Source organism: Coregonus lavaretus (genome assembly GCF_964263955.1).
Source record: "Coregonus lavaretus genome assembly, chromosome: 11".
Lineage (NCBI taxonomy): Eukaryota > Metazoa > Chordata > Actinopteri > Salmoniformes > Salmonidae > Coregonus > Coregonus lavaretus.
Window position 1 is genome coordinate 47,931,255 of NC_139998.1, and position 121,896 is coordinate 48,053,150.

The 121,896-nt window shown below is 44.2% G+C and overlaps 5 protein-coding genes across 6 annotated transcripts; 2 read left to right on the forward strand and 3 right to left on the reverse strand.

Annotated features, from left to right (window-relative positions):
• Window positions 1-24,889: 24,889 nt before the first annotated feature.
• On the reverse strand, window positions 24,890-40,912 carry LOC311137569 (B-cadherin-like; the record flags this gene model as incomplete). Its single annotated transcript, XM_084172083.1, has 14 exons — window positions 24,890-25,538; window positions 25,771-25,995; window positions 26,115-26,257; window positions 26,467-26,708; window positions 26,893-27,078; window positions 27,243-27,371; window positions 27,453-27,625; window positions 27,762-27,906; window positions 28,140-28,295; window positions 28,383-28,523; window positions 28,654-28,691; window positions 35,328-35,736; window positions 39,548-39,632; window positions 40,641-40,912. 14 exons carry the CDS (start codon window positions 40,910-40,912, stop codon window positions 25,375-25,377), a joined length of 2,508 nt encoding a protein of 835 aa, XP_084028209.1. The 3' UTR covers window positions 24,890-25,374.
• Window positions 40,913-60,075: 19,163 nt separating this feature from the next.
• On the forward strand, window positions 60,076-79,958 carry LOC311137442 (hippocampus abundant transcript 1 protein-like). Its single transcript, XM_084171940.1, has 12 exons — window positions 60,076-60,330; window positions 62,668-62,763; window positions 63,548-63,610; window positions 63,710-63,837; window positions 64,085-64,199; window positions 64,454-64,672; window positions 69,529-69,642; window positions 71,175-71,246; window positions 72,901-73,013; window positions 74,713-74,810; window positions 75,332-75,498; window positions 78,478-79,958. The coding sequence occupies exons 1-12, from the start codon at window positions 60,250-60,252 to the stop codon at window positions 78,682-78,684; spliced, it is 1,473 nt and encodes a 490-aa protein (XP_084028066.1). The 5' UTR covers window positions 60,076-60,249; the 3' UTR covers window positions 78,685-79,958.
• A 2,607-nt stretch (window positions 79,959-82,565) lies between these two features.
• Window positions 82,566-107,193, reverse strand: LOC311137466 (spindle assembly abnormal protein 6 homolog). Its single transcript, XM_084171998.1, has 17 exons — window positions 106,977-107,193; window positions 106,537-106,597; window positions 105,877-105,956; window positions 105,699-105,803; window positions 105,445-105,616; window positions 105,047-105,124; window positions 104,807-104,926; window positions 103,423-103,614; window positions 102,843-103,037; window positions 102,634-102,723; window positions 102,212-102,391; window positions 101,918-101,999; window positions 101,626-101,759; window positions 98,170-98,304; window positions 97,729-97,832; window positions 97,401-97,495; window positions 82,566-83,300 (listed from the first exon to the last, which is right to left on the reverse strand). The coding sequence occupies exons 1-17, from the start codon at window positions 107,039-107,041 to the stop codon at window positions 83,233-83,235; spliced, it is 1,956 nt and encodes a 651-aa protein (XP_084028124.1). The 5' UTR covers window positions 107,042-107,193; the 3' UTR covers window positions 82,566-83,232.
• A 251-nt stretch (window positions 107,194-107,444) lies between these two features.
• On the forward strand, window positions 107,445-120,962 carry trmt13 (tRNA methyltransferase 13 homolog). 2 transcript variants are annotated; one of them, XR_014613954.1, is made up of 12 exons: window positions 107,445-107,609; window positions 109,961-110,010; window positions 110,112-110,178; window positions 113,664-113,726; window positions 113,962-114,031; window positions 114,132-114,238; window positions 114,328-114,495; window positions 114,620-114,692; window positions 115,063-115,137; window positions 115,319-115,742; window positions 115,888-116,494; window positions 120,790-120,962. XR_014613954.1 is itself a non-coding variant. In XM_084171999.1 (11 exons), the coding sequence occupies exons 1-11, from the start codon at window positions 107,475-107,477 to the stop codon at window positions 116,060-116,062; spliced, it is 1,407 nt and encodes a 468-aa protein (XP_084028125.1). In that variant the 5' UTR covers window positions 107,445-107,474; the 3' UTR covers window positions 116,063-116,919. The 2 variants fall into 2 exon arrangements, 1 of the variants encoding a protein (XP_084028125.1); XM_084171999.1 differs by lacking the exon at window positions 120,790-120,962 and having other exon boundaries at window positions 115,888-116,919.
• On the reverse strand, window positions 116,500-120,802 carry lrrc39 (leucine rich repeat containing 39; the record flags this gene model as incomplete). Its single annotated transcript, XM_084172000.1, has 8 exons — window positions 119,809-120,802; window positions 119,570-119,675; window positions 119,274-119,430; window positions 118,917-119,053; window positions 118,182-118,327; window positions 117,410-117,562; window positions 116,988-117,163; window positions 116,500-116,573 (listed from the first exon to the last, which is right to left on the reverse strand). Exons 1-8 carry the CDS (start codon window positions 119,928-119,930, stop codon window positions 116,500-116,502), a joined length of 1,071 nt encoding a protein of 356 aa, XP_084028126.1. The 5' UTR covers window positions 119,931-120,802.
• Window positions 120,963-121,896: the final 934 nt, after the last annotated feature.

A 121,896-nucleotide genomic window follows, 5' to 3' on the forward strand; every position in this document is an offset into this window, starting at 1 on the left:
GGACCTCTGACAGTCTCTATGGGGGTGCCATAGGGTTCAATTCTCGGGCAGACTCTATTCTCTGTGTATATCAATGATGACGCTCTTGCTGCTGGTGACTCTCAGATCCACCTCTACGCAGACAACACCATTTTATATACATCTGGCCCTTCATTGGACACTGTGTTAACAAACCTCCAAATGAGCTTCAATGCCATACAACACTCCTTCCGTGGCCTCCAACTGTAAAACTAAATGCAAGCTCTTCAATCAAACGCTGCATGCACCCGCCTGCCCGACTAGAATCACTACTCTCGGCGGGTCTGACTTAGAATATGTGGACAACTACAAATACCTAGGTGTCTGGTTAGACTGTAAACTCTCCTTCCAGACTCACATTAAGCATCTCCAATCCAAAGTTAAATCTAGAATTGGCTTCCTATTTCGCAACAAAGCCTCCTTCACTCATGCTGCTAAACATGCCTTCGTAAAACGGACTATCCTACCGATCCTTGACTTCGGCGATGTCATTTACAAAATAGCTTCCAACACTCTACTCAGCAAATTGGATGTAGTCTATCACAGTGCCATCCGTTTTGTCACCAAAGCCCCATATACTACCCACCATTGTGACCTGTATGTTCTCGTTGGCTGGCTCTGTCGTGGAAATATTTGACTCAAAAGTAGTCAACTCAAAAATATCTCTCAAGAAACTGGAGCTTGTGAATCCAAAAATTTGACTTTATTATTGCGTAACAAAGCCGAGCTGCTCCATGGAACAACTGGCTCTCCTTGACTTAAATATCTCCTTTTATACACATAAAAATGCATAGTCATGCTTACATAGCATATACAGTTACTCCCCTTAAGATAATTGATTAACGTCTTTCACTGCCACGCCACCATTATCTTTCAAAGTCCAATGACACATATTGTTTACTCTTACAAGGGCTATGTGCGCTTTCCAATTGAGGCCTCTTTCTCTTATCTCATTATATTGGTGGCGTGATTCAGACACTTTCTTAAAAAATAATATACATACATTAATTAAACCATGGTTACACACTGTATTGGCTATATTCCTTATTTAGACATGCATCTGAATTATAAAATATCAATCATGTTTACTATATTTTACCTTTGACATTTCCCAACATTTGCCTTAATGATACATCAAATATTTCCATATATTCCCCCCTTTGGGACTTCCAACAAAGTCCCAATAATTCAAAGATTAATTTTAAATGAATGTAAGCCTGTGCATTTACTTATTCTTAGCCTTGCCATATGTGTTACATTTTATATGCAAATATTTAAACCAATATATCTTCCTCATTGTTTGACCCATCCTGATGAGGACCCAGAGCCCAGTCAGGTATTGGATACAAGTCTGAAAGGTTTTCCTCTACATTAACGTCCATGTTTTTCTGTTGGGCTTTGTAACCATGGCAGGCTCCCCCTCCCCCAGGAACAACACCATACAGACATTCAGGATTCCCAAATGGACAGTCCATTGGTCCTCCTTTAACATTACAAGGTTTCCCATATTCATTAACATACTGTCCTGGAGCTCCCTGAACTGGGTGTATTTCTTTGGCTGAACTAGTAACAATGGTCTGTACAGTCATTTGTTTTACTGTGGTTTGAATCAAAAGTGATTTTAACAGAGGTAGTATACAACAAAACACTATTCCCATCACTACTATTGATATACCTATCATTATTGCCATTTTTGTAAGCATTGCACCCCACTTTCCCAAAGTTAAGTCCATCCAGTCCCAAACATGAGCATCATGCCCAGCATTGTCCTTAACTTATTTTCGTAGTCCTTTGAGCTTAGTCATTGCTTCAGTGAATGAACCATCCGGGGCAGTGTTATTATAAAAGTACAACATTCATCTCCAAACATAACACAAACTCCACCTTTTTCCGCTAATAGCCAGTTTAGAGCCTGCCTATTCTGCCATGCCATTCTACTGGTAGCCTGTACTTGCTCTCCTAAAGCTGATAATGCAGAATCTGTGTAATTAATAAACCTTTGTTGATTATGATAAATATAATTGATCCATTCTAGGTTTTTGTTTGGGTGAAATCCAGAGAAATATTGATTTGAATCCTGCTTTAATTTCATCTCTTGCCTTATATTCATTTGGAATTCCTCTGGGTTGATCTATTGCATCTAAATATACATTGGGGTCATGTTCATATGCTCTTTTTACCCTTTTATTACTATTCTGTGCGTCCCTATTTGTTGTTTTGTCTACCTCCCACTCTGATATAACCACCTCCTGAAGCATTTGTACTCTAGCACATATTCCCTTCCATCCCCTAGGCAAGGTAGCTCTATGTCACACCCTGGCCTTAGTTATCTTTGTCTCCATTAATATTTTAGTTAGGTCAGGGTGTGACATGGTGTAGTTGTGTTTTGGTTTGTCTAGGGGTTTGTATGTTTATGGGGTAATGTCTTGTCTAGGTGTTTGTATGTTGATGGCTGCCTAGATTGGTTCTCAATTGGAGACAGCTGTGGGTTATTGTCTCTAATTGGGAGCCATATTTAAGGCAGCCATGGGCATCATGTGTTTGTGGGTAATTGTCTATGTTGAACGTTTGTTGCTTGTCTGTGCACTTACGTTATTTAGCTTCACGGTCGTTTGTTGTTTTTGTAAGTTTTGGATAGTGTTCGGTTTCGTGTTTTCTCTCTTCCACAATAAAGCATCATGTTCGTGCAACACGCTGCGCTTTGGTCTACTCCTTTCCAAGACGATCGTGACAGAATTACCCACCATCAAAGGACCAAGCAGCGTGTCCAGGAATCGGCAGCCTGGACGTGGGAGCAGCGTCGGAGGGACGAGAGGCACCCCCAAGAATTTTTTAGGGGGGGGGCACAGGGCATGGACGACGGGGCTGACGGAGGCAGAGAAGGGGCGTATTCAAAAGGCCACCAGGTTACGGGGGCTACTGGTCAAAGTAGGGAAAGGAGGTTTAGAGGCACGGCGAGAGGTACTGGGGTGTGTTACCAGTCCGGTCCGGCCCGTTCCAGTTCCCGGAGTAGAGCCAGCGGCCTGTTACGGCCCCTCGCACCAAATGGACGGTGCGCGTCTCCAGCCCGGTCCGGCCTGTTCCTGCCTCTCGCACAAAGCCTACGGTGTGCGTCGCCAGCCCGACCCGGCCTGTTCCTGCCACTCGCACCAAACCTACGGTGCGCGTCGCCAGCCCGGTCCGGCCTGTTCCTGCTCCACGTACCAAGTATACGGTGCACGTCGCCAGCCCGACCCGGCCTGTTCCTGCCACTCGCACCAAACCTACGGTGTGCGTCGCCAGCCCAGCCCGGCCTGTCCCTGCCACTCGCACCAAACCTACGGTGCGCGTCGCCAGCCCGGCCCGGCCTGTTGCTGCTCCCCGCACTAGCCCTGAGATGCGTGTCCTCAACCCGGGACCACCAGTTCCGGCACCACGCACTAGGCCTTATGTGCGTCCCCAGGGTCCAGCATGCCCTGTTGCTGCTCCCCGCACTAGCCCTGAGATGCGTGTCCTCAGCCCGGGACCACCAGTTCCGGCACCACGCACTAGGCCTTATGTGCGTCCCCAGGGTCCAGCATGCCCTGTTGCTGCTCCCCGCACTAGCCCTGAGATGCGTGTCCTCAGCCCGGGACCACCAGTTCCGGCACCACGCACTAGGCCTTATGTGCGTCCCCAGGGTCCAGCATGCCCTGTTGCTGCTCCCCGCACTAGCCCTGAGATGCGTGTCCTCAGCCCGGGACCACCAGTTCCGGCACCACGCACTAGGCCTTATGTGCGTCCCCAGGGTCCAGCATGCCCTGTTCCTTCTCCCCGCACTAGACCTGAGATGCGTGTCCTCAGCCCGGTACCTCCAGTTCCGGCACCACGCACCAGGCCTATAGGGCGTCTCGGCCGGCCAGAGTCTGCCGTCTGCCTAACGGCGCCTGAACTGCCCGTCTGCCCAACGCCGTCTGAACTGTCCGTCTGCCAAGCGCTGCATGAACTGCCCGTCTGTACTGAGCCTGCTAAGCCGTCCGTCTGCCATGAGCCTTCAGAGCCGTCCGCCAGACCGGAGCCGCTAAAGCCTTCCGCCAGACAGGAGCCGCTAGAGCCTTCCGCCAGACAGGATCAGCCAGAGCCTTCCGCCAGACAGGATCAGCCAGAGCCTTCCGCCAGACAGGATCAGCCAGAGCCTTCCGCCAGCCATGAGCAGCCAGATCCGTCAGCCAGCCATGAGCAGCCAGATCCGTCAGCCAGCCATGAGCAGCCAGATCCTTCAGCCAGCCATGAGCAGCCAGATCCGTCAGCCAGCCATGAGCAGCCAGATCCGTCAGCCAGCCATGAGCAGCCAGATCCGTCAGCCAGCCATGAGCAGCCAGATCCGTCAGCCAGCCATGAGCCGTCCAGCCAGGATCCGCCAGAGCCGTCCAGCCAGGATCCGCCAGAGCCGTCCAGCCAGGATCCGCCAGAGCTGTCCAGCCAGGATCCGCCAGAGCCGTCCAGCCGGGATCCGCCAGAGCCGTCCAGCCAGGATCCGCCAGCCAGCCAGGATCCGCCAGAGCCAGCCAGCCAGGATCCGCCATTCAGTCCGGTGCTGTCCCTTAGTCCGGTGCTGCCCCTTAGTCCGGTGCTGCCCCTTAGTCCGGTGCTGCCCCTTATCCTGGTGCTGCTCCTTATCCCGGTGCTGTCCCTTAGTCCGGTGCTGCCCCTTAGTCCGGTGCTGCCCCTTAGTCCGGTGCTGCCTCTTAGTCCGGTGCTGCCCCTTAATCCAGTGGGGTTAAGTTGGAGGGTGGTCATTTGGAGGAGGCTACGAAAGCGGGTAGTGACTATGGTGGGGTGGGGACCACGACCAGTGCCAGAGCCGCCACCGTGGACAGACGCCCACCCAGACCCTCCCCTAGACTTTATGCTGGTGCGCCCGGAGTTCGCACCTTAAGGGGGGGGTTATGTCACACCCTGGCCTTAGTTATCTTTGTCTCCATTAATATTTTAGTTAGGTCAGGGTGTGACATGGTGTAGTTGTGTTTTGGTTTGTCTAGGGGTTTGTATGTTTATGGGGTAATGTCTTGTCTAGGTGTTTGTATGTTGATGGCTGCCTAGATTGGTTCTCAATTGGAGACAGCTGTGGGTTATTGTCTCTAATTGGGAGCCATATTTAAGGCAGCCATGGGCATCATGTGTTTGTGGGTAATTGTCTATGTTGAACGTTTGTTGCTTGTCTGTGCACTTACGTTATTTAGCTTCACGGTCGTTTGTTGTTTTTGTAAGTTTTGGATAGTGTTCGGTTTCGTGTTTTCTCTCTTCCACAATAAAGCATCATGTTCGTGCAACACGCTGCGCTTTGGTCTACTCCTTTCCAAGACGATCGTGACACTCTAATCTTTTGTTCTCCACATACCCTAAATAAATCTGCCACTGCCACCGGTTGATCCTCATAAGGAGAAATCAATGGCATTGCCAGTGTTTGCTTCTCACATTCCCCAGGGTCACCAGGCCCTCCATTAGTAGCTATTACTCCAGTACTTGATCCTGCTGCCTGATAAACTGCTCTGCGAGGGGTATCTGCATTCCAGGACATGATATCACTACTTAAGTGCCATGTGGTCTCACACTTTCCCCTAAATTTTCCCAAGTCGTGCTCCCCATCCGTTTTGTTGTAGCATTCATAATCTTGATTATAATCTATACGATATTTTTCCGGTGCTTCCATTTTTCTGGGTTCTATTCTGATTTCTAATTTTTTACACCCCTTCCCCCATCCTGGTTGATTATAAAATCTGTAATGATGGGGATTTCCCAAAAATGATAAACACTCTGCAGGACAGTAGGGATTTCTATTCTTTTAAGATGACAATAGCTTCATTTAAAGTTAGCACAGTCCTTGTAACTGTGTGGATTTGGTATTACTATCAATTATTTTAATGGAGAAGGAGCACATACTAAACAATTCGTTTTTCTATTAATTGTTTTAGCTGAATATTGTGCCAATTTGTACCAATCATTTTGCATGGCTCCCTCCCATAGCCTTCCTAATTTTGTTGGTGCTTTCATTATTTTCGGTATTACTGTTGGGGCTGAGGTAGATTGTTTATTTTCCTGATTTCCCCAATTAGTCAAAGAATCCCATACATTTTGAAAAAACCCAGTTGTTCCTATTTTTTCTAATCCTGTCTTTGTTGGTTCAACTGCTATAGTAATTAGTGGTCCTTGGGTAGTGGTCATAGTTACATTAACTATTTCAGGTTATTCTTCCTGTCTAGCTTGGTGTTTGGAAATAGGAGCAATAGCCATCGTTGTTATATTATTCCCTTCTGAACCTTTAGTGCTAACTATTTCCAATATGTACCTTGCATCATTTTCTTGAGTCAATTCCTCTAAGGTAATTTCCCAACTAGTGTCTCCTTTGTTAATTTCTATTTGGCAGCCATATTCATCCCAGATTGCTTCTCCTCTTGTTTGATGATTAGCCCACCCACAAAGTGATATTTCTGGCAGAGGTTTTATCCTTCGTATTGAAAAGGATTTTTGAGTTTCTGTAGCTGTCAGTACTTGGGCTAGAATAGAAATACTGGTTTGAGCTATTTCCAAAGGTACATGCTTTTTTATTCTATTTCTTATTTTAGCTTCAGGAACCAATTTCTTAAGTACTGATGAAATCATGAGATGTTTGGCTTGTTTTATATCCATTATTTTTCCATGTCTATTCCCTTTTGGCTCAACTTCTACACAATGATTTTTTAGGCATTTTATTTTAAACATTGCATATCCTTCAATCTGACATTTCCCCAATCTAGGCCATCCTGTGTACGATACTTGTTATTTATTCACAACAACAATTCTTCCAGGTTCAGTAAGGCTATCTCTAGAATATTGTATAGTTGTAGGCAGACTCACCAACATCTCTCCTAGATTAACTGCTATTACCGTCAGAGCAATTCCACAGTTCTTAAGTTGTCGGGGAGTCATGAGAGGGCAGAGAAGTCAATTGTAGTCTCTTTCCTCAATGACAGGGGAGTCTCTTTCTTCAATGGTGGGGAAGTCACCTCTCTCAATGGTAGAAAAGTCACTTACCTCTCCATCATCTGTTGTTGGAACCCCATTACCTGGGCCTTTGCTTGTGCTTGGGGTATCTGCCAGGGCAGGTATCCTATCAGCAGTATTCCCCAAATCATCAGGCCCCACCTCCCGACTCTCCGGATTCTCAGGAGGAGGTGCCTGCTGTCCTTCGACGTTGGCACTTGGACTCGTGCTTGCTTCTTCTTCTTGGACTCCATCTGGTGCCTCGACATCCTCCGCTTCCTCATGGCTCGCCGACGGCAGGCCGGTTCTCTTCGGGACCCTGGTGCAGTGGTTCAGATGGTACCACGTTGTGCTTCCTTCCACCTGTACCGCCGTGGGCGTCGCTCGGATCACCTTGTATGGTCCTTCTCTCCTGGGCTCGTTCCACTTTCTGCGAAACACTCAGATGTAGACTCGGTCTCCTGGAATCACCGGCCCTGGCTCCTCTGGTCCGGGTTCCGGTTCTCGCCTTTTTTCCTGGAGATAGATCACTTTATGTATAGCAGTTAGTTGTCTTACATATGCTTTAAGCTCCATCTCTAATTGTTCCAACGAGGGTCCTTTGTAGGGCCCTCTTAGAACTGGCACTGGCATGGGTCGACCCGTAAGCATTTCATGTGGGGTTAGATGCGTATTTCTGTTAGTTTGCATGCGATAACTCATCAAAGCTAGTGGTAGTGCATCCACACAATTTAGCTTTGCACTGGCACATATTTGATTCAGTTTAGCCTTGAGGGTCCCATTAATCCTCTCAACAATGCCCTGAGATTGCAGATGATACACACACCCTAGTCTTTGCTTAATCCTTAGCTGCTGTAGTACTTGCTTCACTGTTCTGAACAAATGCTGATCCATTGTCTGAACTGAATTTCTGTTGGTATTCCAAATCTGGGTATTACTTCTCTGGTTAGAAATTTGATTACTGTTCCTGATCCTAGATCTGCTGATGGTACCGCTTCTACCCATCGACTGAATATATCTATGATCACTAGCATGTACCTTTTGCCATTCACCTTTTTTATCATATCTACATAGTCAATGACTAAGTGTCAAAATGGTCCTTCAGGAACTGGTATGTGCCCTATAGGCGTTGTTATTCCTTTCCTTACATTGTTTTGTGCACACACCTTACATCTTGCTAATGCCTCATCTATTGTTGCCTGTAGGTATGGAGACCAGTATCCTTGTTTTTAAATTTTCCTTATTATCTCCCCCCTTGTGCAATGGTCAAAACCATGCGCATCAGTTATCAGTAGGTTGAGCAACACACTGGGTGCTACTATGGTTCCTTCATGAGATCTCCATAATCCCTTCACATCTTTGGTGGCCCCTCTTTGGTGCCACATAGTCTGTTCATAAGGTCCTGCTCTTTCCTGCATCCTTATTATATCGTCTGGTTGTGGTATGGATTCAATAATGACCATTGGTGCTGTTAACACTGGGATGGTGCATCTAGATGCCTTCTTTGCAGCTTCACCAGCTGCATTGTTTCCTTTGGTTATAAATCCTTTTCCTTTCCTATGCGCCTGACATTTCACTATCGCCAATTTAGTGGGATACATTAACGCCGTCATTAATTCCACAATCTGTTCGTAGTGTTGTATGGGTGTACCATCACTTTTCCTGAACCATCGCTGTTTCCAGACTGCCCTAAATAAATGACACACCCCATGTGCATATGCTGAATCAGTATAGATATTAACTGTTTTTCGTTTTCCCAGGATGCAAGCTGCAGTGAGTGCTTTTAGTTCAGCTAACTGGGCTGAACATGGCTGTGGGCAATATTCTGCTATTACCTCTTTAAAATTCTCTCCTTGCTTTTGTACTACTGCATAGCCTGCATGATTTCCCACATGATCCTTATAACAGGATCCATCAACAAAATACTCTTCTATGCACTCTTCCCCCACACTGGACAACGGGGTTGACTCCAAGTCTGGTCTTAATCGGGTAAATGTCAATGAGTCTGCTACACAGTCATGTGCTTGTCCCTCAAACTCCAAAGGAATTATTTCAGCTGGATTTACTGTAGTGCATCGTTTAATGGAAACATCTGGATAGGTCAATAGAGTCATGTATTCTAAAGTTCTAGCATTGGTAAGAACAAACTTCCCTTTTTCTATCAGTTCCACAATTTTATGGTGTGTATGTATTGTTACCGGGAATCCCATAGTAATTGTGGACGCTTTGTCATATGCATATTGTAATGCAGCTAAACCTTGTTAGCAGGGTGGATATCCCTGAGCAACGGAATCTAGTTTAGAACTATAATATGCAATGGGTTATTTTCGTCTTCCACTGCATGTCTCTTACATAAGTACCGCCGTCGCATACCTATCACATCTGTTTGCCACATACAACAAGAATGGTTTTGTGTAATCTGGGGCTGCTAGAGCCGGAGCTGACTGCATTTCCTTCTTCATTGTTTCAAATGCAGTCAGTGCATCACTGTTCCATTCCAGGCTTGCTCTAAGGTCTAGTTGTCCTGCTTCTTTCATGATTTCTCGCAGAGGAGCAGTTTTAACCGCATACTCCTCTATCCAGTCTGAGCTGAATCCAGTCATCACTAGGAACGTCATCATCTGGGCAACCGTTTGAGGGAGCGGTGCCTTGCCGATTCCTTCCAGTTGTCCTGGTGCTATTGCCTTTGTCCCATACACAATTGTTCTTCCTAGATATTCAACTTGAGATTGGCAGTACTGAAGTTTCGTTTTTGACACCTTGTGTCCTCCTTCTGCCAGTCGCTTTAAAACCTTCATAGAATCAGCATGGCATTGTTCTAAGGAGGGACCGCTGATCAATAGATCATCCACATACTGGATCAATGTTCCTTCAAGTATTAGATCTTCTAGGTCTGTTCTTAACACCTGATTAAACACATGCGGAGAATGCTTAAATCCCTGTGGCATCCGCGTATATGTGTACTGTTTACCTTTTTGGTAAATGCAAACAAGTGTCTGCACTCTTCTGCCAGGGGCACACAAAAAAAATTTCCACATAGGTCAATCACTGTGAAGTACTTGGCTTCTGGGGGAACATTGGTGAGTAGCATATGAGGGTTTGGAACATCAGCAGGCCAATCTTGTACTATGTCATTTATGGCCCTTAAGTCATGTACCAGCCTCCACTTTTTCCCATCTGCTTTAAGGACCGGCAACAAAGGTGTGTTACAACAACTTTGTGTTTCTATCAGTACTCCTGCTTTTATCAGTCCTTCGATTGTGGCGTTGATACCCTCTTCTGCTTCAGGTTTCATATGGTATTGAGCCCTCCAAGGGGGCTTGACGTCTGGCTTTGTTTTGGCGAACACAGGACTTGCTGATTTTACCAATCCAACATCTGTATCATGTTGTGACCATACCTCGTGAGGTATGTTTTTCTCAATTTCCTGTCTGTGCTGGTTTTCTAATTATGTTGCTTCCCCTAGCTGTGCTAGCTGTTGGGATGTAACTTCCACTTCCCTTGGGTCCCCAGTCATTACTGCGGTATGGTGTATCTTGATGAAAGCTTTATCTTTTGAGTGATAAATCAATGGGTTATCTATCTTGTTCCATTGAATTGTTTTTGCTCGCTTCATCATGGGGCCCAAATCCTTTGCCTCCATTCCCTTGTTCACCAGCAAGGTAATGTGTGGGGCAGCTTCAGAAACATTGTACCATTTTGCCACAAAGTCTGAGCCATCCATGTCCGTCACCTCCATTGCTGCTCCTTGTTTTCCTATAATTATGTACTGAGACATTATTGGTACCGATTCCCCATTTGTATTTAACAACCACAGTTGTTCTAAGAGATCATCACGATGGGGATCATATTGCATGGTGCAATGATATTCTGACTTTCCTCTTTCTGCCTCTGGTATCTGAGCCTGAATAAACCTTCCCTATTTCCTGACTACCCCATCTACTTCTGTCTCAATATTCCCTAACTAATAAACATTTGCTCTATCCTGTTTCATTACCATTTGTAAGTTTAACCCTGCCTTGTCTATAATTACCCCTTCGGAGGAACATCGAATTTGTATACCCATTTTGCATAGGGCATCTCTTCCCAATAGATTGACAGGGGTGTGTTCTGATACAAGTATAGGGAGGGTTGCGGATTTCTCATCCGCTATCAGGTGAACTGGAGCTGTCATTGGAATTAACTGCGTTTGTCCCGAGAATCCTACAGTTTTGGCATATTTGCCAGACATGGGGAGGTGAGAGGCATAATTTGGATTTACACAGGTGTAAGTGGCTCCAGTGTCGACCATCATGGGTGTGCCTCTGTTCTCTATTTGAACCTGCAGCATAGGTTCTTGATCAGCTCGTGTTTTTAGTACTGGAAACTGACCCTCCCCTGTAGGATTCTCTGGGCACCCCTAGTACCCCTGATTGGGGGCGGCAGGTAGCTTAGTGGTTAAGAGCGTTGTGCCAGTAACTGAAAGGTCGCTGGTTCTAATCCCAGAGTCGACTAGGTGAAAAATCTGTTGATGTGCCCCTGAGCAAGGCACTTAACCCTAATTGCTCCTGTAAGTCGCTCTGGATAAGAGCGTCTGCTAAATGATAAAAATAATGAGGCCCTGCCCATGGATTCACAGGACCTTGGATTTGTTGCTGATTTTGTTGCCAGCCGTCAGTTTGCTTCCAATTATTTTCGTTACTGTTCCCCTGCTGTTGCCAGGGGTTTGTGGGGCAGTTTCGTCTGGTATGCCCTGGCTGTTGGCATCCCCAGCAAATTCCAGGTGGCCCTTGTGGGCCCCGATTTCCTCCTTTTTGATTGTTTTGCTGAGATTTTTGCTGTTTATTGTTATTATTCCATCGTCAGTGTTGTTGTGCATACACATTCACTACTGGTGATGTGGGTTGTACTTGGCCTTGTGGCACGCGGGAGGCGGATATGGCCCTCCTGGAGTGACTGCAGCCACCATTCCTGTGAGTCTCTGTTCATCCTTTCTGTTTTTTTCTACTGCATGTATCACATGGTCACATAATTATTTGTGTGTCTTTGAGGTTAGTCCCACCACATCCTCCAGCCTGCTTCTCACTGGTTGGGGCATGGCCTCTATTATTGAGTTTCGGAATAGAGTTGTCATCAGTGGCTCCCCTTCTGGATCTCGTTCTGTCTCCAGTCTCCATCGTTTCATCTGTTCATGTAGATAGGCAGCCGGATATTCCAGTCTCAGTGCTCGCCAGACTTCAGGGCGGTGTGAATCAAAGTCCATCCCATCTCCTTGTGGGTCGCTCACTTCTCTCCTCAGGTCACTGTTCCCCAGTATATCCTCCATTTTTGCCTTTCCAAACACCCTTGCCAACAGTGCCTTCAGATCACCCACAGCCAGCAGTTCCCCATGGTTTGTTCCTCAAAAATCCTTATCCATTTTCCTGCCCCATCATGCAAATCTGGCAGACGGGCTACCAATCCTTCCAGGTCCTGTGATCCCCACGGAACATAGTGAGCCTGGGTACCTTTTATTAGAATTGGATATTGTCCCTTGTATTTTTCAGGTTTTCTCAATGTTTTCCTATTCCGCAATCTTTCTTCCCTTACGCCTTGATTGCAATCTCCCCATATTTCAGCTGCTGCTCCTTCTTCCTCCTCTAGCTCTCTGCCTGTCCGCTGTCTTACCTCACTCTGCTCCCTCTCTTTTTCTTCATTTTCTCTCAATATTCTCCTCATCCTGTCCATTTCCTTTTCTATTAGTTTGTTTGTTGCTTCAATATCTGCAATTTCTTCATCTGAGAGTTCTCCATCATCTCTCTTCGTCATTTTCATTATTCCCAATGCTTCCCACAGCTCTCCATAGCAGTCCAATCTGTTTGGCTTGATTTCTGCCCTTCGCTTGATTCCTTCTGTTTTCTTTGAGTCTTTTTCCATCCTTTGGGAGGATGTAAACAAAGGTCTTTCTTCTTCCATTTCTATTTCTCCTTTTATTGATACTACTCCGGACACCGGAGATATTGTCCACCCACATATGGTGGGGGTCCCACAGACCAATCTGCTTTCTTTTTGTTTGTTTTCTCATCATCTTTTCTCAACATGTTTCTGGCTTCTCGCATGTTCTTTAGCAATCCTTCTCCTTCCATTTTGAACATGTTGAGTACTTATTTTTCTCTTTCTCTTTTGGCGCTTCTCTTCTTTCCTGTGTCTTTTGCTTTATGGTTCTTTATCAGTGTTTCCATTTCCTCACACACCAAGACATCAAATGTTCCTCCTTCTGGCCATTTGGTGCCCATTTTCCTTGTGCGTTTCTCCAATTTTTCAGATGTTTTCGCTATTTCTCCCTTACCTAAGGGATACCTAGCACTCAGTATTTCTACCGCCGTTTTATTCATATTTATGACCTATATTTTTTAACTTCCTTTTTTATCTATTTTAGTATTCGTCCTATTTATTTATTTATCCTTCTTAATTCTTTTTATATTAGTATTCACTTTTATTGTTAAACTATTCTTGCTTCTTTGATTATTGTTTGGTCAGAATTTATTTATTATTAAGGGGCATTTGACAGTCTATTTATGTAATAATTAATATAATATTTCCTGATGTCCACTTTTCTTTTGTGTGGAACACCTCATGAATCTTTCCCTTGCTAGTGTTTTTATTAGCTTTAAACCACTCAGCTATATGTGTATTTCTACCCCTATGAGCATTCACACACCATTCACTCTTCCTCTCCTGGTGCGAGACCGGGAGTGTCCTTCCTACCAGGAAAGGTGCGCCAACCTTTCTCCACCAAAGACAGAAACTTCAAACGACCTCAAATACAGTTTCTCTCCTCAACACAGGAAAAAACTATTATCCTCTCCTGGTGCGAGACCGGGTGCGTCCTTCCTACCAGGTTACACTTAAGTAATGGTGCAGGAAAGGTGCGCCAACCTTTCTCCACCAAAGACAGAAACTTCAAACGACCTCAAATACAGTTTCTCCCCTCAACACAGAAAAAACTATTATCTGCAGGATTTCTTATTATTCTCACTCATACAGATGAGTAGCCACCCGTGCCCAAATGAATCAGACAGTTAAATGACTCACAGTAGCCCAAGCAAACCACTCACCCACATGAGATGATCAGACCTACTCTATTTAACACTTTCTCTATATTTGAAGCCCTTGTGGCTATTTAACCCGTTCACCTACTCAGGATGACTGGTATTAACTCCAGTTTATGGTGTCACCTACTCTGGATTACCTATCATTTTACCTGATTGACCCTTTCTGATTCACTTCCCCGACACAAGAAAGACAATTTTATACAGGATTTCTATCTACCTACAGTGGGGGAAAAAAGTATTTAGTCAGCCACCAATTGTGCAAGTTCTCCCACTTAAAAAGATGAGAGAGGCCTGTAATTGTCATCATAGGTACACGTCAACTATGACAGACAAAATGAGAAAAAATTATCCAGAAAATCACATTGTAGGATTTTTAATGAATTTATTTGCAAATTATGGTGGAAAATAAGTATTTGGTCAATAACAAAAGTTTCTCAATACTTTGTTATATACCCTTAGTTGGCAATGACACAGGTCAAACGTTTTCTGTAAATCTTCACAAGGTTTTCACACACAGTTGCTGGTATTTTGGCCCATTCCTCCATGCAGATCTCCTCTAGAGCAGTGATGTTTTGGGGCTGTCGCTGGGCAACACAGACTTTCAACTCCCTCCAAAGATTTTCTATGGGGTTGAGATCTGGAGACTGGCTAGGCCACTCCAGGACCTTCAAATGCTTCTTACGAAGCCACTCCTTCGTTGCCCGGGCGGTGTATTTGGGATCATTGTCATGCTGAAAGACCCAGACACGTTTCATCTTCAATGCCCTTGCTGATAGAAGGAGGTTTTCACTAAAAATCTCACGATACATGGCCCCATTCATTCTTTCCTTTACACGGATCAGTCGTCCTGGTCCCTTTGCAGAAAAACAGCCCCAAAGCATGATGTTTCCACCCCCATGCTTCACAGTAGGTATGGTGTTCTTTGGATGCAACTCAGTATTCTTTGTCCTCCAAACACGACGAGTTGAGTTTTTACCAAAAAGTTCTATTTTGGTTTCATCTGACCATATGACATTCTCCCAATCCTCTTCTGGATCATCCAAATGCACTCTAGCAAACTTCAGACAGGCCTGGACATGTACTGGCTTAAGCAGGGGGACACGTCTGGCATTGCAGGATTTGAGTCCCTGGCGGCGTAGTGTGTTACTGATGGTAGGCTTTGTTACTTTGGTCCCAGCTCTCTGCAGGTCATTCACTAGGTCCCCCCATGTGGTTCTGGGATTTTTGCTCACCGTTCTTGTGATCATTTTGACCCCACGGGGTGAGATCTTGCGTGGAGCCCCAGAACGATGGAGATTATCAGTGGTCTTGTATGTCTTCCATTTCCTAATAATTGCTCCCACAGTTGATTTCTTCAAACCAAGCTGCTTACCTATTGCATATTCAGTCTTCCCAGCCTGGTGCAGGTCTACAATTTTGTTTCTGGTGTCCTTTGACAGCTCTTTGGTCTTGGCCATAGTGGAGTTTGGAGTGTGACTGTTTGAGGTTGTGGACAGGTGTCTTTTATACTGATAACAAGTTCAAGTGCCATTAATACAGGTGCCATTAATACAGGTAACGAGTGGAGGACAAAGGAGCCTCTTAAAGAATAAGTTACAGGTCTGTGAGAGCCAGAAATCTTGCTTGTTTGTAGGTGACCAAATACTTGTTTTCCACCATAATTAGCAAATAAATTCATAAAAAATCCTACAATGTGATTTTCTGGATTTCTTTTCTTCAATTTGTCTGTCATAGTTGACGTGTACCTATGATGAAAATTACAGGCCTCTTTCATCTTTTTAAGTGGGAGAACTTGCACAATTGGTGGCTGACTAAATACATTTTTTCCCCACTGTATATAGCCCTCTAGGTGATTCACTTCCTTGACACACCCTTACTGGACTTCTATCTTACGCTTTCCTAAGCGACCTGTAAATTCAGCCCTTTTTTCTGATACACTTCCTCGACACAGAAAAAAGCAATATTGCACAGGATTTTTGCCTACCTAAGCAGCCCTCTAAATGATTCACTTCCTCGACATGTTTAGAGCGGTATCTGTAGGGCTTTTACCAAGTTATTCTCTGATCGTTCAAACAGATGGACAGCCGCCCGTGCCAAAATGACCCAGACAAAATGATCAGCAAGATGAATCAAATGAATCGACTGATTCGAACAGACGCATCAGAGCGACCCCGATGACTGAATGCAATCAAATCAAACAGATCAATCAGACCGTCCAGATGAGCACCCTGAATGAGACAGATGAATCATCCAACCCAACCACAACCAATTTAATCACAATGGCTTTAACAGAATGACCAGCAGGACGAACAAATGAATCAGATGACCTGAACAGACGGTCCAGACAAACAACTGAGTGACATTTGACGGGTACAAGACGCATCAGACAAACAGATGCAATCACACTGACCAAATGATCAACCCAAACAAGACTGATAACCCACCCCACTTAACCACAATGAATGAACATTTTAGTCATTTAGCAGACGCTCTTATCCAGAGCGACTTACAGTTAGTGCATGCATTATTTAATTTTTTTTTCATACCCCATGTGGGAATCGAACCCACAACCCTGGCATTGCAAACGCCATGCTCTATCAACTGAGCTACATCCCTGCCGGCCATTCCCTCCCCTACCCTGTACGACGCTGGGCCAATTGCGTGCCGCCCCATGGGTCTCCCGGCTACGACAGAGCCTGGATTCAAACCAGGATCTCTAGTGGCACAGCTAACACTGAGATGCAGTGCCTTAGACCACTGCGCCACTCGGGAGACATGAACCACACCGACCCAAGCAGACCATCCACCCACCCGGACCGAGCAGATCTTAACCTATTTTCTACTTATTGCAACCCTCAAGGCTTTTTATAATTTAACATGCATTTTAAATCCAAAAGCTCCCAGTCTCTAATTTTCTGGTTCTTAAATTTGGAGAGACCTACTTGGTATTCTGCAGCTGAGGCCGGGCCCCGGATCGAACCACACAAACTTTATACTATATAAGTAAGAACTTGGCTTACCTTTTTAAAAGCGGCCGCTTTGTTTGTATGGTCCGTCCAAGCCGTTTCACAGTCGCAGATGTCCACCGTCTCTGGTCCCTGTTTTCAACTCCTGGCAATGCTCGCCATTTATGTCGTAGAAATATTTGACTCAAAAGTAGTCAACTCAAAAATATCTCTCAAGAAACTGGAGCTTGTGAATCCAAAAATTAGACTTTATTATTGCGTAACAAAGCCGAGCTGCTCCATGGAACAACTGGCTCTCCTTGACTTAAAGATCTCCTTTTATACACATAAAAATGCATAGTCATGCTTACATAGCATATACAGTTACTCCCCTTAAGATAATTGATTAACATCTTTCACTGCCACGCCACCATTATCTTTCAAAGTCCAATGACACATGTTGTTTACTCTTACAAGGGCTACGTGCGCTTTCCAATTGAGGCCTCTTTCTCTTATCTCATTATATTGGTGGCGTGACTCAGACACTTTCTTAAAAAATAATATACATACATTAATTAAAGCATGGTTACACACTGTATTGGCTATATTTCTTATTTAGACATACATCTGGATTATAAAATATCAATCATGTTTACTATATTTTACCTTTGACATTTCCCAACATTTGCCTTAATGATACATAAAATATTTCCATAGCCCTCACTACATATTCGTCGCCAAACCCACTGGCTCCAGGTCATCTATAAATCACTTCTAGGCAAATCCCCGCTTTGTCTTAAATCATTGGTCACCATAGCAACACCCACCCGTAGTATGCGTTCCAGCAGGTACAGTGGGGAGAACAAGTATTTGATACACTGCCGATTTTGCAGATTTTCCTACTTACAAAGCATGTAGAGGTCTGTAATTTTTATCATAGGTACACTTCAACTGTGAGAGACGGAATCTAAAACAAAAATACAGAAAATCACATTGTATGATTTTTAAGTAATTAATTTGCATTGTATTGCATGACATAAGTACTTGATCACCTACCAACCAGTAAGAATTCCGGCTCTCACAGACCTGTTAGTTTTTCTTTAAGAAGCCCTCCTGTTCTCCACTCATTACCTGTATTAACTGCACCTGTTTGAACTCGTTACCTGTATAAAAGACACCTGTCCACACACTCAATCAAACAGACTCCAACCTTTCCACAATGGCCAAGACCAGAGAGCTGTGTAAGGACATCAGGGATACAATTGTAGACCTGCACAAGGCTGGGATGGGCTACATGACAATAGGCAAGCAGCTTGGTGAGAAGGCAACAACTGTTGGCGCAATTATTAGAAAATGGAAGAAGTTCAAGATGACGGTCAATCAACCTCGGTCTGGGGCTCCATGCAAGATCTCACCTCGTAGGGCATCAATGATCATGAGGAAGGTGAGGGATCAGCCCAGAACTACACGGCAGGACCTTGTCAATGACCTGAAGAGAGCTGGGACCACAGTCTCAAAGAAAACCATTAGTAACACACTATGCCATCATGGATTAAAATCCTGCAGCGCACGCAAGGTCCCCCTGCTCAAGCCAGCACATGTCCAGGCCCGTCTGAAGTTTGCCAATGACCATCTGGATGATCCAAAGGAGGAATGGGAAAAGGTCATGTGGTCTGATGAGACAAAAATAGAGCTTTTTGGTCTAAACTCCACTCGCCGTGTTTGGAGGAAGAAGAAGGATGAGTACAACCCCAAGAACACCATCCCAACCGTGAAGCATGGAGGTGGAAACATCATTCTTTGGGGATGCTTTTCTGCAAAGGGGACAGGACGACTGCACCGTATTGAGGGGAGGATGGATGGGGCCATGTATCGCAAGATCTTGGCCAACAACCTCCTTCCCTCAGTAAGAGCATTGAAGATGGGTCGTGGCTGGGTCTTCCAGCATGACAACGACCCGAAACACACAGCCAGGGCAACTAAGGAGTGGCTCCATAAGAAGCATCTCAAGGTCCTGGAGTGGCCTAGCCAGTCTCCAGACCTGAACCCAATAGAACATCTTTGGAGGGAGCTGAAAGTCCGTATTGCCCAGCGACAGCCCTGAAACCTGAAGGATCTGGAGAAGGTCTGTATGGAGGAGTGGGCCAAAATCCCTGCTGCAGTGTGTGCAAACCTGGTCAAGACCTACAGGAAACGTATGATCTCTGTAATTGCAAACAAAGGTTTCTGTACCAAATATTAAGTTCTGCTTTTCTGATGTATCAAATACTTATGTCATGCAATAAAATGCAAATTAATGACTTAAAAATCATACAATGTGATTTTCTGGATCTTTGTTTTAGATTCCGTCTCTCACAGTTGAAGTGTACCTATGATAAAGATTACAGACCTCTACATGCTTTGTAAGTAGGAAAACCTGCAAAATCGGCAGTGTATCGAATACTTGTTCTCCCCACTGTATATCTCACTGGTCATTCCCAAAGCCAACACCTCCTTTGGCCGCCATTCCTTCCAGTTCTCTGTTGCAAATGACTGGAACGAACTGCAAAAATCTCTGAAGCTGGAGACACTTATCTCCCTCTCTAACTTTAAACATCAGTTGTCAGAGCAGCTTACTGATCACTGCACCTGTACACAGCCCATCTGTAATTAGCCCACCCAACTACCTCATCCCAATATTGTTATTTACATTGTTATTTATTTTGCTCATTTGCACCCCAGTATCTCTATTTGCACATCATCTTCTGCACATCTATCACTCCAGTGTTAATACTAAATTGTAATTATATTGCACTATGGCCTATTTATTGCCTTACCTCCATAACTTACTACATTTGCACACACTATATATAGATTTTCTATTGTGTTATTGACTGTACGTTTTGTTTTTGTTTATTCCATATGTAACTCTGTGTTTTGTTGTTTTTATCGCACTGCTTTGCTTTATCTTGGCCAGGCCGCAGTTGTAAATGAGAACTTGTTCTCAACTGGCCTACCTGGTTAAATAAAGGTTAAATAAATAAATAAATAAATAAAGATAAAGAGCTTCAGACCTCTTGGTGTAATGGTTAAGGCATTGGCTTGACAGTTGATGAAACAGGGTTCGAGTCCTGGTTGGGACTACCCCCTGAATTTGCTACAATATCGTCAAATTTTAAATCAACCAGAGCTTGAAACCCTAAGCCTATTGTATTTTCTAGTTTTAGTTGAATTCTGGATTGAATTTAAACAATAGCTGTTGATGACTAAATAGCATTATTTGCGGTACAGTATATGATTAATAAAGTATGGTTACATTTCATTTGCTCTGTTAAACTTACCCTTGGGAATGACTTCGATAGCAACAGTGAATCTATTTAGTTTTTAAATGGTATCTCTCAACAATCATTCTCACTATAGAACTTTGGTAATAGTCAGTGACAAATATCATAGCTAAACAGGGCTTGTTTAAAACCCTGGATGGGAGACCAAAGGGTAGCCAAAGACAGTATGAAGATAGGCAGAAACTGCTTCTCCAATAGAAACTCCCGATCACACTTGTAGGCGATGTCATGGAGGATATAAGGGAGACTTCAGAACCATGACCTGCCGCCACAGTCATTACAAGAGACAAAAACACGGTAAAAAGTCTGATTGGCCTCTCATTTTTCTATCTGTTAAACTCTGATGAAGTCTACAGGCCGAAACACATTGGTTTTAATATTACAGAAGCATTATCAACTTCCACTGTCCTCAAAGACTTGCTGTATTTCAATTTCCTCTTAACTATTCAAACTGCACTCTTAGAAACAAAGGTTCTGGATAGAACCAAAAAGGGTTATATGCTTGCTTCATATATGGCACCATTCAGGTTCTGAACCGAAATTGGTTCCACATAGAACCCTATATGGAACAAATGTTGGTTCAGTAAAGAAAAATCCCTGGGGTTCTCAAAGAACCCTACAAAAGGGCTCTATATAGAAACTTTAGGGGTGCCATATATGAAACAAGCAATAGAACCCTTTTGGCGGTTTTTTAAGTGTGGGAAATAGTTTGTCAAAGGCAATTTTCCTGAACTACGCAGATGTCACATACTTTTGATTTATTCTTTAACCAGGCCAGTTGACATGGACAACATAAGAGTTCAAATACCATTAAAGTATATGGTGAGGACATGGGAACAATGCATGCATCTCAATCAGACATAGGCCTACACTTCTCCAGGGTGGGGAAGAGGTGCCCATGGTCCCATCAGCTAACTATCTGGGATGGCACTTGGGATCTACTCTCTCACACTCATATCAGGTCCAATGGAGATTAAATACTGTAGAATTTATATAGAATCTGTAGGAGATGGCATCAATGTGTCGATGCGGATGACACACCATTCAGTGGATGACCAGTTGGTTCACTACCCTTATCAGATCTGTGGAGTATGGTCATGTTCTGCTTGTGTGCTGTATATTCCACACAGTAAAGCAACTCTGATTTTACTGTAATCAGAATTTTTCCTGTGTTTTTTGTCTCTTGTAATGACTGTGGCGGCAGGTTATGGTTCTGAAGTCTCCCTTATATCCTCCAACCATTGCCTCTGTTGACTGACTTTGTGTGGCAGCTACTCCCTCTAGTGGCATTGACTTGCTGACCAGCAGGATCCTCACTTATCTTGAACCTATGATATTGGTGTTCATACTTCCGATGACTAATAGCAGAGCAATGGAGCTCCTTGTAAAATGCTGATGAAATCTGAATATGAGGGGAATACCGGAAATAAATACTGAATGTTTTTACATGCACTTGTAGAAAGCTTAGAAGGATACATGAGCCAGCTAACTGTCCAGAATAACTTCATGTTTTGGAGAAATATAGATTACCAACAACCCATATTAAAGCTTTGCGTTCTAAATGAAAGTGAAAAACAAACTTCACTCTCCATGGTTCTGAAAGACTAGGCTATAGTAAAAGGCAAGAAGCAAATCAAGATTGTGTGTTGTATGGGAGAGCACTTAACCAATAGGAACGAGACGCAGGTTTCATTGTACAATGACAGAGCGAGACAAAAGGTGAGAATTAACAAAAAAGGCTTCATTCAATTTAGAATAGGAACATGCATAAAGCTCTCTGCAAGCATGCAAATGATCATCTACTCCATGGAAATAAAAAACAAGCAACCTTCACAACCATAAGTTTGCAATATATAGATAAAGGTTTCTCTGATCGAAGCAACATTTTTTCAGCCCCTTTTTAAAGCAACAAAATAAAATAAATCTAACTTTGCAAGATTGAGTCTATGATTTTGTTGTAGAAAGAGCCAGAGCGCAACGGAGTACAATTATATTGCTGGGTAGCCCACAAGCGTCTTTCAATCACCCTGAAGTGAATTTGCTTCTCAGAACAGAGCGCAGAGCCATGGGTGTGCACATTTGTTGATATTCTTTGCTAGTTAGCGAGTTATAGGTACAGTGCATTCGGAAAGTATTCAGGCCCCTTCACCTTTTGTTATGTTACAGCCTTATTCTAAAATGGATTATTGTTTCATTTTCCCATCAATCTACACACAATACCCCATAATGACAAAGCAAAAAAATGGTTTTATAAAGCACATTTATAAAAAATAAATGGAAATATTACATTTACATAAGTATTCAGACCCTTTACTCAGTACTTTGTTGAAGCATCTTTGGCAGCAATTACAGCCTTGAGTATGACGCTACAAGCTTGGAAAACCTGTATTTGGGGAGTTCCTCCCATTCTGCTCTGCAGATCCTCTCAAGTTCTTTGAGGTTGGATGGGGAGCGTCGCTGCACAGCTATTTTCAGGTCTCTGCAAAGATGTTCGATCGTGTTCAAGTCCAGGCTATGGCTGGGCCACTCAAGGACATTCAGAGACTTATCCCGAAGCCACTCCTGCGTTGTCTTGGCTGTGTGCTTAGGGTCTTTGTCCTACTGGAAGGTGAACCGTCGCCGCAGTCTGAGGTCCTGAGCACTCTGGAGCAGGTTTTAATCAAGGATCGCTGTTCTTTGCCCAGTTCATCTTTCCCCTCGATACGGACTAGTCTCCCAGTCCCTGCCGCTGAAAAACATCACCACAGCATGATGTGGCACCCCCATGCTTTACCGTAGGGATGGAATTGGCCAGGAGATGAGCGGTGCCTGGTTTCCTCCAGATGTGACACTTGGCATTCAGGCCAAAGAGTTCCATATTTTTTTCATCAGACCAGAGAATCTTGTTTATCGTGGTCTGAGATTCCTTTAGGTGTCTTTTGGCAAACTCCAAGTGGGCTGTCATGTGCCTTTTCCTGAGGAGTGGCTTCCTCTGGTCACTCTACCATAAAGGCCTGATTGCTGGAGTGCTGCAGGGATGGTTGTCCTTTTGGAAGGTTCTCCCATCTCCACAGAGGAACTCTGGAGCGCTGTCAAAGTGACCATCGGGTTCTTGGTCACCTCCCTGAACAAAGCCTTTCTCCCCTGAATGCTCATTTTGGCCTGGCGGTTCCAAACTTCTTCCATTTAAGATTGATGGAGGCCACTGTGTTCTTGGGGACCTTCAATGCTGCAGACATTTTTTGGTACCATTCCCCAGATCTGTGCCTCGACGCAATCTTGTCTCGGAGCTCTACGGACAATTCCTTCAACCTCATGGCTTGGTTTTTACTCTGACATACACTGTCAACTGTGGGACCTTATATAGACAGGTGTGTGCCTTTTAAAATCATGTCCAATCAATTGAATTTACCACAGGTGGACTCCAATCAAGTTGTAGAAACATCTCAAGGATCATCAATGGAAACAGGATGCACCCTGAGCTTAATTTCGAGTCTCATAGAAAAGAGTCCGAATACTTAAGTAAATAAGGTATTTCAGTTTTTTTATTTTTAATAAATTTGCAAAAATGTCTAAAAACCTGTTTTCGCTTTGTCATTATGGGTAATTGTGTGTAGATTGATGAGGAAAATAATTAATTTAATCTATTTTAGAATAAGGCTGTAACATATTGATTTCAAACATACAAAGAGGAAAATGTATGGTGTGACTGTGTGAAAGGCTGGTGGACTCGCCTTTTATGCACAAGGTTCGAATCCAGCCAGGCCTCTCGGAAATTCTTGTTTGCTTTTAAAGTGGCAAGCAGCAGTTGTTAAATACATTTTTGGACATAATGATACCTACCCATTGATTCTTGAAGAATATAACCTTTCAATGCCTCATGAACTTATTTCAACTGTCGTACCCCATCAGAACCCAGAATATAAGCTTGTTTTACTCCAATGTTTTTCAACAAAGTAAATGTAAACAAACACTGTATAGCCTCAACATGGTTGAAACTATCATTTTGATACTGATTTTGTGTGCAGTTACTCCCTCTAGTGGCTTTGACTTGCTGACCAGCAGGGTCCTCGTTTATCTTGAACCTATGATATTGGTGTTAATATTACTAAATGCAGAGCAATGGAGCTCCTTGTAAAATGCTGCTGAAATCTCTGAATATTTGAGGGGAATACCAGAAATAAATACATGGCTATGTTCTGAGTGTTTGTAGATTAATTTGTGGAAAGCTTGTAGAAAAGGGGGCTCACTGAAAATTTGCTCAGTATAATTTACCCATACTCAAATGTAGCTTTCTAAATGAAACAGAAAATCAAGAAGTATATCTAAATGTTCAGCTGGCTAACTTAATGATCCTGCTTTATGGAACAGCCAGGACATTGGGAACTGATGTCCTACACAGTACACACAAAACAATAGGACATAAAACACTTCACTCCATGGTTCTGAAAGACTAAGCTATAGTAAAAGGCAAGAAGCAAATCAAGATTGTGTGTTGTATGGGAGGGCACTTTACCAATAGCAAGGAGACGCAGGTTTTATTGTACAAAGACAGAGCGAGACAAAAGGTGAGAATGAACCAAAAAGGCTTTATTCAATTTAGACCAGAAACAACATGCATAAAGCTCTCTGCAATCATGCAAATGATCATGTTCTCCATGGAAATAAAAAACAAGCAACCGTCATAACAATGGTAAAATAATTTCCCTAGGAAATGTATTCAAACCCACATTTGCCTTTAAATGTAAAAATGCATTAAATTATGCTTTTTATCATTGTTGTACACATCTAGCTCCAACATTTTGAAGTGACATTTTATTTTTAGAAAATTGTAATTAATTAAACTAAAAAACATGTCTTGACATAAGTAACTGCGACCCTTTGTCAGTACTTTGATGGGGAAATTATTGGCGAATTCAGCTGTGAATGTTTTGACTTATTTCTGACTTTGTGACTTACCCCTGATGTCAAATAAAGTGACAACCTTTGCAAAACAAGCAATCCAGCTCTGCTAGCTATAAAAACGCTAAGAAAATGTCAAAATGTTCATCTATGTCAGGGTCTAACACAGAAATCCCCCCAGGTCATGCACCTGTCCTCATTCATGGTGACGTGAATGACATGGTCTTGGTTCAGCCCGCCAGCATCAGTGACCGTCAGATCAATGTAGAAGTTTCTCTGCTCCCTCATGGCCTTGAATGTCAATTCAACCACAGTTCCTGGGACAGGAGAAAAAGGGGACATATTTCAACCTTGAATGTGAAGAATATGTTGATGTTGTCAAAAGAACATGCAGACAAAATGACATACTTGGTCTGTTGATATTATGAATAAAATTCAACAGACTAATGCAGAGTGAATATGTGAAAAGCAATGAACTGTGCACCTGCAGTGCAGTTTTGACACTAAAGGTTGCAAAACCATTAAAAGACGTGTCCCCCTATTTCTCACCTGTTTTGTCCATTTGGGCAGTGCAATATATCATGGACCCTTTCAGAAGTTCTACACTGAAGGGTTCAGCAAAGTTTGGGCCATCTCTGTCTGTCACCGCCAAATGCACTAGACGGGGGTCTTGGTTGCAGAGCTTCAACGGGGTGTCATCAATAGTCGGAGCATTGTCGTTTACATCTTCCAGTTCTATCAGAATGGTTCCAGTTGCAGTTGCAGGGATTTCATCTGATAACCCAAAGCAAGATACTTTTATCAAAAGGAGTAATGAAGAAGTCACAACTAAATCAACCTTGTTCCCAGGCTGAAGCCTGCTGGTGAACGATATTACAACGAAATCAAAATACCACTTTCGATTGCGAGAATGAGAACTCTGTATTTGCCATCTTTGACAAAGGGAGATTCTCTGTCCAGAGGGTGTTTGGTTTTGATCATTCCAGTCTCGCTGTTGATGTCCAGCCATTTAGCAGGATCTCTGTACATGCGATACCTAGAACATACAGTATATTGAGTTAAAACATCGCCATTCACAAGTCTTCTTGAAATCTTAATGCATATGCATCTGATTGTACTTCATCATAAAGTGCTTGTTATATAATTGAATTGACTTATCTGCATAATGTATCTCTCTCCATTTATATACCAGGGCCTCAACTCAATTTAATCAATTGCAGATAAAAGAAAGATTCATAAACTCACATGAGTTTATGTGCCATGATGTCTGGATCAATAGCTGTATACAGAACCAAGTCACTGTCCACTGGCAGGTGTTCAGATATGGAAACAACCTTTTCCACTGGGTCAAAGACAGGGGCTTCATTCAGATCCTCCACATTCACCTGGACTGTGGCAGTGGAGGTGGGCAGGCGGATGGCAAATGGGACCTCATTCTCCACAGTCACCAACAGGGTATAGCGATTGTTCTTCTCAAAGTCAAGGGGCTAAACGGGAACGAGATACAGCTAGGTTCATGACACAATGACAAAAACGTCAACAATTTTGTCAAATATTTGTATGGTTTGGCTTCTACGATGAAATTCAGACCTCGGTCAAATACATATTTGCTGTAACTCAGTTCCATTCACATACTCATCTGGAAAAAGAAACAAAAAACCAAGCAGGTACCTTGGCTGTAGTAATGATTCCTTCCAGTCTGCTAGGCCCGGTGTTAACAGTGAACAATCCACCTGGGTCTCCATCTACAATCCTGTACTCTGTGGCCCAGTTGGAAGAGTGTGGCTCATCTCCATCAATCACTGGCATTTTGACCACCAGAGCATTCACTTTATTCTCTGGGACAGACACCGTGTTCTGAAAAGAAAATACATTTTGAGAACATGTGAGAAGATGTGTTGTATGCCATTCATCAAGTTCATCATATTTTCCTCAAGTCAGACTCTTCAATCAAAATATTTCCCTCTTTATGTCACCTTTACTGTTTAATGATCAGTACTGTTTGCTGATTGTGCACTTACCGAAGACATCACAAATTGAGGAGCTATGTCATTGACGTCCGTTACCGTAATTATGGATTTTCCGAAAGATGTCAGACCATTTCCCTCCATATCAGCAGCTTGGATTTCCAAGGTATATTTTGGAATTTTCTGGAAAATGACACCAGATGGAGCATATTGAGAAATGTAGCGGTTAAGTTAAAATTGCATGCTAGTAGTATAGCCACTAACCTCTCTGACCAGTCCAGCAGCATTGACCAGAATCAAGCCTGTGACAGGGTTGATGACAAACATGTTGGGACTCGGCAGTTCAGGTTCTTGACTTATAATAGTGTATCTGACATCAGAATTGGCTGAGCCACGCTCATCTGCATCGGTGGCTGTTACCTTCATGACCTCAAAGCCTGAGAATAAAATATTTCAACATAATACATTATTTTCATGGATGACATCAAGAAAAAAATATATTGAATATTGATACATTACTTTTATCCTAAACCTCAGCTTATGATATCTGACTAAATGTTGACTGAGACACACCTGGTAGCGATGCATCAGGGACACTCCCTGTAAAAGCATCTTGGGTGAATACCGGCATGTGGTCATTCATATCAATTACTTTAACAATAATCTCCATGGGCATTTCTGCTTTACCCGAACCAACTGCAAAAGCATGAGCCACAAGCTAAAGGGGAAAAAATATAATCTTAATCAAAATAACACATGCATTCAAAGATCTAGAATTCAAAAGACAAAACACAAACAGACATTACCATATATTTGTCTTGTTTACAAACATTACCATATATTTGTCTTGTTTACAAACATTACCATATATTTGTCTTGTTTACAAACATTACCATATATTTGCCTTGTTTACAAACATTACCATATATTTGTCTTATTTACAAACTTTACTATATATTGGTCTTGTCTCTCTCTGTCCAAAGGCTTGGTCACATAGAGAACCCCAGAGTTTTTGTCCACAGTGAACAGTCCCACAGGGGGTTGATCTGCTCCAGGACCAGTGATGCTGTACTGGATCTTCACATCTTTATCATTGCTGGACCTGATCTGAATGTAAATATTAACAATGTTAAAACCAGAGCAAAATCCTGAACCAACCAGATTTCCTGCCAACATAAACCTACAATCACTCACCTGCACCATATACTTGGGGAAGGGGCCTCTGTCGTTCTCTGGGAAGTTAATGGGAGGAATGACCCAATCCCTTTTCCTTCTCACCAGACCTACCAAAGACTTTGAAAACTCCAGAACTGGAAGACTTGTAGGATATTTAGGCTGTCCGAAAAATATATTTACAAATTAGAAAGATAAGACCAGCCCAATGGCACTTATGCAGATGGATGACAACAATGATTAGTTATTGAGGAATGAAACGGACACTAAGTTGTAAGATCCACATTCTCACCTGAGAGACAATGCCAGCATCCTCATGCCCGAAACCCTCTGTGAGGAGATCAAATTAATATTAACACTTTTAAAGCAAACAATGCCACTACAGTATGTTGCTACTACTCTGCATAATGCATATTCAAATGATCTTGATTTGACAAATCTAATTTTTTTGCCAATATTCTAAACAGTAAAATAAGTCACCCTCAGTTTCTTCCCCTCCTGTCAGTGGATAGTCAAAGCCATTGCCTGACTTTAAAGTCTCAGACATTCTTCCCAGGGCCCAACCCTGAGGTTTGAAGGAAAACAAATATTGTAAAACATGATCTACACTTCCCTCCATATGTTATTGTACAGTGAAGTTAAACGTTTTTATTTGGCTCTACACTCCAGCCTTTTACATTTGAGAGATAATGTTTAATATTAAGCGACAGTACAGAATGCCAGCTTTTATTTGAGGATATTTTCATACACATCTGTTCCACCGTTTAAAAATGAAAGCACTTTATGTATCTAGTCCCTCCATTTGAAGAAGTCATAAGTATTTGGACAAATTCCTTTACAGTGAATTAGAGCAGTCAAAGTGACACTACAAACTTGATGGATGAATTTGAGGTGTCTTTTGGATAATGTTTTGCCCAATAGGAACTGAAAAATATGGCTAGGTTGTAGAATCGAAAGATCATTTAAATACGTGGGTGCTGGTTTTAGGCCGGTAGCAACCACCACAGGGTGTCCATCCAGAACACGAGGAACCAACATTTCAGTTTCAGGGGGTTTAATAAATGATCCACACACACACACACACACACACACACACACACACACACACACACACACACACACACACACACACACACACACACACACACACACACACACACACACACACACACACACACACACACACACACACACACACACACACACACACACACACACACACACACACACACACACACAACCAACACCACTCTGAAACTAATTGTGTCTGACAAGGATTGTGGTTCTGAAAACAAAGAGGTAAAACTTAGACTATAGCACTGATATGCATGACATGACTAACAAGCTAGAACAGGCTTGTGTATTAAAGAATAGGCTATACACTGTAGCAGGAAATGTGTGTTCACAGAGGCTATGGAACTTGTAGACATGGTAAACTTAGTAAATATACTAATGTAAACAGTGCAGTATTGTAAGTACATCTACAAAACACCAGCACACCCCTTTCCTGCAGTCAAATGGCCAAATCGCCCTCTAGTGGCCTCATGGGTGTAATGTTAATATTTTCATTATTTCATAATGAATACACAATGTTTCTGTATCAAATCAAATCACATTTTACTGGCCACATGCGCCGAATACAACAGGTGCAGACATTACAGTGAAATGCTTACTTACAGCCCTTAACCAACAGTGCATTTATTTTTAACAAAAAAGTAAAAATAAAACAACAACAAAAAAAGTGTTGAGAAAAAAAGAGCAGAAGTAAAATAAAATAACAGTAGGGAGGCTATATATACAGGGGGGTACCGGTGCAGAGTTAATGTGCGGGGGCACCGGCTAGTTGAGGTAGTTGAAGTAATATGTACATGTGGGTAGAGCTAAAGAGACTATGCATAAATAATTAACAGAGTACCAGCAGCGTAAAAGGATGGGGTGGGGGGGCAGTGCAAATAGTCCGGGTAGCCATGATTAGCTGTTCAGGAGTCTTATGGCTTGGGGGTAGAAGCTGTTGAGAAGTCTTTTGGACCTAGACTTGGCACTCCGGTACCGCTTGCCGTGCGGTAGCAGAGAGAACAGTCTATGACTAGGGTGGCTGGAGTCTTTGACAATTTTGAGGGCCTTCCTCTGACACCGCCTGGTATAGAGGTCCTGGATGGCAGGAAGCTTGGCCCCAGTGATGTACTGGGCCGTACGCACTACCCTCTGTAGTGCCTTGCGGTCGGAGGCCAAGCAGTTGCCATACCAGGCGGTGATGCAACCAGTCAGGATGCTCTCGATGGTGCAGCTGTAGAATTTTTAGAGGATCTGAGGACCCATGCCAAATCCTTTCAGTCTCCTGAGGGGGAATAGGCTTTGTCCTGCCCTCTTCACGACTGTCTTGGTGTGTTTGGACCATGATAGTTCGTTGGTGATGTGCACACCAAGGAACTTGAAGCTCTCAACCTGTTCCACTACAGCCCCGTCGATGAGAATGGGGGCGTGCTCAGTCCTCTTTTTTTTCCTGTAGTCCACAATCATCTCCTTTGTCTTGGTCACGTTGAGGGAGAGGTTGTTATCCTGGCACCACACGGCCAGGTCTCTGACCTCTTCCCTATAGGCTGCCTCATCGTTGTCGGTGATCAGGCCTACCACTGTTGTGTCGTCGGCAAACTTAATGATGGTGTTGGAGTCGTGCCTGGCCATGCAGTCATGGGTGAACAGGGAGTACAGGAGGGGACTGAGCACGCACCCCTGAGGGGCCCCCGTGTTGAGGATCAGTGTGGCAGATGTGTTGTTACCTACCCTTACCACCTGGGGGCGGCCTGTCAGGAAGTCCAGGATCTAGTTGCAGAGGGAGGTGTTTAGTCCCAGGATCCTTAGCTTAGTGATGAGCTTTGAGGGCACTATGGTGTTGAATGCTGAGCTGTAGTCAATGAATAGCATTCTCACGTAGGTGTTCCTCTTGTCCAGGTGGGAAAGGGCAGTGTGGAGTGCAATAGAGATTGCATCATCTGTGGATCTGTTGGGGCAGTATGAAAATTGGAGTGGGTCTAGGGTTTCTGGGATAATGCTGTTGATGTGAGCCATGACCAGCCTTTCAAAGCACTTCATGGCTACAGACGTCAGTGCTACGGGTCGGTAGTCATTTAAGCAGGTTATCTTAGAGTCCTTGGGCACGGGGACTATGGTGGTCTGCTTGAAACATGTTGGTATTACAGACTCAGTCAGGGACATGTTGAAAATGTCAGTGAAGACACTTGCCAGTTGGTCAGCACATGCTCGGAGTACACGTCCTGGTAATCCGTCTGGCCCTGCGGCCTTGTGAATGTTGACCTGCTTAAAAGTCTTACTCACATTGGCTACGGAGAGCGTGATCACATAGTCATCCGGAACAGCTGGTGCTCTCATGCATGCTTCAGTGTTGCTTGCCTCGAAGCGAGCATAGAAGTGGTTTAGCTCGTCTGGAAGTCTTGTGTCACTGGGCAACTCGCGGCTGTGCTTCCCTTTGTGGTCTGTAATCGTTTTCAAGCCCTGCCACATCCGACGAGTGTCAGAGCCAGTGTAGTACGATTCAATCTTAGTCCTGTATTGACTCTTTGCCTGTTTGATGGTTCGTCGGAGGGCATAGCGGGATTTCTTATAAGCGTCCGGGTTAGAGTCCCGCTCCTTGAAAGCGGCAGCTCTACCCTTTAGCTCAGTGCGGATGTTTCCTGTAATCCATGGCTTCTGGTTGGGGTATGTACGTACGGTCACTGTGAGGACGACATCATCGATGCACTTATTGATGAAGCCAGTGACTGATGTGGTGTACTCCTCAATGCTATCTGAAGAATCCCGGAGCATGTTCCAGTCTGTGCTAGCAAAACAGTCTTGTAGCTTAGCATCTGCGTCATCTGACCACTTTTTTATTAACCGAGTCACTGGTGCTTCCTGCTTTAGTTTTTGCTTATAAGCAGGAATCAGGAGGATAGAGTTATGGTCAGATTTGCCAAATGGAGGGCGAGGGAGAGCTTTGTATGCGTCTCTGTGTGTGGAGTAAAGATGGTCTAGAGTTTTTTTCCCTCTGGTTGCACATTTAACATGCTGGTAGAAATTAGGTAGAACGGATTTAAGTTTCCCTGCATTAAAGTCCCCGGCCACTACATTTACATTTTAGTCATTTAGCAGACGCTCTTATCCAGAGCGACGTACAGTTAGTGATTACATATTTTTTTTATACTGGCCCCCCGTGGGAATCGAAACCACAACCCTGGCGTTGCAAACGCCATGCTCTATCAACTGAGCTACATCCCTGCCGGCCATTCCCTCCCCTACCCTAGATGACGCTGGGCCAATTGTGCGCCGCCCATGAGTCTCCCGGTCGCGGCCGGCTGCGACAGAGCCTGGATTCGAAACAGGATCTCTAGTGGCACAGTTAGCACTGCGATGCAGTGCCTTAGAACACTGCGCCACTAGGAGCGCTGCATCTGGATGAGCATTTTCCTGTTGATTTATGGCCTTATACAGCTCATTCAGTGCAATCTTAATGCCAGCATTGGTTTGTGGTGGTAAATAGACAGCTATGAAAAATATAGATGAAAACTCTCTTGGTAAATAGTGTAGTCTACAGCTTATCATAAGATACTCTACCTCAGGCGAGCAAAACCTCGAGACTTCCTTAGTATTTGATTTTGTGCACCAGCTGTTGTTTACAAATATACACAGACCGCCACCCCTTGTCTTACCGGAGTCAGCCGTTCTATCCTGCCGATGTAGCGTATAGCCCGCTAGCTGTATGTTATCCATGTCGTCGTTCAGCCACGACTCGGTGAAACATAAGATATTACAGTTTTTTATGTCCCGTTGGTAGGATAACCGTAATCTTAGGTCATCCAATTTGTTCTCCAATGATTGAAGATTGGCTAATAGGATTGAGGGAGCGGCAGTTTACTCGCTCGCCGTCGGATCCTTACAAGGCACCCCGACCTACAGTGGGGAAAAAAAGTATTTAATTGCAAGTTCTCCCACTTAAAAATATGAGAGAGGCCTGTAATTTTCATCATAGGTACACGTCAACTATGACAGACAAAATGAGGAAAAAAAATCCAGAAAATCACATTGTAGGATTTTTAATGAATTTATTTGCAAATTATGGTGGAAAATAAGTATTTGGTCAATAACAAAAGTTTCTCAATACTTTGTTGTATACTCTTTGTTGGCAATGACACAGGTCAAACGTTTTCTGTAAGTCTTCATAAGGTTTTCACACACTGTTGCTGGTATTTTGGCCCATTCCTCCATGCAGATCTCCTCTAGAGCAGTGATGTTTTGGGGCTGTCGCTGGGCAACACGGACTTTCAACTCCCTCCAAAGATTTTCTATGGGGTTGAGATCTGGAGACTGGCTAGGCCACTCCAGGACCTTGAAATGCTTCTTACAAAGCCACTCCTTCTTTGCCCGGGCGGTGTGTTTGGGATCATTGTCATGCTGAAAGACCCAGCCACGTTTCATCTTCAATGCCCTTGCTGATGGAAGGAGGTTTTCACTCAAAATCTCACGATACATGGCCCCATACATTCTTTCCTATACACGGATCAGTCGTCCTGGTCCCTTTGCAGAAAAACAGCATGATGTTTCCACCCCCATGCTTCACAGTAGGTATGGTGTTCTTTGGATGCAACTCAGCATTCTTTGTCCTCCAAACACGACGAGTTGAGTTTTTACCAAAAAGTTATATTTTGGTTTCATCTGACCATATGACATTCTCCCAATCCTCTTCTGGATCATCCAAATGCACTCTAGCAAACTTCAGACGGGCCTGGACATGTACTGGCTTAAGCAGGGGGACACGTCTGGCACTTCAGGATTTGAGTCCCTGGCGGCGTAGTGTGTTACTGATGGTAGGCTTTGTTACTTTGGTCCCAGCTCTCTGCAGGTCATTCACTAGGTCCCCCCGTGTGGTTCTGGGATTTTTGCTCACCGTTCTTGTGATCATTTTGACCCCACGGGGTGAGATCTTGCGTGGAGCCCCAGATCGTGGGAGATTATCAGTGGTCTTGTATGTCTTCCATTTCCTAATAATTGCTCCCACAGTTGATTTCTTCAAACCAAGCTGCTTACCTATTGCAGATTCAGACCTGGTGCAGGTCTACAACTTTGTTTCTGGTGTCCTTTGACAGCTCTTTGGTCTTGGTCATAGTGGAGTTTGGAGTGTGACTGTTTGAGGTTGTGGACAGGTGTCTTTTATACTGATAACAAGTTCAAACAGGTGCCATTAATACAGGTAACGAGTGGAGGACAGAGGAGCCTCTTAAAGAAGAAGTTACAGGTCTGTGAGAGCCAGAAATCTTGCTTGTTTGTAGGTGACCAAATACTTATTTTCCACCATAATTTGCAAATAAATTCATTAAAAATCCTACAATGTGATTTTCTGGATTTTTTTTCTCAATTTGTCTGTCATAGTTGACGTGTACCTATGATGAAAATTACAGGCCTCTCTCATCTTTTTAAGTGAGAGAACTTGCACAATTGGTGGCTGACTAAATACTTTTTTTCCCCACTGTACGTCCACGATATCTCCGTCTCTTCCTCATGCGAATGACAGGGATTTGGACCTTGTCAGGTGTCTCTAGGATATCCTTCGCGGCCGCCTCGTTGAAGAAAAAATCTTCGTCCAATACGAGGTGAGTAATCGCTGTCCTGATATCCAGAAGCTATTTTTGGTTATAAGAGACGATGGCAGAAACATTATGTACAAAATAAATTACAAATAACGCGGAAAAACACACATAATAGTACAATTGGTTAGAGGGCTGTAAAACGGCAGCCATCTTCTCCGGCGCCGTTCAGATTTTATCAAACGGTTTTGTTATGTTTCAGTCTTCTGTGATGTATATAAAGTGTAATATTGGTGAACAGGGAACTGAGGGCTAAGATGCTCTGGACCTACTGGGACTATAGGGGCTATAGACTGAGGACCTAGTAGGACAGAGGGTGAGGTGTCACCTACGACAGGATACTGAACACCTCGGTGAGGAGGGTCCTCCACGGGGACGTCAGGCTGGTCTTCCACGGGGATGTCAGGCGGGTCCTCCACGGGGACGTCAGGCGGGTCCTCCACGGGGATGTCAGGCGGGTCCTCCACGGGGACGTCAGGCGGGTCCTCCACGGGGACGTCAGGCGGGTCCTCCACGGGGACGTCAGGCGGGTCCTCCACGGGGACGTCAGGCGGGTCTTCCACGGGGACGTCAGTAGGGTCTCCTAAGGCTGGAACTAGCAGGACACAGTTCAGAGGGGCTAGCATAAACCCCAAGACTTGGACAGGCAGGTCACACCAGGCAGAGATTGACAGGGCCTGGACAGCAGACATGGACCGAGCCACTGCAGCAGAGATTGGAGGGGGCTCCCAGGGCGTCTTTGGACAGCAGCAGGCTGGATGTCAAAGGTTGGACTAGGTGGTTCCCACCAGACAGGGACCAGAGAGGTCTGAGTGGCAGGGCTGGACTTGTTGCCTTCTGCAGCTGCAAGCAGGACTCCCACATTATGGACCAGCTGACATTCAGAGGCATCGGTTGAAGCACAGTGGTAGGGTGCTCTCCCAGGGTGAGCTCAGGTAGCTCCTCTGTTCATAGATAAGGCTGTAGGTCTTCCTGCTCCCGATCGGGCAGGGAGGTTTGGATTGATCTTGGGCACAGAAAAGGGGTCGTCAGAATCTCTGTCGCTGGAGACAGCGACGTCACCACTGTGGGAACCATTTGAGACTGCGGCAGTAGCTTGTTGTACCACGGTGGGGTGCTCCCCCAGGGTGAGCTCAGGTATCTCCTCTGTTCCTGGAGGAGACTGTGGAACCACTCTGGAGACTCCGTGGAAGGAGCTGGATGAAGCACAGAGGTGGGAGTGGCAAGCTGAGGCTCCATGGCAGGAGCGAGTGTAGTAGGCCCCACTACTATCTTGAACTCCATGGTCAAAGCAGGCTAGATCTTCACGGCTGGGGTCGGCTGGCGCACAGTGGTGGGGTGCTCCGCCAGGGTGAGCTCTGGTAGCTCTTCAGGCCTGGAGAAAGCTGTAGCACTACTGTGAGGGAGTCCATAGTAAGGGTTGGATCCGAGACCAGGGCTGATGGTGAAGCTCATGTGGAAGGGTCAAGTGACAACTGGCAGTGTCCTTCAGGTAAGTACTGGCAATGGTAGTCGGGTGGACTGTAGGAACCTTCCATCTTCCTGACTGCTTCAATGAGCTCATCTATCTCGTCACGCTGGCTGTGAGAACACAGTGCGGAACCCGGTGAATTTGCAACCGATGAAAAGGCTGAGGCTCTGTCCTCTATTCTGCTGGTCAGCCTGGGTGGGGACTTGGACCGGTGATGAGTCGTTGAAGGGGAAGATGGCCATTTTGAATGCAGAATGTCTCGAGTGCTCAAGAGAACCCTCTAGCTGCTCTCCCTCGTAGGAGTGGTATGTGGATGTGTGTGGTAGTCTGTTCCTTGACTCGTATCCAAGCCATAATTATCAAGAGATTGTGGCAGGTGAGCTGGTCGGCGAGGATGGATGACATCTTATGGAGGATCTTCTCTGTTAACTGGCATCCTTGGGCTGTAGCAGTTACTGGATCGGGCTCAAAAGGACCATGACAAATTGGTGGGAAACGTAGGTGCTGGTTTTAGGCCGGTAGCAACCACCACAGGGTGTCCATCCAGAACACGAGGAAACAGTATTTCAGTTTCAAGAGGTTTAATTAATTATCCACACTCACAAATCCAACACCACTCTGTCAGTAATTGTGTCTTAAGAATGATTGTGGTTCTGAAAACAAAGAGGTAAAACTTAGACTAAAGCACTGATATGCATGACATGACTAACAATAATAATAATAATAAATAATAATAATAATAAGCCATTTAGCAGACGCTTTTATCCAAAGCGACTTACAGTCATGTGTGCATAAATGTTTTACGTATGGGTGGTCCCGGGGATCGAACCCACTACCCTGGCGTTACAAGCACCATGCTCTACCAATTGAGCTACAGAGGAACACTAGCACAGGCTTGTATATAACAGCACAGGCTATACCACTGTAGCAGGAAATGTGTGTTCACATGGCAATAACCTACACAGGCTATGGAACTTGTAGAAATATTAAATATACTAATGTAAACAATGCAGTATTGTAAAGACGTCTACACAACATTAACACATTAACCATGAAAGATATACACAGAAAATTGCCTAGCAGCACACATGAGAAATGCGGTTAATCGCTAACAGGAATGCTAAATACTAATGCATTCTGAATGGAAAATCTAATGCTAACGCTAGCGGGAGCATGAGCTAGCTAACAAGCTCCACATAAATGGTGATTACAACAATAGGCAATCTTGAGCTCCGAAAACAACAAAACATAAACATCTTAAGGCACTTACTTTTAGATGCACGCACAGTAAAATATCAGACAACAAATGTGTTGTGACCACAGGAGGCAGAGTAGTAGGAGTCCTCGTCAGGGTAGGGAAAGCATGTTTCTGACATCTGGCCTGCCCCTGCTGGGGTCCTCCACTGAATGTCCCGGCAATTCTACTGTTGATAGGCTGACATAATACTGATTGGTGTGACCTTGACCAATAAGACCTAAAAGAAGTTGGGTCTTGTGAATTAGGAGACTAGGAGCTGGCCGTTTTTACAGGAACTGAATGGTGAATAATGTTTTGTGCCATTTTGGAGTCCATTTTATTGTAAGTAAGAATATAATAGTTTCTGAATACTTCTACATTCATGTGGATGCTACCAGGATTATGGATAATTATGAATGAATCGTAAATTAGAAAAAGGTTACAGAGGCACAAGGATCATACCCCCCCCCAAAATGCTTATCTACCCTGTTATTGGTAATGATGAGAGGTTAGCATGTTTTGTTGTAGCCTCTGAAAGGCATCTTACTCATCATTATTCATGATTTATTCATGATTTTTCTTAATCATGGCATTATCAGGACTTATTTTGAAATGTTCAGAAACATCTTAGAAGGAAATTATTCCAGTCACCATTTACAGTTAAGTTCCTATTGTGCAAAACATAACCCAAAACACAACAAAAACAAACTGCAAACGCATCCAACAAGTTTGTAGAGTCTCAAGCTTGATGTAGTCATTGTGTTCATGGAATATGGGACCAAATACTAAACTTTTGACTATTTTGATACACTATAAGGGAATTTGTCCAAATACTTATGACTTACTCACATGGCGGGGACTAGACAAATAAAGTGCTTTCTGTTCTAAACTGTAAAACAGATGTGTATAAAAGAAAAACTCAAATAAAAGGTGACATTCTGTACTGTCGCCTCATATGACACATTTGATCTCAAATCCAAAATGCTGTAGTCTAGAGCCTAATTTGAATTTTATATTCAATGTCCAAAAACATATGTAGGGGAGTGTACTTCACATGTCACACCAAAGAGGTACAGTATATGATATCATATACATGCATCTTCATATTTATAAATGTTGTTGTAAAGTATACACGCACAAGATATTGGATCATGCACTTGTTTGCCCCACATTCAGAAAAGAGTAAGAACTTCTCATCAACCAGTTTTGCATTCAGTGTCAGTTTGTCACGCCACAACTTCCTGATCAAAACTAGAAGTGACACTCTTCAAAAGACCACATGGTTATGAAGAATGATTGCATTGAGACTGAAAGATAAATTGCAAAACTATCACTACCACAGCATTGGAAACTACTTAGATTTGATCACTATGCTTTCAACCATTTTTAAAAGCATAACCAAATTCCAATGGAAATGTCTGATTTTTGGTTCAGTTGTCACCCAAATGTCTATCACTGCGCTTTCAACCATTTTAAAAGTACAGAAAAGTTCAAATGGGAATACAATGTCAGATATAATGTATATTTATACAACAGATTAATGTGTTATTACTGTGCTTCATCTAATAGCAGAACCAAATGATCTGGATTGGACAACCCTCTGTAGCGCCATGCGATCGAGGCCGGTGCTACTGTCATACCAAGCAGTGATGCAGCCAGTCAATATGCTCTCAATGGTACAGCTGTAGAACCTTTTCAGGATTTGAGGGCCCATGCCAAACTTTTTCAACCTCCTGAGGGGGACGAGGCACTGTCGCGCCTTCTTCACGACTGTGTGTTTGTTTTTAGACCATTTTAAGTCTTTAGTGATTTGGACACCGAGGAACTTGAAGCTGTCTACCTGCTCAGCTGCCGCCCCGTCGATGTGGATGGGGGTGTGCTTGCCCCCCAATTTCCTGTAGTCCACGATCAGCTCCTTGGTCTTGCTGACGTTAAGGGAGAGGTAGTTGTTTCGGCACCACACTGCCAGGTCACTGACCTCCTCCCTGTAGGCTGACTCATCGTCGCCGGTGATCAGGCCTACCACCATCGTGCCGTCAGCAAACTTGATAATGGTGTTGGAGTCGTGCGTGGCCACACAGTTGTGGGTGAACAGGGAGTACAGGAGGGGATTAAGCACACACCCCTGTGGGGCCCCTGTGTTAAGGCTCAGCGTGGGGAGGTGATGTTGCCTACCCTCACCACCTGGGGTCGGCCTGTCAGGAAGTCCAGGATCCAGTTGCAGAGGGAGGTGTTTAGACCCAGAGTCCTAAGCTTGGTGACAAGCTTGGAGGGGATAATGGTGTTGAACGCTGAACTGTAGTCAATGAACAGGATTCTCACAGCATTCTCACAACAGCATTCTCACAGCATTCTCATCTTACCTAGGTGGGTGAGAGTAGTGTGCAGAGCAATTGAGATTGCATCATCTATGGATCTGTTGGGGCGGTATGCACATTGGAATGGGTCTGGGGTGGCTGGGATGGTGGAGTTAATGTGTGCCATAACCAGTCTTTCAAAGCACTTCATGATTACAGAAGTGAGTGCTACAGGGCGGTAGTCATTGTGTCATGAAGCCTTAGAGTTCTTAGGAACAGGGATGATTGTGGTCATCTTAAAACGTGAGGATTACAGACTGGGACAAGGAGAGGTTGAAAATTACCGTGAATATGCCTATCAGCTGTTCTGCGCATGCTAATTAAAAGACCCTTCTCACGTCAGCCTCGGAGAGCGAGATCACCCAGTTCTCTGGGTCAGTGACGGCCCTCACACCCGGCTCGATGTTGTTGTTGTCAAAGCGTGCATGAAATGTATTGAGTTTGTCTGTTGGAGAGGCATCACGGGGCAGATCACGGTTGGGTCTTCCTTTGTAATCCGTAACAGACTGTAGCCCCTGCCACATGCGGCGGGTGTCGGAGCCTGTGTAATATGATTCCACCTTAATCCTATATTGCCCTTTTACTCGTTTGATGACTCTGCAGCGGTCATAGCGGGCCTTCTTGTACTTATTCCTGTCTTTGGCCATAGCATCAGAGTTGTCTACGATAGCTCTGTGTGTGGTAGCCCTTGTCTTTAGTTTAGCGCCAACCTCTGTGTTAATCCAGGGCTTTTGATTGGGGGAGCAGCGAACCCTCACTGTGGGTACAATGTCACCGATGCATTTTCTAATGAAGCCGGTGACTGAGGTGGTTAGCTCGTCAATGTTATCGACGTAGTCTCGAAACATATTCCAATCAGCGCTAGCAAAGCATTCCTGAAGCATACCCTCTAGTTTGGGTGACCATTTCTCAACGGAGCGAATAGGCTCTATGCACGCATCACTTCCGCATTGGCGTAAGGATGCTTGGGCATTTCCGGTTACTGGAAAAAAACATTAGACAGTGACAGTAGACCGTTATGATGGCAGAGATGACGTTTACAAGGTGTTTGCTGGAGTTGCCTAAAGTATCTGTTAATGATATACGGAGGGTCGTCCGGACATCCAGTACGACACCACGTAGCAAACTGGATAAAGGCTTCAAATTTTACGTTTCTTCTTTTCTTTGCAACTTTGAAGGTAATATGCTAACGCTAGCTAGCCTGAGCTAGAAGCCTTGCTTTGGTGTTTTAAGTCATGACTCCATCCTGCTTCAGGTTAATCATGCTTTAAATAAAGTTGAATCATGTGTATATACCTCTCACTACATGTGTTTGTACTTTTATGAAAGTATAAGGTAAAAACAGGGCTAGAAATGAGATCTCTGTGAGAGCCCGCTGCTACCGCCCAATGAAGAAACTAAAGCCACCACACCAGCTGAGAGTAGGACTAGATTAAGTGACACGTTCAAAGTTCTGTTGAACTTGTTCAAGGTTCCGTTCAACACATGTTTTACTCGTTTAATGTTACCACAGCTTTGATTGCCATTGCTAAGAGAACACTTTAGAACTTTAGTGGTTTTCACGATAGCTGAACAGTGGTAGCCTAATACAGACCAGGGTAGCTGAGTGGGAATTGCCATGCTTTGTTGTTGGGTCTGTTGTAAACAAATTGGAGTTGGGTTTGAAATGTAAACAATAATGAGATTACTAATTTTTCCTGACTTGATGACAGTAACATATTCCACTCAGCTATTCTTCAAACTGCTGATGTTCTACTCAAAACTGTCCTGTCATCTTTACTTCTTTCTTTATAAACATATGGCCCAACTTCCTTGCTTTTGTACTTGATGTTTCTACTTTTCAAGAGGAATTAGGAGCAAAACCTTCACTCTACTGTGTTATTGGTACTAGGCTACAATGTTACACCTCTCACCTACTGCTCTGCCAATACTGTTTGAAGGTAGGTAAATGGCACAAGACAATAGGTAAGTGGTGGGAGACAGTATAGCCAATTGGTGCAAGACAGTAGGAAAGTGATGCAGAAAGCACAAAAGTGACACGAGACAGTAGATAAGTTGCGTACACCAGTAAAAAGTAGAAAGAACCACTTTTTCTCCTACTCCTGCTGCTGTAGACCCTCGTCTTTCAAAACCCATTAAATTATGCTTCTGTGTATTTCAGATGACATTGCGTGATTCACAGCCAGTTGTGCTTGTTAAAAGCTACTGTTCCTGTGTGGCTGGGTGTGGGATATGCAATCATTTGGTTGCATTACTATATCAGACTGCCCATTACTCTGAATGTGGCATGTCTGTCGTCCCTCCTGTACTTTCGTGCACTGAAACAGAGCAGAAGTGGCATAAACCACGAACAATGGTTTGATTGCCCCCCATTTGCCCCCCATTTATCCTCAGAGTTCGTACTGCTTGGTGACCTAAATTGGGATATGCTTAACACCCCGGCCATCCTACAATCCAAACTAGATGCCCTCAATCTCACACAAATTATCAACGAACCTACCAGGTACAACCCTAAATCCGTAAACATGGGTACCCTCATAGATATCATCCTGACTAACTTACCCTCTAAATACACCTCCGCTGTCTTCAACCAGGATCTCAGCGATCACTGCCTTATTGCCGGCGTCCGTAACGGGTCCGCGGTCAAACGACCACCCCTCATCACTGTCAAACGCTCCCTAAAACACTTTAGCGAGCAGGCCTTCCTAATTGACCTGGCCCAGGTATCCTGGATGGACATAGATCTCATTCCGTCAGTAGAGGATGCCTGGTTGTTCTTTAAAAGTAATTTCCTCTCAATCTTAAATAAACATGCCCCATTCAAAAAATACAGAACTAAGAACAGATATAGCCCCTGGTTCTCCTCAGACTTGACTGCCCTTGACCAGCACAAAAACATCCTGTGGCGTACTGCATTAGCATCAAATAGCCCCCCCGATATGCAACTTTTCAGGGAAGTTAGGAACCAATATACACAAGCAGTCAGGAAAGCAAAGGCTAACTTTTTCAAACAGAAATTTGCATCCTGTAGCACTAACTCCAAAAAGTTTTGGGACACTGTAAAGTCCATGGAGAATAAGAGCACTTCCTCCCAGCTGCCCACTGCACTGAGGCTAGGAAACACTATCACCACCGATAAATCTACAATAATCGAGAATTTCAACAAGCATTTTGCTACGGCTGGCCATGCTTTCGACCTGGCTACCACTACCCCGGCCACCAACTCTGCACCCTCCGCTGCAACTTGCCCATGCCCGCCCCCCGCTTCTCCTTCACAAAAATTCAGACAGCTGATGTTCTGAAAGAGCTGCAAAATCTGGACCCCTACAAATCAGCTGGGCTAGACAATCTGGACCCTTTCTTTCTAAAACTAGCCGCCGAAATTGTCGCAACCCCTATTACTAGCCTGTTCAACCTCTCTTTCATAACGTCTGAGATCCCCAGAGATTGGAAAGCTGCCGCGGTCATCCCCCTCTTCAAAGGGGGTGACACTCTAGATCCAAACTGTTACAGACCTATATCCATCCTGCCCTGCCTTTCGAAAGTATTTGAAAGCCAAGTTAACAAACAGATCACCGACCATTTCGAATCCCACCGTACCTTCTCCGCTATGCAATCCGGTTTCCGAGCTGGTCATGTGTCACGGCTTCGGCCGAGGCTGCCTCTCTTCCTTGCTCGGGCAGGCTTCGGCGTTCGTTTTCTCCGGAATACTAGCTGCCACCGTTGCATGTTTCTATGTTCGTTTGCTTTTGTCTGTTTGTTGTGACACCTGTTATCGTTTAGTGTAATTAGTGTCCTATAAGTTTCTCGTTGTGTTTGTCTAGTGTTGTGTGTGATTGATTTATTTCTGTCGTGTGTTTGCTTGTAGGAATTACTTATTCGCTCGGTTGAGCTTTACTCCACTGTGTTGGAGCGTTTTACGCACCTGTGTAGTGCGCCTTTTGTTTTGTCGCCTACGTGCGTAGTTTCGCCTTCGGGCAAGTTTGTTCTATTTTTCCTTGTTGGAAATTTCACTAAAATCTTTTGGACTATACTTCGGTGTCCTGCGCTTGATTCCACCACTACACCCACCTACAGCATTACTGACAAAATCACACACCATCAAGAATGGAATCAGCAGGAGCCGCAGCAGCCCAGGCGACGCTGGAGGACAGGGTCCGTGAACAGAGTGACCAGATCCTGCAGATGGGGTCCGCACTGCAGGAGGTGATCACCACCATCCGAGGCTGGGGGACTCCTCCACCGCCATCCTCTCTGCCAGCACCATCAGCAAGTCAGCCCATTCCCGCTCCGGAACCCAGAGGAGTTCGACTCTCGCTCCCGAGGGCCTACGATGGGACCGCGGCCGGGTGTCAGGGATTCCTTCTCCAGGTGGAGCTTTACCTGGCCACCGTGCACCCGGCGCCCTCGGGACATGAGAGCGTGTCCGCCCTGATCTCCTGCCTTTCCGGGAAGGCGTTGGAATGGGCGAACGCAGAGTGGAGGAGGATCGACGCGAACACCATCACCTACGACGAGTTCTCCCGCCGCTTCAGGGCGGTGTTTGACCATCCCCCGGAGGGGAAAGCGGCGGGGGAGCGTCTGGTCTTCCTCCGGCAGGGGAAGAGGAGTGCCCAGGAGTTCGCCTTAGAATTCCGTACTCTAGCGGCGGATGCAGGGTGGAATGAGCGGGCTCTCATCGATCACTACAGATGTAGTCTACGCGAGGACGTCCGTAGGGAGCTGGCCTGTAGGGACACCAGCCTCTCTTTCGACCAGTTGGTCGACATGTCCATCAGGCTGGATAACCTGCTAGCTACCCGCGGACGTTCCGAGGGGGGTCCGTCCATTTCACCCTCCAGCGCCTCCGAGCCGTGCCCCATGGAGCTCGGGGGCGCTGGCGCTAGAGAGAGGAGGGGTCGGCTTACGAGGGGGTCCATCTCCTGCACCAACTGTGGTCGGGGAGGACACACCGCGGCTAGGTGCTGGGGATGGCCTCCTAGGGGAGAGGACGACAGGTCCCGCACTGGGGAGTCCTTCCAGGTGAGTAGGCGCCCCACTCACCCAGAGCTCTCTGTTGCACATTTCTGTATACCTGTGCGTTTTCCACAGGTAGCACCTCATTCCCAGCATAAGGCGCTGGTAGATTCAGGCGCGGCTGGGAATTTTGTTGATAAGAAGTTTTGTTTAGCCTTAGGGATTCCCCTTCTCCCTGTTGATGTCCCTTTCCCCGTTCATGCCCTAGATAGCCGTCCGTTGGGTGCGGGCTTGATCAGGGAGGTCACTGCGCCACTTAGGATGTGTGCGCAGGGGGGTCATCAGGAGATGATTCAGCTATTTCTGATCGACTCGCCTGCGTATCCGGTGGTGCTGGGCATGCCCTGGTTGAGTACCCATAACCCATCTATTTCGTGGCAGGAGAGGGCTCTGATGGAGTGGTCTGCCCAGTGTGTGGGTCGATGTTTAGGCGTTTCCGTAGGGGCTACCTCGGTGGAGAGTCCAAACCAGGTGCCCGCATTGCACGTTCCCCCTGAGTATGGGGATTTGGCTATTGCGTTTAGTAAGTCGAGGGCGACGCGGTTGCCGCCCCATAGGCAGGGGGATTGTGCGATAGACCTCCAGGCAGGAGCTGCGCTCCCACGGAGCCATGTGTATCCTCTGTCTCAGGAGGAGAAGAAAGCTATGGAGACTTACATAGACGAATCTCTGAGACAAGGATACATACGGCCTTCCACTTCCCCTGCGTCCTCGAGTTTCTTTTTTGTGAAGAAAAAGGATGGTGGGTTACGCCCGTGCATCGATTACCGTGGTCTCAATCAGATCACGGTGAAGTACAGTTATCCACTCCCGCTGATTGCGACCATGACTGAGTCATTGCATGGGGCGCGTTTCTTCACTAAATTAGATCTCAGGAGCGCGTACAACTTGGTGCGCATCAGGGAGGGCGATGAATGGAAGACAGCCTTTAGTACCACCTCGGGCCATTACGAGTATCTTGTCATGCCATACGGGTTGATGAACGCTCCGTCAGTTTTCCAATCATTCGTGAATGAGATCTTCAGGGACATGCAGGGGCAGGGGGTGGTTGTGTACATAGATGACATTCTCGTGTACTCGCCTACCCGAGTCGAGCATGTGGCCCTGGTGCGCAGAGTGTTGCGGAGGCTGGTGGAGCACGACCTGTATGTTAAGGCAGAGAAGTGTCTGTTTTTCCAGGAGTCGGTCTCCTTTTTGGGGTATCAGTTGTCTGCGTCAGGGGTTAAGATGGAGGTAGACCGGGTGTCAGCCGTGCGTAATTGGCAAACACCAACCACTGTGAAGGAGGTGCAGCAGTTTTTGGGGTTTGCGAATTACTACCGGAGGTTTATCCGGGGTTTTGGACAGGTGGCAGCTCCCATCACGTCTCTTTTGAAGGGGGGTCCGGTGCGTCTGCAGTGGTCGGCCGAGGCGGACAGGGCGTTTGGGAGGCTGAAGGACCTGTTTACCTCGGCCCCAGTGCTGGCGCATCCGGATCCCTCTTTGCCATTTCAGGTAGAGGTGGACGCGTCAGAGGCCGGTATAGGAGCCGTGCTTTCACAACGGTCAGGCGCGCCACCTAAACTCCGCCCCTGTGCTTTTTATTCCAAGAAGCTCAGTCCGGCGGAGCGAAACTATGACGTAGGGGACAGGGAGCTGTTAGCCGTGGTACAGGCCCTAAAGGTGTGGAGGCACTGGCTTGAGGGGGCTCAATACCCTTTCCTCATTTTGACGGACCACCGTAACCTGGAGTACATCCGGGCAGCGAGGAGGCTGAACCCTCGCCAGGCAAGATGGAATATGTTTTTGACCCGGTTTACATTTAAGATCACGTACATCCCTGGGTCACAGAACGGTAAGGCAGATGCACTGTCTCGGCGGTATGACACGGAGGAGAGGTCCGTGGAGCCCACGCCCATACTGCCGGAGTCGTGTCTGGTGGCACCGGTAGTGTGGGAGGTCGATGCTGAACTCGAGCGGGCGTTACGCACCGACCCTAGTCCACCGCAATGCCCGGAGGGTCGGAAGTACGTTCCGCTCGAGGTTCGGGATCGATTGATCTATTGGGCTCACACGTCACCCTCCTCTGGACACCCTGGTATCGGCCGGACAGTGCACTGTCTTAGTGCCAAGTACTGGTGGCCCACGTTGGCGAGGGATGTGAGGGTTTATGTTTCCTCCTGCTCGGTGTGCGCCCAGTGTAAGGTGCCTAGACATCTGCCTAGGGGTAAGTTACTACCCCTGCCCGTTCCACAACGACCATGGTCTCACCTCTCGGTGGATTTCCTTACTGACCTTCCTCCTTCACAGGGGAATACCACTATACTGGTCGTTGTGGACCGGTTTTCTAAGGCCTGTCGTTTGCTCCCCATGCCGGGCCTTCCTACTGCCCTGCAAACTGCCGAAGCACTATTCACCCATGTGTTCCGGCACTACGGGGTACCCGAGGATATTGTGTCTGATCGAGGTCCCCAATTTACCTCCAGGGTCTGGAGAACCTTTATGGAGAGGTTGGGGGTCTCGGTGAGCCTCACCTCGGGTTACCACCCGGAGAGTAATGGGCAGGTGGAACGCGTGAACCAGGATGTGGGTAGGTTTCTTAGAACATACTGCCAGGACCGGCCGGAGGAGTGGGCAAGGTACGTTCCCTGGGCCGAGATGGCCCAGAATTCCCTACGCCATTCCTCCACTAACCTAACCCCTTTTCAATGTGTGTTAGGTTACCAGCCGGTTCTGGCACCTTGGCAGCAGAGCCAGATCGAGGCTCCTGCGGTGGATGAGTGGGCGCGGCGCTCGGAGGAGACATGGAACGCTGCACACGTCCACCTGCAGCGGGCCCTCCGTCGTCATAAGGCGAGCGCCGATCTCCACCGCAGTGAGGGACCGGTGTACGCACCTGGTGATCGAGTCTGGCTCTCTACCAGAAACCTGCCCCTCCGCCTGCCCTGTCGGAAACTGGGTCGGCGGTTTGTAGGGCCATTTAAAGTCCTGAGAAGGTTGAACGAGGTGTGTTACAAATTACAACTACCTGTTGAATATAAAAGTATTAACCCCTCGTTCCATGTGTCTCTTCTCAGGCCGGTGGTAGCTGGCCCACTCCAAGAAAGTGAGATCAGGGAGACTCCTCCGCCCCCATTGGACATCGAGGGGGCACCGGCGTACTCCGTGAGGTCCATCTTGGATTCGAGACGTCGGATGGGGGGTCTCCAATATCTAGTGGAGTGGGAGGGGTACGGTCCGGAGGAACGGTGCTGGGTGCCGAGGAGAGACATTTTGGACCCGTCTCTCCTGACGGAATTCCATCGTGGGCACCCGACGCACCCTGCTACGCGTCCTCCTGGTCGTCCCCGAGGCCGGAGTCGGCGCACGTCTGGAGCCGCGCGTCAAGGGAGGGGTACTGTCACGGTTTCGGCCGAGGCTGCCTCTCTTCCTTGCTCGGGCAGGCTTCGGCGTTCGTTGTCTCCGGAATACTAGCTGCCACCGTTGCATGTTTCTATGTTCGTTTGCTTTTGTCTGTTTGTTGTGACACCTGTTATCGTTTAGTGTAATTAGTGTCCTATAAGTTTCTCGTTGTGTTTGTCTAGTGTTGTGTGTGATTGATTTATTTCTGTCGTGTGTTTGCTTGTAGGAATTACTTATTCGCTCGGTTGAGCTTTACTCCACTGTGTTGGAGCATTTTACGCACCTGTGTAGTGCGCCTTTTGTTTTGTCGCCTACGTGCGTAGTTTCGCCTTCGGGCAAGTTTGTTCTATTTTTCCTTGTTGGAAATTTCACTAAAGTCTTTTGGACTATACTTCGGTATCCTGCGCTTGATTCCACCACTACACCCACCTACAGCATTACTGACATCATGGTTGCACTTCAGCCACGCTCAAGGTCCTAAACAATATTATAACCGCGATCGATAATAGACAGTACTGTGCAGCCGTCTTCATCGACCTGGCCAAGGCTTTCGACTCTGCCAACCACCGCATTCTTATTGGCAGACTAAATAGCCTTGGTTTCTCAAATGACTGCCTCGCCTGGTTCACCAACTACTTCTCAGATAGAGTTCAATGTGTCAAATCGGAGGGCCTGTTGTCTGGACCTATGGCAGTCTCTATGGGGGTCCTACAGGGTTCAATTCTTGGGCCTACTCTTTTCTCTGTGTATATCAATGATGTCGCTCTTGCTGCTGGTGACTCTCAGATCCACCTCTACGCAGACGACACCATTTTGTATACATCTGGCCCTTCATTGGACACTGTGTTAACAAACCTCCAAACGAGCTTCAATGCCATACAACACTCCTTCAGTAGCCTCCAACTGCTCTTAAACACTAGTAAAACTAAATGCATGCTCTTCAATCGAACGCTGCTGGCACCAGCCCACCCGAATAGAATCACTACTCTCGACGGGTCTGACCTAGAGTATGTGGACAACTACAAATACCTATGTGTCTGGTTAGACTGTAAACTCTCCTTCCAGACTCACATTAAGAATCTCTAATCCAAAGTTAAATCTAGAATCGGCTTCCTATTTCGCAACAAAGCCTCCTTCACTCATGCTGCCAAACATGCCCTCGTAAAACTGACTATCCTACCGATCCTTGACTTTGGCGATGTCATTTACAAAATAGCCTCCAACACTCTACTCAGCAAATTGGATGTAGTCTATCACAGTGCCATCCGTTTTGTCTCCAAAGCCCCATACACTACCCACCACTGTGACCTGTACGCTCTTGTTGGCTGGTCCTCACTACATGTTCGTCGTCAAACCCACTGGCTCCAGGCCATCTATAAATCACTGCTAGGCAAATCCCCGCCTTATCTTAGCTCATTGGTCACCATAGCAGCACCCACCCGTAGTCTGCGCTCCAGCAGAAATATCTCACTGGTCATCCCCAAAGCCAACACCTCCTTTGGCCGCCATTCCTTCCAGTTCTCTGCTGCCAATGACTGGAACGAATTGCAAAAATCTCTGAAGCTGGAGACTCTTATCTCCCTCACTAACTTTAAGCATCAGTTGTCAGAGCACCTTACCGATCACTGCTCCTGTACACAGCCCATCTGAAATTAGCCCACCCAACTACCTCATCCCTATATTGTTATTTATTTTGCTCTTTTGCACCCCAGTATCTCTATTTGCACATTATCTCTTGCACATCTAGCATTCCAGTGTTAATACTATTTGTAATTATTTTGCACTATAGCCTATTTATTGCCTTACCTCCATAACTTGCTACATTTGCACACACTGTATATATATTTTATGTTGTATTTTTTGACTTTATGTTTTCTTACCCCATATGTAACTCTGTGTTGTTGTTTTTATCGCACTGCTTTGCTTTATCTTGGCCAGGTCGCAGTTGTAAATGAGAACTTGTTCTCAACTGGCTTACCTGGTTAAATAAAGGTTAAAAAAAATAATTTAAAAAAATACCAGACAGTTGTGTCACATGCATACTAGCATCTCTCCTAATACCATCTCATAAATGAATAGGGAGTGAAGACAGGACCTGTGGATGCCATGGTTGTAGTGAAGCCCAAACCAGATGCTACTCCGGCAGGCGGAATTAGGTATGCAGAGTCCAATTAAATAGGCAGACTACAATGTGTTGCGAAATAAATGTTTTTAATCGCTGTTAGATTCTGGTGTATTTCCTAGTGAGCCCTTTACTTTTCCTGATATTGTTATTCCAGATCTTCACTTTACAAGGGCTACAGCGGTGAGCTACCAGACCCATCAACCCTCAACCCACTACCTGCCTTCTGTGTTGGGACGCTCGGTCCTTTCCCAAACTCCGGGCCGTGGGGCTGGAAGACTGAAATTGTTCCATTGAAACAGCACTGGAACAGCTCCCTTCTTCAGACGTCTGCGCCCAGCTGGAGTCGGAGGCTCTATCACATCTTCACTTAGAAAGTTTCGGCTGCAGACTCGTGTGTTTGTTGTAAGAAAGTTGACTCGTCGAATGTTAATCACCCACCGTTTATGTAATTCACTGTCTTTGGGAAATAAAAAAAACTAACAGAAGAGATGCGGCACACAGCAGTGATGGCTGGAAGAGCTGTCATCCCGTTTTTGAAAGGTCACTTTCGTACGTTTACACGTCATCGTGTTATAAGTCAAGACGAAGTATTACAAGTAAAAACATTAACATAAACATTAAGATAAACAACAACAACGACGAAAATTAACCGTTTCGGATGTTTTTGACGACAAGTATTCAACGCTAGCATACAGTAGCACAGCATTCTACGATAACCGGAAGTTTACATCCATCCTGAGATTTAACCGGAAATATGTCATGCTCGCCTGTGCACCGCATCAAATGACTGGAATGAACTGCAAAAATCTCTGAAGCTGGAGACTCTTATCTCCCTCACTAACTTTAGGCGTCAGTTGTCAGAGCACCTTACTGATCACTGCACCTGTACACAGCCCATCTGAAATTTGCCCACCCAACTAACTCATCCCCATATTGTTATTTATTTTGCTAATTTGCAGATCAGCTTAATATTGCAGATAGATTGTAACTTCCATCAATGTAATTGTCTGCATCACTTCCAATCCCCCATGTTTTTTATTTATATATATATATATATATATATATACACACACATACATACATACATACATACATACATACATACATACATACATACATACATACATACATACATACATACATACATACATACATACATATCCTTTAAAAATATATATATATTCCCCTTTATTACTTTCCAACCCCGCCACCCTTTCCCCACTTGGAGTAAACTAGTGAACAACAACGCCTAGGCCTCTACTTCCAGCCCATACCCACTATCTACATTTTATGGACACAGCATGCCTACATTATTAGTTATCTTGTTATTGTTTGTTGTTAGTTGTTATTAGTCCCATCCTTCAATTCCATTCAACACCTCCCATCTATCTTTTAACACCATCCATATAGGATTTCTATTTGCCATATATATTTCAACTGTACTGTGATGTCTTACAAAAGTTCTGAACCTTTCTATTCTCATTGTTTCTACAGATTGTGAATTGAAAATAAACATTTTTGCTAATAGTATTATTATGTTATTGATCGATTGACTATGACTTTTCAGATCACCCAGTAGTGCTATCTGCAGGGTTAGCTCCAGGTAAATATTGCAATCATTTAGCCATTCCTGGACCTGTGTCCAAAAACAAGCTACAAATGGACAGTACCAAAACAAATGATCTAATGATTCTGTCTCTTCGCAGCAAAATCTGCAGAGCTAGGAAGATTGTATCCCCCATATAAATAACATTCTATTGGTAGCAAGAATTTTATATAATTTAAATTGAAAGATTCTAAGTTTTGCATCCGGTGTCGTTTTGCGTATCAGTTCATAAACACTATGCCATGGGATCGGTACGTCAAAAAATCTCTTCCCAACTATTTTGCAATCTATATGGGACGGCTGTCAATCCTTTGGTCCTTAAATGAAACTGATATACCTTTTTATTTATCACAGTTTTCCTTAACCAATTATGTTCTTTAATGCAAGGCCGACAGACAAGTTCCTTACTTTCTCCTCCTTCCACTTTCCTCTTCCATTTTTGCGGTAAGGCTGCAATTATTAAATTGAAATTGTAACCAACTTTCTATGGCTTGTTTTAGAAATAGTGATATCTAGGAGATGATTTCCTTTTCAAATAACTGAAAGTGAGTGGTTGTAATCTGAATAAAGGGAAAAAGGCCATTCTTGAACATTGGGTGAGACAATCTTACTAATTTGCTAGAGAACCAGTTCGGATTTTAGTATAACTTTTGTATGACTGAAGCTTTTAGTGATAGGTCTAATGTTTTAATATTTAATAATTTCTGTCCTCCGAATTCATATTCATTATATAAATAGGCCCGTTTAATTTTGTCTGGCTTTCCGTTCCAAATAAAATGGAATATTTGTTTCTCATATAATTTTAAAAACTGTTCGCTAGGCGTAGGCAAGACCATAAGCAAATAGGTAAACTGGGATAATACTAAAGAGTTAATCAGGGTGATTTTTCCACAAATTGACAGGCACCCACCTTTCCATGGTAGCAAGATCTTATCTATTTTTGCTATTTTGCACTATGGCCTATTTAATGCCTTACCTCCATAATTTACTACATTCGCACACACTGTATATATATTTTCTGTTGTATTTTTGACTTTGTTTTGTTTACCCCATATGTAACTCTATTGTTGTTTTTATCGCACTGCTTTGCTTTATCTTGGCCAGGTCGCAGTTGTAAATGAGAACTTGTTCTCAACTGGCTTACCTGGTTAAATAAAGGTGAAATAAAAATACAAAATAAATGTGTGCACCTCTGAGCGCGAGCTCATGGTGAGACACAAAGCTCTGCAGACTAACACTATGAACTGTGCCAATTGTCTGGGGTATTGCTGTTCAGCATGTTAGCCAATGGTCAGTTGTTTTATAACTCATTTAAGGAGGCTACTTGCAAATGTATTTTATGTATTTTGAAAATAGAAAATACATGTATTGTAGCGTAATTAAATACTGTTTTTGGCACCAGGATTTTGTGGTTTGTTTTGATTTATTGGTCTTTAAGGTATTTTTTAACAAGATACATGTTGATGTATCTTTGCCCATTTCTGCACACAGGCTTTAATCAAGTGTCTGACAAATTGTTTATTAATGGATGAAATAGCTTAAAATATGTTAGTTGTAAGATCCACATTCTCACCTAAGGGAGAAGGCCTGCATACTCATGGTTAAAACTCTCTGTTTTGACAGCAAATGGACATTAAACAATGTTTTAAAGAAAATAATGCAGCTATCTTGTCAATACGCTGCACATGCATATTATTTCAAATCTAATTTGGCAACATTTAAAAAATATAATCATTAAAGTTACCTCCAGGTTGTTGACTTTCTTCCTCTTTAGTTAGTTGATAGTCTGACTGGCTAGGTGGATTCTCAGACATGATACCCAGAGCCCAACCCTGAGGTTTGGAGAGAAATAAACGTAGTAAAACATGTTCTATTTCACCATATCACAACAATGTACCCACAGGGGTAATGTATATGGTATCATTATACTATATACAATAAATATTGTTTTATATTAAGTTATTATTCTTTAAAACATTTATATGTATATAAGGTAAACTTGAGAGTAATAAAGTAAAAATGGCAACAATGTTTTCAAGTTATCTTCTTTTTGTATCTTCAAAAATAGGCCATTTCATTTAAATAGTATAATTTGGTAACAGAGCTCACCCAGATGAAGAAGATGGTGATGTAAGATACCATGGTAAATCCCTTCAGTTGAAACAGATCATTTAAGGAGCTGGTTAATATTAAAAGTTAACCATTATAGTCAAGGTGTTGCTATCACTGCATTTGGCTGTAAATATGATCTTCCTGCCTGTCTAACTCTGGAGTCAGTGCCAGATTGTCTAGCCACAGTTTCCTGGTGAAATCAGGAAGTGACATGGCAAGCCACAACTCTGGTTGAGAAGGATGGTTGAACTACACACAGTGTGACGATAGAAAATGCTTTATTAAATCTATTTGGCCAGATCATCTCAGCATGAGAAATTTAGTTGTTTTCTAAAATGTTCCTTTAATAAAAGCTCTCTCTTACATGCCAACCTCCATGCCATCCAGTTTGAAAACACCAGCAAGACCTCTGAGTTATTATCCTATGTTATATTTCAAATATTAACATTATTGAATAATTTGATTGCTGGCATGCACCAGCATGTCAGTGGATGACCTCTTCCTGGTTCTCTGCCCTATCAGATATGTGCTGGAGTAGGTTCATGTGCAACATGTTTTCTGCGCTGAGCTAGAGGGGCAGCTGAAGCAGAGCAAAGCAAGGTGTGCATAGGCACCACCCTTTGCCAGCTTTGAAGGATCGAACTCAGAGAGGAAGTTGCAATCTCACTCCATCACACTCAATAATCTCACTCCTCTGATTTGACTGCAATCAGACTTTCAACTGACAAATTGTAACATGCAATATGTAACATGATTTTGTTTTACCTTCCAACATAAATTGTAAATGTATACATTTATTAGGTACAAATTTTGAAGTTCAACAGTTATCAAACTATATTCAGTGCCTAGTGAAAGTCTACACACCCCTTGCACAGTCTTCACATTTTGCTACTTTAAAATTAAAGGGAATAAAATAAAATAAAATTAACAGATCTACACAACCTACTCTACATCTTCAAAGTGAAAGAAAGTTATAGAAGATTTTCTAAACGAATACAAATAAAATAAAAACGAACATGTCTTGATTGTGTATGTCTTCACACCCCAGAGTTAATACTTGGTGGAAGAACCTTTGGCAGCCATCACAGATGTGAATCATTTGGAAGACTATTCTACGGACTTTGCACTACTCATTACATTTGGTTGGTAATCATTGATGGACAGCAATATTCAAACGTTGTCTCTGATTTTCAAGCAAATTTAAGTCAGGATTGAGACTGGACCACTAAGGAACACTGAACACCTCAGCTATGTCTAGCAGCTTGATCATCTTGGTGCTTTTTGGTAATAATGTTACAGGCATGATTTATGACAAGTATACTTGAAGCGTCCATCTCATTATGGTAAGAGGTGAAATAAGTATAGCTAGTTATAATTGAAATGACTTAGCAGATAAGAAAATACAATCAAACAGATTTGGATCATTAATCTATCTACTTTTTCGAAGATATTTATAACAATCTATTGAGCTCACAAGCAACAAACGATCCTATTATTATGGTGGGAGATTATAACACGGTTTTACAGTGCATTCGGAAAGTATTCAGACCCCTTCACTTTTTCCCCAAAAAAATTACGTTACAGCCTTATACTAAAATGTATTAAATTGTTTTTTTCCCTCATCAAGCTACGTACAATACCCCATAATGACTAAGCAAAAACAGGTTTTTAGAAATGTTTGTAAATGTATTAAAAATTAAAAACGGAAATAACATTTACATAAGTATTCAGACCCTTTACTCAGTACTTTGTTGAAGCACCTTTGGCACGTTCCTTGAGTCTTCTTGGGTATGACACTACAAGCTGTCACTTGTATTTGGGGAGTTTCTCCCATTCTTCTCTGCAGATCCTCTCAAGCGCTGTCAGGTTTGATGGGGAGCGTTGCTGCACAGCTATTTTCAGGTCTCTCCAGAGTTCTTCGATTGGGTTCAAGTCCGGGCTCTGGCTGGGCCACTCAAGGACATTCAGAGACTTGGCCCCAAGCCACTCCTGCGTTGTGTTGGCTGTGTGCTTAGGGTTGTTGTCTGGTTGGAAGGTGAACCTTCGCCCTAGTATGAGGTCCTGAGCGCTCAGGAGCAGGTTTTCATCAAGGATCTCTGTACTTTGCTCTGTTCATCTTTGCCTCGATCCTGACTAGTCTCCCAGTCCCTGCCGCTGAAAAACATCCCCACAGCATGATGCAGCCACAACCATGCTTCACCGTAGGGATTGTGCCAGGTTTCCTCCAGACGTGACGCTTGGCATTCATGCCAAAGAGTTCAATCTTGGTTACATCAGACCAGAGAATATTGTTTCTCATGGTCTGAGAGTCCTTTAGGTGCCTTTTGGCAAACTACAAGCGGGCTGTCATGCGCCTTTTTTACTGAGGAGTGGCTTCCGTCTGACTCTACCATAAAGGCCGGATTGGTGGAGTGCTGCAGAGATGGTTGTCCTTCTGGGAAGTTATCCCATCTCCACAGAGGAACTCTGGAGCTCTGTCAGAGTGACCATTGGGTTCTTGGTCACCTCCCTGACCAAGGCCCTTTTCCCCAATTGCTCAGTTTGGCCGGGTGGCCAGCTCTAGGAAGAGTCTTGGTGGTTCTAAACTTCTTCCATTTAAGAATGATGGAGGCCGCTGTATTCTTGGACCTTCAATGCTGCAGAAATTTTTTTGGTACCCTTCCCCAGATCTGGGCCTTGACACAATCCTGTCTCGGCGCTCTACTGACAATTCCTTCGACCTCACGGCTTGGTTTTTGCTCTGACGTGCACTGCCAACTGTGGGACCTTTATATAGACAGGTGTGTGCCTTTCCAAATCATGTCCAATAAATTGAATTTACCACAGGTGGACTACAATCAAGTTGTAGAAACATCTCAAGAATGATCAATGGAAACAGGCTGCACCTGAGCTCAATTTCGAGTCTCATAGCAAAGGGTCTGAATACGTACAGTGAGGGGAAAAAAGTATTTGATCCCCTGCTGATTTTGTACGTTTGCCCGTTGACAAAGACATGATCAGTCTATAATTTTAATGGTAGGTTTATTTGAACAGTGAGAGACAGAATAACAACAAAAGAATCCAGAAAAATGCATGTCAAAAATGTTATAAATTTATTTTTTGCATTTTAATGAGGGAAATAAGTATTTGACCCCTCTGCAAAACATGACTTAGTACTTGGTGGCAAAACCCTTGTTGGCAATCACAGAGGTCAGACATTTCTTGTAGTTGGCCACCAGGTTTGCACACATCTCAGGAGGGATTTTGTCCCATTCCTCTTTGCAGATCTTCTCCAAGTCATTAAGTTTTCGAGGCTGACGTTTGGCAACTCGAACCTTCAGCTCCCTCCACAGATGTTCTATGGGATTAAGGTCTGGAGACTGGCTACGCCACTCCAGGACCTTAATGTGCTTCTTCTTGAGCCACTCCTTTGTTGCCTTGGCTGTGTGTTTTGGGTCATTGTCATTCTGGAATACCCATCCACGACCCATTTTCAATGCCCTGGCTGAGGGAGGTTCTCACCCAAGATTTGACGGTACATGGCCCCGTCCATAGTCCCTTTGATGCAGTGAAGTTGTCCTGTCCCCTTAGCAGAAAAACACCCCCAAAGCATAATGTTTCCACCTCCATGTTTGACGGTGGGGATGGTGTTCTTGGGGTCATAGGCAGCATTCCTCCTCCTCCAAACACGGCGAGTTGAGTTGATGCCAAAGAGCTGGATTTTGGTCTCATCTGACCACAACACTTTCACCCAGTTCTCCTCTGAATCATTCAGATGTTCATTGGCAATCTTCAGACGGCCCTGTATATGTGCTTTCTTGAGCAGGGGGACCTTGCGGGCGCTGCAGGATTTCAGTCCTTCACGGCGTAGTGTGTTACCAATTGTTTTCTTGGTGACTATGGTCCCAGTTGCCTTGAGATCATTGACAAGATCCTTCCATGTAGTTCTGGGCTGATTCCTCACCATTCTCATGATCATTGCAACTCCACGAGGTGAGGTCTTGCATGGAGCCCCAGGCCGAGGGAGATTGACAGTTATTTTGTGTTTCTTCCATTTGCGAATAATCGCACCAACTGTTGTCACCTTCTCACCAAGCTGCTTGGCGACGGTCTTGTAGCCCATTCCAGCCTTGTGTAGGTCTACAATCATGTCCCTGACATCCTTGGAGAGCTCTTTGGTCTTGACCATGGTGGAGAGTTTGGAATCTGATTGATTGATTGCTTCTGTGGACAGGTGTCTTTTATACAGGTAACAAGCTGAGATTAGGAGCACTCCCTTTAAGAGTGTGCTCCTAATCTCAGCTCGTTACCTGTATAAAAGACACCTGGGAGCCAGAAATCTTTCTGATTGAGAGGGGGTCAAATTTGTTTTTCCTCAAAATATAAATATTTGTCAGCTATGACAATAATGTAATAAAGGAATTTGAATGTGTAGCAAGAGAAATTGATGTAAATTTAACTTGTTTGACCGCTATAATTTAAGCAATAAGGCACAAGGGGGTATGGTATATGACCAATATACCACGGCTAAGGGCTGTTCTTAAGCGTGATGCAACGCTGAGTGCCTGGATACAGCCATTAGCTGTGGTATATTGGCCATATACCACAAACCCCCCGGGTTCCTTAATGGTATTATAAACTGGTTACCAACATAATTAAAAATATAATATAATATGCCCTTTAGCAGATGCTTTTATCCAAAGCGACTTCCAGTCATGTGTGCATACATTTTTACCTATGGGTGGTCCCGGGGATCGAACCCACTACCCTGGCGTTACAAGCGCCATGCTCTACCAATTGAGCTACATAGAACAGTAAAATACCAGTGGTATATGTTCTGATATACCACGGCTTTCAGCCATTCAGCATTCAGGGCTCGAACAAGGTTTATAATTGGAAATAAATCCCCTTTTGCTCATGTGCATAACTATAGATAAATCCGACAGGAGAGTTTGAGTGATGAGAGTTGGACAGAGGATCATGAAATCTCTGAGCAAGAAACACTTGGACGAACTTTAAAAAACTAATGTTAGGCTATTTTCTGGCAATTGTGCTGTTATTATGTGCCAGATGTTAAGACTACAAACCATTATAATTGGCCCATTTGCGAGATTGACTTGTCATTTCAATAGGCATAGGCTACAGATTCAAATCGGGGTTTATGATTGTAATTCAACTTTGCCACGATTTGCTTAGATAAAGGCAGGTAGCCTATAGCCCCTGATAGGTCTACATCTAATTTAAGATGTAGTCAAGATGTAAACTGAACGATTTAGCAGCTTGCTTAGTTCAAATTAACAGACTAATATCGAGGTAAGAAGTGCTTGTTTCCCTATAGCCTGCTGGAATAGGCTACTGAGGATCGGGTCATCATTTCAATCACTGAGTTAAATATTAGCCTAATAATATGTATATGAACTGAAGATGCTTGTAAACAACAGCCAGTGTTTCCGACCTGAAGATCACTGACGTCATGATTTGACCTCGTATTTATCCGAGTTCCCAGTTGTTTTGAACGCGGCAATACGAGGTCAAATCATGACATCAGTGATTTTCAGGTCGGAAAGTCTGAGCTCTCGAAAGAGTCCCGAGTTGGAATTCCGAGTTGGATGACCTTTCAAATCGATTTTTCCCAGTCGGAACTCGATTTTTTTCCGAGTTCCCAGTTCTTTTGAATGCATAAATCGGAAGTCTGAGATTTCCAAATTCACCGTTCCCAGTGTTTTTGAACGCGGCATAATCTTTGATAGCGGGTACACGGACGTCAGAAAATCGTATGATGAGACGTCATTACGTTTTAACGATGTTTTTGCAAAGATGGCGGTGGTTGAGTGAATGGACGAAACAGCCCTTTTAGTTCGAAAATTGGATTTATTCCTTTTCTTTTCCAACATAATCTGATTTAAATAGTTTATAAAATTTCTTAACAAATATATTCCTATTAAACAAAGAACTAGAATGGTAATATGACACAGAGTAAAAAGAAGAAACGGGCGAATCGCAGTCTTCTGCTGGCGAAAAAAATTATTATCAAGGATGGAGGAACGGTGAGTTTACACCAAAATGACAGTATTTGGCATCGTATTTCTTGAGATTAGTTTTCAGCATGTGGTATGTCTGTCTACAATGTGTGACATTTAACGCGCTAGCTCGTTCTGCTTGCTAGCGCCCTGGGGAAGTTCCGATGCCTCTTCCTAGTCCTCTCAAAAACAACATTGCTAGCTACGTTAGCTAGCTAACGTATCTGCTGGTGCTAACATTAGCTACCTAACTGGATACCAGATGTGTGGCGCTAACTAAAATATCAGTCTCCTTGACAGTAACTTAGTATTCGCAAGCTAGCTGACTAGTAAGGTAACGTTAAACATTATTGTTAAAAAGGTGGCTCTAGTACAGGCAAGCTTGCTAGCTGTTTGTTTAGTTCTGTGTAACGTTAGCTAGCCTCTAGTAAAGGTATAACCACAGATAGAACAATGAGACAGATATTTCACGGGATGTTTAAATGTGAAGCATCCGCTTGGCGTTTCCACTCACTACCAAATATGGTAGTGAGAGGAATCCCACTGGCGGGCAATACAGTTTTCTGTTCCCAAAACTAGAATCTATTATGCACAGAGTGGACTAAGGTTTGTAGACTTTACCCTTTGCAAAAACATTTAAAAATCCCGTTGTTTAGAAGGAGTGCAAAGGCGAATTTAGTTATTGCAAACGTGCACTTCACAGTAGGCGTTCCCTAACGGAAATATGTAGATAATGCTAGAACGCGCCAATAGGATCCCGCTAGCTCGTGCTTGGCTCTGCCCGCCTCCTTGCTTGTTCTGCCCACTATGGCTCATTTGTTCCCATTGGAAACGACAGCAATATGGTAGCTACATTACATGAACAAAAGTATGTGGACACCTGCTCGTCGAACATCTCATTCCAAAATCATGGGCATTAATATGGAGTTGGTCCCACCTTTGCTGCTATAACAGCCTTCACTCTTCTGGGAAGGCTTTCCACTAGATGTTGGAACATTGCTGCAGGGACTTGCTTCCATTCAGCCACAAGAGCATTAGTGAGGTCGGGCACTGATGTTGGGCGATAAGGCCTAGCTCACAGTCGACGTTCCAATTAATCCGAAAGGTGTTTGATGGGGTTGAGGTCAGAGCTCTGTGCAGGGCAATCAAGTTCTTCCACTGATCCCGACAAACCATTTCTGTATGGACCTCGCTTTGTGCACAGTGGCATTGTCATGCTGAAACAGGAAAGTGCCTTCCCCAAACTGTTGCCACAAAGTTGGAAGCACAGAATCGTCTAGAATGTTATTGTATGCTGTAGTGTTAAGATTTCCCTTCACTGGAACTAAGGGGTCTAGCCTGAACCATGAAGAACAGCCCCAGACCATTATTCCTCCACTAAACTTTACAGTTGCCACTATGCATTCTGGCAGGTAGCGTTCTTCTGGCATCTGCCAAACCCAGATTAGTCTGTCGGACTACCAGATGGTGAAGCATGATTCCTCACTCCAAAGTACGCGTTTCCACTGCTCCAGAGTCCAATGGCGGCAAGCTTTACACCACTCCAGCCAACACGTGGCATTGCGCATGGTGATCTTAGGCTTGTGTGCGGCTACTCGACCATGGAAACCCATTTCATGAAGCTCCCGACGAAAAGTTGTTGTGCTGACGTTGCTTCCAGGGGCAGTTTGGAACTCGGTAGTGAGTGTTGCAGCTGAGGACAGACGATTTGTACGCGCTTCTGCACTCGGCGGTCCCGTTCTTTGAGCTTGTGTGGCCTACCACTTCGTGGCTAAGCCGTTGTTGCTAATAGACGTTTCCACTTCATAATAACAGCACTTACAGTTGACAGGGGAAGCTCTAGCAGGGCAGAAATTTGACGAACTGACTTGTTGGAAAGGTGGCATCTTATGACAGTGCCAGGTTGAAAGTCACTGAGCTCTTAAGTATGGGCCATTCTACTACCAGTGTTTGAGCACACAGCCATGCAATCTCCATAGACAATGTTATACACCTGTCAGCAACGGGTGTGGCTGAAATAGTAGAATCCACTAATTTGAAGGGGTATCCACATACCTTTGGCCATGTAGTGTATAATCATACACAGGGGACCATATTCCTGCAAACAGGAGTCAACAAAAGTCAAATTTGGCAAGACTGCCACTGCTGGCTCTTCCAATGTGGGAAATGTAACTTTAGAAGAGTCAGTGGCGGCAGATGAATTCTGTTGTTGATGACTGTAAGCAGGAAGTTGCCACACTGTGTATGATGATGTCCTATTGCTGAGTTTACCTTTTTTAATATATCTTATTTGAAAGTAAGACAGTTGAGTATTACTTGTTGCTTGTTGACATACTTACATAGCGGTTCCACTCTGTTCACCAGGCACAAGGTTTTGGAGCTCCCAGCGTGTACCATGCTGTAATTGTCATCTTTTTGGAATTTTTTGCCTGGGGCCTGCTTACAGCACCCACGTTGGTGGTAGGTTGTCGTCTTTATTACCTATTATTTCATACAGTATGATTTGTTGGCTGCTGATGAAACTATGTTTAAGCAAAAAGGCCAGAGGGGGTGTGGTATATAGCCAATATACCACGGCTAAGGGCTGTTCGTATGTACGACGCAACGCGGAGTGCCTTGACACAGCCCTTAGCCGTGGTATATTGGCCATATATCACAAACCCCAGAGGTGCCTTATTGCTATTATAAACTAGTTACCAACGTAATTAGAGCAGTAAAAATAAATGTTTTGTCATATCCGTGGTATACATTTACATTTACGTCATTTAGCAGACGCTCTTATCCAGAGCGACTTACAAATTGGTGCATTCACCTTATGATAGCCAGTGGGACAACCACTTTACAATTTATTTTTATACGGTCTTATAAACTGGGTGGTTCGAGCCCTGAATACTGATTGGCTGAAAGCTGTTGTATATGAGACCGTATACCACGGGTATGACAAAACATTTATTTTTACCCTTCTAATTACATTTGTAACCAGTTTAAAATAGCAATAAGGCTCCTCAGGGGTTTGTTATATGGCCGATATACCACGGCTAAGGGTTGTATCCAGGCACTCCACGTTGCGTCATGCATAAGAACAGCCCTTAGCCGTGGTATATTGGCCATATACCACAACCCCTTGGGCCTTATTGCTTAAATATACCATGGCTGTCAGCCAATCAGCATTCAGGGCTCGAACCACCAAGTTTATAATCACAATTAAGTCTCCACTATCTGTCCTTATCCCCTTGTTATCCAGGTCCTACATGAGACGTTCCCGAAGCATACGTTTCTAATGAATGGCTTGATCCAGGGGGTAAAGGTAAAGTGTTTGAACAGGTGTTATTATTTTGAACAGCACATCTAGTTACACTTCAATTCTGTTTCCATTCATTGGATGTGTCTTCTTATTGTGTTTCAGGGCCTGCTGTCTTTCCTGAGTGCTCCGCTGATTGGTGCCCTGTCTGATGTGTGGGGTCGGAAGTCTTTTCTCCTGCTTACCGTTTTCTTCACCTGCGCTCCCATTCCACTGATGAAGATAAGCCCCTGGTACGATGGCACCCAACCAGAGAGTCCATAGTTACTGAGGTCACCATTCAAATGAATCATAGTTCTATGGAATCTATCGTGGTTAAACGAATTAGGAAGATCTGAACTTCATACTGTTCTACTCTACACTATTCTATATTTTATACAAGATGCATTAGCTAATATAATTTGCCCTTGTGACGTGTTGAGATGGAACTGAGAGTCAAGTCAAATAATAACTGAGTGCCATGTCCTGCCTCTGTTTCAGGTGGTATTTTGCAGTTATCTCAGTGTCCGGTGTGTTTGCTGTAACCTTCTCCGTGGTCTTTGCCTATGTGGCTGACATCACACAGGAGCATGAGCGCAGCATGGCCTATGGACTGGTGTGTATCAGACATTACCTACACTATTTTATTTTAATCTTCAACTTCCAAGTTTACCATGTCACCTTTTTGATTCAGTGATTTGTGGTCCATTTGTGGCTAAAATAGTTATATCCTTTAGAACCTATTTGCAATTTAGTCCCACTTGACAAAGCAGAAATGTTGCACACACTCAAAAAAGTGAACTACTATTTTATTTAAAGACTGGTAGTTGAAAAGTTAGTCAGTAAACCTCCACTACTCTTGTCCGTTAGGTGTCGGCCACCTTTGCTGCTAGCCTGGTGACAAGCCCTGCCATCGGAGCCTACCTGGGCCGTGTGTATGGTGACGGCCTGGTGGTGGTGCTGGCCTCGGCCATCGCTATGCTGGACATCTGCTTCATCCTGGTGGCTGTGCCCGAGTCTCTGCCTGAGAAGATGAGGCCAGCATCCTGGGGGGCTCCCATCTCCTGGGAACAGGCCGACCCCTTTGCTGTGAGTACATGGTCCACTTCTAAAGGCTCAGTCAGTTTGTATGTTTATGTACCCCATTAGTGTGCTTTTAGAGGGGGGGGGGGGGTCCGTTTCCAAACGCTTGAAGGGACAATGGTATCAACGTAATTGGTGGCAGCGGTGGAGGTAGGTATTGTTCCTGGTAAAAAAGCGGGCTCAGCAATAGAATGTGGTGAGAATGGCTGTGCTGCAAGACCTCGTCCTCTTGACTGACAGCCATGGTTTCCCTTATGGAAGCATTATAGCATCTGTTTGTGTGTTGACACTTTCAACTAGCTACTCATGTTACAAGTGGTCCTCTTCAGTCTTACCATTTGCCTCCACAATAGCTCCATCACTTACTATTTTCACTAGATTTCATAAAAGAACAAGACCAACTGAGATGTCGAATGCATTTGGGAAGAGAAACTGATAAATTGTAATGTGGTTAGTTGCAAGAGGTTACACCCTTACAACTAACCACATTACAATTGGTCAGGTTCTCTTCACAAATGCATACGACATCTCAGTTGGTCTTGTTCATGTATTTGGACTGAATTGTTGGGTACAGGCCATTTTAGTGTACCTCAGCTTTTAGTTCTTAACAATGTCTTTCTAATTGGGCATAGAAACCAACAGTGCCCAAAACAGGTTAACAGTGCAGTGCAGTGCAGTGTGCACACAAACACAATTTTTTAAAAACACAATGGGATTTACCCAGCATAAGGAACAAACATTCATGAAGCATTTAGACCAGGGTGTGGTCTACGTCAGGCAAACCTGAACACTCCTAAAGTGGGTTGTTTGATGGTCATAACTTACTATATACGAAGAGAGGCGGCTGAATACTCCAAATCCCCTAGGGGCTGCACCACTAAATGTTTGAAGATAAATTACACAATGTACAGCAGCTATGCATGGCACAACTAAACAGGTCTTTCTCTGGCAATGTTGAGCGGGAAGGCTGTGTTGATAAAATGAATCAACATCACACAGGGCTCGACATTAATGCTTGTCTGGAATAAGAAAAGAAAATAGTCGGAAAAGAAAAATATAGATTTGAGTTGACCAAATGGACAAGTAAATTAAATCTAAAATCATATTAAACAATTACTCTGATCAGAATTGGGGGGGGGGGGGGGGGGGTACATTTTGCTGAGACATTTTGCAGTTTAAAAACTAATTTCCTGCAATTCTACACACTGTCATGGGGCTGAGAGAAGAAAAAATGCTATTTTTAAAGCTAATTTCCTGAAATTCTACACATTTTGCCATGGCTTATGCCGTGTTCGTATGCTGAGTGACTCAAACATAACAAAATCAATGCCATAGCATTTTTGGAATTTTATATTCTTCCTGACCGTCTATTTTTTATTATTTCGGTGGTTGTTAGTTCTCAAAGAACTTATTTAAAAATATATAGTGCCTTTATCTTTTTCTACATACATTATATCTGGTTTTAGTCATTTAAGTTTACACTGAAAATGTTTTACCATCTCGAAAATGATTTAATATATATATATAGAGAGATTTTATGGAGCGGTCCGCTGCTTCTAAGTGAATATAGGGGCAACACTGAGACCCACTTGTAGCCGTGTGTGCACATTTGTTGATATTTCTTGCTAATTAGTGAGTTATTTGCACAGTTATAGCACATAATTGGTCAGCAAACAGGCTTCGTACGGTCATGAAATTCTTAGAAAAGTATTGGTGTGTGCATCAGCTGCATGTGTGCCAGAGGAGAGAGTTAGACATTACAGCAGGTAGACGTAGCCCATAAAAAATGACAGCCTAACTAGATAACCAATTCAACACACATCGTGTAGCCTGGCTAGTTATTTCGGTAGTTAACTATTTAGTACAGCGGGAAAATGAAATGCCAACAGTTACTGTAGTTCATTTTTATTTATTTAAGAAAATACAGGGGCCTCCCGAGTGGCGCAGCGGTCTAAGGCACTGCATCGCAGTGCTAGAGGCGTCACTACAGACCTGGGTTCGATCCTGGGCTGTATCACAACCGGCCCTGATCGGGAGTCCCATAGGGCGGCGCACAATTGGCCCAGCGTCGTCCAGGTAGGGGAGGGTTTGGCCGGGGGGGCTTTACTTGCCTCATCGTGCTCTAGCGACTCCTTGTGGTGGGCCGGGTGCCTGCAGGCTGACCTCAGTCATCAGTTGAACTGTGTTTCCTCCGACACGTTGGTGCGGCTGGCTTCCGGGTTAAGCGGGTGGGTGTTAAGAAGCGCGGTTAGGCGGGTCATGTGTTGGAGGACGCATGACTCAACCTTCACCTCCCGAGCCCGTTGGGGAGTTGCAGCGATGAGACAAGATCCAAAAAATTTTTAGATTAACATAAATAAATCAATAAATGCAAAGTGTTGGTATTCCTGATTCCATATATGATCATGATTCATATAATGCCTGATGAGAGCACCATCAGGAATAACAACACGTTTCTTAAATTAAAACGACACTAAAATAAAGTGCAATATGCGTGTGAAATCAATATGTAAACATGGTTCAGACATTGGATAGGCATATACTATAAGGTTTTCTTACTAAGCAAGAAATATGCACAATTGTGACTCTCATAAAGGGGGCATGTCTGTATCACAGTACTTCTCATCTCCCACTCTGAGGCAATGCGATGGGCCATCACTAAAGCCTTGTTCACACTGCAGGCCTTAATACTCAAATCAGTTTTGGACTACTGACTTTCAAAACAGCAAGTTACAAGTGACCAAATCAGATTTGTGTGTGTTCAGACAGCAGTTATCTGCTGACAAGGCTATACTAGTTGTCATAGTAACGACAGGTGTGTGTGCGGTGGTGTAGGCTTATTGGTGGTGCTTCCTGTCACTCAGAAGTTATGTATCAAGCTAAGGTGACAACCATTCCTGCCATGGATGTTTCCCAGTTGCTTTGAATGTTCAAAATCATAGTGTAAGAACACATTTAAAGCCTCAAAGGATAAGATGATCCAACTTTCAAAATTAGTCCTTTTTGGCTAGCCACAGCAGTCCACTAGCTAGCTGTTTCGCGTTCTAGCACATTCACTAATTTGTTTGCAAACAATTAACTGTGGCTTGAAATATCAGATTCCATGTGCTTTTTGTCTATTCAGACTGCAGGAAAAAGAACAGATTAGAATCAGATATGCAAATAAATAGGATTTGAGTCACTTCAAACTTCCAATGTGAACATGGCTTAAGTAGCTCTTTGTAGCCCTGGAGTTCCATCCCTTTGTAGTAAGCACAACACGTTGGCCAAGTCATTGACGACTTCAGATGTAGCTTGCTTAGAGCGGGTACTAGCTGTTTGCTGAAATGGGTGTGAGAGGGCGAAGTTCGTAACTTTGCTCGAGCACTTTCTCAAGGTGCTGAAATCCCCTTTTCTCAACCACTGAGAATGGGAGCATATCCGCGGCTATAGGCTAAACATACCTATCGCTATTGTAATTTATTTGGCCCTGTCAGAATCAGCTGCGAAGGGCTGCTTGAATGCAGAGGGGAGATTATTTTTATTTTATTTTTTGCATTTCCATCTTGCTCCGGTGGTAAGAATACTTGGGCGTAAATGTGTCAGTATGTTTGAGGTGTTGGGAGCTGCATAGGCTATTCTGGTTGAGCAGTGGCTACATAGTGCTGATAACTGTCTGTCCATCGCCATTGTAATCTACTGGGAAGTCAAAAGGTTCTCAAACTGGAGATTTAAACAAGGATGGATATGTTAGATGAAATGGCTTACTTTTTAAATCATAGGCTACCATCTCAGTTGTCTTGTCACTGATAAAATAGTATCCCGAGTGGCGCAGTGGTCTAAGGCACTGCATCGCAGTGCTAGCTGTGCCACTAGAGATCCTGGTTCAAATCCAGGCTCTGTCGTAGCCGGCCGCGACCGGGAGACCCATGGGGCGGCGCACAATTGGCCCAGCGTTGTCCAGGGTAGGGGAGGGAATGGCCGGCAGGGATGTAGCTCAGTTGGTAGAGCATGGCGTTTGCAACGCCAGGGTTGTGGGTTTGATTCCCATGGGGGGCCAGTATAAACAAACAAACAAAAACAAAATATTGTAAGTCGCTCTGGATAAGAGCGTCTGCTAAATGACTAAAATGTAAAATGTAAATGTAAAAAATGGTCTACTGGTTACTGTTGATAGTCTATCAAAAGAAAACTACAAAAATACTCATAGGATTGGTCTTGGCTAGCCTACTGTAGACATACAGTATCAATATCTCTTTTTCAAAAGTCGTAAAGGGGCAACGTCCTATTTTGAGATCTAAAAAATAAATACATAAATTACAGGCCTACTTTAGAAACAAACATTTATGCAATTAATGCAATGCAATTCTAACAAATAGAGTAATGTCTTGTATTGTAAAATGATATCATACAGCTTTTTAATACATCATTAATTAATAACCAAATGTAGCCTATCACTAGTTGAATATAGAGAGAGCATGCACCCCAATACACAAACTGCCAGTGAGAAAAAAAGTTAGCGTTGAACCCTGAGTAAATCGATCCAAATCAATGTAAGAACAGAAGGGCATGCGAATTTAAAAGATGGCTTGTCATTATTAGTCAGGTCATTAAAAATTGGTGCGACCAAGTGATGTGCTGGTGCCATCAACTGAAAGGTTAGTGGAAAAAGCTAGTCTAGAGCCCTGGATTGACCTACAAAAATGAGGCTAAATGATTATTTTTTTGAGTCAGAGAAATCTCTCCTCTCCTCTGTCTGTCTGTCTGTGACCCAGTTCTCATAGAAGGCCTCCTTTCCGCCACGAGACGTGTGAAGGAGTGGATGGGTGTTCATTGTACATCATATTGTATCACCAACCTAACCCCTTTCTTTCTGTCTCCAGTCTCTAAGGAAAGTGGGCCAGGATTCCACTGTGCTGCTCATCTGTATAACAGTGTTCCTGTCCTACCTTCCCGAGGCTGGCCAGTATTCCAGCTTCTTCCTCTACTTACGACAGGTCTGTCTACACTGGATTCTGTCAAATAAACAGCTGCGTGTGAGATGCACCTCCTTCCTGTATTAAAATATTACATTCTACTGCCATTTACTTTATGTATTCTTATATTCTATTATTTCTTATTGTTTTTGCATTGTCGAGAAGGAACCTGCAAGTAAGCATTTAATTGGACGGTGTATACCATGTGAATCCTGTACATAAGACAAACTTCCCTTTGAGTTGTTATTGCCTTGATCAATGCCACTGAGGTCAAGTCTCCTTCATAGTCAAAATATTTGGCAGACTTGTCGAGGGGGTTTGACCATAGTTAATTTGAAGTGTACTGCAAAGTAATTCCACAAATGGTCCGTTACTCCGTTCATTGCTGTTCTTTGCTGCTTGCAGCTACACCACCTGTTCGTCGAATATCTCGTTCCAAAATCATGGGCATTAATATGGAGTTGGTCCCCCCCTTTGCTAACAGCCTGCACTCTTCTGGGAAGGCTTTCCAGTAGATGTTGGAACATTGCTGCGGGGACTTGCTTCCATTTAGCCACAAGAGCATTAGTGAGGTCGGGCACTGATGTTGGGCGATTAGGCCTGGCTCGCAGTTGACGTTCCAATTCATCCCAAAGGTGTTCGATGGGGTTGAGGTCAGGGCTCTGCAGGCCAGACAAGTTCTTCCACACCGCTCTCGACAAACCATTTCTGTATGGACCTCACTTTGTGCCCGGACCATGAAAAACAGCCCCAGACCTCCTCCAACAAACTTTACATTTGGCACTATGCATTGGGGCAGGTAGCGTTCTCCTGGCATCCTCCAAACCCAGATTCTTCCGTTGGGCTGCCAGCTGGTGAAGCTTAATTCATCTCTCCAGAGAACGCGTTTCCACTGCTCCAGTGTCCAATGGCGGCGAGCTTACACCACTCCAGCCGACGCTTGGCATTGCGCATGGTGATCTTAGGCTTGTGTGAGGCTGCTCGGCCATGGAAACCCATTTCTTGGAAGCTCCCGATTAACAGTTATTGTGCTGACGTTGCTTCCAGAGGCAGTTTGGAACTCGGTAGTGAGTGTTTCAACTAAGGACAGACTATTTTTACGCGCTTCAGCACTCGCCAGTCCCATTCTGTGAGCTTGTGTGGCCACCACTTCGCGGCTGAGCCGTTGTTGCTCCTAGACGTTTCCACTTGAAAATAACAGCACTTACAGTTGACCAGGGCAACTCTAGCAGGGCAGAAATTTCACGAACTGACTTGTTGGAAAGGTGGCATCCTATGACGGTGCCACATTGAAAGTCACTGAGCTCTTCAGTAAGGCCATTCTACTGCCAATGTTTGTCTATGGAGATTGCATGGCTATGTGCTCGATTTTATACACCTGTCAGCAACAGGTGAAATAGCCAAATCCACTAATTTGAAGGGGTGTCTACATACCTTTGGCCATGTAGTGTATATTTAGCTAAATCATTATTTGCTTGATGATGGGTGTAGTTACTTTGGTCTCACTGGCAGTACAATCACATGAATGTTCTTTCTTTTATTTTTTTCTCCAGATTATGGGATTTTCACCTGAAAGTGTTGCAGCTTTCATAGCTGTTCTAGGACTGCTTTCAATCGTTGCACAGGTTAGTTGTCATTTAATGAACATGTACAGTGCCTTCAGAAAGTATTCATACCCCTTGACTTATTCCACATTTTGTTGTTAAAGCCTGAATTCAAAATTGATGAAATTGATTTGTTTCTCACCCATCTACACACAATGCCCCATAATGACAGTGAAACATGTTTTGATAATCTTTTTGCAATTGTATTAAAAATTAAATACAGAAATATTATTTACATAACCATTCACACCCCTTTGCTATGACACTCCAAATTGAGCTAAGTTGCATCCAATTTCCATTGATCATCCTTGGATGTCACTACAACTTGATTGGACTCCACCTGTTGTCAATTCAATTGTTTGGACATGATTTAGAAAGAAACACACCTGTCTATATAAGGTCACACAGTTGACAGTGCATGTCAGAGCAGAAACTATACCATGAAGTATAAGGAACTGTCCGTAGAGCTCTGAGATAGAATTGTGATGAGGCATATATCTGGGGAAGGGTATAAAACGATTTCTACAGTGTTGAAAGTTTCCAAGAGCACAGTGGTCTCCATCATTGGGAAATTGAAAAAAATATGGAGTTTGCAAAAAGGCATGTGAAAGACACAGAGCATTAAGGCAAAATATTCTGTATTCTGATGAGACAGAAATGTAACTCTGTGGTCTGATTTGCAAAGCGCTATGCAAAGCTAATCACCATCTAAAACCATCCCTACCGCATGGGTGGTGGCAGCATCATGCTATGGGGATGCTTTTCAGCGGCAGGGACTGTGAGACTGGTAAGGCTCGAGGAAACAATGAAAAACAGGCAAATCCTTGATGAGAACCTGCTTCAGAGTGCAAACGACCTTAGACTGGGGTGAAGATTTACGTTCTAACAGGACAATGACCCCAAGTATACAGCCAAAGCAACGCTGGAGAGAGTTCAGAACAAGAATGTGAAACTCCTTGAGTGGCCCAGCCAAAGCCCAGACTTGAATCCCATTGAAAATCTGTGGAAAGACTTGAAGATTGCTGTTCACCGCCGCTCCCCATCTAACTTAATGGAGTTTGAGAAAATACGCAAGGAAGAATGGGAAAAAAATCCCCAAATCCAGATTTATAAATATAAGCAAAGGTGATACAGACATACCCAAGATGACTGAAAGTTGCTTCTACAAAGTATTGACTCTGTAGCTCAGCTGGTAGAGCACGGCGCTTGTAACGCCAAGGTAGTGGGTTCGATCCCCGGAACCACCCATACACAAAAATGTATGCACGCACGACTGTAAGTCGCTTTGGATAAAAGCGTCTGCTAAATGGCATATTATATTATTATTATTATTATTATTATAAATGTATGTAAATGAGATTTCAGTATTTCATTTGAAATTAATTTGCAAACATTTCTAAAAACATGTTTTTACTTAGTCATAATGGGGTATTGTGTGTAAATGTGTGAGGAAAAAATCTATTTAATCCATTTTGAATTCAGTCTGTAACACAACAAAATGTGGAACAAGTCAAGGGGTATGAATACTTTCTGAAGGCACTATAATCCCAATCTCTGCCATGTTATGTTAACCTGGTTTGGGCATTAATGAGAACATTCATTATAGGCAATATTAACATTCAAAATAAATGGTTTCCAATTATATTATATTATTTTTCTTTCTTTCCTTTGTCAGACAGTAGTATTAAGTTTACTCATGCGTTCCATCGGGAACAAGAACACCATCTTGCTCGGCCTTGGGTTCCAGATACTACAGCTCGCCTGGTATGGGTTTGGCTCCGAGCCATGGTAAGCCTTTTTAAGATCACTCAAACCATGACCACATCTGATGATTCAGTTCAATGAAGAGATACAGTGGGGGGGAAAAGTATTTAGTCAGCCACCAATTGTGCAAGTTCTCCACTTAAAAAGATAAGAGAGGCCTGTAATTTTCATCATAGGTACACGTCAACTATGACAGACAAATTGAGAAAAAAAATCACATTGTAGGATTTTTTAATGAATTTATTTGCAAATTATGGTGGAAAATAAGTATTTGGTCACCTACAAATAAGCAAGATTTCTGGCTCTCACAGACCTGTAACTTATTCTTTAAGAGGATCCTCTGTCCTCCACTCGTTACCTGTATTAATGGCACCTGTTTGAACTTGTTATCAGTATAAAAGACACCTGTCCACAACCTCAAACAGGCACACTCCAAACTCCACTATGGCCAAGACCAAAGAGCTGTCAAAGGACACCAGAAACACAATTGTAGACCTGCACCAGGCTGGGAAGACTGAATCTGCAATAGGTAAGCAGCTTGGTTTGAAGAAATCAACTGGGAGCAATTATTAGGAAATGGAAGACATACAAGACCACTGATAATCTCCCTCGATCTGGGGCTCCACGCAAGATCTCACCCCGTGGGGTCAAAATGATCACAAGAACGGTGAGCAAAAATCCCAGAACCACACGGGGGGACCTAGTGAATGACCTGCAGAGAGCTGGGACCAAAGTAACAAAGCCTACCATCAGTAACACACTACGCCACCAGGGACTCAAATCCTGCAGTGCCAGACGTGTCCCCCTGCTTAAGCCAGTACATGTCCAGGCCCGTCTGAAGTTTGCTAGAGTGCATTTGGATGATCCAGAAGAGGATTGGGAGAATGTCATATGGTCAGATGAAACCAAAATATAACTTTTTGGTAAAAACTCAACTCGTCGTGTTTGGAGGACAAAGAATGCTGAGTTGCATCCAAAGAACACCATACCTACTGTGAAGAATGGGGGTGGAAACATCATGCTTTGGGGCTGTTTTTCTGCAAAGGGACCAGGACGACTGATCCGTGTAAAGGAAAGAATGAATGGGGCCATGTATTGTGAGATTTTGAGTGAAAACCTCCTTCCATCAGCAAGGGCATTGAAGATGAAACGTGGCTGGGTCTTTCAGCATGACAATGATCCCAAACACACCGCCCGGGCAACGAAGGAGTGGCTTCGTAAGAAGCATTTCAAGGTCCTGGAGTGGCCTAGCCAGTCTCCAGATCTCAACCCCATAGAAAATCTTTGGAGGGAGTTGAAAGTCCGTGTTGCCCAGCGACAGCCCCAAAACATCACTGCTCTAGAGGAGATCTGCATGGAGGAATGGGCCAAAATACCAGCAACAGTGTGTGAACCTTGTGAAGACTTACAGAAAACGTTTGACCTGTGTCATTGCCAACAAAGGGTATATAACAAAGTATTGAGAAACTTTTATTTATTGACCAAATACTTATTTTCCACCATCATTTGCAAATAAATTCATTAAAAATCCTACAATGTGATTTTCTGGATATTTTTTTTCTCATTTTGTCTGTCATGTTTGACGTGTACCTATGATGAAAATTACAGGCCTCTCTTATCTTTTTAAGTGGAGAACTTGCACAATTGGTGGCTGACTAAATACATTTTTTCCCCACTGTACACTTTCAAGTTACTTAACCTGTTCTCTCTCATCTCTCTACAGGATGATGTGGGCGGCAGGTGCTCTAGCAGCCATGTCAAGCATCACTTTCCCAGCGATTAGTGCTTTGGTTTCCCGCACGGCAGAACCAGACCAACAAGGTTTGTACTTTGTTATAGTTTTATTTTGCATCTATGCATAGTCACTTTACCCCTACCTACGTATACATATTACCTCGACTAACAAGTACCCCTGCACATTGACTCTGTACCGGTACCCCTTGTATATAGCCTCTTTATACTGTAGTTATTTTGTATTACTATTTTTCATTTAGTTTATTTAGCAAATGTTTTCTTTCCTACTTTTAAAAAACTCTGCATTGTTGGTTAAGGGCTCGTAAGTAAGCATTTCACGGTAAGATCTACACCTGTAGTATTCAACGCATGTGACAAATACATTTTTATTTGATTTTGCACATTCTTTGATTCGTCTATTGGCCTGGTCGTAATTGCAAATGAGAAATTGTTCTCAGTTGAAGGGGAAGCCCAGCGAAATGACGTTTATATTTTGGTTTCCTTCAAGGAAAGGAGATACATATGTAATTTTGCTGAACTTGCCAGGTGAAGTGAAGGTTGAATGCAATCCAATTTAAATAAAATACTTGTTGGCTGTCATCTCACAGGGGTGGGCCAGGGGATGGTGACGGGGATCCGGGGGCTGTGTAATGGCCTGGGCCCGGCGCTCTACGGCTTCATCTTCTACATCTTCCACGTGGAGCTGGATGCACCCCCAGACGGCAACGGGGACACTCTGGTCCATACTCAAGCCCACCTTCAGCTCCTCCCACAGGTTAGCCCCCAGCTCCCCAACCTTTTCAGCTCTTCCCACAGGTTAGCCCCCAGCTCCCCAACCTTTTCAGCTCTTCCCACAGGTTAGCCCCCAGCTCCCCAACCTTTTCAGCTCTTCCCACAGGTTAGCCCCCAGCTCCCCAACCCCAACCTTTTCAGCTCATCCCACAGGTTAGCCCCCAGTGCCACACCCCCAACCTTTTCAGCTCCTCCCCCAGGTTAGCCCCCAGGGCCACACCCCCAACCAAACTTTTAAGCTTTTCCCCCAGGTTAGCCTCCAGGGCCACACCCCCAACCTTTTCAGCTCCTCCCCCAGGTTAGCCCCCAGTGCCACACCCCCAACCTTTTCAGCTCCTCCCACAGGTTAGCTCCCAGGGCCACACCCCCAACCAAACTTTTAAGCTTTTACCCCAGGTTAGCCTCCAGGGCCACACCCCCAACCTTTTCAGCTCCTCCCCCAGGTTAGCACCCAGCGCCATTCCCCCAACCTTTTCAGCTCCTCCCACAGGTTAGCCCCCAGCATCTCAACCCAAACCTTTTAAGTTCTTCCCACAGGTTAGCCCACAGCTCCCCAACCCCAAACTTTTCAGCTCTTCCCACAGGTTAGCCCACAGCTCCCCAACCCCAAACTTTTCAGCTCTTCCCACATGTTAGCCCCCAGCTTCCCAACCCAAACCTTTTCAGCTCTTCCCACAGCTTAGCCCCCAGCTCCCCAACCCCAACATATTCAGCTCCTCCCACAGGTTAGCCCCCAGCTCCCCAACCGTTTCAGCTCTTCCCACAGGTTAGCACCCAGCTCCCCAACCTTTTCAGCTCTTCCCACAGGTTAGCCCCCAGCTCCCCAACCCCAACCTTTTCAGCTCCTCCCACAGGTTAGCCCCCAGCTCCCCAACCCCAACCTTTTCAGCTCTTCCCACAGGTTAGCCCCCAGCTCCCCAACCCCAACCTTTTCAGCTCTTCCCACAGGTTAGCCCCCAGCTCCCCAACCCAAACCTTTTCAGCTCTTCCCACAGGTTAGCCCCCAGCTCCCCAACCCCAACCTTTTAAGCTCTTCCCACAGGTTAGTCCCCAGCTCCCCAACCTTTTCAGCTCTTCCCACAGGTTAGCCCCCAGCTCCCCAACCCCAACCTTTTCAGCTCTTCCCACAGGTTAGACCCCAGCTCCCCAACCCCAACCTTTTCAGCTCTTCCCACAGGTTAGCCCCCAGCTTCCCAACCCCAACATTTTCAGCTCCTCCCACAGGTTAACCCCAAGCTCCCCAACCTTTTCAGCTCTTCCCACAGGTTAGCCCCCAGCTCCCCAACCTTTTCAGCTCTTCCCACAGGTTAGCCCCCAGCTCCCCAACCTTTTCAGCTCTTCCCACAGGTTAGCCACCAGCTCCCCAACCCAAACTGTTTCAGCTCTTCCCACAGGTTAGCCCCCAGCTCCCCAACCCCAACCTTTTAAGCTCTTCCCACAGGTTAGCCCCCAGCTCCCCAACCCCAACCTTTTAAGCTCTTCCCACAGGTTAGCACCCAGCTCCCCAACTTTTTCAGCTCTTCCCACAGGTTAGTCCCCAGCTCCCCAACCCCAACCTTTTAAGCTCTTCCCACAGGTTAGCCCCCAGCTCCCCAACTTTTTCAGCTCTTCCCACAGGTTAACCCCCAGCTCCCCAACCTTTTCAGCTCCTCCCCCAGGTTAGCCCCCAGTGCCACACCCCCAACCTTTTCAGCTCCTCCCCCAGGTTAGCCCCCAGGGCCACACCCCCAACCAACCTTTTTAAGCTTTTCCCCCAGGTTAGTCTCCAGGGCCACACCCCCAACCTTTTCAGCTCCTCCCCCAGGTTAGCACCCAGCGCCACACCCCCAACCTTTTCAGCTCCTCCCACAGGTTAGCCCCCAGCACCCCAACCCAAACCTTTTCATCTCTTCCCACAGGTTAGCCCCCAGCTCCTCAACCTTTTCAGCTCTTCCCACAGGTTAGCCCCCAGCTCCCCAACCCCAACCTTTTTAAGCTCTTCCCACAGGTTAGCCCCCAGCTCCCCAACCTTTTAAGCTCTTCCCACAGGTTATTCCCCAGCTCCCCAACCCCAACCTTTTCAGCTCTTCCCACAGGTTAGCCCCCAGCTCCCCAACCCCAACCTTTTCAGCTCTTCCCACAGGTTATTCCCCAGCTCCCCAACCCCAACCTTTTCAGCTCTTCCCACAGGTTAGCCCCCAGTGCCACACCCCCAACCTTTTCAGCTCCTCCCCCAGGTTAGCCCCCAGTGCCACACCCCCAACCTTTTCAGCTCCTCCCCCAGGTTAGCCCCCAGGGCCACACCCCCAACCAACCTTTTCAGCTCCTCCCCCAGGTTAGCCCCCAGGGCCACACCCCCAACCTTTTCAGCTCCTCCCCCAGGTTAGCCCCCAGGGCCACACCCCCAACCAACCCTTTAAGCTTTTCCCCCAGGTTAGTCCCCAGGGCCACACCCCCAACCAACCTTTTTTTAGCTTTTCCCCCAGGTTAGCCCCCAGCGCCACACCCCCAACCAACCTTTTCTGCTCCTCCCCCAGGTTAGCCCCCAGCGCCACACCCCCAACCCCAACCTTTCTGCTCCTCCACCTTGTTGTTTAGATCTTTAGCCCGAACCCGACGGGGCTTGAATTTTCAGGCCCAATCAAACCTCACAATACACAACCGGAACCAGACAGATAATACGCTTGACTTAGTTAGCGTAGACTTTGAAGGTTTGTTTTCACAGCCAGGAGACCTCCTCAAAAATGATCAGACAGTTTAACAAGGTTCTATCCCTGTCTTAAGTTACTATGATCATCTAGACACTATACACACTTAGCCCCCACAACCCTCTATTTAATGTTAACTAGTTATCAAGTATTTACATGACTGTTCATGAATACACTTTGTACAAGTGTAACCCTAATTTGTTAAATGTTCCTAATTTTGTCACTTCAGGTATGGAAAAAGATTTGTAACTTTTATTTCCTCCTCCTCTCCTCAGAGTTCTATCATTCCTGGCCCGCCCTTCCTCTTCGGAGCATGCTCAGTGCTACTAGCGCTCCTGGTGGCACTCTTCATACCAGAGCAACCCCTCCTGGGCCCCCGGCCCGGCAGCTGGAAGAAGCACAGCTCGCCCCACGGACACCCCAACAGCCCGCGGCCGCCCGGGGAGGCCAAAGAGCCCCTACTGCAGGACTCAAACGTGTAACACTGGCAACTTAGGCTGGACGCCCCCCTCTTCACAAAGACAGAGAGCTCCTTATATATAGGTATAACAGACGGCAATCTAAAAGCTATATTAAGAGTTACCACTATATATGTATACATAGGAGTATATGTTTTTGAGAGAAAGTTCTATCCAAAGGCACTATTTCCAATGGCTTATATTTATTCATTTTAATTATGTTTTGTTTTTCCTTGAACTTGTACCATTTTTTTTCTTCCCTCAACCGTTTTGATGATATTGAACAGGGGCATAGCTCACTCAGGGACATTCACCTGGTAGGACAGGGCTGTTTTTGAACACAGTGTGTTGCACAATCAGAAGAGGGCGTCTGCACAACAAAAACAACCTAGAAAGATAAAAGAGCATCACAAAGACTGGTTAGTCCTCTAGAATTGGGCCTTCAGCTTTACGGAACTGTGTGAGAAAATGACACTGCGGGGCCGAGTCGGAAATCCAGTTGGCATTTCCCCAGATCTCAGCATAAAAAGCCTTAATCCACATGATAACCATGGAATGTGAAAACGCAATGGACTTGGAATGGTACAGCTGAATTTTTAAAGCACCTTTATTTTGACGCTCATATCAAACTGCTGCCTATATGAATTCCTACTACCACTTCTTCAGACTGACTGGTGCCTTCCCTTGGCTTTGAAAATGCTGTTTGGGGGGGGTAGGGGTGTGTTACTTTTTGACGGGACCACAATGAGATCTTGAATCTCCCCCTGATCGCTCTCTCTGACATCACGGAATGTGTGACAGATTGGCTTGGTATTTTTAGTATTTTATTCTCATTTGTACATGTACACGGCCAAGTCCCTGACATGTATGGATCGTACAGTTACAGAAAATTATCATACAAGAAGGGTTTGCCTTTTAAAATATCTTGTCTTCAGCCAACACATTGCATAGTTACGGAATCCGTAGATCCATCTCCAGTGGCCTTCTATAAACCATTTCACTTGTAAAAACATGCTCTCTTGTTTTAACTTGCTAATTGACCAAATACCAAAAGAAAGTACATATTGAATCATGAAAGTTGTGAAATATTAGTTGTGTGCTCTAGTTATTTATAGTTGGTGTTCTGTAAAACATTGCAATTTCTTGAAATACTGTATGCTGTTTTCTTTTCCTTGTATTGTTGTAATATTGTTTTGCTGCTTTATAATTTCAACCTTTTAAACATTCAATTGTTGACTGACCTTGTAAATATACATGAAGTATAGAACCATGCATTTCAATAAAGTGGAATATTTTGATGTATGGTGGATTTATGACTGGGAAACTTGTGCTGTTTTAGGGGAATGGAACATTGACCAAATCCAAACCAATATGACAAGTCTGTACTGTAGTTAAAGAATCTGGTAGTCAATGCATTTTAGGGTTCTGCCCATAACCTTGAGTTGTACACTATATCAGATGGGATACACACTATTTTTGTATGTTTGTTTTCAAGTGATACTGTGTTGGGCAGCAGACTATTTGACGACGGGTGAGATGGACACATTGCAGGCAGTTATTTTACCAAGAAAACATTTAACCTCAAGCTATATTTCTTATCTTTCAAATGTTTTTTTGTGAACTTTCAGGAAATCCACAAGATGCATATCAACTTCTCAGTTTGAAGATGACAAACCAGCTGAACAAAAATATTAATGCAACAGTTTAAAAGATTTTACTGAGTTACAATTCATATAAAGGAAATCAGTAAATTGAAATAAATACATTTGGCCCTAATCTATGAATTTTAAATGACTGGGAACAGACATACAGTGCCTTTGGAAAGTATTCACACCCCTTCACTTTTTCCACATTTTGTTACATTACAGCCTTATTCTAAAATGTATTCAATAATAAAAAATAAAAATCCTAATCAATCTACACACAATACCCCATAATGACAAAGTGAAAACAGGTTTTTAGACCCTTTGCTATGAGACTCGAAATTGAGCTAAGGTGGATCCTGTTTCCATTGATCATCCTTGAGATGTTTCTACAACTTCATTGGAGTCCACCTGTGGTAAATTCAATTGATTGGACATGATTTGGAAAGGCACACACCTGTCTATATAAGGTCCCACAGTTGACAGTGCAGGTCAGAGCAAAAACCAAGCCATGAGGTCGAAGGAATTGTCCGTAGTGCTCCGATACAGGATTGTGTAGAGGCACAGATCTGGGGAAGGGTACCCAAAACAATTCTGCAGCATTGAAGGTCCCCAAGAACACAGTGGCCTCCGTCATTCTTAAATGGAAGAAGTTTGGAACCACCAAGACCCTTGGCCACCTGGCCAAACTGAGCAATCGGGGGAGAAGGGCCTTAGTCAAGGAGGTGACCAAGAACCCGGTGGTCACTCTGACAGAGCTCCAGAGTTCCTCCGTGGAGATGGGAGAACCTTCCAGAAGGACAACCATCTCTGCAGCACTCCACTAATCAGGCCTTTATGGTAGAGTGGCCAGACGGAAGCCACTCCTCAGTAAAAGGCACATGACAGCCCGCTTGGAGTTTGCCAAAAGGCACCTAAAGGACTCTGACCATAAGAAACAAGATTATCTGGTCTGATGAAACCAATATTGAACTATTTGGCATGAATGCCAAGCGTCACGTCTGGAGGAAACCAGGCACCGCTCATCACCTGGCCAATACCATCCCTACGGTGAAGCATGGTGGTGGCAGCATCATGCTGTGGGGATGTTTTTCAGTGGCAGGGACTGGGAGACTAGTCAGGATCGAGGGAAAGCTGAACGGAGCAAAGTACAGAGAGGTCCTTGATGAAAACCTGCTCCAGAGCACTCAGGACCTCAGACTGGGGCGAAGGTTCACCTTCCAACAGGACAACGACCCTAAGCACACAGCCAAGACAACGCAGGAGTGGCTTTGGGACAAGTCTCTGAATGTCCTTGAGTGGTCCAGCCAGAGCCCAGACTTGAACCCGATCGAAGATCTCTGGAGAGACCTGAAAATAGCTGTGCAGCGACGCTCCCCATCCAGAGCTTGAGAGGATCTGCAGAGAAGAATGGGAGAAACTCCGCAAATACAGGGATGCCAAGCTTGTACCCAAGAAGACTCGAGGCTGTAATCGCTGCCAAAGGTGCTTCAACAAAGTACTGAGTGAAGGGTCTGAATACTTATGTAAATGTGATATTTCAGTTTTTATTTCTTTATATATTTGCAAAAATTTATAAAAACCAGTTTTTGCTTTGTCATTATGTGGTATTGTATGTAGATTGAGGGGGGGAAAAACAATTTAATCAGTTTTAGAATAAGGCTGTAACGTAACAATGTGTGAAGGGGTGTGAATACTTTCCGAATGCACTGTATGCATCTGTTGGTCACAGATACCTTAAAAAAAAGCTCTGGATGGGGAGCGTCGCTGCACAGCTATTTTCAGGTCTCTCCAGAGATCTTCGATCGGGTTCAAGTCTGGGCTCTGGCTGGACCACTCAAGGACATTCAGAGACTTGTCCCAAAGCCACTCCTGCGTTGTCTTGGCTGTGTGCTTAGGGTCGTTGTCCTGTTGGAAGGTGAACCTTCGCCCCAGTCTGAGGTCCTGAGTGCTCTGGAGCAGGTTTTCATCAAGGACCTCTCTGTACTTTGCTCCGTTCAGCTTTCCCTCGATCCTGACTAGTCTCCCAGTCCCTGCCACTGAAAAACATCCCCACAGCATGATGCTGCCACCACCATGCTTCACCGTAGGGATGGTATTGGCCAGGTGATGAGCGGTGCCTGGTTTCCTCCAGACGTGACGCTTGGCATTCATGCCAAAGAGTTCAATATTGGTTTCATCAGACCAGATAATCTTGTTTCTTATGGTCAGAGTCCTTTATTTCCACGACAGTAGTTAGTTGATCAGAGACTTGACTACTTTGAGATTCTGAAAACAAAACTTTAATCTACAGATATACACATTAATTATTAATTTCATACACCCATATGTACAGTTTTTACACAGCAAACACTTCAGTAGCAATCAATCTGTGGTGGAATAACCATAGCATCTGTTCATCAATAAGCTGGTGATGACTTGCGATTAGCATGTACATGTTAACCATTGAAAAGGTACCTTTTATCATTGTTGCACCATGTAAACAGACGGCAGCTTTTCTTGGGGAACACTTGAACATTTTCACACTGGCTCAAGTGTCATTCGATCCAGGACTTGAGTACTATTGAGTGTTAAAAGTTATAATTGAAATGTAACAGGGTTAAAAGTGAAAACACCCAGAGCAACATGATGACAGCATTGGTTATGTCAACGCTAATTACGAGTAAGACGTGATGACAGTGATTTTTTTTTTAACCAACCGACAAACGTAACATTTGGCAAACAGATCAAGTGGCTTAATTACGATTGATTGGTTATCTTAAAAATCATTTTTAATAAATACTTGGAAACACAGCACAGGTTAAAAACATGAACATAGGTGGAGGTACTGTGATAATCTGTGGTTGGTCTAACAGGTCACCCTCCTTAGTCACTGTTGTATTCTGTGGTGTGTTGTGAACATTTCATTAGTTCTTTGCTCCATTCCTTCTCAGCCAGGGAAGTAAGCGGAGGACAGAGACTGCAGGCCAGGCTTGGCTGGTGGTGGCCTTGGAACATCTAGAGACAACAGGGGGAAAAAAGGAAGTTATGACAGACATAAAATCTGAATTTTAATTCAGCACGTTACTGACAATGCACAAGACTGTGTAGGATTTAAACTCAACAGCTAAAGAAAGAAAAGCAGAACAAACCCACTGGGCACAAACTGGTTGAATCAACGCTGTTTCAATGTAATTTGTCAACTATGACGTGGAATCTGTGTGTAAAATACATAGGATTTTTTTTTAAATCTAAAGTTCACTTGTTTTGAGGGTGAAATTTCAACCACAGGATTAAGTCAAAATTGTAACCAATTTTCTACAGACAAACCTTGTATAAAATGTTGAATTTGTACCTTTGAAACAACAGATCTTCAATATTATACACAGAGTGTACAAAACATTAAGAATACCTGCTCTTTCCATGACAGACTGACCAGGTGAAAGCTATGGTCACTTGTTAAATCCACTTCAAATCAGTGTAGATGAAGGGGAGGAGATAGGTTAAAGAAGGATTTTTTAGCCTTGAGACAATTGAGCTATGGATTGTGTATGTGTCGAAGTTCAAAGGGTAGGTTTAACAGAGCAAATGAAATGTAACCATACTTTAGAAGTCATATATAGTCAATGATACCATTTAGGCCTATATACAGTTGAAGTCGGAAGTTTACATACACCTCAGCCAAATACATTTAAACTCAGTTTTTCACAATTCCTGACATTTAATCTTGGTAAAAATTCCATTTTTTAAATGTATTTTTTTAGGGGGTAGATCAGCTTTAATATTGCAGATAGATTGCAACTTCCATCAATGTAATTGTCTGCATTACTTCCAATCCCCCATATGTTTTTCTCTTAAATATAAACAAAAAAAACACTGCTCAAAAAAATAAAGGGAACACTAAAATAACACATCCTAGATCTGATGAATGAAATAATCTTATTAAATACTTTTTTCTTTACATAGTTGAATGTGCTGACAACAAAATCACACAAAAAGTATCAATGGAAATCAAATGTATCAACACATGGAGGTATCATTTGGAGTCACCCTCAAAATTAAAGTGGAAAACAGGCTGATTACAGGCTGATCCAACTTTGATGTAATGTCCTTAAAACAAGTCAAAATGAGGCTCAGTAGTGTGTGTGGCCTCCACGTGCCTGTATGACCTCCCTACAACGCCCGGGCATGCTCCTGATGAGGTGGCGGATGGTCTCCTGAGGGATCTCCTCCCAGACCTGGACTAAAGCATCCGCCAACTCCTGGACAGTCTGTGGTGCAACGCCACGTTGGTGGATGGAGCGAGACATGATGTCCCAGATGTGCTCAATTGGATTCAGGTCTGGAGAACGGGCGGGCCAGTCCATAGCATCAATGCCTTCCTCTTGCAGGAACTGCTGACACACTCCAGCCACATGAGGTCTAGCATTGTCTTGCATTAGGAGGAACCCAGGGGCAACCGCACCAGCATATGGTCTCATAAGGGGTCTGAGGATCTCATCTCGGTACCTAATGGCAGTCAGGCTACCTCTGGCGAGCACATGGAGGGCTCTGCGGCCCCCCAAAGAAATGCCACCCCACACCATGACTGACCCACCGCCAAACCGGTCATGCTGGAGGATGTTGCAGGCAGCAGAATGTTCTCCACGGCTGTCACATGTGCTCAGTGTGAACCTGCTTTCATCTGTGAAGAGCACAGGGCGCCAGTGGCGAATTTGCCAATCTTGGTGTTCTCTGGCAAATGCCAAACGTCCTGCACGGTGTTGGGCTGTAAGCACAACCCCCACCTGTGGACATCGGGCCCTCATACCACCCTCATGGAGTCTGTTTCTGACCGTTTGAGCAGACATTTGTGGCCTGCTGGAGGTCATTTTGCAGGGCTGCTCTGGCAGTGCTCCTCCTGCTCCTCCTTGCACAAAGGCGGAGGTAGCAGTCCTGCTGCTGGGTTGTTGCCCTCCTACGGCCTCCTCCACGTCTCCTTATGTACTGGCCTGTCTCCTGGTAGCGCCTCCATGCTCTGGACACTACGCTGACAGACACAGCAAACCTTCTTGCCACAGCTCGCATTGATGTGCCATCCTGGATGAGCTGCACTACCTGAGCCACTTGTGTGGGTTGTAGACTCAGTCTCATGCTACCACTAGAGTGAAAGCACCGCCAGCATTCAAAAGTGACCAACACATCAGCCAGGAAGCATAGGAACTGAGAAGTGGTCTGTGGTCACCACCTGCAGAACCACTCCTTTATTGGGGGTGTCTTGCTAATTGCCTATAATTTCCACCTGTTGTCTATTCCATTTGCACAACAGCATGTGACATTTATTGTCAATCAGTGTTGCTTCCTAAGTGGACAGTTTGATTTCACAGAAGTGTGATTGACTTGGAGTTACATTGTGTTGTTTAAGTGTTCCCTTTATTTTTTTGAGCAGTGTGTATATATATATATATATATATATATATATATATATATATATATATACACACACACACACACACACGTGTGTGTGTGTGTGTGTGTGTGTGTGTGTGTGTGTGTACAGTGGGGAGAACAAGTATTTGATACACTGCCGATTTTGCAGGTTTTCCTACTTACAAAGCATGTAGAGGTCTGTAATTTTTATCATAGGTACACTTCAACTGTGAGAGACGGAATCTAAAACAAAAATCCAGAAAATCACTTCATTTTTAAGTAATTCATTTGCATTTTATTGCATGACATAAGTATTTGATCACCTACCAACCAGTAAGTATTCCAGCTCTCACAGACCTGTTCGTTTTTCTGTAAGAAGCCCCACTGTTCTCCACTCATTACCTGTATTAACTGCACCTGTTTGAACTCGTTACCTGTATAAAAAGACACCTGTCCTCACACTCAAACAGACTCCAACCTCACCACAATGGCCAATACCAGAGAGATGTGTAAGGACATCAGGGATAAAATTGTAGACCTGCACAAGGCTGGAATGGGCTACAGGACAATAGGCAAGCAGCTTGGTGAGAAGGCAACAACTGTTGGCGCAATTATTAGAAAATGGAAGAAGTTCAAGATGACGGTCAATCACCCTCGGTCTGGGGCTCCATGCAAGATCTCACCTTGTGGGGCATCAATGATCATGAGGAAGGTGAGGGATCAGCCCAGAACTACACGGCAGGACCTGGTCAATGACCTGAAGAGAGCTGGGACCACAGTCTCAAAGAAAACCATTAGTAACACACTACGCCGTCATGGATTAAAATCCTGCAGCACACGCAATGTCCCCCTGCTCAAGCCAGCGCATGTCCAGGCCCGTCTGAAGTTTGCCAATGACCATCTGGATGATCCAGAGGAGGAATGGGAGAAGGTCATGTGGTCTGATGAGACAAAAATATAGCTTTTTGGTCTAAACTCCACTTGCCGTGTTTGGAGGAAGAAGAAGGATGAGAACAACCCCAAGAACACCATCCCAACCATGAAGCATGGAGGTGGAAACATCATTCTTTGGGGATGCTTTTCTGCAAAGGGGACAGGACGACTGCACCGTATTGAGGGGAGGATGGATGGGGCCATGTATCGCGAGATCTTGGCCAACAACCTCCTTCCCTTAGTAAGAGCATTGAAGATGGGTCGTGGCTGGGTCTTCCAGCATGACAGCGACCCGAAACACACAGCCAGGGCAACTAAGGAGTGGCTCCGTAAGAAGCATCTCAAGGTCCTGGAGTGGCTTAGCCAGTCTCCAGACCTGAACCCAATAGAAAATCTTTGGAGGGAGCTGAAAGTCCGTATTGCCCAGCGACAGCCCTGAAACCTGAAGGATCTAACGAAGGTCTGTATGGAGGAGTTGGCCAAAATCCCTGCTGCAGTATTCGCAAACCTGGTCAAGACCTAGAGGAAACGTATGATCTCTGTAATTGCAAACAAAGGTTTCTGTGCCAAATATTAAGTTCTGCTTTTCTGATGTATCAAATACTTATGTCATGCAATAAAGTGCAAATGAATTACTTAAAAATCATACAATGTGATTTTCTGGATTTTTGTTTTAGATTCCGTCTCTCACAGTTGAAGTGTACCTATGATAAAAATTACAGACCTCTACATGCTTTGTAAGTAGGAAAACCTGCAAAATCAGCAGTGTATCAAATACTTGTTCTGCCCACTGTATATCTATTCAAATATCTTGCATATCTTAATTTCCATCATTATCAATTAATATGCGTAATAATGTCGGCAGTTCATGCATAGGATTGTTACCTATAACCCGGATTGCCATTATATTACATTACATTTTTGTCAAGCAATTATTATTTTAGCAAACAATTATGGTTCATCCTATATTCTCCCTAACATCCTTACCCCCTTGCAACAGATGTGGGATAACAAACACACTCCACCCCTTTCCTCCACAATCAACCATAAGATCAGATGCTCAACGGTTGTTACATACCAGAGCCCAACTCAAGAAAGGACCTGATTTACGAATGCATATAAAGTTACAGCTGTTTGAGAAAGCATGCAAGATTCAGCAAAAATTGACAACAATGTGAGATTTGATTAATCTATGTCAAGTCCTAGGTGATGGAGATCAGATCCACCCTCTTCCCCTGAGACACAAACACTCTGGTCCCCCGTTGTAACCATTTCCCCCAAGCATCTCTGTGCAGTCAGACCTTTGATTATTTTGTGCCACGAGGGCCACAATAATATTCCCCCTCTCTGAATGTCCGAGTGTGACCCCCTCCCCATGGGTTACTGCAGCCAGTGTTGCCAGCACCACCATTACCTGGGTGGGGGTATCCGACCGGAATCCCCACCTGCTAGGTACAAGGTCGTCAAGGTTCTCATTAGCAGCTTTGAGAATTTCCTTGTATATTATGCTCTCCCATCAGGGGGCTCTGGCTTTGTAGGACCAACCCTGCCAGGCAGACTCCGAATCTTGAGGGGGCGGTGCTGCACAAGTAGGTCTCTGACCGCATTTATTGTTCTGTTTTGGCTGCATATAGGCAACTCACAGCAGGTCCATAAAACAGATGGGGACTTCTCTTTGGTGTATGGGTCGCTCAGGTGGGTGTCTAGGATATAGGGTTGGGGATCGTTCCATCATGATAGGACAATAAAATAATAGATTAGATGTATACTTTATTCTAAAATGTATATCCCTCATCTGCACAAAATTGAAAGCTCTCTCTCACAACCCCTGCTCACAGACATGTTGGTTCTGGGATATGGAACCATTTCCTTTCTCACTCACTTATCGCCACACTTTTTCAAACACAAAAAATGCACACCACAATACATCCACACATACTGTGCCTTCTATTTGCTATGTTTTTATCTCCACTGTGTTGATTGAGTACTTGTGTTCTAATTAGTTGTATTTGAAGATGTATTATTTTGCTTGTTATCTTTTCTTGTAATACCGTCTTATCCCTTTATAAAATACTATAAATACTATAGATGTGCTTTATTATTACAATCCCTACCATGGCTAGTATTGGGTGTTCCATTATTCGACTCCTCTATTAGAACTGTCAGAATAGCCATGGAGTAGTCTTTGTGTCGCGGAACATTTGGTTGTCAAAATACAGTTTATCGACAACGAGAGCAACACGCTTCCCTTTTAATCTATTTTCCTTGAAGATTGGGTACAGAACTTTGCGCCGTTCTGCAGTCTCCCTCGGGAACTGATCATTCATGCCTATTTTCGTGCCAGCAAGTCTTTTACCTAGGCTTTTAACCATTATATGAAGGTTGTGTCTTCTCTAGCAGGAGGTAAGCTTGGCTTCTCATATGGTGTTGAGTAAAGCTTAAACCATGTATTTAGATCGTAGGTAGGTAGTGTATTTATGTAGTTATTTAGGTAGTTATTGTAGGTTTCCGTAGGCAATTATTGTAGGTAAGTACTGTTTACGTATTGGTTAAGTATTGTTACGGCGGAGACCGGCGAAGCGGAGAACGTTTATTGGTAATTATCTGTTTAGTGCAATGGTGGAGAGTGGTTTCCAATGTTAATGTGCCTTCTAATGTGCTAGCTAGCCAACGTTTAATTTCTTTGCTGCGTTATGAAAGGAACTAGACACGGTCATTAATTATCTGTTTAGTGTGTTAGCTAGCTAGCGGGTAGCTACTGGTATCGATTAGCAACGCTGGAGAGCTGTTTCCAAAGTTAATGTAGCCCTAGCCATCGTTTAATTTTTGCTGCGTTATGCGTTATGAAAGGAACTAGACACGGACTTGAATTATCTGTTTAGTGTGCTAATACACTCTTGGCAGTTTGTTGTAACCAAGTATTGATGCTAAATTGTGTGTTAATGGATGCTAGCCTGCAAGTTAGCTACGGCGTCATAGCTAGGCATCGTGGGCTGTTGTGGGTAGTTTCTGTGTCTTGGCAGTGCCGGCTGTAGCACGAAGCGAGCTACCTAGCCGCTTTTTCGAACAGAGTCAGAGTCAACACAATAGCCATTGTGTGCCGGGTGTAGCACGAAGCTAGCCAGCTAGCCGTTCTTCAAACAAAGTCAACACAGTGGCCATTGCTAGCTACCCAGCACGACCAGCTAACTGTACGGTAGTAGCTAAATACAATATACTTGTCCTAGCTAGCCAACGTCTAATCATTGCTGCGTCATGAAAGGAACTTGACACAGACACGAATGATCTGTTTAGTGTGTTATCACACTATTGGTGGTTTGTTGTGACCAAGGGTTGGTGCTATACGGTGTGTTATTGTTATTGGATGCTAGCTTGCTAGTTAGCTATGGTGTCATAGTTGAATAAAGTGGGTTGAGTCTATTCCTTTAAACATTGAACCGCTGTGGTTCACAACAATTCTGATCTCTAAAGGTGGAAGTTGGGAGAGTTTTTGTTCGGGTGGTTCAGTGAAACAATTTTAGTTTCTGAGGTAGAAGTTTTTGGTAAGGGAGGCCCTGCTCTCTCCGCTCCCAGATGCTTAGCTCATTTCTTTCCGATCTCCTCTGCATTTTTGTAGCCATTTGCTACAGCCTGTCATCTATGCCTCTGCCTATCCCTGTTCTCTCCTCTCTGCACAGGCTACACAAACACACCACACCGCGTGGCTGCTGCCTCTCTAACCTGGTGGTCCCTGCACGCACCACCCACGTGGAGTTCCAGGTCGCAGGCAGCCTCTGGAACTGCCGTTCTGCTGCCAACAAAGCTGACTTCATCCCAGCCTATGCCAACCTCCAGTCCCTCGACTTCCTGGCGCTGACGGAAACATGGATCACCACTGAAAACACTGCTACTCCTACTGCTCTCTCCTCGTCTGACCATGTGTTCTCGCATACCCCGAGAGCATCTGGTCAGAGGGGTGGTGGTACAGGAATCCTCATTTCTCCCAAGTTGACATTCTCAATTTTTCCCCTAACCCATCTGTCTATCTCCTCATTTGAATTCCATGCTGTCACAGTCACTAGCCCATTTAAGCTTAATATCCTTGTCATCTATCGCCCTCCAGGTTCCCTTGGAGAGTTCATCAATGAGCTTGACGCCTTGATAAGTTCCTTCCCTGAGGATGGCTCACCCCTCACAGTTTTGGGGGATTTCAACCTCCCTATGTCCACATTTGACTCATTTCTCTCTGCCTCCTTCTTTCCACTCCTCTCCTCTTTTGACCTCACCCTCTCACCGTCCCCCCCTACTCACAAGGCAGGCAATACGCTTGACCTCATCTTCACTAGATGCTGCTCCTCTACTAATCTCACTGCAACTCCCCTCCATGTCTCCGACCACTACTTTGTTTCCTTTTCTCTCTCGCTCTCCTCCCACACTACTCACTCTGCCCCTACACAGATGGTAATGCGCCGCCGCAACCTTCGCTCTCTCTCTCCCACTACTCTCTCCTCTTCCATCCTATCATCTCTTCCCTCTGCTCAATCCTTCTCCCTCCAATCTCCTGATTCTGCCTCCTCAACCCTCCTCTCCTCCCTTTCTGCATCCTTTGACTCTCTGTGTCCCCTATCCTCCCGGCCGGCTCGGTCCTCCCCTCCAGCTCCGTGGCTTGATGACTCATTGCGAGCTCACAGAACAGAGCTCCGGGCAGCGGAGCGGAAATGGAAGAAAACTAAACTCCCTGCCGACCTGGCATCTTTTCACTCCCTCCTCTCTACATTTTCTTCATCTGTTTCTGCTGCTAAGGCCACCTTCTACCACTCTAAATTCCAAGCATCTGCCTCTAACCCTAGGAAGCTCTTTTCCACATTTTCCTCCCTCCTGAATCCTCCTCCCCTCCCCCCCCCCTCCTCTCTCTCTGTGGATGACTTCGTCAACCACTTTGAAAAGAAGGTTGACGACATCCGATCCTCGTTTGTTAAGTCTAATGACACTGCTGGTCCTGCTCACACTGCCCTACCCTATGCTTTGACTTCTTTCTCCCCTCTCTCTCCAGATAAAATCCTGCGACTTGTGACTGCAGGCCGCCCAACAACCTGCCCGCTTGACCCCATCCCCTCCTCCCTTCTCCAGACCATCTCCGGTGACCTTCTCCCCTACCTCACCTCGCTGATCAACTCATCCCTGACCGCTGGCCATGTCCCTTCCGTCTTCAAGAGAGCGAGAGTTGCTCCCCTTCTCAAAAAACCAACACTCGACCCCACTGATGTCAACAACTACAGACCAGTATCCCTTCTTTCTTTTCTGTCCAAAACTATTGAGCGTGCCGTCTTTAGCCAACTCTCTTGCTATCTCTCTCAGAATGACCTTCTTGATCCAAACCAATCAGGTTTCAGGACTGGTCATTCAACTGAGACTGCTCTTTGTGTCACGGAGGCTCTCCGCACTGCTAAAGCTAACTCTCTCTCCTCTGCTCTTGTCCTTCTAGACCTGTCTGCTGCCTTTGATACTGTGAACCATCAGATCCTCCTCTCCACCCTCTCCGAGCTGGGCATTTCCGGCGCGGCTCACTCCTGGATTGCGTCCTACCTGACCGGTCGCTCCTACCAAGTGGCGTGGCGAGAAGTTGTCTCCGCACCACGTGCTCTCACCACTGGTGTCCCCCAGGGCTCAGTTCTAGGCCCTCTCCTTTTCTCCCTATACACCAAGTCACTTGGCTCTGTCATATCCTCACATGGCCTTTCATATCATTGCTACGCTGACGATACACAACTAATCTTCTCCTTTCCCCCTTCTGATAACCAGGTGGCGAATCGCATCTCTGCATGTCTGGCAGACATATCAGTATGGATGACGGATCACCACCTCAAGCTGAACCCTGGCAAGACGGAGCTGCTCTTCCTCCCGGGGAAGGACTGCCCGTTCCACGATCTCGCCATCACGGTTGACAACTCCGCTGTGTCCTCCTCCCAGAGTGCGAAGAGCCTAGGCGTGACCCTGGACAACACCCTGTCGTTCTCCGCCAACATCAAGGCGGTGACCCGATCCTGCAGGTTCATGCTCTACAACATTCGGAGAGTACGACCCTGCCTTACACAGGAAGCGGCACAGGTCCTAATCCAGGCACTTGTCATCTCCCGTCTGGACTATTGCAACTCGCTGTTGGCTGGCCTCCCTGCCTGTGCCATTAAACCCCTACAACTCATCCAGAATGCCGCAGCCCGTCTGGTGTTCAACCTTCCCAAGTTCTCTCACGTCACCCCCCTCCTCCGCACACTCCACTGGCTTCCAGTTGAAGCTCGCATCCGCTACAAGACCATGGTGCTTGCCTATGGAGCAGTGAGGGGAACGGCACCTCTGTACCTTCAGGCTCTGATCAGTCCCTACACCCAAACGAGGGCATTGCGTTCATCCACCTCTGGCCTGCTGGCTCCCCTTCCTCTGCGGAAGCATAGTTCCCGCTCAGCCCAGGCAAAACTGTTCGCTGCTCTGGCACCCCAATGGTGGAACAAGCTCCCTCACGACGCCAGGACAGCGGAGTCACTCACCACCTTCCGGAGACATTTGAAACCCCACCTCTTTAAGGAATACCTGGGATAGGATAAAGCAATCCTTCTACCCCCCCCCCCACACACACACACACACACACACACACAGCGGAGTCGCTCACCCCCTTCCGGAGACATTTGAAACCCCACCTCTTTAAGGAATACCTGGGATAGGATAAAGTAATCCTTCTACCCCCCCCCCCCCACCCCACAGCGGAGTCACTCACCACCTTCCGGAGACATTTGAAACCCCACCTCTTTAAGGAATACCTGGGATAGGATAAAGTAATCCTTCTACCCGATTGTACGCTCATATATATCTCTGTCCGAATTGGTGTACACGTTCAAGTTGGATTTTATTGACAGCCTCGAGTGGGATTTGAAGCGCTGTAAGAAAGAAGTCCTTCACAATTTTTTCAGTAACCTCTCCTTTTTCTTGGATACCAGTAAGTACTAGGTAAGTACAGGGCGGCAGGTAGCTTAGTGGTTAAGTGGTTGTGCCACTAACCGAAAGGTCGCTGGTTCTAATCTCTGAGCCGACTAGGTGAAAAATCTGTCGATGTGCCCTTGAGCAAGGCACTTAACCCTAATTGCTCCTGTAAGTCGCTCTGGATAAGAGCGTCTGCTAAATGATTAATTATTATTATAATTATTATTACTAGATTTTCTCCCATTGATCTAGTTTGTAGGTCTAGTAAGGCTTCTCTCAGAAAGTTGTTCTCCTTTTTAAGTTCCTTAACGTCCGTTTCCATCTTAGTGACTGTCCCTTTTAGTTGTTTTGTATCGTTCTCCATTATCACAGCTTTTCCATCACTCATTTCAAGACTAGCCTTCAACTCTTTTACATCATTACTGACCAACTCTAGTACGCCTAGTTTGTCATTTATCGACTTCAACAGATCGCTTTCCACACTTACCAGTCCCAGTGGTGAAAAGCATAAATCATCTGCATCAGTCGAGGAGTCGCGTTCTCTTGGAGATTGATTCTCCTCCGTCATGTTTGAGTGTTGCTTGTTGATGTAATATTTGTCGATACATTTCTCTAGCCTTATGATTTGTTTTGTGTTATTATCCAGATTGAATGTTATTACCCACGAATATATGAAGTGCTAATATTTAGTCTAACTTACTCATATTGAATATTATGTTTTTATCTTGAGGTGAATCGTACCGCTGTGTATTCAATACGCCATCTTGTCTACCGGTAGTGCCTACAGTCCTCTGCTGCGCACCGTCTTAGGTCAGTTAGGATCACCACTTTATTTTAAGAATGTGAAATGTCAGAATAATAGTAGAGAGATTTATTTAAGCTTTTATTTCTTTCATCACATTCCCAGTGGGTCAGAAGTTTACATACACTCAATTAGTATTTGGTAGCATTGCCTAGAAATTGGGTCAAACGTGTCGGGTAGCCTTCCACAAAATTCCCACAATAAGTTTAGTAAATTTTGGCCAATTCCTCCTGACAAAGCTGGTGTAACTGAGTCAGGTTTGTAGGCCTCCTTGCTCGCACACGCCTTTTCAGTTCTGCCCACACATTTTCTATAGGATTGAGGTCAGGGCTTTGTGATGGCCACTCCAATACCTTGACTTTGTTGTCCTTAAGTCATTTTGCCACAACTTTGGAAGCATGCTTGGGGTCATTGTCCATTTGGAAGACATTTGCGACCAAGCTTTAACTTCCTGACTGATGTCTTGAGATGTTGCTTCAATATATCCACATACATTTCCTTCCTCATGATGCCTTCTATTTTGTGAAGTCCCTCCTGCAGCAAAGCACCCCCACAGCATGATGCTGCCACCCCTGTGCTTCACGGTTGGGATGGTGTTCTTTGACTTGGAAGCGTCCCCCATTTTTCCTCCAAACATAACGATGGTCATTGTGGCCAAACAGTTCTAGTTTTGTTTCATCAGACCAGAGCACATTTCTCCAAAAAGTACGATCTTTGTCCCCATGTGCAGTTGCAAACCGTAGTCTGGCTTTTTTATGGCGGTTTTGGAGCAGTGGCTTCTTCCTTGCTGAGCGGCCTTTCAGGTTATGTTGATATAGGACTCGTTTTACTGTGGATATAGATACTTTTGTACCTGTTTCCTCCATCATCTTCACAAGGTCCTTTGCTGTTGTTCTGGGATTGATTTGCACTTTTCGCACCAAAGTACGTTAATCTCTAGGAGACAGAACGCGTCTCCTTCCTGAGTGGTATGACGGCTGCGTGGTCCCATGGTGTTTATACTTGCGTACTATTGTTTGTACAGATGAACGTGGTGCCTTCAGGCATTTGGAAATTGCTCCCAAGGATGAACCAGACTTGTGGAGGTCTACAATTTGTTTTCTGAGGTCTTGGCTGATTTATTTTGATTTTCCCATGATGTCAAGCAAAGAGGCACTGAGTTTGAAGGTAGGCCTTGAAATACATCCACAGGTACACCTCCAATTGACTCAAATTATGTCAATTAGCCTATCAGAAGCTTCTAAAGCCATGACATCATTTTCTGGAATATTCCAAGCTGTTTAAAGGCACAGTCAATTTAGTGTATGTAAACTTCTGACCCACTGTAATTGTGATACAGTGAATTATAAGTGAAATAATCTGTCTGTAAACAAATTGTTGGAAAAATTGTGTGTCATGCACAAGGTAGATGTCCTAACCGACTTGCCAAAACTATAGTTTGTTAACAAGAAATGTGTGGAGTGGTTGAAAAACAAGTTTTAATGACTCTACCTAAGTGTATAAACTTTCGACTTCAACTGTAGCATTTTCAAAATCATCCACAGCTATTGTTTAAATTCAACCCAGGGTTAAACAAAAAATAGACAATACATATAGGCCTAAGGTTTCAAGCTTTGGTTGATTTTAACCAAAAATCTAAGTTAAAGAACAGGAATAAATCAAATCAAACGTTTAAATAAAGTGCATTTAAAATCTGATTAGATTAAGTCCTATTCTTTAACTTGGATTTTTGGTTGAGATGGAGATGTGAATCCAACATCTGTAGACAAACTGGAAATTGAATTGTGTTTGGTTGTCAACGCAACAAAATATCAACATTTGAAGGAGATGCATCTTCTGCTTGGATAGGTCTACCTGTGCCACTGACTTAGTCTGGCTTTAATTCCAGTTTGTCAAAAAATGTATAATTGATATGTTGGATTCACGTCTCCATCTCAACCAAAAATCTAAGGTAAAGAATATGACTAAATCAAATCAAACTTTAAATGAACTTTAAATAAATGTGGATTTGATTTAGCGCTTTTCTTTAACTTTTATTATTGGTTGAGATGGAGACGTGAATCCAACATATCAATTATACATTTTTTGACAAACTGGAATTAAAGCCAGACTAAGTCAGTGTCAGAAAATATACATCTCCTTCAAATGTTGATGTTTGGTTGCGTTGACAACCAAACACAGCTCAATATCACTTTTGCAATACAGCAAATAGCCTATTAACTTATCGACAAGTTAACAAATGATATGTTGGATTCACGTCTCCAACTAAACCAAAAAGAAAAAAGTTAAAAGAAAAGGATTAAGCCAGTGGCTCAGATTAAAACTATCCAAGCATTAGATATCCTTTAAAGTTGATATTTGGTTGCGTTGTCAACCAAACACAATTCAATATTACTTATGTAATATAGTAAATAGCCTAAAGTTAAGGCTATCTTACAAACTAATGACTAGCAGTATTTATTCAACCTTAAAATGAGCCTTCTGTAGCCTAACTATAAATGTCTTGTTATATAATCATCCAAAGCGTGCATGTTCAAGATAGCATGCTAAGGTTGCAGGTCTGTGGAGATCTTCACAATTGCTGTTATAATGCAGAATCTCAAACAGCATTGATCACTTGCACCGTGTACTTTTAATGTAATCTCAACTACAATCCAGGTCATTTGGCTATTTGATGAAGCACAGTGATAACACATTACTCTGTTGTATAAATACACAACGTCTGACATTGTATTCCCATTTGAACTTTGTTGTGCTTTTAAATGGTCAAAAGCATAGTGATAACACATTGGGAAATCAACAAATGTCTTGCTGTCTTTTTGAGAGGGTGAATAAAGGTTGTAATCTCATTGATCAATTTCTCAACCCAATATTACCCACATTTCCATGTTGAAATGACGTGGTGTGCCCATTGAGAAGGGACTTAAGAGGCATGTAAAGTGAACTTGAACTTCCCCTCATAAGCTCAGAAACAAATACCCCCCCCAGTGTCCACAAAGCAGGCATGGATGTGGTCTTACCTCTGTTGAGGTGCATGCCAGACAACAGACCACGGAGGGGAATGCTGTCGTCTCGCTTCTCAAAGTACTTGGACTCCAATCCAGCAGGCTCGCCACTACAAGTAAAAAAAAAAAAAGGCAGTGTCTGAATGAATGGTCCAGAGAATAAAGTAGATTGTCTTGGGCTCTTGCCGATGGTGATGCACCATCCAATAATCCGGGAGCTATTTTAATGTAAAAGTGAGCAGAGAAAACGTTTCTGAACACTTACAAGTTAATTCTGATGCTGAAAGCATACAAACTAAACTAGAAACACACATGGAAGCCCCAGACAGAGAGCTGGACTCACTTCTCTTTGTTGGAGGGCTGAGGGGGATGCTGTGCTGTGGGGCTCCCGTCCCTCACTTCCACAGGAGACATGCCGGGCTTGGTACTCATGGGGTTAAACTGGACCTGCAATTCAGCCCAGGTCAACATAAAGTCAGAATTCAAGCAAACTCCTGAATACAGTTGCAACGAGTTAGGAACCACAACATACAATTGAGTTCAAGCTGCCTTATCATCCCACACCTTATAGAACTGTATTGGTTCTTCCAGGATGAAATTACAGTCAACGTAAGGAAATAGTTAATTATTAGTGTTTAGGTAAATCATCCAAATTGCTATTCATGTTGTGGCCCAAATTCAAGGCTGTGTCGTTGCAAAACCACACCTATTTCAACACATTTCTAAATATAACATTACTTTTCAATTAGAATTCAGAGTAACAAAGGAGAAAAGATGAGCCTGCCTTGGGACCAGGGCCCTGGTTGTGTAGTGAGAAGACGGAGCGGCTGGACAGAGGGAGGGAGGAAAGTTTGGAGTTCAGCGTAGACGTGATGGGGTAGCCCTGTCCGGCCGAGGAGGGAAACACTCGGCTGTCCAACTGAAAACAAAATCAAGCACACATGATTTGAGCTGATCTGATTGTGTGCGCTTTTGCTGGTCGAATCGTAACTTTTTAAAAAAGGTAGACTTGACAATATGTCATCATTCACGACATTGTCGAACATTGCAGATAGAAATACCATGAATAGAGACTACATAATTCCTTTTTATACCGTATTGGTCCGAATATAAGACGGCCTTTTTTCCCCTCGAAATAGGTCCAAAAAAGTCGGGTCGTCTTATATTCGGGGTCTAGTATTCAGAGCGCAGTTTCTCTTCTTCGGCGCTCCCTTTAAATGTCAATACACATTCGCGGGCACAGATGGCGCCAAAAATTCGTTCCGGACGGAGGGAAGAGGCGTCCTTAACAACCAGCCCGTTACCGGTGTTTAAAGATGGAAAGACAGGCTGACCATTTAGAGACAAGTGGCTCAAAAGTGGGCCAGGTCAATAAACAACAGCGGAGGAGCTATGATGCCAATTTCAAAATAATGGTTGTCAATAAGGCAGAGTCATCTAACAACTGCCAAGCTGCCAAGACATTCGGGGTCACTGAGTGTAATGTAAGAAGATGGCGAGCAGAAAAACAACGTCTAAAAGATGCTAACAGTCAGCGAAAATCCTTCCGTGGTCCTCAAAGTGGTCGTTTCATTGAGGTTGACCGGAGGGTTTTTGAATATGTCAGGGAAAAAAGAAGTGAGGGAATGCCCATTACCAGAGCTGTCATCCAGGTTAAGGCCCTGGAAATCGCCAGAGAGCTCAACATCACTGGATTTAAAGCCAGCCTCGGCTGGTGTCGTAGGATGATGCGGCGTAATGGACTGTCACTTAGACGGAGAACGAGTTTGGCCCAACGCCTGCCGTCAGACTTCGGAGAGAAGTCTACTGTGTGAATGGATCCTGCATGCATGGGATGCTATTCCCTCACAGAGCATCATCGATGGCTTTAAAAAATGTTGCATCTCAAATGCATTGGACGGCAGCGAGGACGACGTGCTTTGGGAGGAGCCGGTGGAAGCGGAGCAGCTGGGGAGCGATGACAGCGAGAGCGAACACAGCGGGGCAGAGGACGTGTGTGAGGGATAGAGAGACATCGGAGGAGAAGTTTGGCGAATTTTTGTTAAGTTTAGTTAAATGTGTGGCCTGTATTTTCTCTGTTATTTAAAAATGTTGCTTTATTATTGCTTGATATTAATTTTGAATCATACTGTACATAGTTTGCCTTTGTGTTTAATTCACTGTGTTTTTAATATTGTTATTTTAAAATAAAATGAAGTTCTTTGTTCGGCAAATCTAGTCTGCAAATCTGTTTTTCTAAATGTTTGTGTTGAAAAACGGGGGGTCGTCTTATAATCAGGGTCGTCTTATATTCGGACCAATACGGTACATGTCTGAGGCAAGTTTACAGTACCAGTGAAAAGTTTGGACACACCTACTCATTCAAGGGTTTTATTTTATTTTTTACTATTTTCTACATTGTAGAATAATAGTGAAAACATCAAAACTATGAAATAACACATATGGAATCATGTAGTAACCAAAAAAGTGTTAAAATCTAAACATATTTTATATTTGAGATTCTTCAAATTGCCACCCTTTGCCTTGATGACAGCTCTGCACACTCTTGGCATTCTCTCAACCAGCTTCACCTGGAATGCTTTCCCAACAGTCTTGAAGGAGTTCCCACATATGCTGAGCGCTTGTTGGCTGCTTTTCCTTCACTCTGTCGTCCGACTCATCCCAAACCATCTCAATTGGGTTGAGGTAATAATAATAATAAAATTATGCCATTTAGCAGACACTTTTATCCAAAGAGACTTACAGTCATGTGTGCATACATTTTTACGTATGGGTGGTCCCGGGGATCGAACCCACTACCCTGGCGTAACAAGGGTCGGGGGATTGTGGAGGCCAGGTCATCTGATGCAGCACTCCATCACTCTCCTTATTGGTCAAATAGCCTTTTTACAGCCTGGAGGTGTGCTGGGTCATTGTCCTGTTGAAAAACAAATGATAGTCCCACTAACCCCAAACCAGATGGGATGGCGTATCGCTGCAAAATGCTCTGGTAGCCATGCTGGTTAAGTGTGCCTTAAATTACATGCGGAGATCATCCGTTCACCCACACCATGTCTCACAAAGAGAAAGGACACATTTCCACCAGTCTAATGTCTATTGCTCGTGTTTCTTGGCCCAAGCAGGTCTCTTCTTCTTATTGGTGTCCTTTAGTAGTGGTTTCTTTGCAGCAATTCGACGTGATTCACACAGTCCCCTCTGAACAGTTGATGTTGAGATGTGTCTGTGACTTGAACTGTGAAGCATTTATTATTTCGGCAGCAATTTCTGAGGCTGGTAACTCTAATTAACGTATCCTCTGCAGCAGAGGTAAATCTGGGTCTTCCATTCCTGTGTCAGTCCTCATGAGCCAGTTTCATCATAGCGCTTGATGGTTATTGCGACTTCACTAAGAAACGTTCAAAGTTCTTGACATTTTCCGTATTGACTGACCTTCATGTCTTAAAGTAATGATGGACTGTCGTTTCTCTTTGCTTATTTGAGCTGTTCTTGCCATAATATGGACTTGGTCGTTTACCAAATAGGCCCATCTTCTGTATACCCCCCCTACCTTGTCACAACACAACTCATTGGCTCAAATGCATTAAGAAGGAAAGAAATTCCACAAATTAACTTTTAAGGCGGCACACCTGTTAATTGAAATGCATTCCAGGTGACTAACTTATGAGCTGGTTGAGAGAATGCCAAGAGTGTGCAAAGCTGTCATCAAGGCAAAGGGTGGCTATTTGAAGAATCTCAAAATATAAAATATATTTTGATTTGTTTAACACTTTTTTGGTTACTACATCATTCCATATGTGTTATTTCATTGTTTATATGTCTTCACTGTTATTCTACAATGTAAAAAATTGTCAAAATAAAGAAAAGCCCTTGAATGAGTAGGTGTGTCCAAACTTTGGACTGGTACTGTATATCTGAACGTTCCAAAACGTTGCGCCTGACGCCTGCGTAACGTGTCCCTACTAACAGAAAACAATCCAATTTAAATCTGCCAAATACCAATAGCGGCAGATAGTCTAAGCAGATTCGATTTTTGTTGAAGTCTACAACCAGGAAGTTGCCCTGCCTGTGTATGATGTCATATTGCGGAGTCTGCCTTTAAGAAGCATGCATATAACTCAAATTAACTTTGAAATCGACACATGTATTTAAAGCTGCAATTTAAAACAAACATGCTACCCACTGCAACTAAAAGATATCAAACCAATATCTTACCGTGTACCATGACATGTTTAGTGCTTACCATGTTGTGAGAGGCACTGCCCATCCTCTGTCCAGTTGATGCTGAGAGAGCTGAAGGAGTCTCAAACGTTCCAAGGGTCTCCGGCTTCCTGGATAACTGGTTCTCATTCAGCTGTTTGTTCAGCCACATTATAACTGAAGGATAAAACAAATCCATTGTTGCAGGGAGAAAAAAAAAGGGAAAATACTAAAGGAATACAAATATTAGGTAATCTGACAACAGCCAAGGATAAGTGCAAAATCATGTAAAGTTGTATTTTTTGTGAACCATTTCTTTAAAAGACCTTCCATACCATTCTCGTTTGTTTTCAGCACCTCCCTGCTTTCGTCTAGTTTCTGAACCGTCTCCCCCAACTGCTCCTTCAATTTCGACACCTACAGGGGAAAGGAAATTACAACAAAAAAGATTCATCCAAACTTGATGCCAAGAATTAGGTCAGCGCCCACTACTCCTCAGAACTTGACTTGCACACACACACATATATATAGATATGCATTGGGTCTTTCAGCAGCCATTTCTGCCTGTTTTTGTTGTCCTCAGATTCGTATTTAAGGTAGTGGACACACCCTGTAAAGGAAACACACACCTCCTCGTCTCTATGCTTGAGCTGCTGCTGGGTGTCCTGCAGGTCTCTCTGGGCTTTGTGCAGCTTCTCCTGGGTCTCCTGGAGCACCTTCTCCTGAGACACCATCACAGTGTTCTTCACCTTGATCTTCCCCACCAGGCCCCTCAGCTCTCCCTGCAACTTCTTGATGATGCCGTTGGCCTAGGAAGTAAACACGAGGTAGTGTCAAGACGGTACTTCACCCCCACGCTGAATGTATTTCTTCTCAAAGGGGATGTGATCAGCATCATGACAAAATTGGTATTAATATTTAGACTAAAATAAGTGCATGAGCAGACAAGGACATGTGGATTTTAACTTGACTGGATTGAGACTGTGGCCATGTATTTTCAGACCATGATATGCATAACAAAAAGCCATGATTGGAAATGTAAGTAACCAACCTTTATGAGTTCCTCAGACAGGGATTTCACTGTAGCCTCCAGTTTTCCTATTTGGAGTTGTTTGCTTTCGGCATTTCCTTCCACTGAGTTCTACACACAAACACACAGAATGTCACTGTTTTTACATAATTCATCAATATTAATTTGAACAAATATCCTGGCTTTTCTGATAGTATGCTCTCCATTTGCCCGGGGGACTGACTGCTTACCTTCTGTTGCTGAGTGGCTTCCAGCACTTCCTTGGTGCGGAGGACGAGCTGCTCCTTGTCTTTCATCTCCTGCTCCAGGACTGCAACCCGCGTCTGCAGCTGGTTCACCTGACGCTCCCTCTCGTGACACTCCGTGTCCAGGGTGCCGTTCTCCCTCCGAAGAGACAGGGCCTGCTGCTTCGCTCGCTGAGACTCCTGTTCACACACACACACACACACACACACTTTATTCTTACTTGTTTGTTTAAAATAAATGCACTGTTGGTTAAGGGCTGTAAGTAAGCATTTCACTGTAATGTCTGCACCTGTTGTATTCGGCGCATGTGACCAATAAAATTTGATTTGATTTGATTTGTCAGCAGGTTATTTGGACAACATTGGTGGTCAACATGGTGGCAAGATTTCAATTTCACTATCAAATCAGGAATTCAATATGGATGTCAAAAAAACATGCATGATATGAACCAACAGATACTTATCCTAGGAGTGTTTCAGACAAGTTTAAAATGTCTTCACAAAAGTGGCAGTTTTTGTGACATTTCCCCCACTAAAGGAAGGCCCCTTGCTCCCCCACCCCCACCTCTTCCAGTCCCATTAGTTTGGCTTTGAAGTCGCGGATGGTGGACTCGCTCTTGTATCTCTTCTCAGTCAGGTCCCTGTTGGAGGCCTCCAGCTCGACCAGCCTGCTCTGCAGCTGCTGGGTGCTCTTCGTGTGGGCTCCCTCCAACTCCCGGCGCAGCTGCTCGTTCTGCTGCTGCAGCCTGGTTTGTGTCTGCACAGAGCCAGATGAGAAACATCAAAAGAGAAAAACACTTATTTTGGGGGGGAGAAATCATATATCATAAAGAAACAATGAAATCGGATGTTCTGGGTTCATGTCAATGCTTAAATCATATCAGAAGACCATTTATTTTAGGTCTAGTAGAAAACACATTTTAATTTTTTGGTGTAATTCCCCTTTAATTGCGCATCTGGCCCTTTAATTGTGCTTCTAGCGAGTGAGGAATGTGCTGTCTAATGTGCAGTCTAGCAATGGTTCTGTACCGCTGCTGCTCATTCCATGACAAAGTTAGCAAATAAATAATAGATGCAAATGATATACTTACTCATGATACATTTCTGCCAGGTAAACCTATTTTGCAGTTAACATTTAATTGAGAAGGTTTTTGGGAAAATGTTTCTGTCAACCCGCAAGACGGTTATCACATCAACTGGCCACACACACGCGCACCATACAGACAAGACAGGGGAAATATTTCTGGAAATGAATTGGCAGATAGTGTTAGGTTTGGCTTTTTAAGCGAATAGTGGCTAACCAGGGGTGGAGATAATGTCAATGTTGCGTTGATTAGATAGTAGCTGGGAGCTTGCGGTGTCTACTTGTGAGATTTGTTTATGACAGTTTGCTGTGGAACGTGAAAATTGCATGTACTTTCAGAATTGTTTGGCGAGCTTCTCAGGTCGGCTGCGAGCTATCGCGATCAACCTGTTGGAGACTGTCACGAGAATTTTTATCTCTTAACTAAACTCAAGCTTGAATAATTCCCAGAGGTTGTAATGCTCTGGTTTTAATAATGAATTAAACAAGGTCCACAACCAGCAAGAATAATCTGTATGTTTATTCATGAGAGCTCTGGCCCCAAAACATACACACAGCTTTTTATATCCCTTCACACAAAGGAACTTTGCTCCGCCCACCTTTAGGCGGCCTGTACATTTCCACAGTCTAAGCCCCTCTGTTAGTGGGTTTATAATGATAACCCTAACACAGTCATCATCTGTATTGGAGTGGAACAATTTTAGTCATTTACCATAATTCCTCTATCAGAGACCCCTGTCATATATCAAATAGAGAAAAAAAAAACAATCAAGGTTTTATGTCTTCTGATAACTGGAAAAGCACTTAGACTATTTGAGGCAGTTAACTAAACATCAGACTTATAATATGAGATGTTATTTGATACCTCCAAGGCGTTCTCCCGCTCCGCAGTGAGGTCCTGAGAGTGGCGACTTGACAGAGCGCTTGTTTGGCTGGTCCACTCCGACCGCAGCTTGTCCAGCTCTCTGCTTTTCTCCGACAGAGTCTGTAAGACGTTTATATGAAAGGTGACCGTTTCATCGGGACCCACTTAAGACGTTACTTTTCAAGTGGTTATCACACCTACATTTATAGATGAATCAATCAAGATCAACTAGTGCTTTACCTGTTGCGTGTAGCTGAGCTGCCTGGAGAGATCATCTTCAGTCTTCTTCAGCCTCTGTTCCAACTGCTGCTTCTCCTCCTGACAGATCAAAATGGGGGGATAACTTCAAATACAATGAAGTTTCTCAGACTTTAGTATACTGCAGTCTGTCTGGCCTTACGGAATCGCCCACGGTTCTTCATAGGTCTGCTATCAACCATTCCCAAGACTGAGGTCACTAAGACAACTAGGGGTGGTTTCCTGGACACAGATGAATCCTAGTCCTGGACTAAAACCAACCTCAATGGAAAAACTCCATCAAAAATGTTTTTGTTTTTTTTATCCAGGACTAGGCTAAATCTGTGTCCGGGAAACCACCCCCCTAGTGTTTCTGAGGTAGTAACGGGAGATTCACTGACCTTCACACAGGAGAGACAAACCGCCAGGTACTTCTTGATCTCCACGTCAGTCCCATGTAGCAGCTTCAGAGACAGGTGAGTGAGGTGCTTGAACGCATTGGTCTCCACAACATTGAGGTGGGCAGGGCTGTGGTCTAATACTGGGGATGATGGAGATAACTGGAGCAGAAACCTAGGGAAAGGAGACGTCACATGTCCATGATCTCACAGTCAGTGGAGACGTTCAACGAGCTTAGAGAGAATGGTCTCCTCACCTTGGATTCTCTTTGTCTTGCTCCGAGATACACTGGTTTAGCAGGTCTATAAACTTCTGAGGAAAGGACGCAAAGTCTACCAACAGGCCCTGTTGAACTTTCAAACTGTTGACAGAGAAGACGTAGGATTAGTGTATGCACATTATAGTGGGCACAATGACTTTGAATTGTAAGATACCTTTGAAAATCCTCCTCTGATATGGCAAGGTTGTACAGAAAATAAGGATCGGTGTCATCTGTCAGTCTCACCAGCAGATCCTAGAATGCACAAAGTTGTGTTAGCTACAGTGGCTATGTTACTAACTACTACCTTGAGGGAAGGACTGACATTTGGGAAAAGCAGACCTGATAGGGAATCCTTTCAACAGGGGAAGTACATCGTCAACTAATTTCAATTAAGCAGAATCCAGTCGCTAATGTTTGCAGGTAAGCCCTTGAAAACCATTAAGGTCCATGAACAGCCTAACCCATGCATGCCTCCCCAGAGAGCCACCCTTTTGCAACTTTCACTCCCATTAAACACCCACTATGTGGCTTTAAAGCTTCATTGCTCATTAGGACTGGTGCTTCTCCATGGTGACAGGAAACTTTTGTTGTTGTTGATTTCTGTACAGAGGAAGTCACCCCGCTATGTATGATGATATTGTATTGATAATTATATCTTTAAGTTGGGTATTTATGCATGGCCACGGTAGTAAGCAATGCATTTCGAGATCAATGTACTGGTTTCTGAAACATTGCTCATTCACACTATAGAAAGGAGGGAGGGTGATGATGGGAACAGAATCCAGTCTTGCAAAACACCAACCAAGTAGTCATGGTTGTGAGCGCAACTTACCCTTTTGTGGACTGGATTAGTTGTCAATTGAAGCTCAATGCTGACTCTGATATTTCCTCTCCTGTAATGTAAAGTTAGCAAGAAAGATGCATTCAATGTATTTTAGTCGTAGCATACAACTCCATTGAGATATTTGTTATCATCAAGCGCCATCTGGCGAGGAGTGCCGAAGATGACATGTCAAATATAACTTAACGTTCCTGAACATGCTAGCTAGCTAGCTAGCTAGCTAGCTAGCTAGTTATGTAACGCGTCGTAACACAGCTTGCTGGGTAGTCTGTAGTTAGCTAATCGCTACTGCCAAAACCCGACTATATCAAATTGATGAACTATCTATTTAGACCGCAAGTGTCGATATTGTTTGATATCTAGTTAACGTTAGTTACAGTAGCTAGCTAACATTAATGATGGCTAGTTGGCTAGCTATCAATCGAACTTACCTTTCTTCGCAATCTTTGCATTTCACGTGCACTTGCAATCGCTTGTTGAAAAGTGTTTCTGTCATGATTGTTTCATACTCCAAAAAATGTAGTGTCTAAATTGCAAATACCAAGGTTAGATTTGTATGGCTTTTGTTAAAAAATAGGCACTTCAATTTCGAGTTTGGCGCTTCTCTCCCGCGAATGACCGTTGAGGAAGCGTCCACTTGAGAAAGGCGCGACGGAAGTAACGTCGAAAAAGAATGTGCGCGTTCCAGACCGTCTAGATTGCAATTGAGTGATGGAGCAGCATAAAGTGCTGTTTCACTTGTTGGTCGGTCTTACAGTCAAACTACTACAACACCAAATTACCTACAAGCCACAGCAACTACTGGATATAAATGTGTAAAACATACTCAGTCCTAGAGTTGCAGCCTCGTGAAATGTAGGCCACCTGGAACGCCTCCCCATTCTATGGTATGTAGTTTGATGACGCAGTAACGATACGAAGTTGGAAACATGGAGCTCCCCACCGCGGACGGCGTATCTGCACCTCTGCCTGGAAGATGTGCCTTTTACGTGGAAAAGAAAAACCGATACTGCAAAATGATAGTTGGAAGTGGAAAAGCATATTGTGGGGAACATGCTAACGCGGTAAGTAGAGCAGGACACTACCAAAGCATTCCCAGCCAGGGCTAGCCCCATAAACTTCCCCCTGACCGTGGAGGGTTGTTGTAGGCTAAGTTACTGTTATGGCAACTGAAGATAGCTGACTAAACTCCACAGTGAATGGAGTTTCAGATGAACTCTACCAACGGAGTGGTGCAGAGACCAGGCTTCGTGGAATTAATCTTGGACTACATCGATTCGGCAATAAACTAACAAAATATGGAGGAAGTATATGCCGCGTTCACGTGCTAGTCGGAACCTCAAATGTTCGACTTGCTAACTGAATGAACGCAGCACGTGTATAACTACAAACAATTAGCAAATCAGAAGTTTCCTAGTTTAGACTTTCACGTGAACCAGGCAATAGACAAAAAAAATATGGATAAAGCCATCACCCCATTGTTTCCTATGAGAATGCTCAGTGGCACATTTGATGATCAGGAAGTGTCATTTCAGCATGTCACCGTCTTACAACATGGAGGAGTTTTTGGAAACGTTGCATGTACAGTTTGAGCAACTCTAGGAAGTGATGGTTCGATTCCCACGGGGGGCCAGTATAAAAAATAAATAATGTATGCACTAACTGTAAGTCGTTCTGGATAAGAGCGTCTGCTAAATGACGTAAATGTAATGTAAATGATGTTGCAGGCTAGCTTAGTGCTGCCACCTCTCATGGAGTATCTCAAGTTGAAGGCCGACCAAGGTACTGCAGGCTGCCATTAGCAACAAAATTATCCTTATAACATCGTCTGTATATGATGTTAAAGTAATCGGTTCAAATACATCTGGTGAAATAGAAGCAATTATTGGTAACATGATTGTGTTCTAATTTTATATATCCACGAATATTGCCGACGAAGATCGCCATTTCCCAATTCACTAAAATGGGGGAATCCGGTTTGGAGGAAACAATGCCTGCAGTACCGCGGTCGGCCTTGAACGTGAAATCCTCAATGCGAGGGAGCAGTCGTTCCCCCCTGGATTCGCCCAAGGTCAATACTAAAAAAATGAAACACTTACCTCGTACCTATGTTTGTCCTCTGTGGTTCCTTGGCTTTCTTTATTTTCAGAAATCCGTACCTTTTCAATAAACGTTAATCAAATACTACCACGACTGTTTCCTTGTTGACATTCAATTGGCACATGAGCATGTGCGCTGATTTGCCGTTTTAGAGAAACGGCAATGAACAAACAGTCTGGTTGTATTTGATTAACGTTTATTACAAAATTATGTATTTCAGCAAACAAAGAAAGGCACGCAACTACAGAGGACAAACATAGGTACAAGTTAAACGTTTCATGTTTTTTTAAGTTTTGACCTTGGGCGAATCGATGTAGTCGTAGCTGAAGCCTGGGCTCTGCTCCACTCCTTTGATGTTGATCAGACACTTCATTCTCCGTGGAGTTTAGTCAGCTACTGTGGAGGTTGATGTTTACAATACGAGGAGCAGCTAACTCATGAGATGGGAACAGTAACCAGGCTTCCATCCAACCTTTTTATGCGAGTAAAGTACATGTCTGCAAAAAAAATAAATATGACCGGCCTGATGGAAATATAACATTTTTCAGTAAACTTTCCGAATGTCGACAAAACAATACGCTAAATAAGGGGGATCTTTTTGTGTTGGTAAAATGAATTATGCGAGAATTGTCGGAGGAAACGCTTTTATTCGCAAATATTGATATAATAACATATCGAAGTAAACTTGGAGTCACGTGATGACATGTTGTGTGGTCCTCCCACTACGACTCCTCAGGAAAGCATGCAGTTTATTAGGTTACAGATGAAATACATTATGATGAACTTCACAGGGTGGTGACAGTGCAAGGTGATGAGCTTGATGCTCCTTTCCAATAAATATCGAGGGTCTTATTCTGGTGACATAATCATCGATGCTTGGCTTCCGTTTGATAAATAAAAATAATCTTGCTATTTTGTCCATAATAATCTCATCATGTAGGCTAAACCTGGGCTGTAGCCAACAGCGCGCTGTACTGTATCTGCACGCTTTTGGCTAGAGCGCACATGCTAATACCAGAGAGGGCACACTCGCTATATAACACAACATTTTTTTGTGAGAAAACCATCAGTAGAGTTGAAAATGCGATGGAAACCCATTTAACTTGTATTTATTATTCGGTACATGGACATTTAACCGCAAAATGTATTTTTATGTGCATTACGTCATCACGCAGAGCCTGAAATGGAAACATCTCATGGTTTTATGCTGATTTTAGAATGTTCACATGAAAATCTGTCGCCATTTGGATGTAAACCTAGTTATATAACCCTCACTAAGTTTCATATTGCAACTTCTCGGGTGTGCTTTGTTTAGGAAAAGGACTGTGAGAAAAAAAGAATACCATGTCCTCTGGATCCAAAACAGTGAGTTTGCACTTGGCAGAGACAAAATACAGAGTTTTAATAAGGTGAATGGTACAATTTGAGGAGAACCTCTAAATCTATGATTTCTTCTGTCTTTGTAGCACTGTATTCGAAGACCTTTTAGCAAAACATCTGAAGAAGTGCAACTCCAGAGAGAAACCCAAACCTGTAAGTTGTATATACACAAAAATATGGACACAACATGTAAAGTGTTGGTCCCATGTTTCATGAGCTGAAATAAAAGATCCCAGAGATTTTCCAAACGCACAAAAAGCTTATTTCTCTCAGATTTTGTGCACAAATTTGTTTACATCCCTGTTAGTGAACATTTCTTCTTTGCCAAGATAATGCATCCACCTGACAGGTGTGGCATATGAAGTAGCTGATTAAACGGCATGATCATTACACAGGTGCACCTTGTGCTGGGGACAAAAGGCCACTCTAAAATGTGTAGTTTTGTCACACAACACAATGTCACAGATGTCTCATGTTTTGAGGGAGAGTGCAGTTGGCATGCTGACTGCAGGAATGTCCTCCAGAGCTGTTGCCAGATAATTTGTTTATTTCTCTACCATAAGCTGCCTCCAACGTTGTTTTAGAGAATTTGGCAGTACGTCCAACCGGCCTCACAACCATAGACCACGTGTAACCACACCAGCCCAGGACCTCCACATCCGGCTTCTTCACCTGCGGGATCGTCTGAGATTAATTTCTGCACAAACTGTCAGAAACCGTCTCAGGGAAGCTCATCTGCGTGCTCGTCGTCCTCACCAGGGTCTTGACCTGACTCGAGTTCGACGTCGTAACCGACATCAGTGGGCAAATGCTCACCTTCGATGGCCACTGGCACGCTCGAGAAGTGTTCTTCATGGATGAATCTTGGTTTCAACTGTACCGGGCAGATGGCAGACAGCGTGTATGGCGTCATGTGGGAGAGCAGTTTGCTAATGTCAATGTTGTAAACAGAGTGCCCCATGGTGGCGGTGGGGTTATGGTATGGGCAGACATAAGCTACGGACAACGAACACAATTGCATTTGATTGATGGCAATTTGAATGCACAGATACCGTGACAAGATCCTGAGGCTCATTGTCGTGCCATTCATCTGCCACCATCACCTCATGTTTCAGCATGATAATGCACGGCCCCATGTCGCAAGAATCTGTACACAATTCTTGGAAGCTGAAAATGTCCCAGTTCTTCCATGGCCTGCATACTCACCAGACATGTCACCCATTGAGCATGTTTGGGATGCTCTGGATCGACGTGTACGACAGCGTGTTCCAGTTCCTGCCAATATCCAGCAACTTCACACAGCCATTGAAGAGGAGTGGGACAACATTCCACAGGCCACAATCAACAGCCTGATCAACTCTATGCGAAGAAGATGTGTCGCGCTGCATGAGGCAAATGTTGGTCACACCAGATACTGACCGGTTTTCTGATCCACGGCCCTACCTTTGTTATTAAGGTATCTGTGACCGAAAGATGCGTATCTGTATTCCCAGTCATATGAAATCCCTAGATTAGGGCATATTTAATTTATTTCAATTGATTGAGTCCCTTATATGAACTGTAACTCAGTAAAAAAATGGCATGTTGCGTTTATTTTTTCTTCAGTGTAATTACGAGAATTTATACAGTGAGGGGAAAAAGTATTTGATCCCCTGCTGATTTTATACGTTTGCCCACTGACAAAGAAATGATCAGTCTATAATTTGAATGGTATGTTTATTTGAACAGTGAGAGACAGAATAACAACAAAAATATCCAGAAAAACGCACGTAAAAAATGTTATAAATTGATTTGCATTTTAATGAGGGAAATAAGTATTTGACCCCCTCTCAATCAGAAAGATTTCTGGCTCCCAGGTGTCTTTTATACAGGTAACGAGCTGAGATTAGGAGCACACTCTTAAAGGGAGTGCTCCTAATCTCAGCTTGTTACCTGTATAAAAGACACCTGTCCACAGAAGCAATCAATCAATCAGATTCCAAACTCTCCACCATGGCCAAGACCAAAGAGCTCTCCAATGATGTCAGGGACCTCCCGAGTGGCGCAGTGGTCTAAGGCACTGCATCGCAGTGCTAGCTGTGCCACTAGAGATCCTGGTTCGAATCCAGGCTCTGTCGTAGCCGGCTGTGACCGGGAGACCAATGGGGCGGCGCACAATTGGCCCAGCGTCGTCTAGGGTAGGGGAGGGAATGGCCGGCAGGGATGTAGCTCAGTTGGTAGAGCATGGTGTTTGCAACGCCAGGGTTGTGGGTTCGATTCCCATGGGGGTATAAAAAATAAGATGTAAGTCGCTCTGGATAAGAGCGTCTGCTAAATGACGTAAATGTAATGTAAATGTAAATGTAGGGACAAGATTGTATACCTACACAAGGCTGGAATGGGCTACAAGACCATCGCCAAGCAGCTTGGTGAGAAGGTGACAACAGTTGGTGCGATTATTCGCAAATGGAAGAAACACAAAATAACTGTCAATCTCCCTCAGCCTGGGGCTCCATGCAAGATCTCACCTCGTGGAGTTGCAATGATCATGAGAACGGTGCGGAATCAGCCCATAACTACACAGGAGGATCTTGTCAATGATCTCAAGGCAGCTGGGACCATAGTCACCAAGAAAACAATTGGTAACACACTACGCCGTGAAGGACTGAAATCCTGCAGCGCCTGTAAGGTCCCCCTGCTCAAGAAAGCACATATACACGCCCGTCTGAAGTTTGCCAATGAACATCTGAATGATTCAGAGGAGAACTGGGTGAAAGTGTTGTGGTCAGATGAGACCAAAATTGAGCTCTTTGGCATCAACTCAACTCGCCGTGTTTGGAGGAGGAGGAATGCTGCCTATGACCCCAAGAACACCATCCCCACCGTCAAACATGAAGGTGGAAACATTATGCTTTGGGGGTGTTTTTCTGCTAAGGGGACAGGACAACTTCACCGCATCAAAGGGACGATGGACGGCGCCATGTACCCTCAAATCTTGGGTGAGATCCTCCTTCCCTCAGCCAGGGCATTGAAAATGGGTCGTGGATGGGTATTACAGCATGACGACCCAAAACACACGGCCAAGGCAACAAAGGAGTGGCTCAAGAAGAAGCACATTAAGGTCCTGGAGCGGCCTAGCCAGTCTCCAGACCTTAATCCCATAGAAAATCTGTGGAGGGAGCTGAAGGTTCGAGTTGCCAAACGTCAGCCTCGAAACCTTAATGACTTGGAGAAGATCTGCAAAGAGGAATGGGACAAAATCCCTCCTGAGATGTGTGCAAACCTGGTGGCCAACTACAAGAAACATCTGACCTCTGTGATTGCCAACAAGGGTTTTGCCACCAAGTACTAAGTCATGTTTTGCAGAGGGGTCAAATATTTATTTCCCTCATTAAAATGCAAATAAATTTATAACATTTTTGACATGCGTTTTTCTGGATTTTCTTGTTGTTATTCTGTCTCTCACTGTTCAAATAAACCTACCATTTAAAATTATAGACTGATCATTTCTTTGTCATTGGGCAAACGTACAAAATCAGCAGGGGATCAAATACTTTTGTCCCTCAATGTACCCAGCTATCTCAAAATACATAGGCCTATATGTCCCTGCTACTATCAGCCTACATGTATTAACCTTTCTTTCTCCTATGCAAATGTAGGTGTTCTATGTGCAAGATATTAATGCTGGACCAGCCATTGATGAGGACACCCCCAACGATGAGGTAATGTCAGACGCATACACATTGACGTGAAAGTGAATTCTCAACATTTTGCTAGTGTTGGAAGCTTAGCTGATTTTACCATTCAGAGTCACTAAAGTGGAAGACCCTCTGCAACATTATTTACTAGAAACTGGGTGTATGTCTAATGAGCAGAACCTTAGAAAGATGCTGACATTACCTACAATAGAGACACACCATGATTAAGGCCATACTTACATGATTAACTTTTATTAAGGTACCCTTATCGGATCGCAGTAAAGCAGAGTTGGACCTGCTCATAGAAAAACTGAAGACTGGCGTCAAAGGTAAGCAATACCTAACATCATTCATTGCATTCATTGACATGCTTAACATGATTAATCCAACGTGGTGTTTTTAATGTATGAGCCCCCAATGCTTCTGCAGGGTTCAAATGCAAACATGAAGAAAGAATACAATCTCACCCTGCTCTTCATGAAGCTTTGAATGATCCAAAGAATGGGGACTCTGCGTTCAAACACCTGAAGCAACAGGTACTTTAATTTGAACTCGCATGATTTGAATTTAGTTATATTCATTATCTTTCGATATAAATAAATTTATGATTTGCCTGTTTTAAAAGGCGTCCCTTTTAGGAAACATGGAGGATTTGCACCTGCTTGGACCTAACCGGTGTTTTGTTGAGTTTGGTGCAGGGAAAGGCAAGCTTTCCCACTGGATCCATGTCGCTCTGAAAGCCTATGACGACATCCATTTCCTGCTTGTGGAAAGATCAAGCACTCGTTTTAAAGTATGACACCACCTGTTAGGCTATGTTTTATCTTTCAAACCATTTATACATAAAGTGATTTATTTGGCTGTGTACACATCTTCACTGTTAGGTAATTGTCCCCCCAATTCATTATCTAATTCAGGTAGATGGCAAACACCAAAATGCTGATACAAAATTTGAAAGACTACAAGTGGATATTCAGCACCTTGATTTGCGTAAGTAACTAAATTAAATGCCAAATTTCATTTCAATAATATTTATTCATATAAAACAGTCAATCAGTTATCATATAAGACGTCATCACATATAGGCACCATACCCTGTAAGTGTTTTCTGGAGGTGAAGTGGATTGTACTTTTCAACACAGTGAAAGAGATGTCACGCCCTCTAAAAATCAACGCGATGAGATCACCCTTCAAACATAAGTGGGCAATGACAAATAGCCTGGGAAGCACACTTATATATTATGAAGATTAGAAAGATTTTTACAGCTAAGTGCAGAGTTGATTTAAGAATTGAACAAAGCATTAGCAGGCACGATGAGTTGAGCTTTTCTGAAACCTTTTCCTGTTATTTGCCTTTTAGGTAAAGTTCCTCTCCTCCAAGAAAAGGGACTTCCAGTGGTTGGAGTGGGCAAACACTTGTGTGGCGCAGCAACTGGTAAGACCAGGCACTACATCTCTGAGTACTAGGGCTCACCTGGGGGGAAAGATCTTGTTCTTGAATCTTGAATGGTGTTGAATTTTGAAAGGCAGCATAGAAGTGGTTCCAAATAGAATAGTAATTGATTAATGCATCTTTGATTCACTCCTTGCTCACTAACCTCCACCGCTCTAAATAGACCTTGCTCTTCAATGCCTACTGGGCAGCTCGGAGACTGCGCCCCATGGGATCGAAGGTCAGCCGCCCAGCAAGCGCTCAAAGCTCCAGCAGCAGCCTGGAGAGTCTACAGGAACGGAGCTAGAGCCCATTCCCAGGGCAGCAGGGGAGACTGCTGCCGGCAGGGAGCTGAGGGTGGGTGGGGTGGCCATCGCCTTGTGCTGCCACCACCGCTGTGACTGGAGGCATTATGTAGGCAAGGAGTTCTTCAAGGAGAGAGGACTAGGTGCCTCTGAGTTCGCTGCCTTCCTGCGCATGTCAAGTTGGGCAACCTGTGGCTTGCGACAAGCCAGACAGACCTCCCCACCACAAGGTCAAACTGACCAAACGTTTGAGGAAGAGGAGCACGAGGCGACAGAAGAGGCTGAACTAGACAGCTTGAAAGGGTGAGTATTGGGGTTGACCTTTAGAGACATAAATTGCATCCATGTCGCTTAGTCACTGTAACATAGACTGTGAAGACCTGTCGTCACATTATTGTGTCCGTCATAAACCTTAATTGATTCATAATTTTTTCCCCTGTACTATTAGAGTGTTGAATGCTGAGGACCGTGAACACATAGGACGCCTGTGCAAGCTGCTGATTGACCAGGGCAGGGTTCACTTCCTGCAGCAGAAGGGATTTGACTCCCGCTTACTCTACTACACCAGCACAGACGTTTCTCTAGAAAACGTGTTGCTAACTGCACTTCCCGCCTCACGGTGAAAAGAAATTCCAATGACAGTGCAACCTGTGCTGTGCATGGACAGCACACCTCTCTATTTTAAGCAGTGCTATTTATCTTGATACTTTTCCTTTTTTTTAAGCCCAAAAGGTAAGAAACCTGTTTGCGGTTACAGAAAACATTACACTGGCAACAGAAGAAAACACTTAACACAAGGCAAAAGGCTCAGGACATAGCAGACAAGACTATGGTTGGAGTCAATTCCATTTAAAGTCTATTAATTTTTGTAAATTATTTTGAAAAAATCCTGGAAATTAAGTGGATTTGACCCCAATGTTGGACAAGATACATTTCCCAAAAAGAGAAAGAAATGCTCAAAAGGACATGCTTGACAAGACTAGGCCATCACCACACGGAGGATGAGACGCTGTCGACAACAGACAGAGGACAGGAACCGACAGAGAGGCCAACATGTAGGTCACAGTGACGGTGCAGACTCTGCCACAGCTTCAAGGGTCACATTTAGTTCTGAGGTGTAGTATGACTCCGGTGCTGAAAGACATTTCAAAAGGGCAGTGTCATTAAAGAGCAACTCCAGTAGGGGAAGAAAAAACATCTAAAAAAATGCCAAAACCTCTTGGCACGATTTGTTCCAGGAACAATTAGTAATATCCCCCTCAAATATTCATAGTAGTCAGCAAATGACAATGTGTCTTGGAAGCTAGCTAGCGAGTCAAACAGCACTAGATAGCACCGTTAGCTTTGATACAGTACATAACATTAGCTGGATGAGTTGAGGACTTTTCTCTCACCTCTTGGACTGTGGGTGGTAACATTACCTTGTTTGCCTACTTTATTATTCTGCGTGCATCAAACTGGAATAAACTTTTCAATAAGATGTCAGCTTACCCTGCTATTAGTCAACAGATCACCATACAGTTCAAGTACATATTTGTTGGTACATACGATTTACACGATGCATATTTAGCATGGCGTTAACTCTTTTCCGTGCCTCCTGGCAGTAGACGCGCATGAAATCTCGGCCAAACATCTCTCTGTCATCCTCGTCCTCCTCAGATTTCTTTGGGTCAGCAGGCAGTTCCACTTCATATGTTAGAGGGTTGTCTCGGAAATTCACAAACCTGCAAGTATAGCGAACATGATGAATGAAGATACATTTGTTTCGATATAAAATACATTGTTGGGAATCTTTTGCTAGTTTGAATATAAACCTTTTTTAAATACAATTTATGATTAATTGCTTACGTATTTGTTTACCCGCTTTTATTAGGTTAATCGTTGCCAATGTGGGCCAATACATTTGTTAGTCTACAGTCCACCCATCCCCAAAACAACCCCTAGCTCCCACCTCTAGACATGGCACTCACCTGAGATTGTTCATGTCCTCCATCATTGAGGGAATGTCATGTAGCTTATTGTTGCTAAGCACCAGCGTGTCCAGGCTTCGCATGTAACAGATGTTGTCAGGCAGGAACTCCAGTTCGTTCCTCTGCAGCCACATAGTATGCAGCTTCTCCATTCTGGACATAGCAAGCGCATATGTATGTAGTTTGTCTTTTTATTTCTCATGTATTTCTATCAATATGCTGTGGATGGATATATGGTTATGGTAGATGTGTGTAAGCCTACCTGTGAATGTCATGTGGTAAGCGCTGCAGCCTACCTGTGAATGTCACGTGGTAAGCGCTGCAGCCTACCTGTGAATGTCACGTGGTAAGCGCTGCAGCCTACCTGTGAATGTCATGGGGTAAGCGCTGCAGCCTACCTGTGAATGTCATGTGGTAAGCGCTGCAGCCTACCTGTGAATGTCACGTGGTAAGCGCTGCAGCCTACCTGTGAATGTCACGTGGTAAGCGCTGCAGCCTACCTGTGAATGTCACGTGGTAAGCGCTGCAGCCTACCTGTGAATGTCATGTGGTAAGCGCTGCAGCCTACCTGTGAATGTCACGTGGTAAGCGCTGCAGCCTACCTGTGAATGTCATGTGGTAAGCGCTGCAGCCTACCTGTGAATGTCACGTGGTAAGTGCTGCAGCCTACATGTGAATGTCATGTGGTAAGCGCTGCAGCCTACCTGTGAATGTCATGGGGTAAGCGCTGCAGCCTACCTGTGAATGTCATGTGGTAAGCTCTGCAGCCTACCTGTGAATGTCATGTGGTAAGCTCTGCAGCCGATTTCCACCCATATCCAGCCATTCCAGGGCTGGCAGACTCACCACACTCTCTGGGATCTCTGTGAACTGGTTCATGGAGAGATCCAAGTGGCAAAGCTTCTTCAGGTTGCTTATCTGAGGACAACAGAACGGGAAATTAGCACAGTGAGGGACACGCACATAAATCATCATGTACCTGTGGTCCTCTGTAGCTCAGCTGGTAGAGCACGGCGCTTGTAACGCCAAGGTAGTGGGTTCGATCCCCGGGACCACCCATACACAAAAATGTATGCACGCATGACTGTAAGTCGCTTTGGATAAAAGCGTCTGCTAAATGGCTTATTATTATTATTATTTATTATTACCTGGAAGGTTCTGTTAAAGGAAAATGTCCAGCACCACCCCAACGTCAACATATGTGAAAATTGCGTGTTTTTATGTTTTGTAGTAAAAAAAGATTGAGAAAGATAAGCGTTTCCAATGACATCATCAACCAATTAGTAGGCAATGCCTACTCTCAATTGGTCAAAAATCACACGATGCACAATGATGTAATTGGAAACACTTAGAATAATTTATCTTTTTTTACTACAAAACATAGAAAAGCAATTTTCACACATGTTGATGGTGGGGTGGTGCTGGAGATGATGAAGATGAATATGAAGTTGAAAAATGGTTTAGTTTCCCTTTAACATTAAACCAACACTCATGCCATGTTGGGTACCTCTGAAGGCAGCTCATCAAGGTCCCTGTTCATCGCCAGCTCCAGTTTCTCCAGGTTCTCACAACAGCCCAGCTCCTCTGGAACACTTTGCACTCTATTGTAGCTCACCAGCAGCTCCCTTAGTCTGGTCAGTTTACCTAGAGAGGGAGAGCTACACGATAGGCCATGCATTCTGACATGAAGCACACGTCATCACCCACTGGGCACAGACGTCAATTCAACGTCTATTCCATGTTGGTTCAACATACTTTTAATGAAATGACGTGGAAACAACGTTGATTCAACCAGTGTGTGCCCAGTGGGCAGTGCCTGTGATACATGAATTGAGGGGATGTTACAAGTAACTGGTTTACTGACCAATCTCCTTTGGGATCTCTGTGATGGCATTTCGGGACAGGTCAAGAACAAGCAGATTCTCAAAGCTGGAAATGAAGCGTGGGATTGTTTGTAGTCCAACCCTGTGAAGCTGCCACTCCATGAGCTGAGGAAAGTGAACCAAGGCTCGAGGCAAAGTCTGTCAAAAAAGAGTAGTAGACATAAAAAAAGGTTATCTGGTGCTATGCTTGTTAATTATCCCCAAAAGTGGAGTTTGTTATCAAAATAGAACAGCAAGTGTTTTTTGACACAATCATACGGCATAGAGTGGAAGGTACCTTCCATTCCTCTTTCTCTATCCTTAAAATGACACGTCCTTCCTCTGTCACCACCTTCTCTTTCAGTTTGGCCAAGATAATCCGATCTTCCCAGTTATGTCTCACCCTTTGGCAGAGAAGTACAGCAATAAGTCATAGACAGGTCCAAGGTTTGGGCTCATTCATTTTCAATGAAGCCAATTGGCTTACCCATGGGTATTAAATATTCAAAAAAATGATCAAGGATAAATATCACTCACCTACCTACACCGGCCCTTTGTTCTTGTTGCTTCTGAAGATCTTGTTTCGTTTTCTTAATTCTAGTCTCCCAAAGGGACTTGATAGAGCTGACGGAGCCACTGCACACTGCCACCCCGGTCATGGTGACCCTACACAAACGGTTCAAACACAGCTCCCAAAATAGTCTCAACTCAAAACAGGACTGGAGTCTGGTTGATCACTGCTTCCCTTAATTAGACGGACAGGGCTAGACAAGGACAGATGCAGGAAATTCTCTGCTCCGATTTTTTCACTGCAGAAGGAAACTCACTCATAATGATGATTGATAACATAAGGTTATGTAGCCTATTTTTAATTTGGATCTTCATTATTCTTCCATATCAAGCCAAACTGCACTCTTTCACATAAAATTGACAAAAAGGATGAAATACATCTGTCACCCCAAATAGACTGTAACGTTTGAGGAAGCACTAACACAATTAATGTGTGAGTTCAAAACCTATTGGAGCACAGCTGTAGTAGTCCTGTTGCCGGGCAAACACTGCCAAAATAAATAGTACCTTCTAGATTGGAATAATGTGCATCAAGAAAACCCATGTGATAACTTCCTCTGAAATCTCTTCAATGTATTCCATTGTGTTGACGAAATAGCTTCTTTGCTTTGTAAATCTTGTAACAGAGTAGCAATAGACCTCGTTCCTTGTCTGTCAGTGGTGTTCCTTGATGAAACGTGACCCTAGAGGAGGTCTAATTTTAGTCTGGTAGAACACTAAAAATAGTGGTGGTCACATGCTAAACTTGGCACATGGACTTCTGTCTCCCCTGACAACACATACCTTCAGAAGACGGTAGGAAGAATAGAGTGAAATAGTTTGTGGTGGAAAACCTTCAATCTTCATCCTACTCTGGCCCGCTGGTGATTTTATTTGCTCCCTCGCCATAAAAAAATACTGGGAATTTTCAGCATTAACCTGTACTTCTCTCCCATGCTTTACTTTCAGGTATGGTGACAACTTTTCAGTTCCTATAGATCAGGGGAGTAGAACTCATTCCATGGAGGGCCTAGTGTAGGGTTCCCCAACTGGCGGCCCACAGGGCGAATTTGGCCCGCTGGTGATTTTATTCGAGAATATATGTTTTTTTATTGTTGGAAATAAAAGACTGTAAAAACGCCAGCAAATCTGTGATTTTAATTTGGAAAATATGTTCCTAAGTATTCCCACACATAATAGAGATATGTGATCGCATACATATGTAAGCAAGGTTGGAAATTATTATGTTTCAGTCAAATATTGTATCTGTTTGGGCTTTTTCTGGTCAATTTGCAGTGTACAAATTATTTGCAATTCTGTTCCGGCCCCCTGACCATCCATCTGTTCAAGAAAAAAATCAGACTGCGGCTGAATCTACACTGAACAAAAATATAAACGCAACATTTAAAGTGTTGGTTTCATGAGCTGAATTTCAGAAATGTTCCATACGCACAAAAAGTGTATTTCTCTCAAATGTTGTGCACAAATTTGTTTACATCCCTGTTAGAGAGCATTTATCCTTTGCCAAGATAATCCATCCACCTGACAGGTGTGGCATATCAAGAAGTTGACTAAACAGCATGATCATTACGTAGGTGCACCTTGTGCTGGGGACAATAAAAGGCCACTCTAAAATGTGTAGATTTGTCACACAACACAATGCCACAGTTGTCTCAAGCGTGCAATTTGCATACTGACTGCAGGAATGTCCACCAGAGCTGTTGCCAGAGAAATGAATTTTCATTTCTCTACCATAAGCCGCCTCCAACGTCATTTTATTGAATTCGGCAGTACGTCCAACCTGCCTCACGACCGCAGACCACGTGTAACCATGCCAGCCCAGGACCTCCACATCCGGCTTCTTCACATTTTACATTTTAGTCATTTAGCAGACGCTCTTATCCAGAGCGACTTACAGTTAGTGAGTGCATACATTATTTATTTTTTATTTTTTCCCCCCGTGGGAATCGAACCCACAACCCTGGCGTTGCAAACGCCATGCTCTACCAACTGAGCTACATCCCTGCCGGCCCTTCCCTCCCCTACACTGGACGACGCTGGGCCAATTGTGCGCCG

Excerpts from the sequence above, each read along its gene's own strand:
- LOC311137442 (XM_084171940.1), top strand. The coding sequence starts at position 60,250 with ATGACACAGAGTAAAAAGAAGAAACGGGCGAATCGCAGTCTTCTGCTG. Across the intron at positions 63,838-64,084 it reads CTGATGAAGATAAGCCCCTG|GTGGTATTTTGCAGTTATCT; the intron begins GTACGATGGCAC and ends CCTCTGTTTCAG. Across the intron at positions 64,200-64,453 it reads GCAGCATGGCCTATGGACTG|GTGTCGGCCACCTTTGCTGC; the intron begins GTGTGTATCAGA and ends CTTGTCCGTTAG.
- LOC311137466 (XM_084171998.1), bottom strand. The coding sequence starts at position 107,041 with ATGACAGAAACACTTTTCAACAAGCGATTGCAAGTGCACGTGAAATGC. Across the intron at positions 101,760-101,917 it reads GCTGAAAACAAACGAGAATG|TTATAATGTGGCTGAACAAA; the intron begins GTATGGAAGGTC and ends TTTATCCTTCAG. Across the intron at positions 97,833-98,169 it reads ACCAGGGCCCTGGTCCCAAG|GTCCAGTTTAACCCCATGAG; the intron begins GCAGGCTCATCT and ends GCTGAATTGCAG.
- trmt13 (XM_084171999.1), top strand. The coding sequence starts at position 107,475 with ATGGAGCTCCCCACCGCGGACGGCGTATCTGCACCTCTGCCTGGAAGA. Across the intron at positions 113,727-113,961 it reads AGGACACCCCCAACGATGAG|GTACCCTTATCGGATCGCAG; the intron begins GTAATGTCAGAC and ends ACTTTTATTAAG. Across the intron at positions 114,239-114,327 it reads TCAAACACCTGAAGCAACAG|GCGTCCCTTTTAGGAAACAT; the intron begins GTACTTTAATTT and ends CTGTTTTAAAAG.